General features: G+C 47.4%; 5 protein-coding genes across 10 annotated transcripts; 4 read left to right on the forward strand and 1 right to left on the reverse strand.

Moving 5' to 3' along the window:
* The first annotated feature begins 1,071 nt into the window (after positions 1 to 1,071).
* Positions 1,072 to 15,607, forward strand: ALAD (aminolevulinate dehydratase). Its single transcript, XM_083713253.1, has 12 exons — positions 1,072 to 1,146; positions 3,898 to 4,051; positions 4,875 to 4,925; positions 6,625 to 6,721; positions 6,897 to 7,032; positions 7,481 to 7,564; positions 8,556 to 8,644; positions 8,951 to 9,006; positions 9,835 to 9,922; positions 11,748 to 11,834; positions 11,966 to 12,095; positions 13,637 to 15,607. The coding sequence occupies exons 2-12, from the start codon at positions 3,939 to 3,941 to the stop codon at positions 13,702 to 13,704; spliced, it is 999 nt and encodes a 332-aa protein (XP_083569379.1). The 5' UTR covers positions 1,072 to 1,146; positions 3,898 to 3,938; the 3' UTR covers positions 13,705 to 15,607.
* A 1,792-nt stretch (positions 15,608 to 17,399) lies between these two features.
* HDHD3 (haloacid dehalogenase like hydrolase domain containing 3) lies at positions 17,400 to 20,242 on the forward strand. The gene has a single exon (XM_083713292.1). The coding sequence runs from the start codon at positions 19,074 to 19,076 to the stop codon at positions 19,794 to 19,796; it is 723 nt and encodes a 240-aa protein (XP_083569418.1). The 5' UTR covers positions 17,400 to 19,073; the 3' UTR covers positions 19,797 to 20,242.
* Positions 20,243 to 20,769: 527 nt separating this feature from the next.
* BSPRY (B-box and SPRY domain containing) lies at positions 20,770 to 29,638 on the reverse strand. 2 transcript variants are annotated; one of them, XM_083713223.1, is made up of 6 exons: positions 29,308 to 29,638; positions 28,728 to 28,826; positions 25,571 to 25,801; positions 23,616 to 23,641; positions 22,007 to 22,131; positions 20,770 to 21,855 (listed from the first exon to the last, which is right to left on the reverse strand). In XM_083713223.1, the coding sequence occupies exons 1-6, from the start codon at positions 29,527 to 29,529 to the stop codon at positions 21,335 to 21,337; spliced, it is 1,224 nt and encodes a 407-aa protein (XP_083569349.1). In that variant the 5' UTR covers positions 29,530 to 29,638; the 3' UTR covers positions 20,770 to 21,334. The 2 variants fall into 2 exon arrangements, with proteins under 2 accessions (XP_083569349.1, XP_083569350.1); XM_083713224.1 differs by having other exon boundaries at positions 23,616 to 23,638; positions 29,308 to 29,607.
* Positions 27,442 to 51,843, forward strand: WDR31 (WD repeat domain 31). Of its 2 annotated transcripts, none has more exons than XM_083713249.1 (10): positions 27,442 to 28,148; positions 32,240 to 32,322; positions 34,454 to 34,583; positions 35,796 to 35,870; positions 42,903 to 43,047; positions 43,134 to 43,234; positions 45,483 to 45,550; positions 46,770 to 46,911; positions 47,666 to 47,828; positions 49,210 to 51,843. In XM_083713249.1, the coding sequence occupies exons 2-10, from the start codon at positions 32,276 to 32,278 to the stop codon at positions 49,368 to 49,370; spliced, it is 1,032 nt and encodes a 343-aa protein (XP_083569375.1). In that variant the 5' UTR covers positions 27,442 to 28,148; positions 32,240 to 32,275; the 3' UTR covers positions 49,371 to 51,843. The 2 variants fall into 2 exon arrangements, with proteins under 2 accessions (XP_083569375.1, XP_083569374.1); XM_083713248.1 differs by lacking the exon at positions 27,442 to 28,148 and adding an exon at positions 29,660 to 29,867.
* Positions 51,844 to 55,801: 3,958 nt separating this feature from the next.
* On the forward strand, positions 55,802 to 114,664 carry GLCE (glucuronic acid epimerase). Of its 4 annotated transcripts, XM_083713151.1 has the most exons (6): positions 55,817 to 55,965; positions 75,985 to 76,059; positions 89,494 to 89,663; positions 107,327 to 107,928; positions 111,565 to 111,810; positions 112,753 to 114,664. In XM_083713151.1, the coding sequence occupies exons 4-6, from the start codon at positions 107,340 to 107,342 to the stop codon at positions 113,775 to 113,777; spliced, it is 1,860 nt and encodes a 619-aa protein (XP_083569277.1). In that variant the 5' UTR covers positions 55,817 to 55,965; positions 75,985 to 76,059; positions 89,494 to 89,663; positions 107,327 to 107,339; the 3' UTR covers positions 113,778 to 114,664. The 4 variants fall into 4 exon arrangements, with proteins under 4 accessions (XP_083569276.1, XP_083569277.1, XP_083569278.1 ...); XM_083713150.1 differs by lacking the exon at positions 89,494 to 89,663 and having other exon boundaries at positions 55,802 to 55,965; XM_083713153.1 differs by lacking the exons at positions 55,817 to 55,965; positions 75,985 to 76,059 and adding an exon at positions 88,636 to 88,718.
* Positions 114,665 to 140,614: the final 25,950 nt, after the last annotated feature.

Genomic DNA, 140,614 nt, shown 5'->3' on the forward strand with positions numbered 1-140,614 from the left:
GCTCCGGCGGGAAGGTAAATGGCATTTCCCTGCGCTGCTCTGGTTCACCTGAAGTGGCTTAGTCATGCTGGCCACATGACCCGGAAGCTGTACGCCGGCTCCCTCGGCCAATAAAGTGAGATGAGCTCCACAACCCCAGAGTCGGTCATGACTGGACCTAATGGTCAGGGGTCCCTTTACCTTTACCTTACCTTGGTTTGCAACTGCTTTGGATTACAACCGTTTTGGATTACAACCACGTCAAACCCGGAAGTGTGTGTCCCTTTTTTTTATTACAACCCATTTTTTTTATTACAACCAATTTTGGGGGGAAGGCCCCATTGGCGAAAGCACACCTTGGGTTACAACCTGCTTTGGTTTACAATCAGACCTCCAAAACGGATTATGGTTGTAAACCAAAGTATCACTGTACTTGTAGATCTATTATTTTTATTATGTTGCTTTGTTCGATATATATGTGTGTTCATTCTTAATCAGCATTATAATTTCCCTGCTTTCTTCTTTGCTTGAGGCATAACATGAAGGTTAATAACAAATACCAGAGTCGGATGGGTTGAAAGAAAGACCGTGCTGCTGCTGCTGCTGCTGCTACATGTCACAAACCAGCAATTAAAATTGCTGAATCCCAGGCTGTCTGGGCTGGCAATTAGGTAGCAAAAGACGGGGCATTAGCTCCGCCCTTCATTCATCCGCTGACTGGCAGGGATGCAAAGGCAGAGACTGACAGGAGGGTCTCTCACAGCTTTACCGCAGAAATAATCTACAGCACCAGAAAGACACCTTCACTGCGCTCAACCGCGGCCGTGGGTGCCATGCAGCGTGCATGGCCCTGGCACCGAAATCTGTGGGTGGTCGGGCACCCAGGGCCCCAAGGATTTGACGCCTTTCTTGCTTGGTTGTGACAAGAAGCTGCCAGATGGAGTCAGCGCCCCCCAGAATGTAGGTCCGCCATTGAACCCACCCAGTCCTGGCATTTGCGAGCAGGAGGCGTGGCCGCCCAAGCGGGGGAGGAGCGTATTGCTTCGCTCGCGGACGTGCTGAGGTTTTTTTGGGGGCGTGGCTATGCAAACGAAGTGGCTTCCCGCGAGGGCTGCCGGGAAAACAGCTGACTGCTCCCGCGTGAGCAAGCCGCGGCAGAAGAAGCAGGTGAGGATCGCCTTCCCGGGCAGGGGGAGGGGGCTGGATCTGAGCTTTGCTCCGGCAGATCCTCGGGCTCCAGAAAGCGGAAGGAAGTGGCTGCGGGCTGCAATGGCCCGCTGGCCGTGGCGGACCTATGGGGGCCCCTGAAGTTCGAACTGGGCTGGGGGGCCCTTAAGCAATGAGGTCTCCGCTCTGACCTTCTGCAGATCGCTGCATTTTTATTTGTTTTAATTAACTACTACATCTTAGATTTGATTAAAATGGCTGTTCTGGGTTATCTCACTCGCCCAAGTCACTGGGGTGAATGAAAATACCCGGTGCCTTATAGTTTTTTTCCAAGCCCCACGTTGGGCAAAAAGTTCCTGCCTTGTGGGGGTTGGGCTGGATGACCCTCGGGTCCCTTCCAACTTCACCATTCTATGATTCTACCATTCTTTTTTCTACTTTTTCAAGCTACTTGTTCACATCCTGATAGTTGCAAAGTCATTTTCTGGAGACAATATGCAGAAAGAATTTAAGCGCTCTTCGGCAGAATGGCCAACTTACCGCCTTTACGACATCTGTGCTACTGTCGAAATAGATACCACCCGAAATGAATGGATTTGAGTCATGTGACTCAAATCGGGTCAGCTGGACCCAGTTTTTAAAAGCAATGTGGACTCAAGTCGCTTCTGGGGCTCCTTCGGGATTCTGGACCCTGCAGCTCAAGCTCCACTCATTTTATAAAAGATCTGCTCCTGCGACTTTACCTGGGAGGGAGGTCAGCTTCTATAACCAAGCACTTCTGTTTCCTTATTGTTTTATACAGGCGATCCAAGGCTTGCTCAACCTCTCTCTGCCTCTCCCCTTATGCATTGTATTCTCACAGCAGCCTGTGAGGTGGGTTAGGCTGAGAGAGGCAACTACTCCCCCACACAACAAGGTCACCTAGGGAGCTTAAGGACTGGTTTTTGGGAGAGGGAGCGGGATCTGAACTCGGGTCACTCCCAAGTCCTAGTCCTCATTAAATTGTGAGTTAGGCTCAGAGAAGGTGACTGGACCCCCAAGGTTGTCAGCAGGCGGGATGGGATGGGGGGTTGACCCCCCTGGGCTGGTTTCCTTTATAACTTTTTCTGCAGAGAGCTGCATTGAGATCAGCTCTCTTGCAGTGCTCAAGCTCAGGGTTGAGCAGATCCGACGGTTCCAGGCACCCAAAGGAAGGACTTTTTTTTTAACGCAACACAATAGTGGCTTACGGAACTCCTTGCCACAATACCTGGTGACGGCCACTGCCTTAGGAGGCTTTGAAATGCACAGAGGAGGGGAGATCTGCCGTTACCTACCCTGACAGCTCAGTGAGACTTACATGCTCAGGGACAGTCTATCTCCAAGTACTTGTTACCTTTATGGCCTGCTTAAGACTCCCTGGAAGCCCCTGGATGGCGGATGTGTGGAAAGGAGGCCGGTGGGCTGTGTGGATTTTTGGCTTGATAAACCTGCTGGGCTTTAACTGCCGCTTGAACTGAAGCCCAAAACAGAGCCCTCCTCCACCGGGATTAGAGCCTTGCCTAGCTGCCTTTTTGCTCTTGCCTCTGGCAACCTGCCTCTCCTCATGTCATGTGTGGGCAAATTGCACCACCCAACCCGTTTCATCTTGCTGCAGAGGAATTTGCCACCCTCAGATGAGAGATTATTAAGCGGCCTCTTCTTCCAGGCTTCAGGGTGCCAGGAGAGAGATTGTCTTCCTCATTTTCAGAACCGCTGACAAAAATCCAAATACCCCTTCGAAGTAAAGGGAGCAGGTTTTTAATCCCTAAAGAATGCTCTTTCATGAGAACACAGGAAGAGCCCTGAGGCTCTTTGGATGAGACCCAAGAGATGAGACCTAGCCCAGCATCCAGTTCTACCAGGGGGCCATGTAAAGGTAAAGAGACCCCTGACCATTAAGCCCAGTCGTGACAGACTCTGGGGTTGCGGCGCTCATCTCACTTTACTCGCCGAGGGAGCCGGCATTTGTCCGCAGACAGCTTCCGGGTCATGTGGCCAGCATGACTAAGCCACTTCTGGCGAACCAGAGCAGTGCATGGAAACGCCGTTTACCTTCCCGCCGGAGCAGTACCTATTTATCTACTTGCACTTTGACGTGCTTTCGAACTGCTAGGTGGGCAGGAGCAGGGACCGAGCAATGGGAGCTCACCCCATTGCAGGGATTCGAACTGCCAACCTTCTGATCGACAAGCTTTAACCCACAGCGCCACCCGCGTCCCTGAGAACCTTATAAATCCAGAGCCAGACTGCCCCTGCACCTAGAGACTCCATAAGAAGAGCCTGGCCCAAAGGGACTCAGCTCATCTAGCCTTCTGTTCTCACAGTTGGCAGGCCATATGCTCGTTATGGGAAACCCGCAAGCGGGATCTGAGTGTAAGGGCTGCACTCTCCCCTTCTGCAGCTTCCAGCTACTGGGATTCAGATGCGTAGACTCCTACAACACAAAGAGGTGCCCTGCCAGGCCTCAGATTTCCCTCTTAAGTTTTGTTGTCCTTCCTTGCACCCAGTACCAGGCATACTCAGACCAATTGTGGCTGATCAGTGGGGCTGGGGTTGCTCTCTGCACTCGCTTGATGTTACTCTCATTTCTTTGCATGGCCGTCACTTGCACCAGGAGTTGGGCATGCATAGGGGGATCTTCCAGAGTTCTCTGTGGTGCCTGGGCAGTAGCACCCCCGGCAGCATGAGAAGTCACCTCTCTAAAACTGCCGCTGCCTCTCTGCTTTCCAGAGCTGTTTCCTCCCGTGGCTCAGACCTGGTGAGACCTCGAGATGCAGGCCGACTCCCTCTTGCACAGTGGCTACTTTCACCCCACCCTCCGCTTGTGGCAGGCGACGGCTGCTAGCTTCCGTGCATCCAACCTCATCTACCCCATCTTTGTGACGTGAGTCTCTCGGCCATTTCCTAACTGGGGTGTCCGGCTTGGGTTAGTTGGGCCCTGCTGGGTCTGAGCCAGTTGGGTCTTTTCTGACGTCCTCAACTCCCGCCTGGCACCTTCCTGGTACACCTTTAGGTGCCAGGCGAAAATGTTCCTCTTTAACCAGGCCTTGGACTGACGGGCATCCGATGCCCTTTTAAATCTGTTGTGGGAAGGGGATTATTGGTTTGCTTTTGTTCTTGTTTTTATTGTGCAATTTGCCTTTTCGTGTTGCAGTTTGGTGTTGTGAACCGTCCTGAGACCTGAGGGCATTGGGCAGTATACAAATTTAATAACTAATAATAACAATAACTATTAATTTTAGCATTTGGTGATCCCACAGGGCAGGGCAGTATCCTTAACTCCATATTTGTAGGGTGGTCAGGGGCTGAGGGACCACGGCTTGCCTATAGCCACCTTGTGAGCTTGTGACGGGAGGGTGGGGTAGGGGGAGCAGCTTAATTTGGCCCTTTCTGATCCCTGGCTATTAGCCACAGTTCTGACTGATCCCTGGGGTTCTCTTCTATTCTGCCTTTCAGCAAACTGCATTCCCGCCTTCTCTTTGGGGCACAAAGCCTCCAAACCTAGAAAACCTCCTATTCCTGGTTTGGGGGGCAGTTGGCAGCCCTCTGTTTTCCTGGGGGCTGCAGGCTTCCCACAACGATGGCACTGTCAAGTGACGGCAAAGGAATGTCCCTTGGCACTGAGCCTGTCTCTGGCTGCGCTGGGACTGCCGACCTCGCTGCCAGGATCCTCTCCAGCTCCCACTTCCCCTGTTTAACTTTTTCAGGGACAGCCCAGATGCCGTGGAGCCCATTGCCAGCCTGCCTGGTCAAGCCCGGTGAGTGAACACGTCAAAATGTAGGGAACTGCCTTACGCTGAGCAAACCCTGGATCTGCCCAGCCCTGTCAATTCTTGAGAGGGTCTTGGGGAGATACTGGGGGCAGCGGGTGGGGAGGCAGCTCCCCAGTCCTACCAGAGAGCCCCATTGCGGAGTTGCTGTGGGTGGGGTGCTGAAGTTGGCACTTTCTGTATACAAACCTCCATTCATTTTTTCTTCCCCATATTGCCTGCCTGAGTCAATGCAGCTCAGACTCCAGCAGAAGGGCAGGAATGTGCTTATGTTTCCAGCTGCCTTTGCCCCAGACTTCTCTGGCCCCCGCGAGATAAGGGCTCCCGATGGGCAGAGCCAGAAGCTGATGCTTGCCTCCACCCCACCATGCCTTCCCGAGATAAAAGCTCTTTTGTTGCGGTTGCAACTTGGAGATGAGAGATAACAAGGTCCACCCCAAGGCCCCGGCCCACTCGTTGGGCTGGGGGGACAGAGTGCTGTGCTCAACCCAGCCTTCTCATGGCTTCCTTTGCTGCTCTGTGGGGCTGTGGCTTTGACCTGAGAAAGTTTCTCCAAGGGAAGCAGCTGGTCAGACCAGGGGTGGACTTTTGTAATTTGGTGCCCTGAGGGAGGACAAAATATGGTTCCTTCCCTCCCTTCCCTTTCTTATTTTCATACAATAATTTCTTTTGGTAGTTGCATTTCTCCTCAGTAAGTCCCCTTATAAACATAGGTATTACTGCAGTGGCGTAGCGTGGGTTGTCAGCACCCGGGGCAAGGCAAATAATTTGCGCCCCCTAACCCGTGGATTTTAGCACTGCGAGTGTGAGCGTGCCCCCCCCAATGTTGCGCTCGGTGCGGCCGGCCCCCCTGCACCCCCCACGCTACGCCACTGTATTACTGTTATTTTGATTGTGGTGGTTTTGCGCCCCCTTGACATATGTGGAGAACTGCCCTAAACCTTACACTGGCCTGAGGAGGAAAGGATATTTGCTATAGCGGTTCTGTGTATCTTGAGTGGTGGAAAACACAGCAGTATAATGCAATGGAATCGGCCTGCCTAAGCCAACAGACAACTTCTCTGCTTCTGCGGTTTCATCTTCTTGAAAACCTAATAAAAAACTATTTTCAAAAAGAAGAAGGAGAATGCATGGGGCTTTCAATCACTCCGTGACACATCTTGCAGCTTCAGGAGCTGTGTTCGAGTGATGGCACTGGCTGAGGAGCGGGAAGCAGTGAACAGGGGCCCAGGGATGCCATCCTATCCTGCTTGCCAGGCTTCCCATCTGGTTGCCCCCTGGTGCAGTGGGCGCTCTTACCTGTTGACCTGACATGCCTGATAAAAACTAAATGGAGCATCCACGTCCCGAGGCAGCATACCTTAAAACTGCCAGGTGGTGGAGGCAAATAACTGGGGTGGAGGGGGCTTCTGCCCTCATGCTCTGCTTTTGGGGATGGGGTTTGGGCAGCTGCCTGGCCTCCACGGGAGAACCAGACAAGAGGACTAGAGGGAGCCACTTGGGGCTGATCCAGCAGCCGTGCTTTCCTTACTAAGGCAGTGGGCTTGATCCATTCCATTTGCTGAGACGTGGGGTCCCTCTGGGGGTGGGGGGCAGCAGCTTCTCAGTGCCTATGTGACCCTATTGCTTTGCTCATCAACCTCCTTTGGTCTCTCTCTCTCTCTCTCTCTGCCCCCTCCCCCCACAGTTATGGGGTCAACAGGCTGGAGGAAATGCTGCGTCCCCTTGTGGCTGATGGCCTAAAGTGCATTCTGATTTTTGGGGTCCCAAGCCGAGCCGTCAAGGTGCGTAAAGGAGGTGGAGGCACCCTGGCAGTTTCAGTCATATGTTCAATTAGATTAGCCTCCATCCACAAATCCTGCACCTGGCTGCTGAGCTCCAGCCCCACGTACCATGTTGCCGGCTGCAGTTTAACCACCTTCCTCTTACCTGTCCCTCCTCACCCCACCCCTGCCACAGGACGAGCGTGGATCTGCGGCCGATGCCAAGGACACCCCGGTGATCCAGGCCATTGCCACGATCCGTGCCTTGTTCCCTGAGCTGCTGATCGCCTGCGACGTCTGCCTGTGCCCTTACACCTCCCACGGGCACTGTGGTAAGTGCTACTGGAGGGGAGCAGGAGGAGCAGGACCCCCACTTCTTGTCACATGGCCTAGGGGAGAGGGAGAGCCCCTCAAATTCTGCCATGTGTATTTCATTAAATCAGGGTTTCCCAAATCCAGGTTTTTTTGTGGGATGTAAGGGAAGCAAGATCTGTTCAGTGCATTGATGCTGTGGCTCTTGCAGGCCTGCATCTTCTCCTAAGGCTCCCCGCCCCCCTTTTTATCTCTCTTGAAATATGGCTGCTATTACGTCACTACAGCACACTTTTTTAACAACGCATGGGTGAAACAAGGTTTTCCTGGTGTGCTTCTGGTGTTTGCTTCCAAGAGTCCTCGTGAACGCCAGTGGAATTTGGGGGGCAGTGTGTGTGTGTGTGTTGGGGGGTGGAATAGGGAGAAATTGGACCCCCAGAATCTTGACCACTGCCCTTGCCCTTTCAGGCATTCTCCGGGAAGATGGCACCCTCCAGAACGAGATCAGCTGCCAGAGGCTGGCTGAGGTGGCTCTGGCCTATGCCAAGGCAGGTGAGAGCACAGTTGGCTGCTGAGTCCCATCAGTGGCACTGCGCAGGTGCCACAGGAATGACACTCCAGACGGACGTGAGGCTGCAAGACAGGTCTCTCTGCTGCAGGAAGTGGCCACGGCTGCTTAGCTGAGGGAGTGTAAAAGTTGGGTTAGGGCAAAACTCTAAGGAGAGGGCAACTCTTGGTTATGACATTAAGCAGAACCTCAAGGTTCAGAGGCAGCCTACCTCGGAATGGCAGCTGTTTGGGGGCTGTTGCTAGGTGAGGAGAGAGGCCTTTGTCCTGATTGAGCATGGCTCCTCTGAGGTTGCTTGGGCTGGGTGGCTCCTTTTGTGTGGTGGGTGGGCTCCTGGGGAAGCTTGCGGCCAAGGGAGTCAGTCTATCAGGGCTGGAGTCAGATGCAAGTCAGCAAGAAAGGATGCGAATCTCTGATGCCAATGAAGTTAACTCTTTATTCTAGGAGATGGCATACAGTAAACCTTTCCCAGCAGGTCTTGCCCCTATGGAGCAGGTGCCAGGACGGAAGGTCCCTACCTTCTACCACTCTTAAGGCTCCTCCTCTCGCAGAAATTTCCCAAGCAGTCTCAGACTGTGTTTGCACACCTCTGGCCTCTGGCCTGCCCTCCTGCATACTATTGGAGATCAGCGGGAGGGGAGCTTGTTGCAACAGGAGAGGGAGACTCTTCAGCAACCTCTTGACGCCCCTCCTCTGCTTCAGCCTCAGAGTCTGAACTGTTCCCTGGCACTATCTCTCCCTGTTCACCAAGCCTTATTGACCCTTCAGCATCTGACACCTTCTCCCACCAATCTCCTCCCTCTGACCTCTCCTCCGTTTCCCACCACCAATCCTCCGGCTCTGAGCCTTCCTCTTCTGGGGGTTCCCTTGGGGGGTCCCCTGGCTGGTGCCTCCCACCACTCCTCTTTGCCAGCCCGTCTCTGGCAGTGGTCCACCCTCAGCTCCCCTAAGCCACCACCCGTCTTCCTCCTCTAGGATGCCATATCGTGGCCCCCTCGGACATGATGGACGGGCGCATTGGTGCCATCAAGCAGGCCTTGGTCTCCAACGATTTGGGCAACAAGGTGAGCCAGGGACGAGCCCGCACCCTCCTTTGGCAGACTTCCTCACAGAGCCCTCCAGGGTCGTGGTGCCTTTACTGGGCCAACCGGAGGCTCTCTGAGGTTGCCACGGCAACGACTTACCTCGATGGGCCTGCAGGGCCACAGATTAAGGGTGGAGGGGAATGGATGCAATTCCCTCCCTGTGCCCCCTCAGGATAGATTGTGAGGGGCCTGGCAGGCAGGGGGCAAGTGATCCTGTGTGGGGTTTTTTTAAAAAAGCCCTTTAGACAGCAAACCTCCCTCACCTTTCCTCCGTGTCGGCTGCAGGTTTCCATCCTGAGCTACAGCGCCAAGTTTGCTTCCTGCTTCTACGGCCCCTTCAGGTGAGAAAATGAGAAGAGCCGTGAGGCTGGGTCAGGCCAATGTCCCAGCTAGTCCAGCATGCTGTCCTCACAGTGACTGAAACCCACAGGCAGGATTTGAACACCAGGGCATCATACTCCCTACCCACGGTTTCCAGCAACTTGGATTCAGACGCATGACTGTCTCCAGCTATGGAGCCCGAGCTAGTAGCCATTAACAGCCCCCTTCTCCATGAATTTGTCTAATCCTCTTTTAAAGCTATCCATGTTGGTGGCCCTGGCTGCCTCCTGCAGGAGGGAGTTCCATAGATTAACTACAGAACTTTCCTTTTCCCATCCTGAATCTTCCAATGTTCAGCTTCGCTGGACGTCCACCTGTTCTAGCACAAGGAGAGAGGGAGAAATAACCTCCCTCTGTCCACACCAGGCCTGGATTTGCAAAGTTCTGCCATGTCACCTCTTTCCCGTTTTTTCTCCAAACTAAAAAGTCCCAAAGGCTGCGACCTTTCCTCTTAGGGGAGGCGCTTCATCCCCTTGATTGTTTTGGCTGACCCTTTTCTCAAGCCTTCTCCAGATCTGCAATATCCATTTTGAGACGATGGGATGTACGCTGCATCAGCCCTTGGAAGGGGAAGGGAGGGCCAATTGCAGGGGTTTGTGGCCCAGCAGGTGTTTCTGGGCTGCAAGTCCCACCCGCCCTGGCCTTGGCTATTCTTTCTGGGGCTAATGGGAGGTGTGTTTCAGTGTACATCTGGTAAACCAAAGGCTGCCTGCAATCACTACTTGGAGGTCTCATGGGTGATTTCACAGGCTCAATCCTTTTTTGTCCTTCTTTCTGGTTCCATGCAGAGATGCAGCCCAGTCCAAGCCTGCTTTTGGAGACCGGCGGTGTTACCAGCTCCCTCCAGGGTCGCGGGGCTTGGCCTTGCGGGCTGTGGTGAGTCACCCCCCCCATTCCCTGAAAGAGGGAACGGACCCCCTCAGGAGGAAGTTTTTAAGCAGAGGTCAGGTGGCCATTGCACAGGGTTGGACTCGGTGACCCTTTCCACTTCCCATTGTACGATTCTGTGCAAAATCACTAGCTGTGATTCCTTTATTTCAGGGGGTTGGACTAGATGAACCTCGGGGGGCCCCTTAAAGACTCTACAGTTTTGTGATTCTTACCGTCTTAGCTTCCAGCTGTGAACACCAGGGGGAAGGCACTACTGGGGGTGGAAGAGGAGAAGGAGGCTGCTGGTGGGATGAACCCAGACTTCCCTTTAACTCAACACAGCGATCCTCTTAGTGGATTTAGTGCGTCTGAGAAACAGGGATTAAGGCTGAGCCTGCTGCTTAGGGGGCTCTATCTTGGCTCCAGCGACCTCCAGGCCTCTCTGCGCGTCCTTCGTTCCTCCTTGCCCTGCCCCAGTTCCTCAGGAACAGCCCACCCCCACCCTGCCTCGAGGTGCTGCGGTAAAAGCGGACTCTCGCTGGGCTCCGAAATGGCCTGTCCCTGACTCCTGCATCGGTGGTGGGCTGCACTCTTGACCTGTTACCAAGTCCCAGGTTCGACCGAAGTTCCCCCAGAGAGCGCCTGGAAGGCGGCCAGAGCGAGCCACCCTTGGGCAGCTTGATCTGCGTGCAGAATCCGCTTTGGAGGGCAGCGGCTTGGCTTTCTTCTCCCGTGGCCTCTCTCCCACCCCTGTGATCAAATGGTAGCAAATAAAAAGCTCCTTGGACTGTAGCCCCCGAAGCTGGCCAGTGTCAGAGCCCCAGCACAGATGGCTCCAGGGTCTGGCCTGGTTTGAAGCAGTTGCCAGCGAGGCCTCCATTCTCCCTCCTTATGCCTGTCTGCCATAGCATAAGAAGAGCCTGCGGGATGAGGCCAGGGGCCCCTATACCCCAGCACCCTGTTCTCACAGGTACCTGTGTGAAAACCTGCAAGCAGGATCTGAGCACAAGAGCCCTGTCCCCTCACTGTGAACTGGTACCATCTCATCCAACCCCCTGCAATGCAGATGGCCATCCAACCTCTGCTTAAAAACCACCTGTGAAGGAGAGTCCATCACCTTCCAAGGCTGTCCATTCAGCTGTTAAACAGCTCTGTTTTTTCTCCATAAGAAGCTCCTTTCTTGTTATTTGAACCCATTGGTTCAGGCCCTACCTTCTGGGGCAGCAGAAAACAAGCTAGCTCCGTTTTCCATGTGACGGCCCTTCAGATATTTGAAGGTGGCTCTCGTATCTCTTCTCAGACTCCTCTTCACCAAGCTAAACATCGCCAACGCCCATCACCACTCCTCAATAGGCTTGGTTTCCAGACCCTTGTTCATTTTGGTTGCCCTCCTCTTCACATTCTCCAGCTTGTCTATCCACCTTAAAGCCATGTGCTTTTAAGTCATGTGATTTAAATATATAGTTTGTGTGCAGGGCTGGAATGAACCGTGAATGGAATGAACTAGATCTACATCCTTGAAAATGTGTTTGGATGTAGCCAAATAAGCTTACTTTCCAATTCAAAATATTCTAATCCTAAACATAATATGAAGTATTGGGGATGGGGAAGAAACAGCCTTATTTGGAAACTCAAAAGGAGCTTTTCCCATGCCAGGTACAGTTTTGTAAAATTCTGTCATGTTGCATCTTCCTTGCCTTTGCTCAGAAGTCCCCAACACTGCAATCTGTTGATTGCTCGACCCCTCGATCATTCCGGTTCCCCTTTTCTGAACCTTTCCCAACTCCCTCTGTTGTGTGCTTTTTCTCTGTACATGGCCATCCCCTGCCAGGAGCGAGATGTGCGGGAGGGAGCAGACATGCTGATGGTCAAGCCAGGAATGCCTTACCTTGATCTCGTGCGGGAGGTGAAGGAAAAGGTAAGCTCCCTGCTCCCTGGAATGAGTGGGAGGGGAGACCCCCACCCCCACTGGGTGGGCCTTGGCAGCATCTTGGCTGAGCAAAGGGGGAAGGCATCTGTCTCGGCTGATGTGCACCTGTGCCTTTACAGCATCCCAACCACCCGCTGGCCGTCTACCATGTCTCTGGAGAGTTTGCCATGTTGTGGCACGGAGCGCAAGCTGGGGCCTTTGACCTGAAGGCTGTGGTGATGGAGGCCATGGCTGCATTCAGAAGAGCAGGTGAGAGAGGAAGGGAAGTAGGTGGGGGTGGAGGGGGCTGCCATGTCACAGGGAAAGACATCCCCTGTGGCAAAAGGGGTACTTTCCCTGGCCTCCCTCCCAGGTCTTGAAACCTTCCATGGGATGCCCTTAAGTGCTTTCCATCAGATGAGGTTACAGTATGTACTGAAATCAGGAATGCTGGGCAGATGGGTTCCATTGTTTCTGCTCCATATTGATCCAGAGCAGACCACAATGTACAGTAAGCAGAGTAAAAACTTAAAACATGTTGCAGGATTCCAAATAACTCAGAGGCAAAAAACTTCATCCAGCAGAGTTTGCTACTGAAGGCAAATGAGCATAACAGTCACAAATCCATACATCTTCGGCATGGTCCATAAGAAATCCAGTTGCAGCAGACTTAACTTAAACTTACAAAAGACCTTAATACTTAGCATACCATATACAGAACACCATACCAAAAGAAAAGAGAGACAGAAAATGAAACCCAGGCTCCTTCTGGCCTTATTATTATAGTCAGCATGACCTTGAGTGAAAGAGTTAACAGAACCAGTTTAAACCAGCTGCTCAGCTTCTCTGAAGAAATAACCCAAACATCAGGAACCTTCTTCCTGTTTGTAGGCAGAATAGAAGCTTGCTTGTTAGCTAGAAACTTCCAGCTTGTATCACACAGAGAAGCTTGCAGAACCCTCTTGAATCAATTGGAATAGGAAAGATCTCTACACTGTAAACCAATACTTTCTGTACCACAAAATGCAAAACTGACAATAGGAAGGGCTCTGCAGCTGGATCAGGCCAAAGGTTCATCCTTGATCCAACCACATGCCTGCTCGGTGGGACGCCCACAAGCACAACACGGCCTGTGCAGCAGCAATTTTGCCCCTTGTGGGACTGCCCCTGTCCCTACAGCAGGTGGGACTCATAGACATGCTGCCCCGATCCTGGGGCAACGCACAGCCACCTCCAGTCACTTGGTGCTCCCTGGTGCCACAGAGCCCCTTCAGGAGCAAGTGGAGAAAATGGGCTCCCCATTGGATTTTCCGAAAGCAAAACCGCATCATCCACAAATGCTCTGAATTTATAAGCTTGAGGGGGGGGGGATTCATACAGTATTCTGCAAATACTGCAAAAACCCGCGAGCAGGACCCACGCACAGCAGCCACTCTCTCCTGTGGTTTCTAGCAGAGCATAGCCATTGTTGCTACTAGCCACTGATAGATCGCCTTCTCCTCCACAACTTTTTTGATCCTCTCTTAAAGCCACCCAATTTGGCTCCTGGGGGAGCGCGTTCCAGAGTTTAGCCCTGCCTTGCGCTATGAAGCGCTTTCTCTTATCTGTCCCCAATCTTCCAACTTTCAGCTTCATTGGATTTCCACAAGCAGCATGAGGAGGATGGAGAGAAGCGATGAAAGAGACTAAAAGCAGATGAATTAAGAGGGGCTGCCCTCAGACCTTTGGGAGGCAAGCAGAGTAAACTGAGGGAAGGCATTTGCAAATAAACTGTGGGTCCTTTTTTTAAAGAAGGGAACTTCTCTTTCCAGGGGCTGATATCATCATCACCTACTATGTGCCTCAGCTGCTCCAGTGGCTGAAGGAAGAACAGGCCTGAACCATCGCTTTCCTGGGAACAAAGATGGCTGGAATAAGAATCCCGGAAGTGTCTTGAAACTTGTGGAACGGACCATGCAGATGGTTGGGGAGGCAACTATAGTATCAACCCCCTCACATGCTTTTACTCTAAGGGTGCCCATCTACAAGAGCTGTTTCAACTGACTCCATGGTCCCTTAGCATTCCAGGCCTGGAGCTAGGATTTCTTTTAATTGTCAACCAAGATGCCTTTTTAAATATATGCGTTTTTTTAAAAAAAAATGTTGCAAGAAAGGAATAGTTGAACATAAATCTAGTTAGATATTCAGTAAAGTGATTTACGGCTTGGGAAAGAACGCTTTGGTGAAAGAGCCCCCAAAGAGGTGCCCTGGAGCTCTGTGAGGCAATGGGGCAGAGGGGAATGCTTGTTGGTGCTGCAAGGACCCCGGGACGATGTCCCAGCTGCTTCTCCACATTAATCCTGCAGGGTGGGGGCGTTGTCATGCCATCCCGCAGCTGTAGGTGGGGGCGGGAACCAGCCACTACTCCCCAAGCCTCTCCCAAAAGCCATGATGCATACCCTACAGCTTCCCAGCAGCCTCAGCTTTTGTAGCTGGAGTCAGTCAGGACCCCCACCCTCCTGAGCCAGATGGAGACAGGCAGCAAGGCAACAGAGAGCGCAGATCCTCTGGGACTCTCAACCAAGATGGCATCTTCTTTAACTTGATGCAGGGCAGGTGAAATTCACAGGCAGATCTTTACCTGTGTGCTTCCTTCCCATTCTGGAAATAGCAACGTGCCTATACCTTGTGGAGCTCTTTAGGGTACAGGAGCCCCACCAGGAAAAAAATCAAAACAAGAAGGGAGCCTGGTTTGCAGTCTCTGCCCTCTCCTGATTTGCACAAGTGACGGTCCCTAGCTGCTCGGGAAGACCCCTGGCCTCCTCCTGTGCCTTGGCATAACAGGAGGCTGTGCCACTTCCTGACTGAATGCTTCTCCTCTCCATCGCCCACGTCTTGCTGCTTTTATCAGCACAGGAGCCAGACCTGCTGACATGCATGGCAACCCTCCTGATTTTGGCCCGTGAAGCTGGGAAGTAATCATCAGTACACCTCTTGGAGCATAAATAAACTTTCTGGTGTTTCCTGGAAAGAAATGGTTACCTGGTGGTGGTGGTGGAGGAGGGGAAAATATTAGAACAAAATACATAGGCTACAGAAGAAAGGGGTTTGAGGGGGGACAGGCAGGGTGTGCTGCCAAGCTGGTGTTTTTAAAAGGAATGTCACTTCAGTGTACAAATATGTGTTGAATGTGTTTCAGCCACGTTAGCCCTTGCCTTCCCTCTCTCTGTGGTCTGTGTTGTAGAGAGGCACAGGGAAAACAAAAGGATGTTCAGGCAGGACGACCCCAGCGGCAGTTTCTAAGAAGGCCATCTTGGATGATAAACACAAGTTTCTGCCCTGCCAGCTTTCAAGTGCTGAGCAAGCGGAGAGCCTCACTGCAGAGAGGATCTGAAGGCAGGAGGACACTGTTGCCATTGGGGTGGGGGTAAAAACATATCATTGTGGAATCCTGCCACTCCCCACACCCACCAGTGCTCTACATTAGAACTTAGCAAATTTGAAGGAGGGTTTTTAATGTTTAAAAAAATCTATTTTGAATGGCAAAAGGGGCTGAGCCAGGGGCATAATGGTCACTGGCATAAACCACATTCGCATGTGCACATGACATGACAGTCCTTAAAGCAGTTGTTCTCGAACTTTATCTGGGCCACACTTTCAGAATAAAAATTTGCTTGCACCATACTCAATTTTGTATTAATAAGACATACATTGGAAAACAGAAAGAACACCTAGCTGTGCTTGATTTTGAAAAAAATATCCAAACAGTATTCTGCAAATAAAGCATTTTGATACTACACTACTCTGAAATGTTTCCTTGATTGTTCTTGAATCTTCCTGCCACACTTGCCATCCTCTCCTGCTGCACAGGCGCTGTATCCTGCAGAAGAGGGGAAATGCAACTCTGCACTTCCTCAGAGGAACCCACAGTCTCAATTACTTGACATGTTCTGGGCATGAAATAAGTATTCAAGTTACTTTGTTTACTTTCTCTGGAAACTGAACTTTTTAAATAAAATGAAATATGGTTTTGGCAGCTGGGTGACATAAGGCACTCCAAAGTGTGTGTTGGGGAGGAGCTGCACCTGTTGAATTTCTGGCTGCCTCACTACTGGACTTTAACAAAGCTCTGCTCCAGCTTCAGGCTGATCGTTCAAAAGCACTTTTCCGGAGCCAAGTCTTCATTCACAAAGCGGTGATGGGGGGTGCTGCTGCAAATGACCCTCACCGCCTGTTCTGCTGCTGCTGCAATCAGTGCAGCGCCAAGAAAGCGGGCTAAGTGGGGGCGTAGGCATTTACTGAGCACGCGCATTCTCCCTGAGCTGCGCTTGCGCACTCAGTCGAGGTGAAGCTACGGAGAAGAGGTAAGGTGACCGCTGTCTTCCATTCCTCGCCCCCGCCCAGCCTGAGCTCCCACTCCAGGAGCTCCTCTCCGGCCACCAACACGCGCAACCAGAGCCCCGTGCAAGGAAGTTGGGTGCGGGGAGCAGTTAGGGCTACGTTGGGCCATGGTCCCTCCCCTCTCTGTTTTTTTAATTGCAAAGCGGCTTCAAAGCCTGGAAATAAATAGCCAAAGTAGCGTGCAGTAAAATAAGATGAAATATAAAATCCAAAAATTTACAAGCTCTGTAAAATCAAAGACAATGAGGACAACTGTAGTTATTATTTTGAAAACTAGCTGGATCACAGTTTTGGAGAAGACTGTTTTTAATGTCTCCGATCTCCAAAACACTCGGTTCTCGTTGCAGATAAGACCTCGAGAAGAGGCTGGTCTCTGGTGCATCGCACCCCATAAGGACAACAGAGGATATTGCTGGATCAGGCCGATGGCCCATTTAGTCCTGTACCCTACTTTCGCAGCGGCCAACCAGATGGGAAACGAGCAAGCAGGACCTCAGCACAAGAGCAAGGCTGTGGTTCCCAGCAACTGGCAGAGTCCCAAATGCTCCCTCTTAGCAATGGCCTCTTGAGGAGTAAAGTTACTCTCTCGGATATATGGGGGGGGGGGGTAACTGGGTCCCAAATTGTTTAGGGCTCTAAATGTTAAAAGCAAAATTAGAATAGGCAGCCAGTGCAGCTTGCCTGGCAGAGAAGTTACATGGTGCCCCAGGCTGCACCCAGATGCTTAACCTTCTGGGTTAAGTTCGAGAGAAGCTGGGGCCCCCCCTCACCAGTCCACACACACAGAGCTCATTGCATTAATCCTCTCCAGAGTGCCAGGATGGCAAGGCATAGGCCAAGGGCTCCTTCCTGGTCCAGGAACAGCTGCAGCAGCCTTGCCAACCACAGGTGGCCCAAAGGCGCTCATAGCCACCTGGGCCTCTAGTGGCAAAGGAACACCCCCTAGGCTACGCACCTGTGCCTTTGGAGGGAGGAGTGCAACCCTGTTTGGAGCAGGCAACACACCTACCAACTCACCACTGCACTCAGACTTTCCCGCAGCAAACATCAGGCAGGTGGCACAATGGGCAGCAGAGAGGGCACGCGATTCCCAGTCCCACTCCCTGGTACTCACTGCCAGGAAGGGGATCCTGTCAGCATCCCCCTCCTCTCCCCACCCCAGCATTGCCTCCCTCATCCCCCCCCTACCTGTCCACCCCATCCCCTCCAAGGGAGGTTGTTTCCTGATGTGACACCCAGGAGAGGTAAGAGCAGGAATGCCCCTCTTCTTGCCTAGCCACTAACGCATCCTGCTCATCCAGATGGATGGATGGATGAGGTGCTGAGAGCACGTTACATGCTGAGAAGCTTTGTAAGCCGCTTTGAGAGCCTCTTGGGGCTCTGAAGCAGAGTATAACAAGCATTCCAGATAATGCCCTTTAATCCTAGATAAGGGTGAAGAGAGAATTATACACTCCAAGAGCAAAGCCAGAGAGCTAAATGACCCCAGCCTTCCTAAATGACCTTCTGCTTTGAGGTCTCCAGTGAAGGGTGGCAGGCATGAAACCAACTGCCCACCCGCCGCCAGCCAGGGTGGCCAATGACTTCTTATCCTGCACCCCCACCCCTGCCACGGGAAAGGCACAACCTGAAAGGGATCCTGGCAGTGCCTGGAGGGTGAGGGGAGCTGGCCTGGGTGGTTCCTTGTGCAACACCACCCTTTGTGTTCCTTTTGGAAGGCCAGCCAAGCCATGCCCACACCCAGTTCCACCTCTGCTGTGCCCCATCTGGCTCTCACCTTCCTGCCCAACTGGTTCGGCTGCCTTTTTCTACTCCTGCTGCCTCGCAAGCAGGAAGAGGGGCAGTCAGGCACCAGGCAACGGGGGGGGGGGGGGATGACACAGGTTGTGTGTGGGAGTCTCTTAAAGCAGTGGAAATGGGCTGCAGAAAAGAAAAAGGGATCTGCTGGTAGAGTTTTGTTTGGCAGCGGATCTGCAATTGTGGGTTTCTGGACACACACCTGAACTCGTTTTTTTAACCTTGCAAATATCAAGTATCCTTCCCCCACCCCGTCCAGCTGCTGGCCATATCTAGGACTGCATTTTTGTCTGAAAGGCTTGTGAGCTTGATTCTGGCACCAAAAGCAAATTCCCCAGCTGAGAACATGCTGGATTTTAGGTGGGTCTCTCCCACTCCCCACCTCACCCTGCCTGCCCATTTCTTGAAGCGTGTCTTTCGGATGCTCCTCGTCAAGGTCTGATCAGAGTACGTAGCCAAAGTTATGTTCCTGCCCTCTCTGCTTTCATTGTTTCAGGCTTTTGTAACTTCATTAAGTGTTTCATCAGTTGGTGATTTATTTCTTTTTTAAGCGTGGGCCATGTTGGAAGCCTTTGCAGAAAAGCAGAATGAAAACAGTTGAAAGCACTCAAAAGTCTCCCTCCTTCAGCCGCTGCTTTGCAGTACATCGTCTGCAGCCGTCCAGGATTAGTCATTAACCTGTTGCTAATTCTGCCTCCTGAAAGCACGCTGGTCAAAGGTGGCCGCTCTCATTTTCATTCTCTGGCCTTGGACGTCCGAGCAGCAAGTCCACCCCTCCAAGTGAAAGTCCCCCTTGCAGGGCAGCCGGATTGGCAGATGACAAGATTTTCCTGCCAGAGAAAGGGCCTCCTCTGCCAGAGCTTGGAGACAGAAACCAGTTTGCAGACCTGCCAGGACAGAGCTTACAAAGTCATGCTGGCTGGAGGCTGCTGGATTTTCCTTTCGAGACCTTGCTTGCGTTGGGGGGCCATGAACCAAACTGCGCCAGTCAAGATTTTGCCCGTGATAAGATGTGTTGACGTCTAGTTCCCTTCTCTCGTTCCCCTCTCTTTCTAGGCTAGTGCTGACACCATGCTGAAGCTTCGGCTCTTGACGTGGGACGTGAAGGACACCCTCCTTCGCCTCCGTGTCCCCGTGGGTGAGAGCTACTCTGCTGAGGCCCGGGCCTGTGGCGTCCAGGTACAGGCCGAAGCCCTCACCCAGTCTTTCCGCCAAGCCTACAGGGCCCAAAGCCTGCATTTCCCCAACTATGGCTCAGACAGAGGCCTCAGCTCCAAGCAGTGGTGGATGGATGTTGTCATGGAGACGTTCCGGCTCTCCGGTGTCCACGGCAAGGAGGCCGTCCGGCCCATTGCAGAGAAACTCTACCGGGATTACAGCAGTGCCCACAACTGGGAGTTGCTCCCGGGCGCCAGGGACACTCTGCAGCAATGCCAGAGGATGGGGGTCCCCATGGCAGTCATCTCCAACTTTGACCGGAGGCTGCAGGAAGTGCTGACCCGCTGCGGCCTCCGCCAGCACTTCGACTTTGTCCTGACCTCGGAAGAAGTGGGGTTTGCCAAGCCGGACAAGCGGATTTTCCTGGAGGCGCTGCGCATCGCAGGAGTGTCTCCTCAGCTGGCAGCGCATGTGGGGGACGACTATGTGAATGACTACAAGGCAGCGAGGGAGGCAGGGATGCACAGTTTTCTGTATAAATCAGGTTGCCAGCCTCTCGAGAAGGATGCGGAAGTGCCCAATGTCCACATCCTACCATCACTGATGCACCTCCCGTCCCTTATAGAGAAGGGCTAAGAAGGGGAGTTTTGTCAGGGTTCAGCTAAATCACACCTGGTGTCCTTCCTAGACTGTATCACTTCAATTGGCAGGTGGAAGGTGAGAGAGAGAGAGGAAACACTTTACGTTCTTCTACATTAAAAATAGTAATAATTAAGTTAATAATCTAATTTAATTTTTTAAATAAATAAAAATAAAGGAGGTAGCAGGATCGGGGAGAAAGATAAAAGGCCTGCCCCCTGACACCCGTGAGTTATTTATGCATGTAATTACTTTTGAGTCAGTTTGTTGCCCAAAAAAGGACCTCTCCCAAGTTTAAAAACTTGAGCTTAAATTATTTAGCACAATTTCATAACAAACAGATAATAAAACATCCCTGGCTTAAATGCCTAAAGTATTTGGTTGTTTATATACTTTTGTTTGCATACGCCTTTTAAAAATAAATAAAAATGCTGTTAGAATGCGTATCCTTGTGCCCCTGTTATATAGCCTTGGGAACCAATGAAATGTGAACCTGGAGGCCTGGCTGCTTTTTAAAAGGCAGCCTATTTCTGTTATGTGATGCAGTAGAGAAAGATTGATGGATGTGATTAGTGGTGATTCTTGCATTGCTGGGGGTTGGACTAGATGACCGTTGGGTCCCTTTCAAATTCTACCCTTCTATTACAGTATTCTAGGATCTCCCATTTTATTGCCCCGTGCTGTGTGTTTGCCACAGTCTGACAGAAAAACAAGAATGCTATGCAACATTCTGCATGGTTCAGCTTCCTGAGAATAACACATTTTAAAAAGAAAAACAAGTTTCTACCCCTCATGGTCACAAAGGTATGCTAGAAAGTATGTGGGAAGAGAACGGGCTTGCCAAAATCACCGAACGTGCTGGTGTCGGTTTGAGGAAGACTGAATGAGATTCTTAGCAAACTGGAATGAGGTTCCCAGCAAAAATGGGGTGGGGGGGAATGTGCAAAACGGTAGCTTCAAATTAGGCAGCTTTAAGTTCACAATTCTAGTATTTAAACAGTAGCTTTACATTCATAATTATAACATTCAGTGATGACAAAAAAGCAGCAACATGCTCCATCCATTATGTAATTTGCACAGGTTGCAGAATCCTCTTTTCCTAGTCAGATTTTTTTTTTAATTGCCGGCTCTGTCCCTTTCCCCTCAGGGACTAGTACAGTACAATTGTCTTTTCTGACTGGACTTGTGGTGGTACAGTGCTAAGGCTAAATAAGACTGAGAATGGCCATCTTGGAGCAGGTGGAATGTCCCTCCCAAGCCAAGCCTTTCAGCCCCTGTCACTGACTCCGTCATGGCCTCCTCTGGTAAGATACTTAGCTGCAAACTGCAGCTCCCATCTGCTCTGAACGCAGAGCCAGAGACAGCCCGTGAGTTGCCCCAGAGCAAAGTCCTCTCGCTTCCTGGCACAAGTTGGCATCGTCCTGCCAGAACCACAGTGCTCATCTTGCTGGGAAATAAGGTGATCCAGCCCTGCTCAGCTTTAGGAACTAACAACCTTGGTGAAGATGACTGCAACCTTGCAGTGTTGGCTCTCCTCACATCAGAGAGAGGCTCTGATCTGCCACGGCCAAGGCTGGGTAGATGGGGCCGGCGAAGGCTTCGTGGTGCATGTGCAGAATGGTGCAGGAATCCGGGTCAAAAAACAGCACCTCTCCAGCATCCAAGTCCACCAAGACTCCGATCTCAGCTGGGCACTTGAGCATCTCCACTGCCTGGTGTCGGCTGTTGTGGGAAAACTGGAACTCGGTGCCGTAGCGGGAGAAAACCCAGGAGGAAGCGTTGCAACCCAGGCGGGCTTCGGGCCCAGCCCCCTTGCGCTCCAGCGAGCCATAGGAGATGCCCAGCTTGTAAGCACCGCTTTTGGCCACCCGGACTCTCCAGGCATGGACCCCCGAACAGAACGATTCCTCGGCCAAGGCGTTGGGCCAGTGGTCAAACCGTGCCGGGCCACCGGGGTCGGGCCTGCTGTTTTTCTTGGGGCTGAAGGTCAGCGTTCTCTTGTCCTCCGAGAGCTGCAAGAGGGGGCTAACTGTTTTCTCATCCACGTGGACTTCATCTGTTCTGGGTGGAGAAACAAACTGGTCACCACACACTCAGTAGAAAGGTGTTGAGAACATAGCTGACTGAAAGGCAGCAAAAGCAAACCTGGGAGGCAGGTGGAGGTGGCCTGGATAACGACCCCCACCCCACAAGGGAAAGACACTGACCTGAGGCCCGACAGAGAACAGCTAAGGCCCATAGCCGGCTCACTAATGGGCTCTGGAGGCACCATGGGTTAAAGTCCAGCTTTTCTGACTCCTGGGGCTTCAGGATTCCTTCAGCTTCCTCTGTCCTAAACCAACACAACAGAAGCAACTGGGGTTAGTTTTAACGTACCGCTTTCCAATTCATTCCCAGTAAAATACACTGTTACGTATGATATATATCAGTATCCTTAGCTCTTTAGGGTACAGTGGTACCTTGGGTTACATACTCTTCAGGTTACAGACGCTTCAGGATACAGACTCCGCTAACCCAGGAATAGTACCTCGGGTTAAGAACTTTGCTTCAGGATGAGAACAGAAATCGTGCTCCGGCGGTGCAGCAGCAGCAGGAGGCCCCATTAGCTAAAGTGGTGCTTCAGGTTAAGAACAGTTTCAGGATAAGAACGGACCTTCGGAATGAATTAAGTACTTAACCCGAGGTACAACTGTATTTATTTTTATTTTATTTATTAAATTTGTAGATCGCCCTCTACCTGTAGATCTCAGGGCGGTTCACAACATATAATTACAATATAAAAAAACACAAAACACATGATAAAAATAAGAACAGAAAGGAGGCATACAATAGCTTTCCCACCAGGCCTGTGGGCAAAAGCCTTGCCCAAAGGAATAGAACAGAAAGAAACACAAACTTGCGCGCACACACCGGAAGGAGGCAATGAGGAATGTGCTTTTAATAGCACAAAATACATTTACAGCATTTTTAAAAAACACATCAGAGGCAGAAAGCCCACTAGGGAGGCAGCTGACCCAGTGGGTAGGAAGGAAATTAAAGGGCTGACAGAGGAGGATATTGAGATGGCAGAAAGGCAAAGAGATGCAACAGAGGACATCCTAGACAAATTAAAAACAAATAAATCATTCAATCTAGACAGATTCCATCTGAAGAGTTCTTAAACAACTCAGAGTGTGAAACTGCTGTTGAGCCTAACAATATAAAACATTTCTTTTAAAGATATCAAAAAAAAAGTGCAGGCCAGTTGATACCAGTTCTGGTATTATTATCAGTGGCAGCATTAAGAAGCATAGGGAAGAACAGGTCTTGCTGAAGGTAAATCAGCATGGCTTCTGCACAAGTAAGTCCTGTCTGACTCCCCTTTAGAGTTATTTCAGAGTGTTGGTGGGAATCTAGACAGCGGTATCAAAACCACCAGATGTGCCTGAGCAAACAGCTATCCTGAAACAGGAGGACAGTTCTTACATCTCGGCAGTTGGTTAAAGAACAAGAAGCAAGAGAGTAGGAATAAAAGGCCAGTTACAGGAAACCAGGCAAAGGGCCTTCTCAGTGGTGTCTGCCCAGCAGAATGCCTTCCCATCAGATGTCAATAAGATAAATAACTATATGAATTTTAGAAGGCATCTGAAGGTAGTCCTGTACAGGGAAGTTTTTAATGGTTGACGTTTTATTGTGATGTTAATATTTTGTTGAGACTGGATGAAGCCCCTTTGGTCAGGCTCCTCAGCCCTGTTGCCATGTTTCTATGCTCCTATTTATTGCTTTTTTTTGAGGTGGGGGGAGGTAGAAGTAGGAATCAAAGATGTCTTCACTCACCTCTCAAAGATTTCCTCCTCTGCCTGCTAGAAACAAAGAGAGAGAGAAAGTTACCAAAAAGACCTCTATGAAAACAGAACATTACCACTGCTAAATAGATGGAGGTCCATTTGACACCATGGATGGGAACCCCAGGGTAAGAGTGGAAAGGGGCCCTGTCTCAGCTCCAGGGTCCCTGCAGTGAAAAGGGGGGGGGGGCTCAAGTTGCGGGTGGGCAGAGGAAAGAGCCTCCCTGGCCTGAGAGACCCTGGAGAAGGGCTACCAGACAGAGCCCACCTGTCCTGGCCTGGTACAGTCAAACCTTAGTTGTTGAACATAATCCATTCCGTAAGCCCGTTTGGCTTCCAAAATGTTCGACAACCGAGGCGTGGCTTCTGATTGGTTGCAGGAGCTTCCTGCACTCAAGTGGAAGCCACATCGGCCGTTCGGCTTCCAAAAAACGTTCAGAAAGTGGAGCGTTTACTTCTGAGTTTTCCGCATTCGGGAGTCAAAACGTTCCAAAGTGGAGACGTTTGGGAGCTGAGGTTTGACTGTACAATGTAGCTTCCTATAAATTGAAGCATGGCACAAAATAAATCACAAAATAAATTTATTTTGTGATTATATTGTTAGTTGTGATTATGTTAAAAATGATGTAAAACTCAATAAAAAATGATTTTTTAAAAAAAAAAAACCTGAAGCATGGTGGCTTTTTAATTTTTTAAGAAAAGCCCAACATGATGACATTTTTGCTTTATTTTTAGCTCTTTCAATTTTACCACAATCTCAAGACGAGTTTCAATATAAGCAGGCAGGAAGCCAGAGACTGATTATGATTGCCCTTTCCTTAACCACAGATGACTTCACTTCTTCCACCCATCCCACCCTCTTTTCCCATAGCCAGACAGGGGGGCTGCCCTGCCAACCTCAGCCTGTCCGCCAGCCCCTGCCTACCTGTCTTCTTTCTCCCATCCAGTCTAGCAGTGGGTGGCAGGGGCCCCTGCCTGCCAGCTCCCTTCTCTGCCTTTGTGCTGATTCTTCGGACCTCAGCAGGGAACAGAAGGATGGAGGGGAGGGGGCAAAACTAGAGCGAGCTGGCTCCTCCTCCTCGCTCTGGCTCCACCTACTATTAACTCTGGCTCCGCCCACTGTGGGGCTCCCTGCTTTCTGCCCTTCCATTTCTGTCAGGCATCATCCACCACTGGCCTTAGCTATGGTTGGCCATCATGCCGTGCTTAACCATAGATAAGGTGAAGCAGGGCTTGCTCTTAACCAGGGTCTAGAACCAGATTTTAAAAGCACTTCACAGCCAACCTTGGTTCATCTGGATATGGTGTAGGTGGGCTAAGTGTAGCCAACTGAAGCTGCCATGGGGGAAATCACCTACAACCAACCCAGGGTATGTGTGTGTATGTGTGTCACCCTTCAGTTTCATCATACTCCCATAGCCTGAAATCATTGTCAGAAACTATTTTGGTGATTCCCCCCCTCAATTTTCATGCTTTATCTTTTTGCAAACTGCTTTGAAGTTGTTTTTGCAATTATTTTATTTATGAAATAAACCAAATAAACAAAAAAGCAGGAAGGGACTTTTTGATGGGCATCCAAAGTTTAATTCTATCGCTGTTGAAATTGTCTCTGGGGAAATATTTATTTTTGGAGGTATGCATTTGTTAAGCTCTTTCATCTTTTATAATTCAACACAATCTTTAAAATAAAGAAACAGGCTTTAAAATTGATTTCTGCTGTGATACTGCATTTTTAAGGGCATGCCTGTGTAATTGTCATTTTGTTGGAGCTTCCCAAAATTTGTGAGTTGCTTATGCCTCTTGACTACGAGCCAAAGAATGGAGGATAAATGTTTATATCTCTGTCCATTTCACAGCTCACCATAACTGAGAGAAGAGACTAAACCTAGCACATGCAAACTGCGAGGTGAGGGTGAGCCTCACTTGGGACCAATCGCCAATGCTTACCACCAGGCCACCATCATCTGTGCTGGTGATCATGGTCACCATGTAATTCCGGAGGGCGTCCAGTTTCCGTAGTGATTCATTCCAGTGGACCTGCTGGGTGAGGATGTTCTGGTGGGCACGCTCCTCCTCTGAGTGGGCCACATCCAGCAGCCGCTGTTCCTCGCTATCACACACACTCCTCACAAGGTTCAGGCGCTGGATCAGGACCTCCCGGGCACTGCTGGCCACAGTCTGAGAAAGGGGGACAAGGTGAAATGGGAATCTGCACGACACAAGGGTGGGTCACCAGCTCACCCAAGCCCCGTGTGGGGAGCAGCACTACAATTCCCATCATCACCAATCATAGAATTGTTGCGTTGCAAGGGACCAAGCGGGTCATCTAGTGCAACCCATGCAATGTAGTAATCCTTGGCCCAATGTGGGACTCGAATCCACAACCCTGAGATTAACTGTCTCATGCTCTACTGACCGAGTAGTACCAGGTCTTCTCTTTGGACTGGGTCTTTCCCGACCACCTGCTTTCTGACACCCCACTTTTAAACTGGAGATGACATTGGGGAGGGGGCTTGGGAAATGTCTGCATGTTAAGCCAGACAGACTTTCCCATGGACCAAAATGGGCTGGAGAGCGTCAGGGCAGAGCTCCCCGAAAACGAAACTTCCCACAAGGGAGTCATAGGCCACAAAGGCTGTGGTTATGCAGAGACAATGGGCTGCAGAAACTTCTTTCCTTTTCGTAAGCCTGCTGGTGGTTCACTGATGCATTTCAAACATACAGAAGAAGATAAGCCCTGCCTTTGCTCACTGCTAAGGGCCGGCCCACTCATGAGGCAAGGTGAGGCAGCCACCTCAGGCGGCAAGATCCACAGGGGCAGATTTTTTAAAATTGATATCAAATATCTTTGTACCAAAAAGCTACCGTATTTTTCGCTCTATAAGATGCACTTTCCCCCTCCTAACAAGTAAGGTGAAATGTGTGTGCATCTTATGGGGCGAATGCAGGCGAGAGGCTCTGCTCAGTGCTCCCTTTAAAGAGCCGCATGGAGCATGTGTGCGGCTCTTCAGGGCTTTTGCCTGAGGAGGGAGAAGGGCAGCCCTTCTCCCTCCTCGGGGAAAAGCCCCCAAGAGCCGCACACACACACACTCCACGTGCTCTTTAAAGGGAGTGCGGCTCTTGGGGGAGCCTTAGCCGCACGCAGTCTCTCCCGGGCAGGGGATGAAGGCTCCCCTTGACCGGAGGAGGCTGCGCACGGCTATCCCATAAGCCAGGACAGCAAGCGGGATTGCTGTGCAGCAGTCCTGCTTGCTGTCCTGGCTTCTGGGATTCAGAATTTTTTTCTTTTTTTTTTCCTCTTCCAAAAACTAGGTGCGTTTTATAGAGCGAAAAATATGGTAATCTAAATAAAAACACAGACCAGAAAAGGAGAGAGAGAAACAGACAGGAAGACAGAGAAAGGAGAAAGGGAAAGGGAAAGGGGGAGAGAAAGGCCTGGGGAAAAGGAAAAAAGAGAACTTCCGAATCTTCATCTGTCATCTATATTCAACATATCCACTCCAAGATTACACCCAACAAATCCACTTTCTACAAACCAATGTTATATAGTCAATCTTCAAAACCAAATATCATGAGCTCCTTTTCATGCAAAAAGTCTGTAAGACGTTTCAAGTCTTTAGTAAATGTTGACAAGGACTTTTCTCTGATTAAAAATTGTAGTCTTCGCCATCTCAGCTAAATCCAGTAATTTTAGCAACCACTCCTCCATGGTTCATGACATAAAACTTTACTTCCCCTTTCTTCTCTGGTGGGGGGGGCGCGTCATTTTGCAGTTCGCCTCAGGGGCCATAAAATGTCTTAGTCCAGCCCTGCTGCTGAGGATTCCTGCCAAGCAAGGTCCACGAGGACAGCAAAGGGAATCCCAGCAACCAGCTTTGGCTGGGTGACCCCCCCACCCCCAAAATGGGACAAGGAGCCTCCCACAGATTCCTGTTTCAGGGCGGAAAGCTGACAACTCTTCGGACTTCAGGCTCCGGCAGAAATCAAACATAAATTCCTGCCCCACATATACCCTGAATCATCTGGTCCCCTTGCCAGAGGCAGGTATCGTCCCCTAAGTCACAGTCACAGGGTAGGAGGGGGCTCCCTAAGAAGAGACCCCCCCTCAACTCTCCAAGTCCCACCTGTTAACCAAGGTTAGGGACAGGTTGAATCTGCCTGAGACGGTTGCTACCTTTTTCCTAGCAGGGCTCCCAAGTGTTTTAACAGCTGCCCCACATTAAATAATAATTCCAATAATATCCAAGACTATGTTTCAAGGCAACTCATTGACATTTAAAACAGTACAACCCCCCCCCCCCCACACCGTCAAGCACACAGAGGGAGAAAATGGGTTTTAAAACAAACTCAGTACGAACACCTGAGACAGAGAGACTGTTTCGTCCAGCAGGAAAAGCCAGTTGGAGCGAAAATATCTCCCATGGTTTCCGGAAAGCGCAGAGAGCTGGCGTATCTCAACAGGAATGCTGTTTCACAGAACGGGACAGCTACACCGAAAGCGCTACTCTGAGTCACTGCACAGCAGGTAACTGGAGTTTTTTTTTGGAGGGGGAGAGACAAACTTGAAGAGGAACTTTCTCACAGATCACCTGTATTTCAAGTATCCTGATCCTGACCTGTATAGGGCCTGTTAGCACCAAAGCCTTCAACGTGTCCTGATTGATAGCCAGTGCAGACCTCACAAATGAGGGTCATAGCTTGCCAGAATACCCAACACATGGAGCAATCCAGCAGGTGCAGTTCGCAGACGGAAATCCAACAGGCAGAGGTTCAAGCTAGACCTAGTGTATTTCTGCCTGTTCGGCGGTTGCGAAAGGCACAAGAACCCCACCAGATTGCGTCTGCGAAAAATGGCTCCTGGACCAGAGGGGGATATCACACAGCAGCCTCTGCCAACCTTGGGTCCTCCGATGTTGTTGGACTACAACCCACATCAACCCTGATGTAGCTCACTGCTGGCTGTGGATGATGGAGGCTGTAGTCCAGGAATATCTGGGAACTCCAAGTTGGGGGAGGCTGTTATGGATGGGGCAGGAGACCCCAAAGTTATGTGCACTAGGGGTTAATAATTCAGCTGCAAATTCTCCCCAGACCACATTATTACCACAACACGCTTCTTCTTCTCTGGCAACACCTCTGTGGCAAATTTGGCAATTGTGGCAGTCTGGAGCTGAAGCTTTTCACACTCGTCCACTATTTTGTTCTGAAACAAATAAACAAAAAAAATGAGTAGGGGAAAAGTAGGATGCTGAAATCTCCTCCCTCCCCATACACTGGTGCTTTCAGTGTGAAAGCGAATAAACTATGCCTCTGAGTATGTGCAGAGTGCATCCCCTGCCCAGCTCACCCCAAAACAGGACTGGGGAGCTACAGGAAGGACTTTCTTGGCCAACTTTACACTAGAATCTGGAAACCAGACTGGCACCAGCTCTAAAATACAAAACTCCACCCGGGCTCAAAGCTCTGAAATGGTCTCCCTAGGCCTCTGCCTGCTTGCCCAAAATCCCCATTTGCTGACATTTGGGAGGTGGTGATGCAATGCAAAGGGAATGCACTTTGCATATGCTCAGATGCACTCTTAATAATTCTACAAATACCCGACAGGGAAATTCGACTGGGTGTGTGTGTGGAGAGGGAGAGGGCTTTACCCCGTCCCCAGCAGCACCCTCCCCGTCGAGGCTCACCCTCCTCTCGGCTGCCTCCTCGGCCAACAGGCGCACCCGGTGGTCCCGGCAGCCGCCCTGGACGGGGCACTGGGCGCAGACGAGCCGCCTCTCGGTGCAACAGAACCAAGCCAGGTCTAGGGCATGCTCCGGGCAGACGCCTCCAGCTTGGGGGCGCCCCTCACCGGGGCTTGTGGTCTCCCCGAGGTGGCGGCGTTCCCCCGCTCCCGGCGCCTGAGCCATGGCGGAGAGGGAGGAAGGACCGAGGGCGCGCCGGGCCAGGCACCTGTTGCTGCAGCGGCTCAGGTGGGCGGGCCGCGCCGTCGGAGCCTCCCTGCCCTGGGGATGCCCCGCCCGCAGCAGCAGCAAACAGCAGCGACCGGGAGCGCCCCTTCCGCCTCCATCCGGCCAGAGCCTCCACGGGCAGGGGCAGTCTACCCGCGCAATATCCGCTTGCTGCTAAGGAGCTAACTGGTTGTTTGACGGCTGCGGAGAGACGGCGGCGAGGGGCAGAAAGGCACCAAGCGGCTTGGCTCGACCCGGCAAAGCAGTTCCAAGGAATAGCCGGTCGTGTGGCTCAGGTGCTGAACTGCCATGGGCTAGACTAGAACTCAGCCCCCGGAGTCGAGTTGGGACGGGAGGGGTTGGGGAAGCAGGCAGAATAACGAGAGGGGTCCGAGCATGTGCAAAGTGCCACCCTCTCTCTCCAGCGCTAGAACAAACCCTCCACTGTACACGTGCACTTTGCTTTTCAGAAATGGGACCTGCTCCAGTGGTTTGTGGGGGGGGGGGAATCTCCAGGAACGATGGCCGAGGGTCTCTCTGAGCATGTGAAGAGTCTCTGCCACTCTCCCCTGCAGGCGTATCACCTACCAATTCGTTTATCTTTATGCAAGAACCGCTGCCTGTGTCTCAATGTTGTCCTGGGTTGAGGATCATCTCGCTGCTAATCCTAGTCAAAGCTCCTCACCAGGGAGGGAACCGCTCTGGAGACGGGGCTTTGCAACTGATTTTATGCCACAGAAGCACTATTAATTAATGAATAGCCCTACTAGTACTACTACTAATAATACTATGGTTTTATTATTGTTCCTGAGCATTTCACAGTGCCCTGACATTCATAAATTAAGCAGGCTAAACTTTCTCTGGCATGTGCCTCTGAGCATGGACAGAGTATTTTCCCGGTGTTATTACTGAGTAACCACAGGAGGCTTCTTCAGATTGGGCAGGAGAGATTTAATGGCTTTCAGGCTTGCGGGGGGGGGGGGGGGGCTTCCTAGGGAAACTTAGCCCCATCCATCTGCCCAGCCACGCTTCTCAATTTAGACACTGACCCCTGGAAGTTCCAGGAGCCCCCAGCCAGACCACCCAGCTGCAAAGGTGGGAAACTCCCCGGCGGGGATGGTCTCTGCACCTGGTAGGGTGGGGTGAGGGGCTGGACCCGAGCCAGGTAGGCTTAGCTCCAGACAGGAGCAGATCCGAAGCAGCCCCAGAAGCAACTTGAGTCCATGTCGCTTTTAAAAAAATAGGTCCGGTCGACCCAATTTGAGTCGCACGACTCAAATTAATTAATTTTGTGTGCTATCTCTTTTGACAATCCTGAAGTTGTGCAGTCAATAGTCACAGGTGTTGTAATCCATACCATGATCAACTCCCGCCCGGGAACCAATGTCCCCACTGTAGAAGGACGTGTGGATCCAGAATTGGCCTCCACAGTCACTTACGGACTCACTGTTAAAACCGTGTTTATGGAAGACAATCTTACTCAGCTACGAGTGATCGCCAAAGAAGAAGAAGTAGAAGTTGGCTGTTCTGCTGAAGAATGCCTAAATTCTTTCTGTGCATTGTCTCCACAAAATGACCTTGCAAGAAAGCTCTTGGGATGTGAATATGTTGCTCGAAAAAACAGAAAAATATTAATCACAGAACTGTAGAATGGTTTAGTTGGAAGGGACCCTGAGGGTCATCTAGCCAAATCGGCTGCAATGCAGGAACTTTTTGCCCAAGATGGGGCTCAAACTCAATGCCCTGAGATGAAAAGTCTCATGCTTTACCGACAGAGCTAGCATTCTGCAGACCGGACAGGAGTCGGTGCTTTCTTTGCTCCCTTAGCCAGGCATGGCGTGCCCCTGGAAGATCTGGAGTCTCCCCACTCTCTGCTGTATACCTGAAGGATCGTCTCTACCCCTATCGTTCAAGCCGGATATTGAGGTCAATCTCTGAGGGCCTTCTGGCAGTGCCCTCCCTGCGAGAAGTGAGGTTACAGGGAAGCAGGCAGAGGGCCTTCTCAGTAGTGGCGCCCGCTCTGTGGAACGCCCTCCCATCAGATGTCGAAGAAATAAATAATGATCTGACTTTTAGAAGACATCTGAAGACAGCCCTGTTTAGGGAAGTTTTTAATGTTTGATGTTTTATTGCATTATTATTATTATTATTATTATTATTATTATCATCATCATCATCATCATTATTTGTGCTGGGGAAACCCAGCCAGATGTGTAGGGTATGTATGTATAAATAAATATGATGGTGATAATAATAATAATAATAATAATAATGATGATGATGATGATGATGTGTCCCTTCCCCGAGGCAACAGCACAGTCCTGAACCCATCAGGGGATAGGCAGGAATGGTGGACCAGCCCTAAGCCAACTATAATGGATGTGATAGCTTTTCTATATATAATTATATTAATTATTTTTAATTTTACAACGGCTTGTGTTTCCTGCTGGTTTGTAGCCTTTTCCCCCCCAAACAGCAACAATGGAAGATAAGAGCAATGCTGTCACAGGTTTGGCATCTGCACTGGCATACTTCTGGAGCTAAGAGGCGGGAGGAGGCTGGGAAGGTGGCCAGCAGATGAGAGGGGCTTGATCAGAAGCTGCTGAGATGTGTGTAAACATAAGGCACTAAGTTCTTTCCTTTAATTCCTTCCCTGTCCTTCTGCCAGGCTAAGCGCTTTCGTCCGGTGAGTGCCTTTGAGATCATGGGGAAACTGCAGAGCAAAATTAGCCGAAACTCCTCCAAACGCAGGTAAGGGGTGGGGTGGGGGGACAGGACCATTTCCCTTTTGTGGATTTAGATGCTGGCTTTTCACCTCGCTCCTCTCCCAGCGGGGCAGCCTGGCATTTCTGTCTCCTAGCAGCAATCCTGTGAGGTTTCCTGATGACAGAGAGAGGAAGAGGGCTGGCCAGGCGCAGCTCGCAGCTTGCGCAGCTGCCTTGGGCATCCAGAGGGTCCCTGGTTCAATCCTTGCCAGCACCTCCAGCTAAAAGGAGCAGCAGGTGGTGGGAGGGACCCTCCCCTTCCTGAGACCCCAAAGAGGCTTGGAGGAGCCAGTTCTCGCTGAGCCGCTCTGGCGCTCTGAGCCAGGAGTTTCTTAATTAAAGGCATCCTATGCAGGCAATGATTTTTTAAAGTGTCCACTTAGAAGGCTTGCTGGAAGAGGGATCACAAAAAGGCAAGAGAGACAGCGCCTGTCTGATTTATGCACTGTAGTGGGAGGGAGTTCCAAAGGGTCGCAGAAAGGATTACCTGGTGAAGTGGTATCTGCAGCAAGCCGAGTATAGTGACCGGTTGGTTGTAGCAAGGGTGAGGTCATCTTTCAAGTCTCCTTAGCCGAGTGATTTAATTGGCAGCCAGTGCGATTCTTTCAGTACCGCCGTCGTAGTGCCAGGGCATTATTCTGTCCCGGTGAGCAGTTGAGTCTCTGCATTTTGCATTTCTGGGACAACCTCAGGGGCAGCCCCACACCAAGCACATTGCAGCAGTCCAGCCTGAAGAATAACAGTGCATGGATGACCGTGGTCAGGCTATCCCGGTCCAGAAACAGACATAGCTGTCTTGCCAGCTGAAGCTGGTTGATGCAGAGGTCACTTGGCCCTCTAGCTACAGAGATGGATCTCGGAGCACCTCCAGAATATGCACCTGCTCCAGAAGCAGTAGAAGGTCCTTATCCAAAGCAGGCAATAGATTTAGTTGTCTGGGCTCAGGAACCTGCTCATCCACAGTGCCTCTGTTTTGCCAGGATTCAGACTCAGAGGGCCTTCTTGGTAGTGGCGCCTGCCCTATGGAACGCCCTCCCATCAGATGTCAAGGAAATGAGCAACTATCCTACTTTTAGAAGACATCTGAAGGCAGCCCTGTTTAGGGAAGTTTTTAATGTTTAATGCTGTATTGTGTTTTTAATATTCAATTGGGAGCCACCCAGAGTGGCTGGGGGAACCCAGCCAGATGGGCGGGGTATAAATAAATTATCATCATCATCATCATCAAGAGGGCATCTCAGCTCTGACTCTCCAGTCCCCCTCTCTTTGCACCCCCTCAATAACTCTTCTCCTCATTGACCACCTTGTCATTTCCCTTATTAAGGTTTGCTCTCTCTCTCTCATCCTACCCCTCCCCATTCCTATATTCTTTAAATATAGCCTTTATTATTTGCAAGAATTGGCATAACACTTGTTTAAAATGTGGCATTAGGCCATCTCCCTTTTCATTTTCATGTTTTTATTAAAAGATTTCCATGAGTATCAAAAGTACATTCAGTGTCTCTGCTTTCAAATTGTGGAGTCCTTCATGCAAGCCAGTGACATTCAATTTGAGACATTTCTTATTCCATTCCCTCCGCAGCCACCAAGTTCCTGGCTTGAACTTTGGACCCTTCTGGCCAGAACAGGCTCTGAAAAAGGAAACAACCTGAACAGAACACAAAACAATGGAGCAGTTCCTGGCTCCATTGCCCCTTGGTTATGAAATCTTTGCCACAGTGGAAAGTGGTTGTTGCAGTGGGGTGCAAGGGGGCTCCTTTGCCATAAACCGGGGTCTAGTGTTAAGGACGTGGGTGGCGCTGTGGGTTAAACCACAGAGCCTAGGACTTGCTGATCAGAAGGTTGGCGGTTCAAATCCCCGCGACAGGGTGAGCTCCGGTTGCTCAGTCCCTGCTCCTGCCAACCCAGAAGCAGCTTAGTCATGCTGGTCACATGACCCGGAAACTATACGCCGGCTCCCTCGGCCAATAAAGCGAGATGAGCGCCGCAACCCCAGAATTGGCCATGACTGGACCTAATGGTCAGGGGTCTCTTTACCTTTAGTGTTAAGAAAACCCAGGTGGGTTTCAGTGCCTCATATCATTCCTGTCTGTTTATGTTTGCCTTCTCCTTTGCAGGGCCGACAGGTATGAGGAAGAGCTCCCTCCTGCCAAGGTGGTTCAGCAGCCCTGTCCTGCTCACTGCGGTGCTGTGGCTTCAGTGGCGTCCCTCACAACTGACCTGTGCATGTCAGGCGGCAAAGACAAGGTAGCTCGCAGGAGAGCAGCTAGCTGCAGCTGGCAGGAGCGCCTCACTGGTCCCAAATGGAAGAGAGTGTGAGGACTTCTTGGGTCCACCTCTCTCTCCCCCAACCTCCTCCCCACAATCCTGTGTCGCTGCCCCCCTGATTTCTAATGCCAGGTTCACGAAAGAAAAGCCTGGGCAGAACATCGCCTCCCTCTGTGGCCACGTTGCGGCCCCTGGTGGTCTTTCAAGATGGCTGCCTTTAGGGGCAGGCAGTCCAGGGTAGCTGCTGGAGCACAGAGCTCAGCGGGCAGCATGCCATGGATGCTCCAAAGAGTCCACCTTCCCCTGGGAATCTGGAGCAACATTGAGGTCCATTTCTGAGGGCCTTCTGGTGGTTCCCTCACTGCTGGAAGTGAAGTTACAGGTAGCCAGGCAGAGGGCCTTCTCGGTAGTGGCACCCTCCTTGTGGAATGCCCTCCTGTCAGATGCCAAGGAGATGAGTAACTATATAACCTTTAGAAGACATCTGAAGGCAGTCCTGTATAAGGAAGTTTTTAATGTTTGATGTTTTATTGTGTTTTTAATATTTTGTTGGGAGTCGCCCAGAGTCAGATGAGCAGTGGCATATTATTATTATTATTATTATTATTATTATTATTATTATTCTGCTTGGGTGGCTTTGTGTTAATGCTGGAGGCTCTGCTTCCTGTTTTTGTTTGAGGGAAAATTTGCTATCGTGGTGCAACCGCTATGCACTTGAGCGACTGAGATATGATACATGCATACAGGTTTATTGTCCGTTGGCTAGAAATGGAGCATATAAACAAATGGTGCTGCAAACTCAATTTAAAAATGAGGCCTCTGAAAAGCTGAACCAGTTCCCTGTCTAGTGCTGGTTGAGATATATGGAGTCGCAGACAAGCTCAGTTTTGATAGGCCCTTCCAGTTTAAAATTGTGCTCCGTTCCCACTCTATATTTTAACGCAAAGTTTTCCCCTCAGAGGAACGCCACATCCAGACCCATTACCTTTAAAGCACACCTATTCCGCCTTAACAGCCATGGGGTCTATAGCTTGTTAAGGGTGCTGAGAGTTGTTTTGAGACTCTTCACGGAGCTTCCGTTCCCAGCGCCCTTAACAAACTACCGTTCCCAGGAATCCTTGCGTACGTGGTGCTTTTTGCAGGAATCTGAAATATTGCATGAAAGCTTTCCCCCACGTTCTCTTTCTCCAGACTGTTGTTGTGTACAACTGGCGTCGTGGCACCGTGGTCAGGAGGTTCCTAGGTCACGAGCGAGAAGTTACAAAGGTAAACGCCAGATTTTGGCTGCAAAAATGTTTTCTTTCTGTCCATCCCCTTGCAAGCATAGACAACAGAGACCAGGACCCCATCATGTACCATCAAGCGCTAAGCGACATGCAACCTTAAGAAAGGGCAGGGACACCTGGGAGGGTGTGAGAAGGTGGCTGCATTGTGTGCAGAAGGCGCTGGGTTCAGTCACCAGTTGAAAGGCTCTCACAGAAATAGTAAACAACTACAGTGGTACCTCGGCTTAAGTACTTAATTAGTTCCGGAGGTCTGTTCTTAACCTGAAACTGTTCTTAACCTGTAGCACCACTTTAGCTAATGGGGCCTCCCACCACTGCTGTGCCACCGGAGCACAATTTCTGTTCTCATCCTGAAGCAAAGTACTTAACCCGAGGTATTATTTCTGGGTTAGAGGAGTCTGTAACCTGAAGCGTATGTAACCTGAGGTACCACTGTATCTGACTTTTAGCAAACATCCGAAAGCAGCCCTGTTTAAGGAATCAATCAATCAAAACTTTATTAGCAAAGCCAACAGGCCACAGCTATACAAGAATTAAAAATAGAAATAAGGAGAAAAGGGAGAAAAGAACAAGCAAAAGGAGGTCCGTCAGATGAACAAGTCTGTCACTCAGATGGTGGCCCTCAATTTCATAGCTCTTTCGATGTACCTCGCGACCTTCTCTGTTATCTGACTATCCGTATCAGATAAGAGGAAATACAGTGTGATGTCTGGTGAACGGCCGGGGTTGGAGAGAATGAGTGGAGTAATAATCTCATTCCTTAGGTCTTTGTAAAGGGGGCAGGATAGGAAGACGTGGGACACTGTTTCCGTGTTACCATCTCCACATGGGCAGAGTCGTTTTTCAAATGGAGTCTTTTGGTAGCGACCTTCGAGTACGGCAGAAGGGAGAACATCCCATCTAGCCAATGTAAAGGCACGTCTGTATTTTGGGATGGTTAATTTAAACAAATATGAAGCTGGAGAGTCAAAATGAGAAGGGGGAAAGTAGGTATACCATGGGCACAGTTTCTTTAAGATAGTCAGGTTGTTTTGCCGTTCAATGTCTTTCAGGCGCTGGCCTATTAGACTCTTTGCTTTAATGAGGCCCATTGATAGTAGGGACTGTGAATGCAGACCGCATGTAAGAAGTTTTTGATGCACAGTTTTGAACCACTTGCTTTTGTGGGGGTCTTGCATTACTAGAGGCAGTAGACCAGGTGGATTTAGATTAAGACGAAGCCAGTAGTTGAATGTTCTTTGCCAGGTCTGAGTTTCTACAGATGGAAGGCAGGCCTCGAGTCGTAATGCTGCGTTTGGAACACAGGAGGGGACGCCGAATATCTGCCTTAGGAATTTAGACTGAACAGTTTCAAGACTGGAGCAGTGGTTCCCCGTCCAGATTTGTGCCCCATACAGTAACTGCGCCAGAGGTTTTGCTTGAAAAACTTCAAAGGCTGCTGGGATGTATCTGCCCCCCTTCGTATAAAAGAAGCGAGACAGCATCTTAATACTTTGAGCTGCTTTTTCTTTGGCACATTTTTGATGGACATCCCAGGACCCGGTCGACTGGAAAACGATACCCAGATATTTGAAGGCTTTAACCTGTTCAATTGTCTGGTTATCCATCCTCCAGCTGTACTGTCTGTGTTTCCTTGCAAAAACCATAATTTTGGTTTTCTGATAGTTTATTACCAGTTGCTCTCTCCTGCAGTATGCTGAAAATTCACCTATGAGCCTATTTAAGCCTATTCTTGTTCGGGATAGGAGTATCGCATCATCAGCATACAAAAGTACTGATATTGATTTGTCAGCCAGTTTGGGGGCGTGGAAGTCCGGAGATGACAAACAATTAACCATATCATTGATGTAAAAGTTGAATAAAACTGGGGCCAAGATGCAACCTTGCTTGACCCCCTTGCAGACAGGAACTGGTCCTATAAGATGGCCATTTGACGAAGTTCTTACATGCAGCACCGTGTCTTTATATAAACAGCTGATCAGAAATAATAGTCTTTTGTCTATACTTGATGTGCTCAATTTATCCCAGAGTCTTGCACGTGGAATTGAATCGAAAGCAGCCTTTAGATCGATAAAGGCTGCATATAGCACCCCACGGGATTTTTTGGCATATTTGTCAATTAAATAGGCTAGGGTGAAGCAATGGTCTATGGTGGACCTGCCTTGCCTGAAACCCGCTTGCTCTTCCGCTAGAATAGCTTCAGTTTCGAGCCAGCTAGTTAGCTTAATATAAAGATGTTTGGCATATAGTTTGCTGGGTATAGGCAGAAGACTGATTGGTCTATAACTCGCCGGGTCTGGCATAGGTCCTTTTTTATAGATTGGAATAACTATTGCCTCAGTCCAACCATCTGGGAGTAAACCCGTTGAGTCGATCCAAGAAAATAAAGACGCCAGCAGGGGGGCCCACCAGCCAATGTTGGACTTCAGAAGTTCGGCAGGGATGTAGTCATTCCCTGGGGCCTTGTTGTTCTTTAATTGTGCGATTAAGTTCTCAACTTCCTTTACAGTTACTGGTGGCCAATGAGGTAGGTCCTCCAATTGAATACATAATTTGTAGTGTTGGGCTTCCTGGTCATAGAACAAAGATTGAAAATGGCGCAACCACTCCATTGGTTCCACTGTACAGATGGAATTAGTACGCTCCTGGTCCAGTAGACCAGATATGGTTCGCCAAAAGCAAGTAGTATCTTTCTCGTGCGATGCCTTAACCAGACTGTGCCATGCGGCTCTTTCAGCTTCCAGTTTCTTTCTCCTTAGTAATTGTTTGTAAGACCTTCTCAGATAAATATAAGCATTAAGTAGGAGGGCAGTCCCTGATTTCCTATATCTCTGGTAGGCTGTTCTCATTTGTCTCCTTGTTTGCCTGCACTCCAGGTCAAACCAGCTAGCTCCGTCCTTTGCCCTCTTTGTAGCGGCGCTATGTATCACTGTTGTTAAATGGGATTTCAATCTTTCCAAAAGTAATTTAAAGCGTTCCATAATCGCATCTACTGAATTGCCTGACACAATAGCGGAGCGAATAAGCTTTAACTCCGCTGACTGAAGAAGGAGGGTTAAATTTTCATTCAGTATTGGGGACCATTTGAGTCTTTTGGGAGCAGGTATACCCAAATTTACAGAAGGTATAAATTGTGGCTCGGCAATAGAATAGTCAAAAGGCCGACCTGCAAGCTCTAAAATTAGAGGTAGGTGATCACTCAGAGTATTGTGGCCCACTTGGAACTTCCTTACAAAGCTGTGAGCAAATCTTGAGATTAGAATATAATCTATAACGCTTCCCCCAGCCTTGGAAAAATGGGTATATTCCCCGGGGCGATCCCCCTCTATGTTGCCGTTTAATATCAGCAGTTCCCTCCGTCTGGCAGCCTGCACTAAGCAGAGACCTGAAAAATTACTTCTTCTATCTTTGGACAGTCGTGTCGCACCAATATCCGTCTGTTCTTCAGGGTCCATAAATAGGTTGAAGTGAGTGTATAGACTGTTGTCATCTGTTCCTATACTAGCGTTAAAGTCTCCACACACAATAGTCAGGGCAGACGGGTAAGTAGATTCGAAAGGCTCTAAAAACGCCTCTAGCTCAGCCCAAATAGCCTTGACCGCGGGGTTTTTTTGGCCTGGGGGAATATAGACATTGACCAGCAAAAGAGTAGTTCTCTTGAAGCTAAGTAGAGCGGCTGTTGCTAGAGAATTGCAGCTGGGTAGGGCTGTTAGAGAATGCGCCAGCTCCGTGGAAATGAAGCAAGCTAGGCCACCACTAGATCTGCCGCCCCTTAAAGATGGAGAGGCAGGCAGGTAGTGGCAGTTATACCCATTGAGAAATATAGGGTCATTCTGCCATGTCTCCTGAAAGAAGATGATGTCAAATTGCTTAAGGTAGCACAAAAATTGTTGGTTGTTTTTCTTGGCGTGCCAACCCGCGATATTCCAAGACAGCACTTTTAGGCCCCGGGCCCTTCGGGGAGCTGGATCTATGTCACCACCACGTCCAGCAATTCTTTGGTGTCTAAAAAAACACACCCATTGGCTCTTTTCGAGGATGACTGCTTGGAGAGAGTGTAATGATCCTCTCTTCTTGGTGATTTGGGGCTAGATTTTGGAGTTGGGGGGGAAGCTAATTCATTCGGAGACAATTTAAGATAGGTGTGCCAGGCGCTTTGAGATTTCACACCTTGATTTGGTCTTACTTTATTGTACATCACAGGGGGCTCAGATTGTAATTCCACGTCTACACATTTAAAGGTGCCTCCCACCGTCCTCCTATCCACTAGACATTTGGGAGATATGGGCTGCACATAAGGGTCCTTCATTGTCTCACCTTGGTCATCCTTTTTTTCTAGTCTGCTTCGAAGTAAATCAAGTCTTTTCAGGATCTCAGTTTGAGCTGGAGAGTGCAGTGACCAGAATCGCTTTATCAGTGAGAGTTCTTCCTCCAAAACGGAGTCCTCACTATCACACGTGAGAGGCCAGACGCCAGTTGGATGTGGAGCTTCCTTTTTTTCATTTGGCACTGTTTGATGGAGATGATCCTGCTGGAACTTATGCTTTCTATTTTGATGGTTTTGGTGGTTGGTTTTTTCCCTTTTGTGAACTTCCATTCCTATGCCCTTGGGCCCCATCAGAGAGGTTAAAGGTGCTCTATTTTCAAATATTCTTAATAGGACTATTCTTTCTTTTTTGAATAGGTTTTTAGCTCTAAAAATAAAGCTGGCCAGACTATGATCTAAAAAAGTAATCAGTGCTCGTACCGAGCAATCATCTTGATGTAGATACTCTATAGCGGCTATGTCAATTGCTTTTACTACCCCCGGTAAAATGCCACTTATGATGGACAAAAAGTGGTCTATACGGTCCGACCCTGCATAAAATCTAGGCGGTTTAGGGTAATTAGCAAAGACAAGCTTTTGTGGGATTAGGACTAAACTCCATTCTCTTTTGGGACACAACATCTGTCGAGCTTGAGAGGAGTGGTTCCCCTCAATAGCTTGGGTCGCCAGCTCACCTCTGTCTGCAGATTCTGTGCTGGCCATAAGAGGACTCTGGGGAGGTATAACTGTAGATGGATTAGTTCCTTTGTCCCAGCTCGGTGTTGGTTCTTCAAAGCTTGGTTTAGATTCTTTTGTGAGTGTATCTACTTTACGTGTCTCTTTGATGGCACTCGAGTTGGATTTGTTTGTTCCATTTGTAGAAAGGGATGGAAGAAGGTTAAAGAGCTTCTGCCAATATTTTTTACAGGTACGGTGAGTTGTCTTAAGCCGCCTTAGGTTTTTCATATTTTTGCTTTTCTTCATCTTAGGCTCGGCTTTTTTCCTCCGGGGTTTGCTGGGGAGTGGTAGATCCGGGCTGGCTAGGGGATTTGTATTCTGGACTGAAGCGCTCACATGTTGTTTGAAATTATCCACTAGGGTCAGGAGAAGCCCGTTTGTTATCGATAAGAAATTTTTGACGTTAAGGAGATCCGTAGAAATCTGGTATATCTGCTCCTGAAGATAATCACCCCGCATTTCTGTTCCGCTGTCATTGGCTTTCAACCAGTGGGTTGAAAGGTTGCTTCCAGGTTCCAGCGGTGACAAATGAGGATTAGCATCAGGTGTGTTGGCTGTATTAGCCTTTGTAGCATTCTCTGCTATGGCAAGTTCTTGGGCCAAATTTGTTGGATGGTTTGTCCTCTTGTTGTTTGTTTGCAAGTCCTTTAGCTGTGTTGACCAATCCAACACTGTGAGTGGCAAAGGCATAGCTACCTCTAGAATACTCTCATTCTGAGTTCTCTTACTCGAGTCTTTTTGAGGAAAGTAGCTGGTAATTTTACTTTGTCTCCTTCGGCGCTCCATCGGGCTCTGTGGTGAATTAGGCAAGATTCCTTGGTCCTTGTATTTTTTCCTGGTGAGGACCATAGTGGGTATATAGGTATATATGGATATATGGTAGGGGGTGCTTGCTTAACGGCGACTTATCTTTTGTTCTAAGCTGGAGTAATCAATAGCAGAAATGCCGATTTGTGGAAGTTGCCTCTAGACCTCTCCAACCTCTTCAACTTGTTAGTTTCTCCAGCAATTTACATCGGGGCTTGTGAGGTATCAATCATTTAAAATGTTGGAAAATATTACTGGTCCTAGGCTTTCATACTATAACTTGTTTCTTTTAAAATTCAACTAGGTCTTTCTCCCTCATTCAGCAGCCTCACGGCGTAACCGGTAAAGTAGCTAGGCAGTATAACAAAAGTCCCTTGGAATAATTATCGAGTTGAACTTGCCTTGTGTTTCTTGGAGTTGTAGCTGCTTCAATTCCTTCCTTTTTGTTTTTGTTTTTTTATGGATAAAAAGCTCGGCGTCCTTCCAGAGGAGTAGCTGACTCCCCCGTCTGCTAATTACCAGCTTCGTGAAGATAGGGCGGCTTGCCGAACCTCTTTTGGATAAAAATAGGCCTTTGGCAGTTAATAAAAAAGATAATAGTTTAAAACTACTAAGCTCAGTTAAAAAAAAAAAAGCTTTAAAAGTGCTAGAAAATACTGATAAATCTATATTATCAACGCGGAGCACAAAATAGAGCTACCACCAACGACGCCATCTTGGATCCTTCCTGTTTAAGGAAGTTTTTTATGTGTTTTACTGTGGTTTTATAACTGTTGCAAGCCACCCAGGATGGCTGGGGCAACCCAGTCAGATGGGCGGCATATAAATCATAAATTATTTTTATTTTATTTACGTATTATATTTGTATACAGCCCTATACCCGTAGATCTCAGGGCAGTTCACAACAAGAAATTACAATATACAAAACACAAAATGCATAAGAAAACAACAACAAAGATAACCCATTAATCCATCATCATCATCATCATGGGGGGACAGCCCTCTCCCTTTTTCTGCCAGAGACCTGGGAGGGTGGCCATTGCCAGTCAGAGTAGGCAGTGATGGGTGGAAGAACAGTCTGAGGCAGCTTCCATGTTTTTTGAACAACCTGTGTGGGAAAGGATGATTGTCTGAATCCACTTCTCTTCTGTTCTGCCCCAGGTGACCTGCCTCCGGGCCTCCAACTGGCTCTTCAGTGCTTCCCGCGACAAGACGGCGCTGATGTGGGGGTTCCAGGGGGGCTCTCGGGCAGTCCAGGGCTTCTCAGGGCATGACCTGGTGGTCACTGGCTTGGCTGTCAGCCCAGGTGAGGCGGTGACTCCTCCTGGAGTAAGAAGTCTGTGTCTGGATTCCTGACAGGTTTCTTCACGGACTCTCTCTTTCCTTGTTAAGTTTTCCAACAGCTTTGCACAGGCTCCCGTGACAACACTGTCTGCACCTGGGACATAGAGACAGGGGACTGTTTACACAGAGCGTCCATTTCCAGGAATCTGGTAAGTGCCAGAAGACCTTGGAAGGGAGAAGTCCTACTATTTATTACAGATGCCAAAGGCACAAATCCCTCGCCCAGTTTTAAAGTGACCCCTTAACCATTTATAGCTAAGTGGAACTTCCATCTCTCTCTCTCTGTCTCTCTCTCTTTCTCTCTCTGTGTGTGCAAAAATGGAGTTCGGTTTATACTAAGGTTACCAGATTTTTTCAAAGAATCTGGGGACACTCTTTTTTTTAAAAATAATAACATTTATTTCTAAAAAAAGTTGTTTGTTAAAAAAATTAAGAAGTATTATTTTTTTCTGTGGTCTCCTCTGTCACACGGCCTTCCTCTGGGCCTTGGCCTGCTCTCTTGGAGTGCTAGCCCTCCCAGTGCTCTCCTACCTTTCCTCCTGAGTAGCAGCGGTGTGGCAAGGTCAGGGCTCCCCTCTTTTTTCTCCTTCATCTCTCTCCCTCTTCCTTCTCCTCTCCTCCTCCTCCTCCCTGCATCGGCTCCGGGGTTTTCCTGGCCCCAGAGTGCCACGGGGCAGTTGCCTGGGTGCTCTCGTTCCCAGCTCGATTTGGGTCACGGGGGTGTGTGTGTCAGTGGTTCCCCCAGTTGATGCATCGGGCGTCCCCGGTTCTCCCTTGGCAGTGGCAGTGGCAGTCTCAGCAGCCCGGAGCCAGCCTGGTAGCACAGTTGGCTCTGGCTGGCTTCAGGAGCTGCTCGCTGCCATGGCGCCCGCCATTTTGCCTCTCCAGAAGTCCCCATATGATGTGTCTTGTGCCGTTGAACCAATCATGCAACATTCATTCCCTACTAATAAATCTAAAACACTTAAAATATAAATCCAGGGACATTAAATGAAATCCGGGCACATTCCGGGGACAGATGTTGTCTGGGGACAGATATTTAAATCCAGGGACTTTCCCTGGGAAATGGGGACATCTGGTAACCATAGTTTATACTGAAAACAAAATACCTGACCAAATGAAGGAAACAGTGAAGTTGGTATATGAAGCCCTTCTTATAATTTTGAAGGAAATGTAAGCAATCCACTTTAAATTATTTAATTGCAATGCTTCAGCAGCCACCAATTTTTTAAAGGAAAGGTGTGGAGTGTTTATTCCTTATTGTAAATGGAGCCTTGCACTGTCTGCCCACTGAATGCAACGGCGCTTACTCTCAGGTAACTGGGTAAAGACTAGGCAGCCTTATACTGCAATCCAAATCATTTTTCCTCAGAGCTCGGTCCCACTGAGTTCAATAGGATTTACTCCTTGGTATGTTCCTGATCCTTCTTCTTTCCCGCCTTTTCCCCTGACAGGGACTCAAGGCAGCTTACAGTTAAAAAATTATTTCATTCCATTTATCTTTGGAAGGTGTTGTACACAATCCCTCCCCTCACACATTATTTCTTTACAACAATCCTGTGAGATAGGTAATTGGCTCAAGGTGACTGATGTAGATGTGTATATGACATCTATGTGTGCGGCGAGATCAAAGGCTGGAGAAGCTTCCTGATGTAGAATAGGGTGTCCCTATTTTCATCAGAGACATGTTGGAGATTATGGTGTTTATTCCCTGTTTTTGGCTTTCTTACATACGTCTGACTGGCTTTTGTCAGAAAGTGGTCTGGATGAAAGCTTGGTCCCATTTCATGTGGGTTTCTCTGAAATTCTAAGGGCATTCTGAGCTGTGCTGATATTGTTGAGACCGCCAACTAGGTTGTTTTAAAAACAATAGATGCTCGTAAAATCCTCTGCTTTCCGTAATTTAACCTTGAAGGAGTAGGCTTTAGAACTTGGTTATCACTCTTCACTCCACACGCTGATATGAGACTGCCTTTTTCCCCCAGGGGAGATTATTTTGTTTTGGGTTCAAGAAACTGTACCTCTCTGTTTGATTCTTTATTTTGTTGTTATTATTTTTTAATACAATTTTCATAATGTATTATAATAAAGAAAAACAAACCAATCTAAACAGAAACAAAGGAGGGAGAGAGAGGGGGAGAGAGGGAGGGAGGGCGAGATGAAAGAAAGAAAGAAAGAAAGAAAGAAAGAAAGAAAGAAAGAAAGAAAACAAAGTCCTCTTTCACGTGTAAATCTTAACTTGTCCCACACAGAGAAAGGTGATTCCTCCCAGCTCTCACCTGGGAACTTCCCTTTCTTCTTCCATCCTGGGAGATTTTCCCTTCCCTGCCTCTCACACAGGGGGACCGCTTTCTGATATGGCTAGATGAGCTGCCCATTAATTGTTCTCTCCCACAGGTAACTCATCTGTGCTGGGTTCCCGGAGAGCCATATATAGTCCAAGCATCAGAGGATAAAACAATTAGGTATGTGAGCACATGGGAGTGGAGACCAAATTGTGCACAAATCCAGCATTTCTGGCTCTGAACCCAACTTTCTGAAAATTTTGCTTTTGAAATTTGAGCGGCGGGGTTCATCGGCACAGGATCCCTTGGAGCTGGTGGGTGTAGCAGACCTTGCAGTTCTTGCCAAAACTCGTGCTTTCCCTGTGTACACCTGGTGGGGCTAAGCTTTCCTTTGTAGCAGAGCTGAGCCCCAGGACTACCATAAGATGTAGTGATGGAAACAGTTTATTTGCTGCAGTGGAATACAGACAAATAAAAAACATATTTATAGCTGAACTTCTCCCCATCCAAAAGCTTTTTTTATCTGTAAGGTAAAGGGTAAAGGGACCCCTGACCATTAGGTCCAGTCATGACCGACTCTGGGGTTGTGGTGCTCATCTCGCTTTATTGGCCAAGGGAGCCGGCGTACAGCTTCCGGGTCATGTGGCCAGCATGACTAAGCCGCTTCTGGCGAACCAGAGCAGCGCATGGAAACGGAGTTTACCTTCCCGCCGGAGCAGTACCTATTTATCTACTTGCACTTTGACGTGCTTTTGAACTGCTAGGTTGGCAGGAGCAGGGACCGAGCAACGGGAGATCACCCCGTCGCGGGGATTCAAACTGCTGACCTTCCGATCGGCAAGTCCTAGGCTCTGTGGTTTAACCCACAGCGCCACCCGCGTCCCTTTATTTACCTGTAGCCATCGGTTTAAATCTGTTTTGATTTTTTTAATGCCATAGTTTATGTTTGTAATTAACAAAATCTTCTGTGTGTGCGCGTGTGATCCAAATCCCCAAGCATTCAACCGGCAAATCCCACTAGGGAACTACTGTAAACACTTTTGGGGTATCAATAACAAAGCTCATCTATTCTGACTAAGTCAAACTGAGCTGGTCCATAGGCTGCAAGGGTTGTTGTTGTTGTTGTTGTTGTTACATGCCCCAAACCTTTCACTGGCTTGTGCAAAAGTCTGGTTTTTATTGCCAGAGGTTATACTGGGGAGGAAAGATAAATTTAAAATGACAATAAAATAGCAACCCAGTCATTTTAATCTGTTTTGGTACTGCTCAGGATTGTAGGGCAGTGGGCGGCCTCTAGCCAGACCTCTCGGGCCGTTTTGGTTGGACAAAATGTCTTTGGGCCAGCCGGCCACCTTGAGCCCTTTCATGTTCCCATTGCTGCCCCTTTTGTTTGTGGCAGGATCTGGGACAGCCGGGAGCTGCGTGTGGCCCACGCCTTCCCTGCCAAGCAGCATATCCAGATGTCCTGCGATGTCAGTTCAGACGGGCGGTACTGTGTCAGCGGCAGCAGTGGCTCTGGCGGTGAAGGCTGTGAAGCCACGGTGAGGTCACCAACAGCTGTGGGCTGAGGCGGGAGCGCTGAGCAGTGGTGGTGGTGGGGAGCTTGAACTGCAGAACTGGAGAGGGGGAGACAGGACCCAAAGGGGCATCTTCCTAGCCCAGTCCCCCACCGAGCCTCCCTCTCTGGCTCCATAAAGGGTCTCTCGATATGGCAAACTTCCCAAACAACCCGCAATGTAGCCACCATTGCTTCCTCAAAGGTATCCTGCTCATTGGCAAGGATTCCGGTGTGTCAGGGTTGATGCCAGATGCACAAAGAGTATAAATTTGTTGCATAGCTTCCAATGGCCTGGTCATTGTTTGTTTTAACACTTTCTCCCATCAGTGAAAAGAGAGGGAGAGAGTCCCCTCCCTTAGGCTTCCAAACCTAAAAAGACAGGCCGGGCGCCGTCGGTGGGAAAACGGCTTGGCAATGCCAGGCAAAAGTGGGTGGCAAGGCTGAGTTTCTTCTGAGGAAGGGAGCTGTTGCTGCTGACCTGGTGATACTTTGCAATGCACTGATGCCTTTTTCCTTTTGTTGTATTGTGTTTTACTCATTAAAAGCTGCCTCGCAGGGGAATGTCCCTAAGGGGCACCTTAAACATCTAATTTTTAAAGGTAAATATTGCCCCTCTGATAGACGTTGGAGACCGAAGTGTGTTTTCACTCCAGCTTTGCAACAAGGGAAAGCTCAGTGGCGGAGACAGGAATGAGATTTGGGAGGGGTATGGCTTCATCACTTGCTCTTCCTTCCAGCTCTGGGACCTGCGGCAGGTAAAGTGCCGAGTGCGAGAGTTTTGGGGCCACTCCCAGACCACAGCATCCTGCATCTTCCTCCCTCGGGGCCTCGGGGCCTCCCCAGCCATTGCCACTTCGTCGCATGACTGCACAGTGAGAGTGTGGAGCCAGGACTCTGGAGGTAGAGCGCTCAGCTCCTCTTGCTGGGGGAGAATTGGCTGCAAGGTCTGCCTTGCTAGATCAGCAAAGCTTGAAGGAAGCAAACACATGTTCTATCACAGACACTTCACTTAAAGAAGTGAAGGCCTGTAGTAATGGCGGGGTGGGGGAAAAAATGTGTAATTCACATTCTCTATCTTGTTAAGTCCATCTATATCTGTGCTTTGATTTTTGAAGTTTCCTATCTTGGACGGATGAAAGTACTCACTGGAAGGTGATGGGCAGAAGACAAAGGCCCCTTTGTGAGAGGCAGGTTAGAGAGGATCTCACAGGGTGGGAGACTGAGGGAAGAGGGGGAAGCTGCCAGGTGAGAGACGGGAGAGCTCATTTTTCTGTGTGTGGAATAAGGGTTAAGATATCATTGTGATAGAAGGCCTGGTATTTCTTTTATTTTTCTTCTTCTTTATTTTCTTCTGATGCTTATTCTTGCTTCTTTCCTATTTGCCTTCTTTAGATTAGTTTGGCTTTTATTGTACATACCTCATGTTACGTTTTTTCATGTTGCCTCCCGCAGCAACCCGGAAGTACCGGAAAGGGTTACTTCCAGGTTTTGCCGCTCGCGCATGCGCAGTAGCGCTAAATCACACTTCGCGCATGTGCACAAGTGCCAAGTCGCACCACACACCTGGGCAGATATGGTGCTTCAGGTTGCAGGCCATTCATGTTGTGAACGGGCCTCCAGAACGGATCCCATTCGCAACCAGAGGTTGCTGTATAGTATGTTGTATAGTATGTTGAAAATTCTTAATAAAATTGATAAAAAGGAACCAACAACAACAAAAAAAACCCTAATGTGCAGACCGAGGGGTGTGTGTGTATTCCTAAAAAGGAACTTGAGGATTTGCATGAGGTATAGAGGAGGGTATGCCTGAACCCTGCATAATTTCACCATGCACAACGTTACACACTTTTATAATGCCCTCCCCTTACTTGCCTTTTCTTGAAATGAAAAAGTCCCAAATGCTGCAAGCTTTCCTCACAGGGGAGTCTCTCAACCCCCTTGGTCTTTTTGGGCACACTTTTCTGTGCCTCCCCCAGTTCTAAAATATAAATATAAGGTCAGGTGAGGTGACTAGAACTGGACACAGTATTCCTAGTGTGAATTTTTTTTGGGGGGGGGGGGTTTCCCTGACTGGCCAGCCTTGCAGCACCGCATCTCATTTCCATGCCATGACAAGCTTCACCTGTTGAATTTCCACTTTTGGGGTGACTGTTTGCACAGCCCACCAAACATTTTGTTTGGCATGTGAAGCTAAGCTGGCCTGACCCTCCACCGAGAGAGGACAAAGGCAGATATTCTCTCCCCGAACACCAGCTGACTGCCTCTTTCTTTCTTCTCCTAGCCTGTGTGGCTACTGCCTGCCTTGAAGGAGCCGGGGCTCTGCCTTCGCTGGCCGCCTTTGAGAGCGGTTCGCTCCTCTGTGCCAGCTCCAACTCAGGGATTCACTTGCTGAAGTTTAGCTCTGCAAAAGGAACCAACCTCCAAGAAGTGGCCAAGTTCTGAACCCCGGAAACCAGCTTCCATGTGGGGTGGGGGAGCAGCCTTCATGGAGCCATTTGGCTGAAAGCCTTCCGTGCTGCTGTGTCAGGGAAGAAGGAAGTGGCACATAGATGGGAGTGCCTAACCAGAAGACTTCACAGGAGCTGCAGCAATAGGACACAGGATCTGAGCCCTGCTAACAAAATTGTAGCTCTGCTTAATGAGTTTAGCCACACCCAGGTGTATAAATGAGAAAGGAATGGACAGTGGAGCTCATAAAGTGTCCTTCGCTCACTATAATGTGGGGAAGATGGACCAGATTTTGTAGAAGCACTTCGTGTTTGTGCACTTGTCATGTCCTGTATCTGAGCCAGTTTTTTAAATATATATATATATATTTGTAATTCCAGTAGTTCTCAGGGCATCTACATAAGTGTTTATTCACACACACATACCCCAATTTTATTTTATTGTTGAAAAATCTCACTCTTCAGACCCCAAAATTTCCCAGAACAGCTTATGGATCACCATAAACAAAACAGTCACTGCCCCTCAGGCTTACAATTCTTAAAGTCATGGCATAAAAGGAAAACAGATTTGGGAGGGAGGAGGAAAGAAGCAAGTTCAGGTTCTGAATTGCAAGTTCTTCTAATAACCCGCGAGCGTAGGGAAAGCTCAAGGGCAGGAGGCAGAGCCGCAAATTGCACCCTCCTCTTCCCTCCTACAGACCATGCAAGCTGGCACCCATCTGTGGTGGCCACATGGCCCCTGCCTGCTTCCACCTCTCTGCAGCCTTGCCTGGACTCTGAGAAAGGAACGAGGCATGCTTGTGGCGGCAAGGAAATGCTTTCTTCCAAGGTCTTTCTGTGCGAGGTTGCTGCCACAGTTGTAGCAGGAAAGCTCTTGTAAACGTTGACCTGCAAACTTCTGTGGCTCAGGACCCCCAGCCACAGCTTGGTCTTTCCTCAGAGCCTAGAGCTGCAGGGAGGTGGAGGCAGCTGTGGCCACCCAAGATGGGAGACACATTTGGCACCCATGGGTGTCTGCATGCCACTCCTAGGCAAGTGGCCCACACACATAGAGAGAGGGAGAGGACACAGCAGCTCAAAGCAGGGAGGAGTCCTTTGGGCTGGCAGCTGCTGACTGGCCTGTTTCTAGCCCTCATGGTGGAAAAGGCTTAAAACAAGTGGGAAGGAGGTGGGAAGACCAAAGAGGCTGCAGGGGGTGGCCTGAGCATAATTTACAGGAGTCTGAGGTGAGGGGCCCAGGCTGGAGGGTCCTGCAGTTTTGACACCACCACAGAAAAACACACAATCTGCCTGTTTCCACAGACTGCAGAATCCAGTGTATTTTGGGTGGATGTTTAAATGTGCCCCTTTTTGTTTCTCTGGTCCACTTGCCTCTGTAGGGCAAAGTGTTCACTTAACCTGCTTAATCTTAAACTTTACCACTCACTCATAATGAGAGAGAGAGAGAGATGTGCTCATTTTCATATGCAAATGGCCACCTTACCCAAAGCAAGTGATCAGCCTTGCACTGGAGCCAAGTCCAGCTCAGCACTGCAACCTCCAGCATCAGCGCTGCAATCCAAACATTAGAGCTGTGGACAGCAAGAGCATCAAGACCATCAGGGCAGTGGCGCAGAAGAGTCCAGGGTAGTGGTCCCACAAGAGGCAGCACGTTCCCCAGCATCTGGATATGGGGTGGGCGACAACGAGCTCCCTGGGGTCAGACCCTCGGGGCGCGGCAGCCTTGAGCAATTCCAGGGTCACAAGCACCGCAAAGGCCTCTTCTTCTTTGGCATTCCCTGGCAGCTTCCTGCGCCAGCAGAGACGGAAGCCGTCCAGCCAGACCTCCTGCACCTCCCTCATCCACGGGGGGAACTGCTGGACGATGTCCATGTTGACTGGAAGCCTGGGGACTCCTCCGCAGGGCAAGGGGACGCTCCCCCTGCAGAGCGGGCACTGGAAGCTCTGGCCTGACTTGAGGAAGACGCACAGCCTGGCCAGGCACTCCAAGCAGAAGGTGTGGGAGCAAGGCAGGAGGCGAGGGGCCCTGAAGACATCGTCGAAGGAGAGGTAGCAAATGGGACACTCTGCTGCAGATGCTCCTTCTTCCACTGTTCGGCTTGCAGCGGTAGGAGAAGGGTCCGTCGCTTCCGCCTGCCCCTGGCCGGACCTGGAGCCACTTTCCACAGAGTCCAAAACCTCCATAGGGATAAACTTCCCCACCTCACAGGTCTGTGATTCCTGGCCTCCTTGCTGAGGGTGGCCTCACCAACCCTAGTTGGATGATGGGCTCAGATGAGAACCAGAGCCTCTGGAGTTTCTCATGCTGGTGGGACCCTGGCCACAAAAGTCCTCCAGGCTGCATGAAATCCTGCGGCCACTCCAGACTCAGAGGCCACCTCTGGGACCCTCTCGAGGGAGCTCTCAGCCCTCCTCCCAAGATGAGCTCCTGTGCATCTAGCCAGTGAGACTGGGCAACCAGCCTTGTGTTTGACACCTTCCCTCCCTCTGTGTGGGCAGCGAGTCCTACTGCTTGCTTAGCAACTGGGGCTAGGCAGGGCTGGACAGCCTGGTCTGGTCTGGCAGGGCAACAGCAATGGGGGAGGGTATCCCTTTAAATGCTGGTGCTCCCTGCATTTGTATGTCCCTCCCAGCCATTCCACCTCTGCTGCCCAACCTGTTCTTAGCTACACACCTCCTTGAGTTATGTTTAATCTGCAAACAAAAGCTTTTGTTAAGTTGTGGGTGTACATATCACACGACACAGCAATTCTTCAAACAGCTCGTGTTTATTCACAGGCCAGAACAGAACTGGGCTGAAGGGTTCAGCCAACCTGCTTCTATAGAGCTCCACTACAAAAGCAACAGTAACAACTTTCTGTAACTATCCAATCACTGAACGTCACTTTCAATTCCTTATTTGCCTATGTGGACCTGAGTGAAAACTACTGTATCTACAGTATCCCCCTGCTGGCCCAGGGTGAGAACTTCAGTACATAACACCTTTGTCCAAGAAGTGACTGCATGCCCTCCAAGTGTCCCGGTTTTCCAGGGACAGTTCCGGAATTACAAAAGCCATCCCAGCTTCTGATTTGATCCCGGAATGTCCCTATATTCCCTGCCACCGCTGCCACTGCCGAAATCCAGGAGGAGGAACTGGTGCTTGTCCCAAGGGATGGTGATGGCTGTGTTGGACTTTCTTCGCCAACCGAGTTTGTGCAGTGACTGGGGAGATGGAATAAAAACTTGCCCGCAATATCTTTGCTTACTTTATTTTTAAATAGTAATAAAACAGCTGCAACTCACCGCTCTACACCAGCCAGTACCGTACAAAGCATTTGGTCAACTTAAATACAGTTTTCAAAATAATCGATTACCCTATCACATTGCTGCATTCGGTGCAGTAGGTAAACTCCCCCTGCTAATTAGTTAAATGGTTAAGATACCTCAGGTGTGCTGCCATGCAGGTTGTTATTACAAACACACACCTCTGAGTAGCACCATTGACCACCTCAATATTAAGAAAACCTAACATGCAGCAGCGAGGGAGCATCCCATGACCTCTCCATGGTTGCTGCTGCCGGCCTCCTCCTTAGGCAGCTCATAGTGGCTGCTGGAGAATGGCCAAGGAGGAGAAGCTGCCCCTTTCTAAAATATACAAATTGGTATGTGCTTTTCCTGGATTATCTCATGAGGATCATCTAGTCAAACCCCCTGCACTTGCAGGAATCTTTTGCCCAATGCAGGACTTAAAAACTATAAGGTATAGAGTATTTTTTTTCCAACCCAGTGACTTGGATGGGTGAGGAAATACAGGACAGCCATTTTTATTAAAATTTGAGATGTGTTAGTTAATAAAAATATATATGTGGCAATCTGTCATGGAACAACGCCATTGAAGAAAGTCACAGGGGCAACCCAAATCTTGTGGTTGGATGTGAAGGGGCCCCAAAACTCCATGACCTGACTCAGTAGAAAGCAGTTTCCTTTGCTCATATATTACTCTTGCAGTGGGACTTCTGCATTTTCTGGGATTGTGCCAGGTAAAGAGTCCGAGAGGTTTTCTCATGCCTTCTTTTTAAAACTTGAAATGATGGGTATTGAATTTGGGAACTTTAGCATGCAGAGCTGATGCTGTACTACAGAGCCAGCACCCCACCTAAATCCTAAAAGGGAGATTAAAATAAAATAAAAAATAAAATAAAATAAAATAAAATAAAATAAAGGCTCTTTAATATTTTGTGGCACCTGAGCTTTGCCATGTAGTAACACTTCATGAGAATTTTTTATATGAAACGCGCTGAGTACAAAGACTGCATTGTGTATGAACTCTTACATCTGGCAAGGAATGTAGAAGCATCATTATAGCTTTGAATCCATTTGCAATTGTAATTCATGGAAGTGACTTGCTGTGACAGCCGAGGTTATAAGTACCTTTTATGCTCTTAAAAACTGATTGCCTTTCATATCCCTAAATCTCTTTGTAGATTTTCCACAAGCATTTTATTCTCGCTCTATGTGTGTGTGTGTGTGTGTTTGAGGCAAGTTCTTGACATGACACTGCAATTGCACATGTCGCCATAGAAACCACCTGTGGGACAATTTTGGGGGATATTTTGGGGTGGTTTTTTTTAAAGTGATGTGGACGTAGTTGCATTTGATCTTGGAGACTGCTTTTGGTTAATGAACAATGAAGAGAAACAGCCTATAATTAAAACACCTTCACTGCGACATTTTAATGATGGCCAATTAAAATGATGGTTTAATTTTGGCTCACATTCATGTTAATTTCCTGTCCTATAAGGAAGGTCAGTGTGCTAATGCTTAAGACTGCAATCCTGCAGCCAGTGACCTAAGAGTAAGACTTACTGAACTTAAATGAGCTTAGTCTGGAGTAAATATGTGGAAGACTGTACTCTTGGTAAGATAACAAGGGAGAAATATTACCCTGCAGCAAAAATTACTGGGAAATTTTGGATGCCAGGCACACCAAATTTGTGCAAGCAACCTTCTCCAATGCAGTGCCCTCCTCTGATTTTATCCCAGAATGTCCCGCTTTCCCTTTTGATGTTCAAATTTGCATCAGAGAAATGTGGATATTATGGAGTTATCTCACCCCCAAGCCATCTGAAGGCAGCCCTGTATTGGGAAGTTTATTAATATTTAATATTTTATTAGGTTTTTATATACGTTGGAAGCCGCCCAGAGTAGCTGGGACAACCCAGTCAGATGGGTGGGGGTATAAATATCATTATCATTATCATGAAATAAATACCCCTGACCATAGGTCCAGTCGTGACCGACTCTGGGGTTGTGGCGCTCATCTCGTTTTATTGGCCGAGGGAGCCGGCGTTTGTCCGCAGACAGCTTCCGGGTCATGTGGCCAGCATGACTAAGCCGCTTCTGGCAAACCAGAGCAGTGCACAGAAATGCCGTTTACCTTCCCGCCGGAGCGGTACCTATTTATCTACTTGCACTTTGACGTGCTTTCGAACTGCTAGGTTGGCAGGAGCAGGGACCAAGCAACAGGAGCTCACCCTGTCGCAGGGATTTGAACGCTGACCTTCTGATCGGCAAGTCTTAGGCTCTGTGGTTTAACCCACAGCGTCACCCGCGTCCTATCATGAAATAGGATGTTCCTATTTTCATCGAAGAAATGTTGGAGGGTATGCAGCTAGTAAGTGTACATTTGGATGAGGCTGCAAAGGGCGTGGAAGGGCCCAGTCACCGTGTTAACGCCCTTTTCTCCAACCTACGGGCTGAGGCCAAAGTCAGCCGCACTCAGAGTAGCCCCACTGACATTAATGGATGTGGCTGACTTGGCTCAACTCTGATTACCGCCCTATACATTTGCTGTTTTTAGTTCCACATCTTCAAAACGAAATAAAATGACACTTTCCCCATTAATTTGCATATGCAAATCAGTGCTGAGAAGGACAGCATGCTTGCTGCCTGCACCCCACACTTCGGCTGGTCCCCGACCCGTTAAACCCCTCTTTCCCCCCAAGCTGGTTCTCCATCCATCCAATCCCTCCTCCTTTTGCACAGGTGAAAATGAAGCAGAGCATCACTTTGCGGGATCCAAATCAAGGCGAGAGAGAGAGAGAAAACGCGCAGACCTCCGCGTTATCCGATTGGCTAAAGCGCCGCCAACCGCTCTCACGATTGGCCGGCTCTTTTACCCTAGGCCCGCCTCTCTTTCCTCCCCTCTTTTGCCCTGGCAGAGGCGGAGCAACTTGTGATTGGCCAAGCGGTTGGCGTGTTGTGATTGGGCTTCCGTGCTGAAGAGCCGGAGGGAAGGAGTAAACAGCAATCCCGGCCTCCGTCCCTCCCATCCTTGCACACGTCAAATAGACGGGTGCCTTGGTTTGATTGACGGCGCGAGAGCTCTCGCTTGGGGCCCCGCCCCCTCATTCCTTGCCTGTGTGGCTCTCGCGGGAAGTTGGAAGGGGGCGGCGTCTCCTCGCCGAGGCTGCTGCTGCTGCTGCTCTCCGCGCGCGCTCATTCACTCTCTTTCTCTCCTGCTGAGTGGCTGCCTTGGGCCGGGCTGCCCCAGAGGAAAACGGAGGGGAGCGGAAAAAACCCTGTGTTTCAAGGACCCGTCCGCGCAGGTAAGAGGGTGAGGCGGTAGGGCAGCCAGTCAAAAGTGGGGTGCTGTGTTTGTGGGTGCGGCGCCCTTTTCTCCCCTGGAAGAGCCAAATGGGGTGGGTGGGTTGGAAGAATGAAAGGGGTGGGTCTCCCTCTTTTGCCTCCTGGGGTGGGGTGTCTCCTCATTTGGGGGTGTTTGGGGAGGAAGGTCTTCTCAGTATTTGGGGAGAGGGTTAGAGGAGGCCAGCAAGTCTAGGAAAAGATTGTGGGGTGTCTGTGGGTGGCTTGCTCTCTCCCAGTAACTTTCCTACCTTATGTATTTGAGGGACAGTCCCCCCCTTTTTACTATAGGTGGAAGTTGAGGGGGGGTCCTTTCCATTCCCTCCCCTAAAATTATATATACAAATGAGAGAGAGAGAGAGAAGAGGTACCTTTTTCTGAGAAAAAGGGCTTTTGTTTTCTTGGAGGGGTGCTCTGCCCACCCCCTTCATAACAGACATGGTTAGGGTCTGGCCTTCCTTCTGGGACTGGGCTGGACCCATGGCTGCCCCCCAATGCACAACAAGCACAGCTGGCCTTTGTTGAGCTCTTCCCTTTCCTTGCCCCAGGAGTCAGAGGGGTTTTTTTTGGGTGCTTCTGGATAACTCTTTTTCTTTCCCTCAGGAAACATGGTGGGTAACAGCTGTGTTAGTGTTGGCTGTGTCAATGTGCAGGTAGCCCTTTGCAAAGGGACTTTGGCAAAGGGAGGCAGGAGTCTGCCCCAAGAGCCTTACAATGTAAAAAAACAAAACAACCCTCAAAATATGTTTCTTTCAGTACTCTGCCTGACTCTAGTGCTAGGGCACCCCAGCTTTCCTCAACCTGTTGCCCGTTAGCAGTCTTGGACTACAACTCCCATCAGACGCTGTGTCATACGGCTGTGCTGGAGTAGACCTTATGGCTGTGCTGGCTGACACTGATGGGAGTTGTAGTCTACAACAGTTGGACAACACCAGGTTGGGGAAGACTCCTCTAGTTGTGATTGTTCTAAGAAGGTTATCAGTGGCTACTAGCCATGATGGCTATGCTGTGCCTCCAAGGTTGGAGGCAGGAATGCTTCTGAATACAGTTGCTGGAAACCATAGAAGGGGAGAGTGCTCATGTGCTCAGGTCTTGCTTGCTGGCTTCCCTTTGGGCCGTCTGGTTGGCCACAGGATGCTGGACTAGAAGGGGCATCGGCCTGATCTAGCAAAACTCTTACATTCTTAAGATGACTGCAGAGATAACAGTTTTGGTGCTGGTAACAGCCAAAAACTTGTAGGTTTTTTTGTGGTGTGTAGGAGAAGGAGATATGTCAGGGTTCAATATGTCTGAATGGGCAAATCCAGTGGCTAGCAAGATTTCCATCCACTGTGTCCTGGCCTTTTATGATTGTAGCTGGAGGAACACTTTGAATTTTGGGGTTGCCTGGGACTTTATTTTTTTGGTAGTCTCAGTTGCACCCGTTGCACTGTCTTTGACTCTTTTAGTGGATACTCTATCTGTTCCTTTCCTTTTCCATGTGAAGTTCACATTTCTTTGGCTGCAGTCTCTGAGAATCTAGATTCGAAATGGAGAGCAGAGCGTTTGGAATTCGCAGAAAAAAGATGTTGTCCACTTGGGATGTTGATGCTCGCATCATTGTTAAACAGTTGGGTTTGTTGCTGGTGCATTGTGTTGCCTAAAGGATGAAAATTTAGCAACCCTGAGAAAGGTAATTAGCAAAGCATATGGAAGAATTAATGGTGCATTAGTAAACTGGAGTGTAGATAATTTGCAAGCCTGACTTAACTAGGTATGAAGTGATGCGCACTTTCTGGGGGTTGTTAACTTGCAATCTCCAAGGTTGCCCACCTGGCCAAAAGAGCTGCGCCTTTGTGTTTGTTTCACTGCTGTGCAGGTGCAGTCTGGGCTTGGGATCAAGTTTGTGAATAGCTCTTTGTGTGGTGCCAGCACCTGCACTCTCAGGACCTAGGCAGCAAAGTGAACCTTGTGAAAAAATGGTGTTGCATGAGTTAGCTGGAGAGGAGCTGTTTGAAAAACAAAGGCAGCTCTCCTGGTCTTAATTTAGCACCTATTACCAAAAACGATGCCAAGTATTCTTTGGGGAGCCGTGGGTGTCACAATGTGTGTGGGGGGGATATGTGGTTTTATAAAGTGGCGCTGCTGTCATTTGACGTAACCAGTGTTGGAAATGCTGTGAATGGTCTGTATTGTAGGTGACGGCAAGGTGTGCTTAGGTCTTGCGTCTTTCCAGACTCGAATGGGGAAAGTATTTCCGTGTAGGAATAAGAATTCCTAGAACTGGTATAGTGTGGCACAGTCTTCATCAGCCTGCAGCCTTCCAGATGTTTTGGATGACAACTCCCATCAGATGCAGCTCAGCACATCCATATTCCCTTCAGATGCAGCATCATACAGCTATGCTGACTAGCAGTGTTAGAAACTCAGATAAATAAGCTAATTGCCAAATGGCACCTTAAACTTTAAGTTATGGTCACCACAATGAAATGCCTAGGCACCATTTTTTCCTGTGGATTTTGTTATTATTTTTATACCACTTTGTATTTTAAAGAAGAAAATCTCGAAGCAAATAAAACAAATTCAAGCTTCAAGGAAAATATTTTAGACCCTTTTTAAAGTGACATTTTGCTTTCCCCATATTTATTTACCTAATTTATATAGCTGCCCCATAGCGGAAGTACTCTAGGAAGCCAGTGTGGTGTAGTGGTTAGAGTGTTGGACTAGGATATTGGAGATCAGGTTTAAATCTCAATTCAGTCAGGAAGCTCACTGGGTGACCTTGGGCCAGTCACAGCCCCTTAACCTACCTCACAGGGTCGTTATAGGGATTAACTGAGGGGGGGGGGAAACCATGTACTCCTTGGAGAAAAAGATGGGATATAAATGCAGTAAATAAGCTCTGCTTACCTAGGGTTGCCATATTTCAAAAAGTGAAAATCTGGACACAAAAGTTTTTGTTTTTATTTTATTTTGAGCCAAAGTTGCTTTTTTTCCTTTCCTTTTTCAAAATCTCAATTTCAAATTTCTGACTTCTGTACTTCGGCTATGTCTGGATGTACGGCAGCCTTAGCTGAAAGGGCCAGCTAGATGGAGATGTCTGTCGCCAGCCCAGCATCCAGAGATCCAGTTGCACCCATGCCCATTGCAAAATGTGCCTGGCGCCTAGCTAATTTCTAACATTGGTAATAACCAAGATGCTGACAGGGGAACCTTAAGAATCCCTAGTTGAAATCTTGCCTCTTGCATGTGCTTACTAGGTTTGAGAATAGTAATACCTACAGTAATTTTGTGGTCACATTGAACATGTTCAACTGCTATATAAATGCTAAGTACTATTAATAATGTGGCACGTATGTGTTGATGGCAGCGCATTATCATTCTGCACCAGATAATCTCTGAATTTGGGCATTTGTGGCTTCTCAACACATGTGCACACAGCAAGACTAGTCAGAAGCAGTATCATTAATATTTCTTACGCGAAATTGCCTTTGCAATTTGAGAGCCAGTGTGGTGTAGCGGTTGCAGTGTTAGACTATGACCTGGCAGACCAGAGTTCAAATCCCTGCTCAGCCACGAAGCTCACTGGGTGACCCTGGGCCAGTCACTGCCTCTCAGCCTCACCTACCTCACAGGGGGGTTGTGCGGATCAAATGAGGACTTGGAGAAAGAACCATGTATGCCACCTTGAGCTCCTTGGAGAAGAAGGTGGGATATAAATGCAGTCAATAAATTTGCTTAAGCAATTTGCTCACATATTGAGCAGCGCCCGAATACTTATCCTGGATGGTGGGAAGCACCGCCTGAGGAATTCAGGTCTCCTCTTCCTCCAGCCAAAATGGGTCAGTATTTCTGGAAATACTTGCTGCTGTGCTTTTCTTGCACAGCTGATTGATAAATGCAGGGCTTTGTCCTGGAGAGAACTGACAGCAAGCAGTCTATTCTCTTGTTGCTGGTTGATGCTGGCTTGAGAACTGAACAAAGCACTTTAAGAAATATATAAAATTTTGTGCTAGGTGTGATGTCGTTTGCCGTGATGCTAGAATCCTGGCCGAAAAAGACAATCTCCTTTAACTAGGCATGATGTGAACAGTGGTTTGATGACTGATTTAGCCATTGATTGGCAGCAAATCATGCTTTTTATAGGATGAAGAAACAGCGCCACAATACCTGCATTATGATAAATGTGTTGTGATAGAATTGCACTGCTTTGTGGTACCCAACATTAACTCCAAGGTTCTCACCTCTGATGTTACAGCCCATCGTCCCCTATATTTCTGATTCAAGTCTTCCTGTGTTCACGTTGCAGCGCAGCCAAAACTACATCACCCTAACACAAGGGAGGCAGGACTGAAGACTCTGGTTAACCTCAAGGTTTCCATAATAAGGAAAGTCTATAAGAGGGAACTCCAAAACAGCAGCATATGGCAGGGTAGACAATGTGAAGCCCTCCAGGTTGTTTGGACAACAGCGCTCATCAGGCTCAACCAGCATAGCCAATGGGCAAGGATGATGGGAGATGTAGTCCAAAATCTCTGGAGGGCAGGACCACCTATGGCATAAGAACTCCATGGCATGGAACATTGGCTGACTGAGAGGGGAAAATATGGGAACTGGGTGGGAGGGGGATGCAGTGGAGTAGGTTGGAAAAAGGAGGAGAGAAGTTACCTGGATATTAAAAGGATAAAATAGACCCCCTTTATTGTGTAGGTAGGTGAACTCTTCCAGAGGTGGAAGTGAGAGCTACCTATAGACATGAGTGGACAAATCTAAATATTTTAATATAGCTTGGGCTGGGCATAGGGGTCAACCTCACAGCTCAGAGCCTCCCACCGACCAATAAGAACCAGCTCTGTTCCATGGGTATAGAATACTGACTGACTGTGGAGAGGAGCAGGGATGCAATGAGGCAACTGGGTCTCTGAACAAAATCATGGCATGCTGCAACGTTTTATTGCAGGATCCAGCTTCACTTCTGTTGCCCCAGTGTATGTGGTGCAGAGTCACTCCTTAGCAACCCTCCTTGTTCCCTCTACTGCACACAGACTCCATGACTGTCCTTTGACATTATTTATTGTTGTTGTTAGCATTATGATGATGCATTTATTTCCAAGGAGTTCAAGGTGGCATACATGGTTCTCCGCCTCCTCCTTTAATCCCCACAGCAACCCTGTGAGGTAGGTTAGGCTGAGAGGCAGTGGCTGGCCCCCAAGATCAGCCAAGTATGGCTTTGAACCTTGGTCTCCTAGGTTCTAGTCCAGCACTCTGACCACTGCACCGCACCAGATCTCATTCTGCCTCTCATTCTGACCTGGTTGCTTGTATTTGAGTCACCCCTCCCCCAAATGGTTCCAAAACTGCTTCTTTTTCCCTCTCACATCTTGAACCAATCCTTTTATGAGCCACACTCTCACTTCTGTTTCTTGACACCTGATTCCCTCTTACCATTGTGGACCGCTCTCACCATTCATCTCTTTGTCTGGCTAACATAGACTGTGAGCTCTCCTCCACCCTCCACTGCAAGGCTTGTGTGTCTCTTATGTACAGTGTCTAGCACACGGTGCTGTATAAATGTTAAACTGCGGCAGCACTAGAAGGTTAGCAAATGGGCTTCTTAGTCTTTTAATCTGCACTCCGTTTTCTGCCCTTGGCATGAGATGCGAGACAAAATTAATGTACCGGCTTCCGTTTTTCAGGAGGAAAATACACACCAGTCGTGTTAACAGGTGTGTCTGGTGAAGCTTCAGTGGCTCCCTGATGTTTGCATTAATATTGCAGCCTCTGTGGACAAGCTGTAGGTTAGCTAAAGCACACAGCAGGGTTTAATAAGACGTGGTAGGAGAGAACTTTGCGCAGGCCATGGTGTTGTGCAGTTTATTTGCAGAGCTCAAAATTAGCCGAGGCCCTATAATGATTAGCAGCTGGCCGATAGCCCAGAAAGACGCACAGAGCCTGGATCTGGCAGCCCTTGGCAGTAATTTTCTGGAAGACAATTGTCCCTTAGCTCTTTTTATTATCGGATCGATTCTTTGACAATAGCACTTCTGTTTACAATGCTGATTCTATCAGGGTGCTTTCCGTAGTGTGGCCGGGTGTGACCTGGTTGCTCTCATAGCTGCACATCTGTTTTCAAACCTGGCCACTTACCTTTCTCTTATTAGACTCCCCTTTCTCAACAGTCCCCACCCCCACCCCCTGCAACCTATCTGAGCTGAATGGAGTGTGGAGCTGTGTCAGTTTGCTATGTTCCACATCCACTTGCAGGCAGACGTTCTCTAGGTCATCCACTCTGCTGCAAACAGTGCGCTGCCCCCTCTAATCAATTTGGAGTCCTCTAGGCGCTGGTGCAAACAAAGCCTTGCATGATGCAAAACAAGCAGAAGGGTTGGCTATACTGGACTGGATGAAGTGTCCATCAGGTTCAGCACTCTGCTTCTCAACAGTGTCTAGCTAAGGATACTCCTGGAGAACTCTCAAGGAGAGCATGATGGAGATAGGCACTTACTGTGAGTCCCTAATAAGGCTGGGTGATACCTGGTTTTCAACAGCTTGATATGCCACCAGCTAAATATCACGATATACTGATATATTTCCATGTCTGAAATAAGGATGGAACAATGTAGAGGCATTGGCTGGCTTCACAGTTTTCCCCACATTGTGATTTTTGCACCGCACGTGCATGCACACACCCTCCCCCATGATTCGCAATGTATTGCCAGGTAAAAAATAATGAAACCGATATCACAATTTGGGACGATACCCAGCCCTAGTCCCTAGCATCCATTGTGCAGGAGTGTACTACCTTGTATCTGGGAGTTCTGCCTTGTTATAGTGGCTAATTACTGGACTGCTCTTGTGCTTGAATCCTGCTTGTTGGTTTCCTACAGGCAGCTGGTCCGCCACTGTGAGACCATGATGCTGGACCGTTGCCTTGGTTGTAAAAAAAAAACAACAACAATCCTCAAAGCGGTTTACAAAAGATAAAACAATAAATCAAGAAAAAATTACAACCCTGCTTTAGATTGATAAACTCACAGAGGAATCTGTTTGCTAGCTTCAGTTTTGTCCAGTAGCCAGTTAAGAGAAGCTGTGACCAAGCAGATGTTGTTGTTCAAGGTACCAGGTGTGTTTTGCTGCTAGAGGGCTGTGTTCGGTTGGCGGTCTCAAGTTGTGTCAACCAGTTCTGCAGTAACTCTTCTTTTTGTAGTCAGTTATTTCTGCAGGAATAATAAGGTCAAACGAAAATCTGTGCAGAGAATGGAATTACAAACTAAGCCAAGTAGCAAAAATAATAAGTGATTACTTTTCTGGTGGATTTTCCTTTAGTGCAGTAAGCATGCCTAAGAATCTGTGCTAAAGATAGCCTTCCGCAATCCTTTTGGATGGAGATAATACATATATTAATGATTGCAAGGATTATGTATGTGAGGAGCTGGGGGGGGGGGGAATACAGGGAAACCAAATAAATTGGATATACAGTGCGATCACAATTTATGCACATTTAACTTGTTCGATTGCAACCTTGCACGGTAGAAGGCCATCTGGTTGAAATTGTGCAAATTGGGAAACCTTAAGAGCTGTTTTGTGTTGGGTGCAGAAAGAGCTTTTAAGCTCTCTGGAGGTTCTAAGGGGAAGTGCCCTCTCTACAGGTTAGATGGCTTCCAGTGGCTTCCTCTCCTCTCCTCTCCTGTAGAGGAGATGAACCAGCAACAGAAGGGGACAGTGCTGGTGCGGTGGACAATGTTGATAAGCCCTCTTCCTCAGCCTTCTGGAAGTTCCAATCCTTCTAAACAAAGACAGTTTTTGGCACCTAACCAAACTCCCCAAAACAGCTTTAGCAAATAGCTTCTTGGTTATAATGCCTTAATGCTTCCCTTTCCCACTTCCCCTTTCTCCTTTCTGTTTAGTCCTATCCGGAAGTCTGTGTTATCCATCCTCCACATCTCAATCTATGGGACTAATCTCCTCCTGCTCTCTGCCCAGCATTGTCTTTGAATTGTAAGAAGCTTTTCTCCTTTTTAAGGCATAAATCTCCTCTTTATGTTACCTTCTCAGATGAGGATGCTTTTCCAAACAACATGCAAGGAGAATAAAATGCGAGAACCATTTTCTTACCTCTGCGTTTTCCGCTCTCTTGCCAACAGAGAAGCGAAACCACTAGGCTTCATGGAATTGTAGAGTTGGGAGGGACCCCAAGGGTCATCTAGTTCAACCCCCTTCAATGCAGGAATCTTGATTAAAGCATCCAAGAGAGATGGCCATCCAACCTCTGCTTGAACACCTCCAGTGAAGGAGAGTCCACAGCCTCCCGAGGGAGTTGGCTCCACTGTTGAACAGCTCTTACTGTTCCTCAGGTTAACTGTCTCTGATTTGTAATCAAGGGCTGAACCTGCCCTCTTTCCCTGCCACAGATATTAAGGGACACCAACTCGCCTGGTTAAGGATAGGTGATTCTGTGTAGATTTGTCATAATGAATGTGAATCTTGGCCAGACTGAACACTTTACGAATCTGCTTTCTTCCATGTAAGTATTCTCAGAGCCTTTGAAAGAAGTGGTAAAAAGCATCACTCTTCCAGCAATCTCCTTCATTCCCACATACAGTTCACGGGATAATAATGTAACTACCTCCCCATCTCAAGACCAAGAGGGCTAGGGGGAGAGAACGAGTAGGGCGAGCTTAGAGGCTTCTTGGACATCAAAAAGAGACTTCAAAGGTGCTGTTGCACCTGCAGAATCCACAGATGTGGCCTTGGGCTCTGGATTTGAAGCAAGCAAAGATCATGCATTAGTCAGCTCTTGCAATTTCTCTTCATCTCCGTGCAACCAAGTGGTGACTGTTAGAAAGAGCTGCCTTGTTAGTGGAGCCTTTCATTGAGGCTGGGTGACTTGTGGAAATTTCTTTGGGCCAGCCTTGATGGTGGCATGTCCTGCTGTCACACTTGCCCAAGCCCTGATTTTTAATTGTAGATGTTTGGGACACCTTCACACTTGGACAAAATTCATAATGCTAAACCTATTTGATATCTTACGAAATTGTATGCCGGAAGATCCAAGGCAGACAAAATTCATGCAGCACATAGTTAAACTATGGAACTCACTTTCACAGGAGACAGTGATGGCCACCAACTTGGATGGCTTTGAAAGAGGAGTAGACAAATTCATAGGAAGAGAAAGGCTATCACTGGTGACTAGCTATGATGGCTATGCTCTGCCCACAGCCATACTTCTGAATAGCAGTTGTTGGAAACCACTATAGGGGAGTGTGTTCTTGTGCTCAAATTCTCATGCCGGTGAGAACCGGATGCCTAACCAGATGGGCAATCTGCAGCAGGCCCCAAGCGTGTGTTTCTGACTTCTATATGCCTGGAGTTGCCACCTCATTATTATTAATATTAATTATTAGTATTTCTAACAGGTAAGATTCAGACTCCTAATCTGCAGCAACCTCTTCTTTAGTATCCTGGGAATTCTTCACTGTGTTCTTGCCCCTCTAGCTACGACAAACCCGAGAAGCTCCCTGGCTGGTACTCAAAAGAAGCGCTAAGCTCCATTCCAACACAGATGCTGCTGCAGCTTTTTATGAATTAAATAGTAACATGTCTGCGACGGGCTCGGACAGCTGGCTCCGGGCTTTAGTTGGGTTTGTGAAGCTGCCTTAGCAAGTGAGGAGGAGCGAACTCCCAGCCTGCCACGGGGGGGGGGGGGCATGTCCTGTTGGTGCAATGATTAATGCACGATGGTGGATGCCAGCGCATCTTGAGTCCTGGGTGGCTGTGTAAAGTAGGTCAGCTATTTTTTAAGTCATGATTATTTTATCAATATTCCTTTGTAAGGGGGGGGGGGTAATGTGTGTGTGTGTGTTTGTTTGAAAATGGCAACTTCATTAGCGATCAGCACAACAGCAGTGCTGCTTAAATGGGAAATGGGTGCTTTCCTGTCGCTCAGTTTCCACCTGCGCTACCCAAGCATTTATTTTTTTATTTGCTGCATTTAAAGCCCACCTATTCCTCTTAGGGGTGCAAAGTGGCATACCTGTTTTCCACACCCATGCACCCCATAACAACACAGAGGCAGTGACTGGCCCAAGGTCACAAAGTGAGCCTCGTGGCTGAGTAGGGGTTTGAACCCTGGTCTCCCAGGTCCTAGTCCATCACTCTAACCTGTACAGTGGTACCTCGGGTTACATACGCTTCAGGTTACAGACTCCGCTAACCCAGAAATATTACCTCGGGTTAAGAACTTTGCTTCAGGATGAGAACAGAAATTGTGCAGCGGTGGTGCAGCGGCAGCAGGAGGTTCCATTAGCTAAAGTGGTGCTTCAGGTTAAGAACAGTTTCAGGTTAAGAACAGACCTCCAGAATGAATTAAGTACTTAACCCGAGGTACCACTGTACGCCACACTGGCTTTCCAACATTGTCCTGTTGTGATTGCAAGCGCTGGCAACACTGAGGAGCTTGGCACTGAAGTCTTAGAATCACAGAATCATTCTTGTAGAGTTGGAAGGGACCACGAGGGTCATCTAGCCCCACCCCCTGCAGTGCAGGAATCTTTTGCCCAACGTGGGGCTCAAACCCACGACCTGGAGATTAAGAGTCTCATGCTCTGATTGAGCTATCTATCATGAGCCATCTTACGCCTGTTTACTCGGAAGCAGGCCCCCACTGTACACAGCATCAACCACAGCAAACATGGCCAATGGCTAGGGATGATGGGAGCTGGTAGTCCAACAACACCTGTAGAACCACAGGTCCCCCACACCTGGTGCGTAGGATTGCAGCCTTAACCTCCAAAAGCCTCTGAACAAGTCAGTATTTTTTATTATTTAGAGCCTCTGTATCCCATTCTTCAGCCAGAAGAGTGGCTCCTGGTATGATTTACATGCATAGTTTGTGAAAACAATACAGTCTCTACGCACCGGCTTAACAGACAGTCTAAAAGACACGGCATACAAGGTGAGAGGGACAGGGAGGGAAGAGGGGAAGAAAAGCAAACTCTGGTATCCGTCCTTAAAAGCTAAATGGTTCTTATAATCAGCAGGAATGGAAACAGTTCAGTGGCAAGAAGTCCAGCATGATTGAGCGGGCCTTTCAGGGGCACAGATGGAGGTCAGCCCTGCTTCTCACCCTTCCCATCGAAGGCAGCCTGCTGGGATGGCAGCTACCAGCTACTTCCACCACAACCCTCTGCCTCCGATTTTGGGAGGCTTTCTCGCTGAATTTTCAGCAGGCAATTTCATTCTCTCACCCTGCCCTGAAACCTCCTCCTTCTGGGCTATGTTTAGAGGAGTGGTGTCCCCCCCTTCCATTTGAGGCAGAGGACTCATTAAAAATGCAGGGTTTTCTAGGCCACGAAGCTCGCTGTTTTACTCTGGAATTAGGCTTCTCAAAGCAAATCCTTTTATCTGTTCCAGCTCAGCAGAACAAGGAATGTTGGATGCTCTCATATTTTGGGAGTGCTCAGGACTCTCTCCCCCCCCTCCTCCACTTTTTCAGATGGCAATGAGATTTGCTCAGCTTGGAGATCAGCTGATGCCTTGTCAGGCTTGGTATTTAAACTAGACAGCAGCCTGGCATCTGACTGGCTTACACACCTCCTGCTTCTGTCTGTTGTGTGTGAACCTGGACACATATCCTGTTTAATGGATGCACTGCTTAAGTGATTAATTCTCGGAAGTGATTGGGTATGTTTCCATTCGTTTTCTTTCCCCAGACTCTGGAGTAAAGAGACTTTTCGGTTCTCTGCTCAAAACCTTATATTGAGGGCTCAGTGCAGAGTTCTACATTTTATTCAAGAGCTCTTGGTTCTTGTGGCTGTACCAGGGGGCTGAGGCATCTGCTTCATGGAGGAAGAGGGCTATCAATGGCTACTAGTGACAATCGCTATCCTCTGCCTCCACAGTTGGAGGCAGCCATGCTTCTGAATAGCAGTTGCTAGAAACCGCAGGAGAGAAGGGTGCTCTTCTGCTCAAATCCAAAATGAGCCACCTAGTCCACCATCCTCCCCTTGAGACTGACCCAGAAACTCCAGCAGGTGCAGAATGCCGCAATGAGACTGCACTGGCTCCTGGGGGAGTACAGGATCAGGTTTAAGGTGCTGGTTTTAACCTTTAAAGCCCTATACGGCCTAGGACCCTTGTACCTACGGGACCGCCTCTCCTGGTATGTCCCACGGAGGACTTTACGGTCTTCAAACAAAAACATCTTGGCGGTCCCGGGCCACAGGGAGGTTAGGTTGGCCTCAACCAGAGCTAGGGCTTTCTCGGCTGTGGTCCCGATCTGGTGGAACGCTCTGTCACAAGAGACTAGGGCCCTGCGAGACCTGACATCTTTCCGCAGGACCTGCAAGACAGAGCTGTTCCACCAGGCCTTTGGCCAAGGCACAGTCTGACCCCCTCCTTCGGTAATCCTCACAGAACTCTAGCTCAATGGTTGCCATGAATTTTGAATTGATTTTAAAATGAATTGATTTTAGAATGTTGTGTTACTTTTATTGTTGTTAGCCTCTCTGAGCCTGGCTTCGGCTGGGGAGGGTGGGATATAAATAAATAAATAAATTATTATTATTATTATTATTATTATTATTATTATTATTATTTATTATCCCATTCTCACAGTTGCCCACCAGGTGCCCATTATGAGAAAGCAGCACCCAAGCACAAGAACAACTCTCCCCTTGTGTGGTTTCCAGCAGCTGGTATTTAGACGCATTACTGCTTCCCAGCTGTGGAGGCAGAGCATAGCCATCATGCCTAGTAGCCATCAATAGCCATCTCCTCTATGAATTTGTCCAATCCTTTTTAAAAGCCCATTTAGGTTGGTAGCCATCACTGCGTCCTGTGGGAGGGAGTTCCATAGTTCAGCTATGCGCTGCATGAAGAAGGACTTCCTTTTATATGTGCCGAGTCTTCCAACTTTGGGGGAAGCTGTTTTGGTTGGGTTTTAAGTAGGCAGTGTTCGTCAGCTGTGAGGATCTTTCTCCACGTGCTTTTATCGACTACGTTGTACAGAATTTGTTGGGAGTGTGCACACAAACACACACCCTCTTTAACTCTGTTGGCGGCCTCTTTATTTTCATACGTAAGATGCCTTGGAGGAATTCTAATCTGGAAAGGTAGGTGGCATAGGATTGTATTAGATCTGAGCCACGAGTATTTGTACAGGGTTTTGCAGGAAATTCTGGAGATGGGCTTTATGGCTTATTTGAATGCATAATCCTGGGCTGCAGATGTAAACTCTCCCCCCCCCCCGCCCCCACCTCCTCTGTTCTAGAAGACATTAATGGCTGGCCTTTAGCCTCTGCTAGCTTTTAAGAAGTTAGGAAGGTATTAGCTCCTCCAGTTCTTCTTAATTGTGTTACACTTTGAATTACAAAAAAAAGTGCATTCTTTAAGTCTTAACTGAGACCCCAAGTTTCCATTTTAAAAAGTAAGACTCTAGTCCTAGGAAGGAAGTTGTGGGGGTTTTTTGTTAGTGCTTTTTATGGTGCATTCTTACTACATTTGTTTTTTGATGAATTTTCTGTGGGAATGGCAGGATATAAATATTCTAAATAATCCATTGTGTGCCCTTGCATGCTGGCACGGAGCTTGGTAGATTCTACATTTTACTTCCTAGAAATAGCCTAGATGCATTTTCATGGCTAACGTCATTACTGAGTGTTAGCTCACGCGTACTAATTTAAAGCAGGTTGTATTTCAGTTGATTGCTTCAACAACCAGATAACTCTGCTGTGCTATACTGCCCTGTTACAATTCTGGAGCCTTTCCAATCTGGGTTCAGGCCCAATTCTGAGAATGAGACAGCCTTGGACAGGTGGAGTGTACCGGTTTCTGCTGGACCCTTTGCTAGCTTTTTTTTTAATGGCTCTTTGGTTGGCAACGAGGGTGTGTGTGTGTGCAATGGCCCTGAGAAATGGGGAAGCAAATTTTGGACCCACACTAGAAACTATAGCTGGTGCAAAATCTAGTTGCTTCATAGACCATTGCATTCCATATCTGTATCATTTGCAATGGCTTCCTGTTCGTTTCTGGGTTCTATTAAAAGCATTAGGACAAGGAAACTTGGAGCACCTGCTTCCTCCCATATTGTTGTGTGCGGCCCTTATTCACGTAATGTTTTACTTTGAAGATCAGTGGGGGGCACAGTGAGAGCCTGACCAGCCATGGGTGCCCTGCCGCCTCCACCAATTGTGAAGAAGTGCCACCCATTTTGGGCATGTTCATGTTCATTTGGGGCAAGGTGTAACCCAAATCTGTGCAATTTACCCAAAATGTGTTCTGATGGCAGTGCTGCTTCTTCATTGGTGGGTGCAGCAAGGGCTCACAGCAATGGCAGGAGTAGGTGGGTGGCAGCACTTTTTGTTCCACTTCTAGTGGTAAAATGGGAAACACCACTCCAGGGCACAGGAATGGGTCTTTTGGTTGTCCTTTTTTCAGAGCCTTGGTATTAGTTGCATCCATTTAAACTTTCCTGTAAGACATCTTCTGTGTTCCTATAAGAGCTAAAAGGGGAGCGGGATGTCATTTAAACAATTCTGTAGGTTTCTCCTTGTGTCTTAGCCTGGAATCCAAGCAGAATTAATGCTCCCTGAAAACTCATTGGCCATTTCATGAATTGTTCAAGAGCATGGCTAGGCAAATTAAGGCCCAGGGGCCGGATGCAGCCCAATTGCCTTCTAAATCCGGCCTGCGGACGGTCCGGGAATCAGCGTGTTTTTACATGAGTGGAATGTGTGCTTTTATTTAAAATGCATCTCTGGGTTATTTTGGGGGCATAGGAATTCGTTCATTCCTTCCCCAAAATATAGTCCGGCCTCCCACAAGGTCTGAGGGACAATGGGCCCCCTGCTGAAAAAGTTTGCTGATCCCTGCTCAAGAGGAACAATAATTACAACTCCTTGGGGTTGATATGATTCAACCATTAAGGGATGACTCTCCGCTAAGAACATAAGATGAGTGTGCTGGATCAGACCAGCAGTCCATCCAGTCCTGTTCTTACAGTAGCCCACCACGGTGTTAGAAATTAACCAGGCACATTTTGTTTCTGGTGCTGGTCCAGTTGCGAATACGTGGAGATTTCTGGGCACCAGGTTGGCAACCACAGTTCAAAAACCTCTTCCTTAGTTCATAGTTAATTCCACTTCCCTTGTATATGTTTCTTCTCCTTGCATACTCGGACTTGTAAGAGCAAGCTACAGTCAAGCAATGTAGTTGAGACCATAGAATTGTAGCATTGGAATCATCTGGCCCAAGCCCCCTGGCGAATAGACATTCCATTATGGCAACCATAACCTAGATTTAAGCTGCCATTTGGCACCATATCTGAGTTTCTGACACTGCCCACCAAATGCCAACAATGGGAAACCTACAGGAAGGATCAGAGGGCAGTGGCAACTGGCATGTAGAGGCATAATGGCTCCAACTTGGAGGCTGGACATAGCCATAGTGGCCAGTAGTCAGTAATAGCCATCTAGACCCTGAATTTGTCTCTCCTTCTAAAGTCATCCAGGTTGGTGTCTGTGACTGCCTACTCTGGGAGAGAGTTCCTGAGTTTAACTGTGCAGAGTGTTCAGCATCATTGGATAGCCCTGAGTTTTAGCATTATGAAAGAGAGATAAATTTTTGTTTTTTGGCACTTCTATCCTGTCTCCTTTGACTTTCAAAAGATCCCTTCCTCCTGCCGATTGGGCCCCCTTTTAAAGATCTTTGACATTTCTCTTCCAAATGGAGTGGTTTTAGGTTAGATGGGAAATACAGGCGGGGGAAAAACAACTCCAGTTGCATTTTGCTGTACTGTATTAAAATTTAAAGTGCTTTTTGGGTTCTTACGGTTGGAAGGGTGCTAATTAATTCATGATTTCACTAACAGCTAAAGTGTTCGAAAAGTCAGCTTGTTTATAGTTTCTGAAATCTCATAGGCTGTACGAAGTTGAGAGTCAATTGCAGCATGAAGTTGCAAGTGGGGAAAACTAGTTGAGGCTTTGGGGCACTTCAGTTTCTGACTTAAAATAAATACCGACCCGTGATTTGTTTTTAAAACTACGTTTCTGGATTGTGGGGAAAGAAGGTTGCTGGAGAATGTCTCCTCCGAGAAAGTAAAGGAGCTGGATTTCTGGAAAGTGTCAGCTGTTTCTGAGAATGATGTATGTGCAGCTTTTAAAGCCATTTCTAACACATCTTGGAATGCCTCGCTTAAGTGTGATATATGCGGTGAACTCTTCTCTTAAAAGCCTTGTGAAACGTGGCATTCACACCAGTAACAGGCACGACCTCCATTTCAACTCCAGCTGATTTCAGGCACTCAGACAAAATGTCTTTTAATTATTGTGGTTTCTACCCTGGTGCTGGGGACATTTTGGACCTCCAGATGTTGCTGGACTACAACTCCCATCATCCCTGACCATTAACTGTGCTTGCTAAGCCTGATGGGAGTTGTAGTCTGGCTGGCAGCAACTGGGGGTCCAGAGGTTCTCCACCCCTGCTCTGTACCAAATTGGGTTCCATGATGGATGAAAGGTGAAATATTAATGTACGGAAATAAAACATTCTTTGAAAACCAGCTGATACTTTAACGTCTTATTATAACACTGTGTTTTCAGGTTATATGCCGCCTTGTGATGTTTTATATGAAAGCATGGCTTTAAAATATTAAAATAAATAAAAGTTTGCTGGATTCGATCTGGCTCAAGGATAAGCAGTGACTAGTACCAACCTGGGCAAGCAAATTGGGGAGTAGTTTTTCCTATCACATGTCTGTGATTCCTGCATCGCAGGGGGTTGGTCTAGATGACCCTTTGTGACCCTTCGAACTCTAGCATTCTATTATCCTATGTCCAAATCCACCCAAGCCTGCTTAGCTTGTCTTTCCACAAGTCTTGTCTACTCTTATGAGTTTCTGACCCCTGCCTTACAGCTGGTCAACCAGAGCTGAGTATTGTAACAGTGGAAACATATCGTATTAACTCTCCCAACAATGCGTAGGAGCTACCTACTTTGGGCACTGGGGATCCAGATGGAATTTATCTTCAGATTTCGCCCCGAGTCTCCCATTGTTAACATGAGAATATAAAGAGCCTAGCCGAGGCATAAATGAAACCAGGGCTTACAAGATCAAGGAAAATGAATGTTCTTCTTGGTAGAGAAGCCATCTTTGCTGGATGAATATCCAAGCAATTATGAACTCTGCTTCTCCCTTTGATATATTTTTCATGGGTGTGAAAGCTACCTTCTACTTAGAAGATTTAATTGGATTCTGTCCATACAGACTGCTTGAAACTGAACTCTCTAGTTAAAAAGAAACATATCGTTGCCCGTGTAATAAAATAAAATAAAACCAATGTATTTCAAAGTAAGCTAAAACCAGTAACCTCCTGGCTTTATCTATGATGCTGTGATCTGATAAGTAGATCTTAATCTTTAGCTGCACAATTTATTGGGAACTTGGGTCCTTTGCAGGGCCTTTTAAACGGACGGGACGTGTGCAGGAGATGTTCCTGGCGGATTATGGGCAGAGTTTTTCCATGTCCTGTCCCTTGCCTTGTAGATAAAAGGCTTTCCCTCTCTCTTGCAAAGTTTCTTCCTTCTAACAGAAAAACGCTGGGGACTGGACCAGCAGACTGAGACACTCTTTGCTTCTGATGGCTTGAGCTTCACAAAGCGAATTGTGTTTTTTCTGGTCTGTGTGTGCGTATCTTCCGACAAAGCAAATCCTAAATTGGATTAGACCCGAAATGCTGCCTTTCCCCTCATTTTCAGGGAGAAATAGAATAGGCAGAATCAAGCTGAACATGGGAAAATTGTCCTCTTTCCTTTCCCAGTCTGCCACCCAGCCGTTAATGGAAACTGTCCAAGGGCACATGAAGCATTGTTTGCTTGAAGGCAGAGGGAGCCTAAAGGTTTTGATTCTAGTTGATTGGAGTCATCTAGCTCAGTATTGTCAACTCTGGCTGGCAGCAACTCTCCAGGGTTTCAGACAAGGTTCTCTCGCATTTCCCTACCTGGAGATGCCAGGGATCATTTTGCATGCAATGCAGGCACTCTAGGACTGAGCTCCCCCCCCCCCCCCACGAAAAAGGTGGGGGGAGCCTTCAGGTGGGGAATATCTGTGGCTCTCCAGAGGTTTTTAGACTCCTACCATTCCCGGCCAAACAGACTAGTGGTCAGCAATGCTGGAAGTTGGAGTCCATTACTATCTGGAGGGCCACAGATTATCTATGGAATTCAGGTAATCTTGGCTTAAGGTGTCTTTTTTTGGGATGGTAGCAATTGATGATGTGCTTATCTAGTGATGACTTTTTCACTGAAAGCTAAAGATGGTTGAAAGAATGGGAGCATGTTGGGTGAATGCTTTTTTATAGCAATGGAAAGAGGACCTTTTTTGGGGGGAAAAAAACATCAATCACAATTGTGTGTCTTTGGGGAAGATGTTATACTGCTGGGCTGTAATCATTAAAAACCCACATATCAGTGTTTACAGCAGCTGAAGCCTCTTTCTCCTTGGTTCTGTTTCTTTGCTCCAAATTATATAAGAAATGCTGTAAAAAAATACAAAAAACAAACCACCAAACACTTGGTTGTGAGGATTTTTTTATTTTTATTTTAATGGCTGTAGCTTTTTCTTTTCTCCAGCCCTGGAAGGGAAACTTAACAATTTAATGGTGCCTGATGCACTAATAAAGATGCCTGCGTGGTTACGTTTAATCCTTTAAAGAGCAGAAAAGAACACTGAAGTTATCAGCATTCCAAAAGCAAGACACACAGACTTAAATATATGCAAAGCCTCAGAGAGGCTGGAGAAATGTACTGTGTTGCAGGAAGATCCTGACAGCCCCCTTGCATCTTTTTTTAAAGTGAGATCTGAATTATTAAAGCTGCCTTTGTTTATTAAATTGAGCCTCTAGCAAAAGGGTTAAAGCAGAGAAATGGCACATAGACTTTGACTGTATTGGGCATAATTTTTTATGGGTGTTACACTTTTTGTGTGTCTGTGTGAGTCTATTACTACCTTAGGGATGTTTCAGCAAGATGAGAAGAATGCATTTTGCATATTGGAAAATGGCAGCAATTTTGCCGCCTTGAGTGGGGCAAGATGGTGAAAAAAGGCTAAAAAAAGAGGTTTTGTGAAAAATGTGCGCACACCCATACAGGTTTTTGGAATGAGGTTAATAAGTGCAAAATGACATTACTGAAAGTTTGTTTTCCAGTTCTGTACTACTTTAGATCATTGGGCTGCCTTCATTTTTCTGCCGTTTCAACACTGGAGCATGGAATTCTCTTTTTGCAGTCCACTTTGTGACACATAATTTTTCCTCTCTGCTTTGCACGCCCCACTTCAGTTTTTTGCCCTTGTGCCTTGAGAAATATGCAGATGATGGAAAATCTTGGCCATTGCAGGGGCAGAGGAAGGACCTCTCCTTTACTTGGGATCTGCAAACCAAACTTTTTCAGGCTCCATCTGTTCCTGTGCTCAGAAGTAGAAGAGATGAGGTTAACTTGTTCCAAGAACAGAGAGCTTGGCCCGACAGGCTTGTGTTAGTTTTTTCTTTGGTTTTTAAATCTCTCTTCCCCACCACCCACCCTTTTTTAAAAAATAAAAAATAAAAAATGTAGACTTTTGAGTGGAACTCTGTAACTGTTTATTTAAAGCAAGAATCCTTTAAATATGGTTGGGGGATTTGAATCTAGTGTCTCCCAAAATGTTTAATGAAAGCCCTGCCTTTTATGACACCACCGGGCAGCTGCTGGGATTAAATCTTCAATTAGGTAGGATTGCGGCAGGCCAAGCAGATTAAACTCCTTTGCAGCTGAAGCAGCTGCCTTGAGGAAATGACATTTATGCGCTTGATCCCTTTTTGAGTTCCCCGTGTCAAGCCTTGAAACATATCAGCGGGGCTGCCTTTGAGAGCAGAAGGGAGCTGCCGCTGCTGCCGAGGAGGAGGAGTTGCAGACAGCAAAACACACATTCAGGGGATCTTAACTATCTTTATTTATTTTTATTCCCCCAGATGGTTACTGGAAACCTTCTTAAAAGCTTGGATTCAGAGATGCATTAGTGTTTAGAGGCCTCCTTTTGACTTAAGGTAAGATGGTCTTAATCAAATCATCCTCTGGCCGTCTCGGTTTTTTGTCTGAACTCTCCCCCCCCCAGCCAGACTGGACTGGAGATGCTCTGAAATCACATAGGATGGCCCCTCCTGCTGCTTGGCATTTAAACAGTTAATATTCATTTTGTGTTAATAAAACTTTCCAGCTGCTTAGGTCATGTGGAGAAGGAGCTTGTGGTGGAAGGAAGGGCAGGCTGATAATCCACAAGGAGTTATAGTAGTATGATGATACTGTTGAGTTGGGGGTCTGTTGTGCATATAATTCAGAATCGCCTTGTTTGTTCAGTAAGCAGATTTGCAGCAGGGAGGGTGGTAGAGAAGCAGGGTTTGCAAAAGGACCTCCCCCTTTAACACGTGCTAACTGGTGAAATTGACGGTCTAGGCTAGGTAAGCAGCAATTACAGGTATTGCTGCAACATGCAATTACTGATTTCCCTCTTGCGACCTGAGAGCCTTCCTGAACCAAACGTGAATCTACTTGTTCAGGTTCGTAAGTGTTAACTGTCCAAAATCTCAATTTAATTGCTGCAAGGCTAGCAATGGGATTGCAAGGTAATGTTCCCTTTTAAAAGTTGAAAATTTCGTAGGGCCATGTGTATTAAAAGACCACCAAATTTAAACAAAATTAAACATAACAAAGCATGAAGATTCTTGAAAGCGTATGAGCTGTGATTACCATTTCTAGAGAATTAGTCGTCTTTGGCAGTTTTTTAACCACAGAGATTAACTTGAGAGAACTGCTTATAATGGTGTGGAGGAACCTTCCCCACAAGAGTCTAGGAAGCATAATTAAAACACTGAACCTAGGCAGTGTGGTTTCAGATGTCGGTTCAATTCCCTTCCATGTTTATAGCTTAATAGGAGGATGGGGTTGGAAGCAGGAATTAAGACTGACAATGAAACTCTTTAATCTAATGTCCCATATGATAGCCTTGTCATTTTCTGTTTAAAATCTCCCATGTGTTTATTTTTCTTTTCAAAATGGAATATTATCATTTTTTAACAGAGCATTTTAAATAGTAACCTTGTGTGGGCAGAATCTACACACTTTCTGTGCCCTGTGACGCTGTATAGCATTGCCAGATAACTTATGTTTTTAAATGTTCCAAATTCCTTATTTTCAAAAGGAGAAAAGTGTGATACATTTGTTCATCTTTACTGCTTGGCTAAAAAAGGAAGGTAATTAAGTTTTTCCCTGGAAAAACAGTAAATCGTTGTTAGAATTAGAATTGTGGTGTTCTCCTGCATTCCATACCTGAACAATTCAGCCAGTATTTTGGAATTTTTCATCAGGTACTTGCTATGTTCTTTGCGGAAGTATCAGTTTGGGTTCAGACTTAGCATAGTTCCAAAACATCAACTGATCATGGGCTTCATATTAACCTGCAACAAACTAAGTTCCAGTATGTGTATTTAATCTGCAGACAAGCTCCCCCCTCCCTTCTGCTGTAGGTTTAAAATGCATCCTATAAGTGCATTTTGCAGCCTACTTATGGAGCCTCAATTCTGAGGTGTCTTTTGTGGATGAAAGTGCGTGCTGATCTGAATTTCGAAGGTTGATGAAATTAAACTGCAGGAGGACTGATGGCAATCTACAGAGCTTTAATGTTATGGCATTATACATATTTAGAAGCGGATTGGATTGAATCCCACTGAGGGAAAGCAGCCTTATTCATAGACCCCTGTCCTGGGCATGCTTTTTTTAAATAAAAAAGCCTGATGGATATGCTCAACATTATGATGAACGTGTTGCTTGCTGAAAATCATTTTGCTGTCAAAAGGACCATATCAGAGACTTGATTGCCTTAAGTGTAGTCTTGCGGGGCTTCTTTGAGGGTGGGGGAAAGAGGGAGGGGAGGGATGATTGCAAAATCGCAATGCTTTGTGTAAACTGTTCTTGCCTTCATGAATTATTCATTTAACCCCCACCCCAAAGCATCAGACTGCTTGCTATATTGCAGAATTTAATACATCTTAAGTGACACTGAATTTGTTAATATGGTGAAGGACGAGAACACGGGCTAGTTAAAAATATCTGTGCCCAGCATGCAGCAGCAGGAAAGAAGGGCTTGTTGACTTGAACTGAAAAGGGTATAAATATGTGCTATATATGTGTGTGTGATATATCTGCATGCCTAATATTTTTGCCACAAGCAAAAGGATAGATTGGGTGTTGTTCTTGAAAGCTTTGAGCAGACAACTTGGATGGCTTTAAAAGAGCATTGGACATGGCTACTCATGACTACTAGCCACAATGCTCTGCATCTGTGATCAGAGGGGTTGTGCCTCTCTGAATTCCACTTGCTGGGAACTGCAGGTGGACAGAGTGCTGTTTGACTCATGGCTTTCCAAAGGCATCTGGGTGGCCACTGTGAGAACAGGATGCTGGACTAGACGGCCCTTTTTTAGCCTCGTCTTAGGCAAGGCCAGTGCTTCAGTGAGGCGAGGTGAATAAATTTGCCTCAGGCGGCAGATCCCATACCTGCTGTTGTGCCGTTGCCAGCTCTGCCAAGACTTTACCTGTGCCACAGATCCCTTCCCCTCACTGCTGCTGCTGAGCCCTAGCTGCTGGCATGGCAGCATGAGCACAGCTGTGGGCAAGGGTGCAATTGTAGCTACAGGGCTGGCAGCAGGGAGGGAGCCCAGATCTACAGGGTGAGGGGGCTGGCGGGGCATTTTTCCTGCAGGTTATCAAATGACGTTTCTTCTGCCCCCAAATGCATGGTGAAGAATCTTCACTGGATGTTTTTAGTTGCATTTCAGTGGTTAATCCACACTTTCCTGTGCACTGTGAAACCCATGCTTTGCTTAGGCTTGTGTGAAGGGATGTCTAAATCCCTTCCGATTGGCTCCAAAGCCCAGAACGTCCTGTGAGGGGGGCGGCTGGGTTGGCTCTTGACCTGTTTGATCCCATTTTGGAGTTCCGAGATTCCAATCTTGGTGTCCCAATTAAAAATAGATTTATTGGAAGAATCTATTAGCATTGGTGGCATCAGTTTCTAAATAAGCTCGCCCACCTGTCACGAGAGCCGAGCAGACTGGTAACTGGGGAGTTGGCCTGGTTGGGGAGGCTGTTTCACCAGGGAAAGCTGTGCTTTGAGTCGGGTGGCCAAGGGGTGGGAGTCCAGCACAGTCCTCCTTAAAAGGGAAGGATTTCGCAAAGATAGGAATCTAGGAAGCTGCCTTATTCCAAGTCATGCCAGTGATTCATCAGATCTGTCTTATACCCATGATTCCCATGTGAGCAGTACTGACCCACAGGGATCACCCAGAGAGGCATGAAAAAGCAAGCGAGTAGCAGTGGGGCTCTGGAGGTGTGACCCTCTGAGTGCACTGTTCACTTTTTTTCAATTGACCAAGCTAGAACCTAGAGCGAAACACCTCCCTTGCTTCATATTTAAAGTTTCAGTGCTGTTGGCAATATCCAAGCTACAGTATTTCCTTTGGTCGCATTTGTTTCCATTCACAATTCTGAGTTTGTTGCAATTCACAGCGAGGTCACAAGATAGGGTAGTGGAGGAATAACTAATTGAGCTACAAAATGACATTGAGCTGAAGCCAAGGTTTTAAGAGTTTTGGTTGCAGAAGGGGAATTTCTGAATGCTATCCTGCACTATTGTCAGCGGTTTAAGAAGCTCAGTGTTGCATTTCCAACATCATATTTGATGAAATGTGGTTTTCGTGTGGTCATCCGACTTCTCTTCAAGCAAAGAAATCAGCTGCCAATTACTAAACATGGTGATTTAAGACTCCTGCTAAGTTACTTTAAACCAGATGTAGGGAAACCTTTATCACTTCAACAAGCCAATCCTGGACATTAAGAATTTACTGAAGTAGTTACTAAATGTGGTATCTAAGATTCTTGCTAAATAACTATCAGACTTGGAAATACTGGTATCACTTGATCAAGTTCCTCAGTTTTGTTGAATTAAGTAAACCAAATACTTACAACTGGATTTTAAATAAATGTGCAATTAATTGTTACTGTTCTGAATGGTATTGTGTTATTATCTTCTTAATGGCTTGTGCCAAACACTATTATGAGTGATGTTTTTTATAGCGTAGGGCCGGAGCTGTTTATGGAACCAAGGGTGACAGGGTTGCCATTAACAGTTTGGGAACCACTGGTCTACACTAAAGGACAGCGGCTTTTCAAGATTTTGGGCAGGAAGCATTCTTACCCCTACCTGTTGATGCTGGAGATTGAACCTCTGCCACTGAGCTGCAGCCAGATGCAGTGGGGGAGAATAGATAGGTGCAGGTGAAACAGGATTGGCGATCTCTGAACAAGCACAGGCCAAGGAGTTAGCTGTGTGCCAAGAGTAAGTGTGTGGTATGGGGCAAAAGCAATTGGCAGTTGTCAGCCCCACCTGCCCTATAAATTTAAACCAGTATCATACCACTCTAAACAGCCATGGCTTCCCCCTATATAGAATCCTAGGAACTGTAGTTTGCTAAAGATGCTGAGAGTTGTCGTGAAGCCCCTGTTCCCCTCACAAGAGTGTCAATTCCCAGAGTGGTTTAACAATCAGTCCTCTTCCCCAGAAAACCTTGAGAACTGTAGCTGTGGGAAGGGGGAACAGTGCCCTGCTAACAACTCTCAACATAAGATAGTCCAGAGAATTGCAGAGCTGAGGCTCGTATCTGTGAGCTCAGCTTCCATTTCCAGCAACCCCTCACTCTTCTTCTCACTTTCCTCATCCTACATTGTGGAATTCCTGCTTCTCTCCCTGCCACACTGTTGTTTCTTCTCCAGGCTTGCAGATCGACTCTTTGCAAACGGCTTAGAACGCTTAGAACACATCGCTCATTTTCTTTCCTTCGGCATAAAAAAACAAGTCTAAGCAAGACTGTTCCAACATGTGTGCCTGGAAATTTCCACAGAGACTAACTCGTTGTCTTGCCTCATGGCTTTGGCTCAGCAGTTTCCCTGGGAAGGTGGGAGCCTGTCTGGATTTGCAGGGGCAGCGTCCAGGCTGACGCTCCTCCTGCAGTTCTTCTGGAAACTGCCACGCCGCTATATTTCTGGAATGAGAGAGATTCTTAGCACAAAGACCCTGAAAAGAGCAGTATTTGAATTGGGGTGGGGAATCCTGTCTTGGTAATGTAAGGCAGCGCTGCTTCTCTGAGATGAATGGAAGCTCTTGCCGTTAGTCAGAGACTGGTGTGAGGACCGAAGTCTATCAGTCTAGATCAGTGTTTCCCAACCTTGGGTCTCCAGCTGTTTTTGGACTACAACTCCCATCATACTTAGCAAGCAAGACCAGTGGTCAGGGATGATGGGAAGTGTAGTCCAAAAACAGCTAGAGACCCAAGGTTGGGAAACACTGGTCTAGATAATGGGGGCACCTAACAGTTCAGGCGCTTATAAGAATGGAGGCCCTGTTGTAATTCTGTAGAATTTCAAAGGAAACCAAATATAGCTGATGCTATTTGGAAAGACCAAACATTTGCTATGATGGTGGTCCTATATGGAAAGACCAAAGGTTCGCCCACACATAACTAGGGCGGTGATGGTTCCTAAAACCAAGGGGAGAGGAGGGAGGGAGAACCAACTGATGAAAAGCTCCCTTGACTGGAGGCTATTATTAACTTTCTGCATAGCAGCCTTTTGCAGGTTCGTTGTCACTTGTCGGAAGGCAGGACACATTTTGAAAGCAACTCTGCTAATATTAACTCCCCAACCCCAATATCATTTCAAGGCTGGCTCTTCAAAGTGGTTTTTCCCCCCTGGTACATTATGAAATGAAAATATTTATGTATTTATGCTTTCTGAGTTGTCAGCAACTCTCCCTATACAGTTCTTTTTTCTTTTTCTTTTACAATCAGCATTTTTCTCTTTTGGAAAGGTCATCCAGGCCAGCATATTTATTCACACTTCCCTGAGGACTTGAAACTTATCTGCCCTGTTTTGGAAAACCTAATTTGTTTTGCTGGACCAAGCAAAGCTCAAGCCAAATCCTGCATCTTCTATAGGAGTTGCCATTGACTCCCAAGTGCAAGCAGGTAGTGGTGTTCCACATTTCATTTATTTATACATACATAGCATATTTATTTGTACCACACCCTTTCTTGGATAGAATCACAGATGGCCTAAAAATACTTTTAAAAATTAAAATAAAGCAGCCTCGCAAATAACCTTAGTTAAAAACATATCAGATGCCATCGAACAATCTCATAGCAGCAGTAGCAGAAACTATACTGGAACTGCCGACGTTCTGTTTGGTAGACAGGACCTGGCTTCTCTCTCATAGGAACATAAGGTGAGGTTGGCTGCTAGAACAGACCAATGGCCCATCTAGTCCAGCATCCTGTTCTCAGAGGCCAACCAGATGCCCCAATGGGAAACCCACAAGCAGGACCTGAGTTCAAGGGCCATCTCCTCTCTTGTGGTTTCCAGCAATTAGTATTCAGAAGCATTGCTGTCTCCAACTATGGAGGCAGAGCATAGCCATTGTGGCTAGCAGCAGCCTTTGATAGCCATCTCCTCTGGGAATTTGCCCAGTCCTATTTTAAAGCCATCCAAATTGGTGGCCATTGCTGCCTCCTGCAGGAGTGAGTTCCATAGTTTAACTGTGAGTTGCATGATGAAGTCCTTTCTTTTATCCTTTCTGAATCTTCAGCTTCACTGGATGTCTCTGAGGTGTTATTTGAGGAACCTTGCCTTTATCCACTTTCTCCATGTTGTGCATAATTTTACAAACTTCTGCCATGTCTCCTCTTCTCAAACTAACAAGTCCCAATCGCTGTAACCTTTCTTCGTAGGGGAGTGACTTCATCCCCTGGATCATTTAGGTCTCCCTTTTCTGAACTTCCTCCTTCTTCTGCATGCCTCCTGCCACAGAGATCTGCCTGCGGCTCTGCGGTTTGAGCCTCGCCCACAACAATCTGAGCTCCAAAGCGCTTGTTCTCAGCAAGTGGTTCAACTTTAAACTGCTAAATTTTAATGCTCCCAGATTCTTTTCAGCTGCACAGAGGAGCTGTTCCTGCAAAGTCTGGGTGTGTCAGCGGGCTGGAGCTCAGCTTACTCCAAGTTCTGTGCACCTAGTCATGATTCTGCTAATGTAGAGTTCATGACTAAATCCTCCTTTTAACCAGCTGGCAGTTGATCAAGATTCCTCTATCTCTGTGTGTATGTGTGTGTCTGTGTCCCAACCCTTGCTTAATTTCAAAGTTATTCCTGGAAGTAGTCCTTCGGCGTTTGCATAACTCCATGTGTGTCGCTCTTGGGCATATTTGCTAAATGGCGAGGCAAGAATCTTTACTAACTTTCTTAGCTGGAGGAGGTTTAATTAAAAAGCTGCACACAGTGATGGATATGGTGCATGCACGATGGATAAATTCTTGTATAATTTCTGAGAAGTTTTCGGGCTCTCCTGCCAACAGGCGCATTTATAATTTCCCTCTTTCTTTCTTTTTTGCCCAAAGTAACATTTATGTGATCAAGATTACGGATGGAGACGTCGCGTTGTCTGTTCCAGCACATATTTTTGCATGTATTTTTGTTAGGCTAATGATGCTCTTACGGGGGACTATAGAGCGGTCGTTAGGCATTGGTTTGCAATCCCCTCCAAGCTTGCAAATCGATGAGCACTAAATACAGTGCAACACTTTGCCTCCTCCAGGGGAAAAGGGCAGCAGGCTTAGAAGTGATCAGGTTAGCTCTTTTTCTTTTTTGCCAGTAAGCAGTGGTAGTCAGGAGCAGTGTGCCAGTTGTTCTGGGAAGAGGCATCGTACTGTGAGCAAGTGTGTTGGCACAAGCTCTCGAGTTCTTCCTCCCCTCTGCATCATTCAATATAGATAATCAAGAAGACAAATAAAACTACCTTCTTTCATTGACAGGAAACCTACCTTAGCTTGGCACTGATCTTGGCGGATGCAAGTGGGTGAGACGTGCAGTGTAATAGGGAGGGGCACGTCTGGATTTTGCTTTTTGCCGGTCCTAAGTTCAGTTCTCCATACTGCCACATCAGTTCGCATTAAAAAAACACTCACAAAAATTCATCGGTGCCAATTTTCCTGAGTAGAATTTCCCTATCAACATTTCAGTGCAGGTTATCCTAATAATTTTTTTTACATTCAGTTTTGCCTAATATTCACATTGATGCAAAGCAATTTCCACCCAAACATTTTTGCATGTTATTTTTGCTAATATTTGCATTTTGTGCACAGTCCCCCCCCCCCCCGGTTTATTGGCATCTTTGAACTATTTTGAATAAAAATTGAAAGTGTGAATTCTGAAGGATGGCTGTGTTTAGGTTTGCATAGTGTTTCAGAAAATGTGAATGCAGACTGAATTTGGGTTTTTTTCTCCCATCCCTACAATGTAACAGAAGCATTCAGTAACAAATATCACTCAATCTCTTTCAAGTGGAGTTCCTACAGGTGTCAGAGATGCTGGAGAAGGGCCATACAGTAGCACAGAGCACCTGCTTTGCATGGAGAATGTCCCCAGTGTCTCCAGGTAGGGCTGGCAGAGCCCTTGCCTAAAAGTCTGGAGAGCTGCTGCCAGTCAGTGTAGACAATACTGAGCTAGATGGACTAGTGGCCTGACTCAGTAAAAAACAGCTTCCTGCGTTCTACTTTAACCTTGGCACCTTAACCTACGTGAACTCTTGCCTACTATATCATTTATGGAATTTCTGTACTCACCCTTCAACAGTGTGTGTATTTCTGTAAAATGCTCAAGAAACAAATGATCATGATTTCATTGCAATGATTTAAAATGGTTAGGAGGTTGGGAAGGCGCTCACACCAAAAAATTACAGCAGATGTCCATACCTTTCTCCACCCTTGAGGTGTCTGGATACTCAGTGGTCATCCAGGAGTAACTGAATGCCTACCATCTGTTTAAGCACCTTGCCCTAAAAAGAGGATATTGGGATCCTTGCAAAATCTTCTGGCTCTAGAGATGTTTTTTTCAAGGCATGGCCTCCCAGTGCCCCCCTGCTTCAAGGTACCTGGGACCCCACCATCCCTCCCATTTTAGCGGAGACTCCTGGACCAGATCTTATCCCACTCCATCCCTGCCCAGTGAAATAAAGCAAGCCACGATTTAGAAGGTTCTTTATATTGGCTGTAAATATGTATTTAGAATTCTTAAACAGCTACAGTATTTAAAAAGATCTGTGGGCTATGCTGCCTGGCAGAGAGAGACAGCTCTTGGATGCTCTGCCTTATTGCTAATTTCTGGATGTATTGGCCTATAACGGATAGTGGTAATTATTTGCAAGTTCCAGCGGTATGAATTATAGCAGCTCTTTTTATTAAAATGACACTTCAGTCATGAAAAATAATCATTCCATTGCTGGTGGAAAATTGGGAACGCTTTTAATTGTTCCCGAAACCTCTGCGATTACTGCAGAAGCAAATCTCACCGTAATGTAAAAATCAATAAAAATAATGCAATTTGTATCTGAGCGGAGTGCTTTAAGAATTCTTGATGCGCAGAGCACTTACACACGATCCAGCAGCCACGGGGCTCTGAATTAAGCGAAATCCATGGGCTTTGGAGGAAAAGGGGACCTGAATTGTATAAATTCTTACAGCAGTTATCTTTCTCATGCCTCTTATCTCCCCCCCCCCACCAAAAAAATACTTAAAAAAAAAAACACCTCCCAGTGTGCAAACAGTGTAAAGAAGTCTGCAGAAAGAGATAATTAAATGCATTGGCATGAAACCGTGGATTATTTTTCTTTTAAAAGATTGGCTTGCTTAGGCTTCATAACCCTTCCTTCTCCAAAATCCTCACGATGGGTAACAGTGCCTAAAAGAAGGTTTTAAAACATCAGATTTGGAAATTAACCAGACCGTAATAACAAATTGACCGGGTGGTTTTAGCTCACCCGCTAAAAGTATTTTGGAGAGGATATTACAAATGCTTCTCCTACGGTATATTCTCAGGGATGCTTACAGCCCTGTAATGTAGCCCAATATTATCCCCATCCTTCTGGGTGGCAGGAGGATGCAGTTGGGAGGCAAACCCTGTTCAAATGACCACTCCTTCCCTCCAACCTGTATGGAGTGGGACACAAGATTGCCCCCATCAGTGCAGTGTCAGAAAGTGTAGAGCTACTTGTGTGTAGTGCCTCTCCGTTTTCTGAAATTGTACCAAATGTGCAGGTGTTGTGAGTGGGCCTGAAAGGTGCTTTCTTCTCTCCTGCCCCCTTCACTGACTACATGCAAGCAGTCCTCGGCTGCATCAATGGCAGTCTAGTGTCCAGATCAAGGGAAGTACAGTGGTGCCTCGCAAGACGAAATTAATCCGTTCTGTGAGGCTCTTCATATAGCGGTTTTTTCGTCTTGTGAAGCAAGCCCATTGACAGCTTAGCAGATTAGCGCTATTAGCGGTTTAGCGGCTTTTAGCGATCAGCTGTTAAGCGGCTTATCAGCGGATCAGCTGATAAGCGGCTTAGCGGTTTAGGAAAAGGGGGGGAGGGGGAAAAACCCGCAGGAACTCGCAAGACATTTTCGTCTTGCGAAGCAAGCCCATAAAGAAATTCATTTTGCGAAGCGCCTCCAAAACGGAAAAGCCTTTCGTCTAGCGGGTTTTCCGTCTTGCGAGGCGTTCGTCTTGCGAGGCACCACTGTAATGGTTTCACTGTATTCCACCTTGGTCGGACCACATCTGGAATGTCGTGTCCAGTTTTGTGTGCCACAGTTTATTGACAAGCTGGAATGTGCACAGAGAAGGCTGACCGAAAGGGTCTGGGGTCTAGAAGGCAAGCCTTTCTGACAGTAAGACCTGCTCCCTTGGAAGGTGGTAGATTCCTCTCCATTGGAGGTTTCTAAACACGGACTGTCATCTCATCACTTCTTTAGTTGTGATTCCTGCATTGCAGGGGGTTGGACTAGATTAACCTTTCTGGTCACTTCTACTCAACAATCCTATGATTCTGTGCTTTGCCTCCTGGGCCACTCACAGGCTGCTGGTGCTGGCAAAGGGATCTGACTGTGATTTTATTGGTATAGCACACAGGTGATTTCAGGAAGTATCCAGCAAAGTACAACCGTACCTTGGTTCTCTAATGTAATCCGTTCCGGAAGTCGGTTCGACTTCTGAAATTTTCGAAAACCAAAGTGCGGTTTCTGATTGGCTGCAGGAGCTTCCTGCACTCAAACAGAATCCGTGTTGGACGTTCAGCTTCTGAAAAACATTAAAAAACCAGAACACTTACCTCCTGGTTTTCGTCGTTTGAGAACCAAGGTCTGACTGTACCTCTGTTAGCACAAACATTTCCATTTCTGTAGCGGAACTGCCTCTTCTCTCCCTGTGTGCCCCTCCTCAGATTTGTTGGTGGGACAACCTAGCACAGATTTTGAGGTTGTGCAGCAAGAGAGAAGGGGGCATTCCTTTGTGCTAACAGAACTACTTCTGTGGGATCCTGCCCTTTTTAATATCCACTTTATTATTTTATTAATGCATTGATATCCCACCACTGTCTCCAAGGAGCTCAAGGCTGTGTGCATGGTTCTCCCCTTCCTCATTTAATTGCCACGACAACCCTGTGAAGTAGGTCAACTGAGAGCAGTGAATGGCCCAGGGTCACCCAGTGAGCTTTGTGGCCAAGGGGGGATTTGAACCTTGGTCTTAGTCCAGCCCTCTGGTTTTAGTCCAGCCCTCTAATCGCTACAGCACAGTGACTCTCACCCTTGCACAGCCGTGGGTGGGGAGGTAATGTGCCTTGGTGGCAGAGTACAGGATTTGTACAGAGAATGTTCCAGGCTAAATTGTCTACATTGCTAGCAGGGGAAGACTTTGCTCAAGACCCTGGGAGAGAGCCGATCCTGTTCTGACTCAGGAGGGATTTGCATACAAAAGGTCTGTAGCCTTCTCCATAGCATCTCCAGGTAGACCTGCCAAAGCCCCTTTTCTGAAACCCTGAAGAGCAGCCACCACTCAGTGTAGACCATGGGTAGGCAAACTAAGGCCTGGGGGCCAGATTCGGCCCAATTGCCTTCTAGATCCAGCCCGTGGACGGTCTGAGAATCAGCATGTTTTTACATGAGTAGAATGTGTGCTTTTATTTAAAATGCATCTCTGGGTTATTTGTGGAGCGTAGGAATTCATTTTTTTCTCCAAAATATAATCCGCCCCCCACAAGATCTGAGGGACAGTGAACCGGCCCCCTGCTGAAAAAGTTTGCTGACCCCTGGTTGTAGACAGTACTGAGCTAGGTGAACAGAGATTCAGTAGAAGGCAGCTTCATCTGAATGTCATTTTTCAGCAGATTTCAGAGCAGCCCTTAACGCTGGAGGTTTGAAGGACCAGCTGCTCTTCAAGGAGTTTGTCTCCCCATCTCTCTCCAGTGGCAGTGCAGATTCCCACAATGGAGGTGACTCCACCCTGTAGTTTACTCATTCTTAGGAGGCTTCTGTAACCTCAGGCACAGGGGGCTGGTTATTGATTGCTTTTGATGCCTGTCTCTTCCTCTCCCCCCCCCCCCCCAAACTCAAATGCAGCAGGACGTGCTGCAGTATCATAGCTGAGCATCTTTTGAGCAGCCTGTAAACAAGCCTTTTGTTTCCAGAGATTTCCAGGCAACTTCAAGGTTAAGATATTGAGCTGCTAAGTAACTCCCACACATTCAATAAATGCCACCTGTAATATTCCTGGAGGGAGGCTGGAACCTCCGGTAATGTATTCATTCCCCTTCCATTCAGTTTAAGTGACAGCTGTCATTGCAGGGTGCGTGTGCCCATCCCAAGCAAGCCCATTCGTTGAGGTTACCTGTGGCCACGATGCTAATCCCATCCCACCCCCACCCCTGGCTGTTGCTGCTTGAGTAATTCTTGGCACTTTGGCAGCTGCTGCAGAGAGAACGTGGTGGCCTTATTGTTTGCAAGTGACTAGATGTGCACGGAGGTGTTTAGAGCATGGAGTGAACTTAACCAGAATGTAAGAAGAGCCTTGCTGGGTCAGGCCAGTAGCCCATCTAGTCCAGCATCCTGTTCTCATACTGGCCAACCAGATGCCCCAATGGGAAGCCCACAAGCAGGATTCGAGCACAAGAGCCCTCACCCCTCCTTTTGGTTTGCAGCAACTGGTATTCAGGGGCGTTGCTGCCTCCCAACTGTGGAGGCAGAGCATAGCCATCCTGGCTAGTAGCCATTGATTGCCTTCTCCCCGCTGAATTTACCCAGTCGTCTCTTAGAGCCATCCCAGTTGGTGGCCCCTGTGTGAGTCAGTTCCATCGTTTATACTACGTGAAGGGCTTTCTCTTCTTTGATCTGTCCTGAATCTTCATTCAGCTTCATTGGATATCCACGAGTTCCAGCGTTATGAGAGGAGAAAATCTTTTCCCTATCCACTTTCTCTGTGCAGTGCATATTTTTAATAAATTTCTTGCATGTTGCCTCTTGCCCTTTTCTCGTGCAAAAAGTCCCCAACGCTGCAACCTTTCTTCACAGGGAAGTTGCTCCACCCACTTGATCGTGTTGGCTGCCCTTTCCTGAACCTTTTCCAACTCTACAATATCCTTTTTGAGATGTGGCGAAAGGAATTTCTCCCATCAGCTGTTTAGATAAACCTGGAACGAAGCCAGCCTTACCACTTGCTGAAGAGGAACCTACATCAATGTGTAATGCCCTCGAGATGTTTTGATCTACCATTCCTGTCCCCCCAGCTGCCCCACGGGTTGGGGGGGCTTGCATCTGAGCTCACTCGATGGGCCATTTTGGCAGGCGAATGGAACACCCTACTCCTCAGTCACATGATGTCATGGCGACGCCCCCTCGGGTTCCACCTTGAAAGGCAGGTGGCATGGTATACATTGAAGAATGCACAGAATAAGCTTTATAAATAGCAATAATAGGTGCAGCTTTGCACTCCTTGGAGGGCACTTAATGAGGTTTACCAAGGCGGCTGTTTGGGGACTTGCGCCTGGTCTATAAATAGGGGTGCAGCGAAGCTGACGAAACAGCGCTAAGGTCTTTCATCTGTTGCGGAGACTTCCTTCATCAATCTCCGAAGCAACAATGTGGTGCTTTGCTGGCTTCAAGGGGGCCTCGTAATGCATTTGCAAGCAGCTGGCAGAGTTTGGCGTTCTTGTTTGTGCCATTAGCAAAAGGGGGTGGGGGGCTTAATAGTCTAATCCATCTGGAGAGCAAGTAGATTTATTAGGCTCCACACTAAATGGGCTCATAATTACGACAGCCATTTCCGCTCACTCCCATTTCCCACCCCCACCCCCCAGTACATGAACCAACATGGTTCAGAATCTCGCAGCAAGGAAAAAATTGCACATAATTTGCAATTTTGACAAGGATTAGAACCTCCAGCCACATTTTATATGATTTGGCATTTTTTTTAATGACACATACAACAGAGCCATCATTTTCAAGACAGCCCTGGCAAATCTGGAACCATACTTGCGAACCAGATAACACTGATACAATCTTCTTTACTTGAACTTTGTTCTTTTAACCTAAGTGCAACTGTACTCATTCTGTGTGCTTATAGTTTTGTTTTTCATCTTTTAATTTTCACCTGTCGTTATCCCTGTCCTCTTCTGTTTTCTATACGTTATAAAACGAAATAAGAAAAACTTACAAACATAAATAAATAAATAAATCTCACAGCATGTTAGATAGGCAGCAACTGAGTTCAAAGAAAGGAGTCTCCCATTTGTCTGAATACTTTGTGGCTCTGTCTGCACAGAGGTCCAGTGTTTTGAGTTGGGCACCCCCAATTTGCACTTTGTGTTTCTCAAGGTGACTGGATTCTAGCTGTGGTGGTTTGGAATTGTTCACGTTCAGTTTTAGCAATAGCTCAAACCACCCCTTGAGATCTAGACGCTGGGAAAAGAGCATTTCAATAGCATTGCAGATTTTTTTGATTTTTTTTTTAAGATGCCTCAGACCGGAGTTGGCAACATTTCACTGGCCCTGAATTTATACACCTCGGGCCTAATGTCTGTTGGAGTGCGATCTTAGTGCAGTGTTAATGTGTCCCATGCTGGCTCTGTGTGTGTGAATGAATGAATGAATGAATGGGCTTGAAATGGGCATTCGGCAGAGTGCTTTGACAGAGCAGGTGGAGGTTTGCCAGAGGAGCAAAATGGGTTTACCTGGGAGGAGGGAATTTTTCGCTGTGGAACAGGGTTGGGCAGTTTTGCATCTTACGCAGGTGCTCCGTTCCCAGGGTTCTGCATATATGTAAAAATTTGTATAATCAAACCACTCCTAGGCAAGCATCCCTCACCTTCTGGAGCCAGCCACTGAGTGGGCCTTGCCCCCCACCCCAGCAAGGCAGAGAGTTTAAAAGCTCTTTTTTTTCTTTTTTTTTTTGCATAGGGTAGCCCTGGCACAAAAATAGCTTTTGAGCTTTCTGCCTCACTTGCGTTTAACTTGCAGAATTTCAGCCAGCCTTCCACCACATATGGTTGAAAGTGCGCAAGTTAAATGCATGTTAGAGGCGATCGTACTGTACTCTCTGTTTCTGGCAAAGCAGTCTCAGTTCAGTCTTAGATCTATGGTCCCGTTTGCCAATCTTCTGCCACCCAGATGTTTAGGACTACAACTCCTAGCAGCGTCAGCATCAATGGAGTGTGCTGGCTGGGGCGGGGGAGCTGAGGAGAGTTGCAGTCCAAAACATCTGGAGGGCACCAGGTTGGGAAAGTGGCATGTTCCAGTTCAGTTTTCTGAGCTTAGTCCTTCCACACTGAGTGCCAGTCACAGCAGCCCTGGTCACATTTCTCTTCCTGCAGCCCCTTCTGTGCCCATCAGTCCATCCCCACAGCTTGCGAAAAGAGACAAGATGAGTTGCTCTTCTTGGGTTTCTTAGCCTTTAGCAGAGGCAGCCATGAGGTTTGGAGAAAGCAAAGATTTTTCTGACAAATCAGCATATGACTTTAGGAAGCTGTGTGTATGGCTAGGTCACCAACAACTGGGTCTGGGTACATAGCAAAAAACAACAACACAACCCCACACGCACACCAAAGGAAGAAGCCCGAATAAATGTCTTGCCTGCTGCTTGTTGATAACTTGTGATGTAGGGACTCAGTATTGAAATTCACAATGATTTCTATTAAGGGAAAAAATTCAATATTTGGTAGAGATCTGCTGATGTTTCACTTTTAAATTAGGTGCTTGAAGGGACCTCTTGCTAACGACTGCGTTGGATTGCCATCACAAAATTGCAGAACCGTTCCCGGGCACTCTGTCATTCTGCTAAACAACTTATGGGTGTTTCTTTCAAATGCTACACAGATGGAATATGGCTAACAGCCGTAATTAAATAGTAAATCTGTTCTAAAGAGTCAGCCAGCACAGAAAGCCCCTACGTAGATTCAATTATCGTAACTCTGTTCATTTGTATTTGTATGGTATTATAACTTTTTTTCTTCCTCCACTGCACAAAGAAAATCAGTGCATTGTTTAAAATTCTGCTCTGGGTCTTTATCAAGTCAAGATGCATTTAAAATGCTAGCTGCAGAAAGATTAAAAGGCAGATTAATTGTAAATAAGCCATTAATTAGGCATTTGCATTCAAATAAGCATTTTTTCCTTTCCAGAGAGAAACAGCTGAACACTATTTGGATAATTTAATGCTGCAGGAGTTCATGCGAAATCATTGCATAATCTTGCCTCCTGTCTCAAGCTCTGGCCAAAGCTGCCCCAAGACACTTTGGTACCTGAGGAGGACCCCAAAATAGTGCCCCCTCCCTACCAGGGAAGAAGGAGGCAGGGAAGAGCTACATCAGGAACAAGGGGACAGAAAAGTCTGCTGCTGGGGACGTTGGTCTCACCTTGCCTCATGGGTGGGTTGGTCCCTGCCCTAGGGCACTGCTTCCAGTTAGTGTGAACCAGGTGTGGGGAGTGTTTGGCCTGCCTGATGATGCTGAATTACGATTATTATCAGCCACACCAAATGTGGCAAGGATGATGGGTTTTGTAATACAGCAACCCCCAGGAAGCCAAAGATTTCCCAACCCTGGTGTAGACAGTTCTACTGAGCTAGCATTTCTTTATTGCATTTATATCCCACCATGTCCTCCAAGGAGCTCAAGGGTGATGTACAAGGTTCCCCCACTTCTCATTTAATCCCCACAACAACCCTGTGAGGTAGGTTGAGATAGCAGTGACCAACCTGAGAGCTTTGTGGCTAAGTGGGGATTTGAACCCTGATCTCCCAAGTCCTGGTGCAACACTCTAATCATGATGTTGCATTGGCTCTCTACGTGTGAAAACACACACACACACACACACACGGGAAAAGGACAGGGAGGGAAGAGGAAAGATGCAAACCCCGACACCAATTCTTAAACAACTATTCTTACAATGACCAGCTGGCACAGTTCAGGGGTAGGGGGTGCCTGATGGAGCTGGGCTTTCGGCAGAGCTGATGGAAGGAGCCCTGCATTGTGGTGTTTCCACGATCCAGTTGCAAATAACTTTGGAGCATTTCTGTGTGCTGGGGTAAAATGAGTCCCTTTCTGTACTCGGTTGGTTTTTTGTTTAAAGTATCCATGCATGTGCTAGTTGCTTGGCGAATCCCTTAATACTCAGGCTTGCTGAGAGCAGTGCAGATAGTGGGAGGATGAGGAAGGAAATGCTGCTTTGGACGGACCCTCCAATTGCCAATCTCCCATTCCTAGGGCTTATAAAAACACTGCTTCTGCATGTATCTCGCCTTTGCCAAGCCCCCGGCTTGGTGGCCTCTGTGTTCATTTCAGAGCCAGATTAGACTGGCCCAGATTCTTGAGTGTAAACAAGGGCCTTATCTAGGTGTAGCAGAAATCCCTGATCTTTGCGTTGAAAGGCTGGGTTTTTTTCCTTCTTGCATCTAAAAGAACATTGCAGTGAGGTGCCTGCAGAAACATAGACTCTTTTGGCTGTTCATTTTGGAAACATGCTTTTAACGTCTCTTTTTATTTTTAGCCTTGAGAAGCTGCTCTGGTGTTTTGCACCACCTGAATTGCCTCCAGTGGATCACTGATAGGTAATAAGGGGAATGGAATCTTTTTCCCGATCCATATAGCCCACTGTGATCAGTAGGGGAGCAGAAGAGCTTTACAAGGCGGAGAGCATCTAACATTCTACTCACAGTAGGCCTATTGAAGTTAACAGACCTAAGTTAAGAGCGAGACCCCATCAGCATGTAACATCTCTGCTCAGAAATCTGCACTGGTTACCTGTTTGCTACCAAGCCATGTTCAGGGTGTTACTATTAGTATACAAAGCCCTTAACTTGGAGCCGAGATCTCCTTACCCCAGATAGGCTCACTTGGCCACTCTGAAATGGGGAACTGTCACTGTTCCAGGTACCTCATAATATTGCTTCCACATTTGTAAGAAACCAATCTTGTTATTGTGGCAGCGCAAAGACCTTGGAACTCCCTGCTTGTTGACATCAAGCGTCTTCATTGCACTCTTTCAGGAAAAACAACACGTCTGCAAGTTGATTTTGCAAATGGAGGCTCTGGTTCGGTTATAACCAGGCACATCGCCCAAAGGCGAGTATCTCCTATTTCTAAGTTAATTTCTGGTAAATTCAGCATTAAAAACCCCAGAACCCTTGCACAGCTTTTGCTGACCAAACACCTTTGCCTACGATTCTGGCATGGCTGTGACGCACACACAACCCGGTGATGAACTCATAAATTCAGCTCCCTCGCTCTCTGTCTCTGATCTATGCTAAGGAGGGCAATTGCCTCCTTCTTTGAAGTGCTAATGTAATTCTGACAGTGGCCGCACATTGTACAAGCTGTTCACCATCTCATTTGCCTTTAAGGATGCAGGTGAATGAGCCTTAAAAAAGAAAGGGGAAAAGCATGGTGAATTGTCACCGGCGTGGGATGGTGGCAATAAGTCTGGAGTTGTTGGATCTGGAACTAGATGAGAGCAGAAAGCCAGCTGCAGTAGTGAAACATGGAAGTGTGGTAGGGGCTCCTCTACCTCCCTGTGCCCCGGCATTGTAGCGGCCTTGTACCTGCAGACTGTTGGTCCATTGACTAGTGTCTCCTACTCTGAAGGCCAGCACCTGCCCTGCATTTCAGACAGGAAGCCTTTCCCAGCTGAACCTTGAGATGATGGAAGCTGAACCTGGGACCTTGTGTATGCAGCTACCCAGTGATGACACTTCCTGCTAAAGAAGTCCTAGTTCTTCTCCTTGTTGTTCATTCATATAGCACCATCCATGCACATAACTCTGTACACAATTAGAATAAGACATTCTATCCTAAAGGACATGCAGTCTGCATAAGAACCTAAGAAGAGCCTGCTGGATCAGGCCAATGGCCCATCTAGGCCAGCATTCTGTTCTTGCCTCAATGGGAGGCCTCAATGGGAAGTCTGCAAGCCCTCTCCCCTCCTGTGGTTTCCAGCGACTGGCATTCAAAAGCATTTATGGCTCCCCTCTGCCATTTGTATAACCCTCTTTTAAAGCCATCTAGCTTGGTGGCCATCACTGCCTCCTGTGTGAGTGAGTTCCATAGGTTAGCTACGTGCTGTGTGAAGATGGGCTTTCTTGTTTATCTGTCTCGAACAGGGGTCAGCAACCTTTTCCAGCTGTGGGACCCGGTCCACTGTCCCTCAGACAATGTGGTGGGCTGGACTATATTTAAAAAAAATAATGAACAAATTTCTATGCCCCACAAATAACCCAGAGATGCATTCTCAATAAAAGCACACATTCTACACATGTAAAAACACGCTGCTTCCCGGACCGTCCGTGAGCTGGATTCAGAAGGCGGTTGGGCCGCATCCAGCCCCTGGGCCTTAGGTTGCCTACCCCTGGTCTCAAACCTTCCAACATTCAGCTTCATTGGATGGGTCCACCGAGTTCTATGTCTAAAGCAGTTGATCTTGCGTTCCAGGGAAATGCACTGGCCACAGAACCATAGAGATGGAAGGGACCATGAGGGTCATCTAGCCCAACCCCCTGCAATGCATAAATCTTTTCCCCCAACGTGCGGCTCAAACCCACAGCCCTGAGATGAAGAGTTTTATGCTTTATCAACGGAGCTAACCATGCTATCAATGCTTTCTGGGTTTTTTCTTCTTCTTGATTAAAGGCTGCTAATGCCTGGAACATATTAGGATAGCCTTGCCTGGCTGATGGGAACTATAGTCCAAAACATATGGAGGGTGCCAGGTTGGGGAAGCCTGTTCAGAACCCTTCCAGGCTCCTCCAGGAAACCTAGAAGTCATATTTCTTACTCCTTGAGTGTCTGAATTTTTTTTTATAGGTGAGCATACAGTCACATGAATGTGGAAGCACAGCCATTGCCCTTATATATTATAAATTAAAAGAGATGACTCTGGGACTTCCGGTTTGGATCGCTAGCAGGAAGGGAGCGCGGAGAAGTCTCTCCGAACTGCATGGGGGTTTTCAAGGGGCAACGCATAGGCACTGCGACCCCAAAATCTCAAGGGGGTCCCCCTTGAGAGAAGCGCAACCAGCTGCGTCGGAGTGGTCCTGAAGCTCTTTCGGGTTTTTTCTATTTTTGGAGAAGACTCGGGAGCGGCGGATCGAGAGACGCATCCCGGTAAGCTCTGCAAACCCTATGCGGTAATGCCTCAAGCTCCCACTGGAACAAAGCGACAAACCTCTGTAATTCTAAAAAACCTGATGCTCCTGGTCCTAGGTGATAAATGAGGGGACCGAAAATTGAAGGATAAGACTCAAGGAGCGAAGGATGGTAACAGATTTAGTTAAAAGAGCCCGACCTGTTTTCGGATCTAAGATGGCGCTGGGACTGAAATCGTAAGAGTGAGACAAAGAGATTGTTACCCACTGTAGCAACGGAGAAGTGAAAGTCCCTGCCGGCAACGCGGCAGGGCAGAAATATAACCTGTAAGAAAGTAACTAAGCAAAAGAGATCTTTAGAGACTTTGTATCATTTGGGGTGAGCACGAAAGAGCAGGAGGAGGTTTTAAAGACGTAACAGAGGCATTAACCAGCTATAAATAGGAACGGAAAAGCAAGAGGGGGAGAAGGGAGAGTTGAATAAAAAGGAAAAGTACAAAGACCAGACGGCGCCGAAGAAGCAAACGTCCTCCCCCCCGGCGGTTCAAAATAACTAGAGAATTTCAAACTCTTCCCTTTGATTCCGATTTTGATCTTTCGGACTTTGCCTTTCCAAACGTTTTTCTTTTTTTTCCATTTCTTTTTTACCAACAGGGAGGGAATATTTGCGTAAGATTTGAGTCCACACGGATTTAAGTATCTCCTCCTTACAGCACCCTGACCGGATTTTACATCTACTTTACACACTCCTGCCGGCTCTTGCCGGCCTAGAAGGGATTTAATTTAATTTAAGGTCTGAAAGCAAACCGCACGACGAAGGCTGCAACACGGTTAGGACTTGCTCTATCTGTGGAACATATCCTCAGAGGGAAATAGAAGTTCTATCATGACCCCTTTGTTACCTCTTTTTTTTTTTTTTTTTTTTTTTTTGGATAAATTATAGACAATAGTGACTCGGAAATTTCAGCAGAGAAGTGCAAAGTAAAGAAGCTGGAACCTAATCCAGACACCTTGCTCATTTGTGAACTATTTTTTGGACTACAAAGAGACCCCTTACTCATCGGTGAATTATTTTTGGAAAACAAAGAGACTTTGAAATTTACTCTTATTTTATTTTATCTTTTCTTTTATTCTCTATCTCTCTTTGAACTTCTCACTTTTCTTATCCCTCCCCTACCCCCCCCCCTGTTCTCGTCTCATACCATTACCTTCTCTTATTTCCTCTCCCCCTTTTTTTTTCCTCTTTCTTTTCTCTTTCTCGGTGTCCCTTCCTTATCTTAACCCCAACAGGATTATTAACCAGTGCGCGCTTTGGAAAAAGCTCTCACCACGCAAAAACGGATTAGGCCAAACAAGTGGCTGAAGACGGGCTAAAGAAAGGAGGAATAAATCTGCCTTAATCTGGAAAACAGGACAAATAGAACATCATAACCCCATTCGTTTCTGTCTCTCCTCGGTGTTCCCTCCTTCCCTGTCTGTTTCCAAGCTCCCCTCCCCTTCCCTTTATTACCCCCCTGTTTCCCCACCTTTGTGATTGTCTCATTAATACTCAAACGTTAACCTTCTAAGGTGGTGACAGGGTAATACCATACCTTTAAATAGTTAATAAGCTGAGATTCTGCCTGATCCCCGGGAAGTAGATGTGAGAGAAAGGGGAGAAACATTGGTTTGCCGTCCAATCAGGGATACAAGAGGATAGACCAACTACAGTGCTTTGACCCGGAGTGAAAGCAGACCAGCAAATTATCTGTTGAAATAATTGAGACTATACAAGATTGTGCGCCCCCTAGGGGAGAGTTAGAAGAGATTAAACAAAAATTTTGTGTATAACTAAAGACAGGGGGAGATGGCGGGAAAGGACGGGAAAAAGTCAGTGGGTACACCAGTAGAGAGGAGAACCTCTCGACAGGAGGAAATTAGAGATTTAGATGTACTCTGGACAAAAATAAAAGAAGAATTTAAACAGAATGAAACATACATGGAGAGAAAGCTAGGAGAGATGCAGGAATCGATAGACAAAAAAATAGAAGGTGTGGTAGGAGAACTGTCTAATAAGATAAAAGATTTAACGATTCGTACAAAGTCCCTAGAAGATTCAAATAAAAAAATACAAAGAGAGATGAGAGACCAGAGAAAGGAAGCTGAGAAAATAAAGGAGAATTTTGGAGAACTAGGTAAGAGCCAGGACCAGATCTTGGATAATTTAGCACTGATGGAAATGAAACAAAAACAGTTAAATTTAAAATTCAGAGGAGTGGGGGAAGAAATCAACGAAGATATCAAAGGAAAAATGATCAAAGAACTGGCGAAGTGGTTAACTCTGAAAGAAGAAGATGTTGCACAAGCAATAGAAAATGTTTTCAGAATAAAAATAAGACCCAAACAAAATAAATTGAAAAAGGTCCCAGGAGATTGCTTAGTGATCTTTAAATCGATAGAGCTGAGAAACATAATTTTGAGAGAAAGCTATCAGAAGAAACTCGTAATTGATGGAAGACCAATCATCATATTTAAAGAAATACCGATTAGACTCCTCCGTAAGAGGGAAGGCTACAAACAACTAGTCAACACCCTGAAAAAGAATGGTATACAACACAGATGGGAATTCCCAGAGGGGATTTCCTTTTTTTACAAGGAAAAAAGATTTAAGATTACCGAAAGTCAGGAAGTCAGTAAATTTTTACGCAGATATGAGAAAGATCTTGGGAGGATGGAGGAAAGATTCGGAGGGAGGGGTAGAGAGAAGGAGGAGAGAGGTGGTGAGGGATTTGGGGGGAGGGGGGTGGGAGGGATTTAGGGGGGGAAGAGGTGGCAGAGGGGGAAGGGGGTGAGACAGGAGAGGAGGAAGTAGGTGAGGAAGAAGAAGAAACAGAAAGCAAAACCACCCGAATTTAATCTAGCAAAAACCCAAATCGGTAAATTACTGACTTATTAGTAGATAAAAACAAGAATGAATCTTAAAATTTTAACATGGAATGTAAACGGTTTGAATGACAAAACAAAAAGGAATAAAATTGTAAATACCTTGAAAAAGAAAAAATTGGATGTAATTTGTATGCAAGAGACCCATGTGGCCAAAAAGCACAAACATGTCTTGTCAAACAAGAATCTAGGAACGGAATTCATAAGCTCCACGGCAGAGAAAAAAAAAGGAGTAGTAACATATGTCAATGAAAAATGGGAACCTAAACTGATCTACAAAGATGAAGAAGGTAGGATACTAGGGGTGCAAATCAGTTTTCAGGGGGAAAAGATCAATGTGGTAAATATATATGCCCCAAACTCAGATAGGCCAGAATTCTTTAAGAAACTAGAACAAATTTTAATAAAATTAGAAAGCAATAGGACGATACTATTGGGAGACTTCAACGCAGTGCCAACACTAGAATTTGACAGACAAACAGAAAAGAAAAAACGAAAACAAGGGAAGCTACCAAAATCATTCCAAGATTTGGAAGAAAACATGGACTTAATAGACATATGGAGACACAAACACCCAACAGAAAAGCAGTTCACATTTTTCTCAGAGGTACATAAAAGTTGGGGTAGAATAGACCAAATTTGGATTTCGAGGGAACTTACCTTAAGGGCCTCAAAATGTGAAATCCAACCGAGAACCCTCTCAGACCACAACTCAATAACATTGGAAGTAAAAGGGGCAACGCAGGGTGGTTTCAGATGGAGGTTAAACGAATATCTATTAGACAATGAGGAGGTTACGGAAAAAGCTAAAGCCACTTTAAAAGAGTATTTTGATCTGAATCTCAATACGGCAACAAATTTAGAAGTGGTATGGGATGCTAGTAAGGCGGTTCTAAGAGGTTTCTTCATCCAACAAAATAGTTACAAGAAGAAAATAAGACAGCAAAAGACAGAAGAAATTATTAGACAGCTAAGGGAATCTGAGAAGAAACTAACAGAGAACCCGAAAGATGAACAAAGTATACAATCAATAAAATTATTACAAACACAATATTTGATATTGATGAATCAGGAAATTGAATGGAAAATCAAGCAAATGAGGCAAAGATATTTCGAATCGGCAAATAAAATTGGAAAACTTCTAGCTTGGCAACTGAGGAAAAGACAAAAACAAAATGTGATAAATAAAATAAAAGTAGAGGAAGAGCTGATAGAAGACCCAAAAAGGATACAAAATAATTTTCTTAAATTCTATGAGGAGCTATATAAAAAAGGAGAAGAAGACCCAATCCAAATAGAAAAGTATCTTGAGAACTGTAAAGGAAAGACTGTAACGGAAGAAGAAAGACTTCAATTGAATAGACCCATAAGAATAGAAGAGATTCAGAATGCGATCAAAAAAATGAAACCAGGGAAAGCACCGGGACCGGATGGTTTATCGGCAAAATACTATAAAGTCTTGGGAAATCAACTGGCACCAGCACTTTGCGAGACCATGAACAATATCTTAAGAGGAGGAAAAATACCTGAGTCCTGGAGGGAGGCCTTTATAACGTTAATTCCAAAACCGGACACAGATAGATTGAACATCAAGAACTATAGGCCAATATCCCTATTAAACAATGATTATAAAATATATGCGGATATTATGGCAAACAGATTGAAAAAGTGCTTAACAAATTTAATCCATAAAGACCAGGCGGGTTTCCTGCCGAACAGGTTTATGAAGGATAATGTGAGACATATCATAAATATAATTGAATATTTGGGGATTAATAATGATGTTCCGGCGGCTCTGATGTTTATAGATGCCGAAAAGGCATTCGATAATGTTTCTTGGTCGTTTTTAACAAAATCCATGGAGAGGGCAGGAATAGAGGGCGAATTTCTGAAGGGAATACAGGCAATATACTCAGCCCAAACTGCCAAATTAGTAATAAACAATAATCTTACAAACACATTTAAAATCGAGAAGGGAATAAGGCAAGGATGCCCTCTCTCCCCGCTCTTATTCATCATGGTTTTAGAAGTACTGGCGAATAAAATAAGATCGACATCGGAAATACAAGGAATTAAAATAGGACTGAAGGAGTACAAATTAAAAGCCTATGCGGACGACCTGATGTTATCCCTGGAAGAACCGCAAGAAAGTATGGGCAAAGCGCTGGAGATATTAGAAGAATATGGCAAGCTATCCGGATTCAAATTGAACAAATTAAAGACAAAAATGTTGACAAAGAACCTGGGAAATGAGCAAAATGAAAAATTAGAGAGAAATTATGGAATAAAGGTGGCAAAAAAAATAAAATATTTAGGAATATGGCTCACACCAAAAAACATAAATTTAATTGAAGATAATTATTCGACAACATGGAATGAAATTAAAAAAGACTTAGACATCTGGAATAGAATTAACCTCTCGTGGCTGGGCAGGATGGAGGTAATAAAAATGAATGTTCTTCCAAAGATGCTGTTCTTATTCCAGAACATACCTGTAATCAGGGGACCTAGATTATTCAAGGACTGGCAGAAAACCCTTTCAAGATTCATATGGCAGGGAAAGAGGCCTAGGATTAGATTTAAACTACTCACGGACCGAAAGGAGAGAGGGGGGTTTGCAGTTCCTAATCTAAAATTGTATTATGAAGCTGCTTGTCTCTGCTGGGTTAAAGACTGGATAACCTTGGAAAATAATGACCTATTGGATTTGGAAGGGGCAGACAACAGGTTTGGCTGGCACGCCTACCTGTGGGCAAATAAAGAGAAAGTGCACAGAGGGTTCTCAAGCCACATTATCAGGGGCCCACTGTATGAAGTGTGGGGAAAAAACAAAAAACTGCTGGAATGGAGAGTACCTTGGTGGCTATCCCCAACAAACATCCTAATAAACAAAAAAATAAACACGGAGGAGCAAAAATTGACTTACGAGGATTTATTGATTAGATCGGAAGACAGCTGGAAACTAAGACCGTATGAAGAACTAAAGGGAAAGATGACAGGCTGGCTACAGTATCATCAAATTAACGCAATTTGGTCGGAGGATAAAAAAATTGGAATGAATGAAAAAAAATCAAAATTTCAGATTGAGATAATTGAAAGTAATTCTAAATTATTGTCTAAAATGTATAAAATATTATTGGACTGGGATACAAAAGATGAAGAAATCAAAGAAGTTATGGTTAAATGGGCAATAGACTTGGGGCACAACATAGAATATGAAAAATGGACAAAATTGTGGAATGAGGGAATAAAATTTACGGCGAGTGCTGCAATTAGAGAAAACCTAGAGAAGATGATATATAGATGGTATATAACACCAGAAAAACTAAGTAGGATATATAAGAATGGAAATAAGGCTTGCTGGAGATGTAAAACAAAAGAGGGCAATTTCATACATATGTGGTGGGCATGTGAGGAAATAAAGAAATTTTGGGACATGATATATAATGAATTAAAAAAAATATTTAGATACACATTCCCTAAAAAACCAGAGGCCTTCCTACTAGGTATTATCGGAGAAGAAATTAGGAAAGAAGATAAAATCTTATTTCAATATTCAACAGCAGCGGCCAGAATGCTAATTGCCCAAAACTGGAAAAGCATAAATATACCAACGGTGAGGGAATGGCAAACGAAATTATTCGATTTCGTTGAATTGGCAAAAATGACGCAGAGAATTAGAAACCAAAAGAATACAAAGTTAATTGATGACTGGATTAAATTTATGACATATATTGAAGGTAATTATAGAAACCTACCAACTATAGCAGGACTGTTATAAAACTTCCGATGTAAAAACTAATAACCAATACCAGCTGTAAAAATGAAACTTTTAAAATTAGAAACCCGAAATCAGGAGGGAAGGAAGTCAGACAGTGTGTATTATGTATTAGTTTTTATTTTTCTGTATTTTTCACCCTTTCTTTTTCCTTTTTTGTTTTGGTGCCTTTAATTGTATTTGTGTGTTGTTGTTTTTTTCTTTGTGTGAATGTGATAAGTGAAACTCAATAAAAAAGATTTATAAAAAAAAAAAGAGAGATGACTCTGAAAGTGCTATTCTGATGCCTGTCTCTCTGAGTGCTTTTCCTGTTCCTTCAGTTCTTCATCTGTGTTTACACTGCAAGGGTCTTAACTTATTTAGGGGTGGAGCGAAGCCAGAGGAGAAACAGTGGGCTGTTTGTTGCCTGCGTGTAGCTGTTTCCTGCAAACAGAATAGTTAAAGAGGATCTGTTCTTGCACCACACACCTCCAAACAAGAAGATTTCTCATCTCTCACCGGCAGCCATCACAGCTGGATGCTGGAAAACAAACAAAATCCCTGAAGCCCGGGCCTCTAAGTGGGATAAGTAACAAAAACAACAACCCAAGCAGTCTTCAATATTTTAAAAGCAAGCCCTGGGAAAGAAAGAGAAGGGCGGGGGCGGGGGGAGAGGGAGAACAGGCCAGCTCTAAAGGAGAAACCATGAGGGAACCAACTTAAGGAAGCTTTGTCAAAGTTTTTTCTGCTTCCCATCTCGCTTTTTTTTATCTTCTTGTGTGAGCAACAAGGTTATAGAGAATTGCACTCAAGGCAAGATGTGTAGGCACACAACGATATATAGAAACCTGGCAGTGTTCTCTCCTATAATGTAGCTCATGTAACTAAATTCAAAATGTGTTTTATATTTTCTTTTCCTTTGCTGGAGGTGGGATGAGAGACAGCAGCAAATTTTTGAGTGTTTTTAATTTTGCAGAAAATGTGTTTATTTTTGTTGGCATTTCTAGAAGAGTGAAATTGGTGGTTTTTTTGTTTAAAGAATTAGATATACCCTGAATTCTTCAACAATATGGGACGTTTTCCTTGTTAAGTGTGAAACGGCCGGGTGGGAGCCAACACAGTGTGGAATTGTGAAATGAATGAAGGGTAAACCAAGGTCCCATCAACTTGAGACTGGCGAGATGTTACCTGTCCGATGGGAGCAGGTATATATCCACTGATGTCATAGCCCGAACTTCTCCTCTTCCTTTAAGGTGAAAGGATAGCATGTAGATGGTTGCTTTCATCACTTTCTGTCTTGGGTAGCAGGTGGTATCAAATCCGCCTCAGTGTCCTAGCTGGGACAGTGTAGAGTAGTGGTTAGAACCCAAAGTGGGTGGTACTGCCCCCTGGCCCTGGCAGGCAATGGGGTTAGGGGGCAGTAAGAAGCAAGGGGATGGCAGTCGGGCTCTGGAGGTGTATATGACTATCCTGCTTTGTAAAGCTGGTATCACTGGAACAAGTTTATCAGTTTTGTTGAATTGATTATACTAAGCAATTTTAATTGGGTTTTGAATAAATGTGCAATTAACTGTTACTATTTTGAATCCGATTGTTACTGTCTTCCTTAGTGGGCTGTGCGAACTGCTATTATAAATAATGTCTTTTACGGGGGAAGGGAGGGGCACTATGGAACAAAGGGGGCAGTGGCCTGAAAACGTTTGCGAACCACTGCCCTTGTTGGACTAGGAACTGGAAGACCAGGGTTCAAATCTCTGCATAGCCATGAAGCTATGACCTTGGGCCAAGCAAAGCATCTCAGTCTTACCTATCTCGCAGGGTTGTTGTGAGCATAAAATAGGGAGAATAATCTATCAGCTGCTTGGAGAGGGCAGGGGTCTTAGGTGCGATATAAATGTAATAGATAAAGCTCAGATTAGCAAGCAAGTGTAGGGCACACTGTTAGTGTTGTGAGCAAGATCCCAGCATAGTGGGCCACTGTGTGTTTGAAACGGGTCAGGTATTTCTTGCTGTGCTTTAGCAATGTGTGGACCAGCCTTAGCTTGGAAGTTTTCCGCAAGAGCCTCTGATGAGAGTTTATCTTGCCCCTTCTATGTGCTCTGGATATCATCTTGCTCTGTGTAGGAATGGAAGCAACTCTGGGTCTTTCCAGGACAGCTGTGAGGCAGGCATGTGTGTGTGCATGCACACACACACACACACACACAGCAAATTATGCAATGGTTAGCTTGCCTGAAGCAGTGCATTTTCTTCCAACACCTCCTTCGTCACCCTTTCCAAAATAGCTTGCCAAGTTGCGTCCCAAGTACATATTTTATAGCTTGTGTTGAGTTGAAGATGTCCAATTGAACCTTAAGTACCTATTTAAGTCACTGAGACAGGCCAAATAAAGGGTCAAGTGGGGAGATGTAGTTGTCGCCACGGCAGAGCTCAAACAGGGCTCCGTCCAAAGGGGCTTTGATTCCTTTCCCAATTCAAGGCCACCAGCACAAGAGTCCCTCTTGACCTGCCCAGCACCCTTGGTGTGAATTGGCAAAAGCACAAGGCCGCTAAGTTCCACCCCTCTGCCCAGATGACTGCGGAAACTCAAGGCTGAAGAAACTATTTTCATTGCGGGAATGGCATTGAGGACAATGGCGTTTCTGTCCAAGCAGCCTTCTCGTTTGCCAAAGAGGGGGAGCTTTTCTGGGCATGCTAGCCGGTTACGGTGTGTATCGGTGCTTTTCAAATTCCCTGTGCTTGAGGAACCTTTTCTGCCTTGATGCACCTGCCATCTTGGTTAGCCATGGAACATCTGCACATTTCTCTTCCGCCAATAGCCAGCTGTGCTGTAGCCTTTAAGAGTCTCCTACTGGGACCTGGGATAGACCAGGGTTCAAATCCCTACTCGGCCATGAAGCTCACTAGGTGACCGTGGGCCATTCATTCACTCTTGCCCTAACCTACCTCACAGGGTTGTTGTGAGGATAAAAGGGGGCGGGGAGCTATGTACACCACTTTGTGCTCCTTGGAGGAAAAGTGGGGTATAAATGCAGTAAATAAATACTGAATTTAGGGTCAGGTTCTAGGCTTCATGGACTACTTGTGCAGAAAACTGGCATCTCTCTCTCTCTCTCTCTCTCTCTCTCTCTCTCTCTCTCTCTCTCTTATCCCTCTCATGCATTTGCAAGGGAAGTTGAGTAGCAGCAGGCTGCCTCTTTCCTAGCTAAGCTTCCCTAATGAATTTCCTGTTAGGAACATAATAACTGCCCTGTTAGATCAGGCCAAGAGCCCATCTAGTCCAACATCCTGCTCTCACAGTGGCCACTCAGAGGTCCATGGAAAACCTGCAAGCAGGACTTGAGTTGTTTCCAGCAACTGGTATTCAGAAGTTTCGCTACCTTTGGCTGTGGAGGTAGGACATCATGGTTAGCAGTTGCTGATAGGCCTCTTCTCCTCCATGAATTTGCCTTTTCCTTTATTACAGCCATCCGAGTGGGTGGCCATCCCTGTCTCCAGCAGGAACGCTATGTGGTAGCTCTGTTGGTTACAGCATGGTGCTCCTAACGCCAAGGTTGTGGGTTCAATCCCCATATGGGACAGCTGCATATTGGGGTTGGACTAGATGATCCGCAGGGTCCCTTCCAACTCTATGATTCTATGAATCTATGGAGGAGCGAGTTCCATAGTTTTAACTATGCACTGTGCCTTTGTTGTTCCTCTCCTTCAAAACGTTCAAAGTAAGTGACCTTATATGTGCTGGCTGTGGCTCCCCTTTGTCCTCCCCAAATATCAGGGAGGTGTCCAGATCCCCGCTGGCAAGTCCTCCGAATGTAGGGTTGCCATATTTCAAAAAGTAAAATTCCGGACACTCGCAAAGTTGTTAAAAACACCAAAATTGTTGAGTTTTTTTGGGGGGGAACCTACCCCCAAAATTGTAGGTTTTAAGCTATTTCCGCTGCTTTTCCCATCATGTTGCAATACATCCGGGTTTTCCCTGACATTTTGCCCCAGATGCCATTTTTAAACCCCAAAACCAGGACATGTCAGGAGTTTTCCTGACGTATGGCAAGCCTATCAGAATGAAACCTCTGGCCCTTCTTTGTTTGTTTCAGGTATGGTGTGAATATGCGCTGCTTGGCGACCCGGGTCAACTATAAGACTTTGATCGTCATCTGCGTTCTGTTCACCCTGGTCACGGTCCTGCTGTGGAATAGATGCTCCAGCAACAGGGCAGCCCCACCCTTCCTGCGTAGCCCTAGCAGTGCCTTCCGAGCGGACGGACTGGAGAAGCGAGTGGCCGCTTCGGAGAGCAACAAGGATGTGAACGGCCCGGCCAAGCAGCAGCAGCAGCAGAGCGAAGAGGCCTCCCCACAAGAGCAGCAGAAGGCGCCCCCTGTGGTCGGGGGCTTCCACGGGAACAAGGCGCTGGGGCTGAAATACGAGGAGATTGACTGCCTGATCAACGATGAGCACACCATCAAAGGCAGGAGAGAAGGCAACGAGGTCTTCCTGCCCTTCTCCTGGGTGGAGAAGTACTTTGAGGTCTACGGGAAGGTCGCCCAGTACGATGGGTACGACAGGTTCGAGTTCTCCCACAGCTACTCCAAAGTGTACGCGCAGAGGGCGCCTTACCACCCGGATGGCGTCTTCATGTCTTTCGAGGGTTACAATGTGGAGGTCCGGGACAGAGTGAAGTGCATCAGTGGTGTCGAAGGTGGGTCTTTCGTTGCTCTTCTTTGCAGGGGAGGAAGGGGAGCTTGTGACCCTATAGATACTGTTGTTAGACTGCAATTTCCATCATTCTTGATGATTGGCTCTGCTGGCTGGGGCTTATGGGAGATACTCCACAGTTACTCCACAGTTACTACATATCTGTGAGTAGTAGAACCTGACTTTTCAGGACATGATTCAACTTGCCCACCGAATCCATATGATTCTGTTTGTATGCTTTCGGGTTGCTTTTCTGAAAACAAGCAAACAAAACAGATAATATCTATCTTTCCTATTACCTACAAACATTCCTAGACGATAAAGCCTATCTTGCATTTTAGTAAACTATTTTAAATCATTTTCCAAATCTGTTGCCTTTGGGGGGAATGTCCTTTTCAATGTAGCCTGTTATCTGTCCTGCTTATTATTATGAATCTCCTTTTGCTTACATGTCTCAAGGCAATTCGCAGACATATCTTAGGGACCTGGGAAGCTGCCTTATACTGAGCCCAGACCATTGGTGCATTTAGCTCAGTACGGCCTACACTGACTGGCAGCAGCTCTCCAGGGTTTAAGGGTTCTCTTTCCACCCTACTTGGAAATGCCATCAAGAACTGAACATGGGGTTTTCTTCAGGCAAAGCAGATGCTCCTATCGCTAAGCTAGGGTTCTTACCAGTATCATAAAATGATAATGGAAACAGGTTTAAAAACTACACAGAATGAACACCTGATCTTAAAAAGCTTGTTGAATCAAAAGGTTTTCAATTCCCCCCCCCCCCGGAAATTAGAGATAGGGTGTGCCTCTTATATCTCATTAAGTGTACAGTGGTACCTCAGGTTAAGTACTTAATTCGTTACGGAGGTCCATTCTTAACCTGAAACACCACTCTAGCTAATGGGGCCTCCTGCTGCCGCCGCGCCGCCGGAGCACCATTTCTGTTCTCATCCTGAAGCAAAGTTCTTAACCCGAGGTACTATTTCTGGGTTAGCGGAGTCTGTAACCTGAAGCGTATGTAACCTGAGGTACCACTGTATAGCTTAATAGATAGGATTTTACACTGGAAACCTCTTAGAAGCCAGCTTGGCAATTAAGTAGTATATAGTTTTTTTTATTATCAATATTAATGTTTATAGCCGTATATAACTAAAGAGCAACCATTTCTAAAAAAAAATATATTCCTGGCCTGGTTGCCTGCAGGAGATTTCTTATTCACCCCAGGCGACTACTTGCAAGCCTAGTCTGGTGGGATGACTTCTTCAGCGGAGAGCCTCTCCTGTCAAGTAGATTGCAAGGCAGTGAAGGAGTTCATTTTAGGTTTCCTCCTGTCTCATTCCCACAATGTCATTGTGTTGTCTGGTGTCCTGTGACCTGGAGAATTTAATCATGTCATCTTTCTAAATTAACAGCTGCAGGCGAAGCTTTTATAGCAGGCGTAGGGCTGGTTCCTCTCTCCCGGATCCCGAGGCCTGCGCCACTCGCACAGACCCCTCTTCATTAATAAGCAAAGCATCTTTTAGCATTTGAGATATTACATAGCGCTCTTTAAATAGTTCCCCTGGCGCTTTTGCCCTTCAGGCAAACACATCCATCAAGTGACTATCACAGACACTTATCGGCATTATGAAGTGCGGATGATACGTGGAAATGCATTTTCTTTAATTTTGTTTCGGTAATCTTTCTGTCACGCTCGGTTTGAGGCATAACCGCTCTCCGAGCTAGACGCTGCTGTGTTAAGGGGAGAAGCCATTGTTAGGCCTAAGTCTGCAAGAGGGTCCAGCTGGTGGAGCTGACAGTGGGTGACACTAGATCTGCCTCGAGGGGAAAGGCCTTCGTAACTCTGCGGTAGACCACCTGCTCTGGAGGTCCCAGGTTCAGTCCCTGGCAGCATCTCCAGGTGGGGCTGGGGAGAGCCTCTCACCTGAAATCCTGGAGTGCTGTTGGTCAGTGTAGACAATACTACGCTGGATGAACTAGTGGCGACAGAAGGGAAAATTACTTTAAGATCAGTTGTCAGAGTCAGACTAAAAGTGCAAGCCCCACTGAGTGGAGTGGGTTTGACTCCTGAGTTGGCCTGTTTTGGGTTCCAGATTAATTGGCACTTACTTGCTATTTTATTAAGCAAGCTGGGCAGGATTCTTCCCACCGGACTTTATTTTATTAATTTTTCGCATTTATATCCCACTTTTCCTCGAAGGAGCTCACAGCGCTGTACATAATTTTCTTCCTCCCCATTTTACCCTCACAACAACCCTGTGAGGTGGGTTCAGCTGAGATTGAGTGCCTGGCCAAGGTTATCCAGTGAGCTTTATGGCTGTGTGGGGATCTGATCCCTGGTTTCCCAGGTCCTATTCCAGGACTCTACTCCAGTACACACTGGCTTTCAAATAGACATTGGTTGTGGTGGGATTCAAGGCTATTCCTCCGAAGAGACTCTCAATATTAAACTTTTAAGCATCTAGGTAGCCAGGTATGAAAAAGGCTGTGTTCATGGCTCTCCTGAACTGCTCCTTCCCCAACCTTATACCCTCTGGAACTACAACTCCCATCAGCCCCGGGGAAGCATGGATGTAGTCCCATCAGCCTCAGCATCATATGACTGTGTTTGCTGGGGCTGATGGGAGATGTTGTCCAGGGCATCTGAAAGGCATGCGATGCCAACAGTAGCTGGTTCCATTGGCAAATGTGTCATAGCCCTAAAAATATTGGCGGCCCCTGGAGTGTAAAGGGTTAGTCTAGTGGTTTCCAAAGTGGGTGGTACCCTCCAGGAGGTGGTGGTGGGATTCTCTAGGGGGCTGCTCAGAGGCAAGGGGGTGATGGTGTGCGTGTGTGTGCGCATGCGCATGCGCTCACTGGAGGTGTGATTGTCAACAAAATGTGAAAATCTGGTATCATTGGATCCAGTTCATCAGCTTTGTTGGATTAATTAAACTAAATGGTTTTAATTGGATTATGAATAAATGTGCAATTAATTGTGGGTTGTGCAGACCTCTATTCTGAGTAATGCTTTTTATAGAGTAGGGTAGGGGGGCACAAGAGATGAGTTTCTGGAACCAGGTGGCCTGAGAAAATTGGGATCCACTTTGATAGAGGGGAAATAAATGGAGGCAGGACTAAACTGCAGGATCAACATAATCCCACATGTTTTTACTTGGTAGTCTTCAATGGGGCTTATTCCCAGGAAAGTTTGTACAGAAGTGTGCAATTCTTAGATACAGTTCTATATTCATTTGTGGATCGTGGAAACCACTGCTCTGAATTAAGCTTTTGGTAGGGTGAGGGACACTGGGGCATAGAGCTGGACAATATATTGGTAAATTGTCTGAAACCAGTATGGCGTTCAGATCGTGATGTATTCCCAGCTCAAATTGCCTGCAGACAGCCAAAGGGGCAGGCGAACGGAGGAAGAAGCAGCTGAGATACATTCCAGAACATGGTGATAGACCAGCATAGCATGGTATTTAGCTGCTGATATATCAGTGTTGAGCCCAGATATCGCTGGCCCTACTGGGGATGAGTTTATGGAGCCAAGGGGGCGGTGGCCCAAAAAACATTGTGAGCCACGGGGTTAGTCTGACCCCACAGGGCTCTTCTGCTGTGCTCACATTCCTATGCTGTGTCTTCTGCCCCTGTGTCACAGGCGTGCCACTCTCGACGCAGTGGGGGCCGCAGGGCTACTTCTACCCCATCCAGATTGCCCAATATGGGCTCAGCCACTACAGCAAGAACCTGACCGAGAAGCCTCCTCACGTGGAGGTGTATGAGACGGCCGAGGAGAAGGACCAAAACAGCCACACTGCAGACTGGACGGTACCCAAAGGCAGCTCTGTCACGACGGTGCTGGACAAGTCCAGGTTCAGAAATGTCAAGCAATTTGTTGTCCCAGGTGGGTCAGTTCAAAGGGAGACGGTAGGTCTGGCCGGATCCTGCAGGGCTTTTCTCACATTCCCATGACATAGGGTGTGGCTTTATATAAACACACACATTCACTTCTCCTTCATTCCATTTCTTTTCATGCTGAAAGGTGTGTGCGGGGGAAACATTCCCCCCACCCGCCCAGAAAATTATTGATTATATGCAGCATTTCTTCTCTTTCCCCCACACCCAGAAAATTAATGATTATATGCAACATTTCTTCTCTTTCTCCCCCCCCCCCCCGGTTTGCTTTGTATGAAGACAGCCTCATTAATAGGGGCATAATGTATTTCCCCCAACTAATCAATAGCCATTAGAATTAATGAGTCCATTACTTTAAAAGGCAACGAAGTAATTTTAGTCAGCGCCTTAGGCTGGGGTCTCTAAGGCGAAAGCAGTAAAAGTCTCCTTTCCCTTTGTAGTCAGTGGAGCATCCAGGAAGGCTGGATCTCTAAGGTGTGCTCCTCTCCCACTTCATCAGCCGCGGAGTAATCCTTGGGATCCTCAAAGGCCAGTGTGGGAGCAGGATGCTGGACTTGGGGGGGGGGGGCTTTGATCCAGCCCAGCAACCAAGCTGGACTCGATGGGCCACTGGCTCTTCTTATGTTCTTATTCGCCAGAAACATCTAACTGGCCGTTGTGGGGAACAGGACCTTGAACTGGACAGCTCTGGCTTGCTCCAGGGTGCCCATACTTGCATTTGTAACTAATTAATAATGAACAGAATCAAAGTTGAAATGCTAATTTCATGCTATTGATTTGAATGTCCTTGGCAGTGCATGAGAACAGGCATTGTGGCAGGCAAGCTGCTTTCTTGATGCCTATCTGTCAATACTCATGGCAAAAGAAAGATCCGTCCCGTGTTGTAGTTTTGTTCCGTAACCAACCCCTTACCCTTTTTATTCCCCGTCAGAAAACTCCGAGGGTGCCTCTCTGCAGCTGGGGAACACGAGGGACTTCATTATTTCCTTCGACCTCAAGTTCATCACCAACGGGAGCATCTCGGTGGTCCTGGAGACCACAGAGAAGAACCAGCTGTTCCGCGTGCACTATGTCTCCAACACCCAGTTGATAGCTTTCAAGGATAGAGACATTTACTATGGCATCGGGCCCAGGACTAGCTGGAGCACGGTCACCCGAGACCTTGTGACCGACCTGAGGAAGGGGGTCGGCCTCTCCAACACGAAGGCCGTCAAGCAGACTAAGATCATGCCCAAGAGGGTGGTCCGCTTGGTGGTGAAAGGACACGGCTTCATCGACAACGTCACCATCTCGACCACGGCCCACATGGCGGCCTTTTTCGCCGCTAGCGACTGGCTGGTGAGGAACCAGGATGAGAAGGGTGGTTGGCCGATCATGGTGACCCGGAAGCTGGGGGAAGGCTTCAAGTCCCTGGACCCCGGGTGGTACTCTGCCATGGCGCAGGGCCAGGCCATTTCCACCTTGGTTCGGGCCTACCTCTTGACGAAAGACCACACGTTCCTCAGTGCGGCTCTGCGGGCCACGGCGCCTTACAAGCTCTCCTCAGAGCAGCGTGGCGTGAAGGCCGTCTTCATGAACAAGCACGACTGGTACGAGGAGTACCCCACGTCGCCTAGCTCCTTTGTCCTGAACGGGTTCATGTATTCCCTCATTGGGCTGTACGACTTGAAGGAGACAGCGGGAGAGAAGCTGGGGAAGGAGGCCAAGCTCCTGTACGAGCGGGGCATGGAGTCCCTCAAGGCCATGCTCCCTCTCTACGACACGGGCTCAGGGACCATCTATGACCTCCGCCATTTCATGCTGGGGACAGCCCCGAACTTGGCCCGGTGGGACTATCACACCACCCACATCAACCAGCTCCAGCTCCTTAGCACCATCGACGAGACGCCCCTGTTCAAAGAGTTCGTCAAGAGGTGGAAGAGCTACCTGCGAGGAGGCAGGGCGAAGCACAATTGAGCCCAGCTCACAACCAAAATGGAGTTTCCCCCTGTCTGCGGTGTTTGGCAACCGCCATCTTTGAAGCAGAGTGAAGGTGGTGCCCAAACCCTCTGTGTGCGTGTGTGCCTGCGTGCGTGCGTACTTGTGTTTTGTTTTTTTGAACAGACTCTATTTTCAAAGAAGTGATCCTTAAAACTCATCTTTTTTAAACGATTGCATTCCAGCGGATGAATCCTTTATAGAGTGGGGAGGTAAAATTACAAAGTAGGCATCTGATCAAAGGACAAAGTTTAGCGAACTTGTTTACTTTTCCACAGCGATCCATTATGGTACTTGTGCATAATAGAAAATGTTTTCTGGCGGGTGGCGGGAAATCACAAAAGCTAAAATGTTTTTTATAGCCCAGTATTGGTCAGAAAAAAGTAGAATATGGCCTCTCTCTTTTTTTCTTTTTCTTTTTTTTTTTAATGGATGGGTGCAGAAATGGAATTTTCACTTGGGGGTGGAGTGGAAAACAGTGTGCCATGCCAGAAATCTCTCTTAACTCTTATCCCAGAGAGTGGGTGACGTCTTTCATTCTACATATATTTCCCTTTGGTGGGAAATTTCAGAGCTGTTTGTGTTGAAATTCTGTATATTGCGAAATACTTCAAATGTCCAGTTTCTTTAAAGATGTACAAATGGGATTAAAAAAACAACAACACACTATTAGTGGTGAGGATTCCCTGGGGAATTTCTGTGAAAACTCCGTGGCTACTCGGGAGAGCTGGTACAGGGGATATCTGTGCCTCAGTACCACTCCCATTTCCTTGCACAGGGACCTCCCAGTGGGCAAGTTCGAATGTGTGTTTTTCTTACTCTGTTCTGTAAGCATCTGACCATTACAAGCACGACCAGCTGTCAGCACAAAACTTCTGGTGAGAGCGGGAGGCTCTTTCCCTCCTGATCATTTACAGCAGGTGTGGGGAGCCTTTGACCCTCTGGGTGCTGCCGAACTACAGCTCCCATCAGCCGCAGCAAGCATGGCCAGCGGCTCAGAGACAACGGAAGCTGTCGTTCAGCAACATCTGGGTGGCCGAAGGCTCCCACATCTGGTTTTTACAGGGTTTCCTTTCCATGTAAGCCATTCTGTCCCGGGGGGGGGGGACTCAGGCCCTGTCCTTCTGGTGTTTGGGGTGCACCCCCACCATCCCCCAGCACTGTTTGTGCTGGCTGGAAGTTGTCCCCCAAAACATCTGGAGGGCACCAAGCTGAAGAAAACTAGTCTAGGGTACTGTTGAAACCAGGTACAGTTCATGTGGGTGAGGGGGCTGGAAATAATCTTTTTTAAGTGGCATTATGTTTGAACACTCTGGAAGTTTTTCTGCAGCAACTTGCTCTTGAAACTGCTACTGGTGGTGGGAGGGGAGGTTGTTGTTTTTTAATGTTTTTGTTTTTTGTTTTGGGGAAGTGAAATGAGTATGTATTTATATTTGTCTGTCTGTAAGTCATTCCACTTCTGCCGGCACCATGGTCAACAGCACTTGTTTCGAAAAATTCAAATTTTTTTCATTGGGATCACGGATATTCATTTGGCATTTTTTCACCATTGTAAAAACTGGCCAGGGGCACAGTCTGCTGGGAAGCTGCACTTGAGAGAGATGGGGATAGATGCCTTTTTCTCCATGGACCAGCCCTCTCTTTCCAATACTACTGTATCTTCCAAGCTTGTTCAGTGCAGCTTCCATTAAGGCTCAGGAAGAGCGCTAATGAGGTGGTGGCTCGATTCTGGCTTGGAAATCCCCTTCCCAGGCTTAGAAACTAGGTCTCTCGCAAATGTCTTGTGCTGTGTGGTATACCCTGCCTTTGGCAAACCACACTCCCGGTTTCCAGTTGCTGAGAAGTTGGTAGTTGGAGAAATCCAAGCAGGGGACACTGCAGATTAGGGAGGTCTAATCCAGACCAGAAGTAGCCATTATTGGACTCCAGTTCCCATCAGCCCCAGCCAGCATGGCCCAATGGCCAGTGATGATGGGAGTCAGAGTCCCTACAACACTCAGAGGGCACCATGTTGGCTACACCTGAATCCAGAGGGGCCATGACTTACCAACCCTGCTGTGGCTTTTCATTTCAGTAGGCACAATTGCCGCTGGTAGATGCTTTGGCAGGCTGCCTCAACTTGCCCAGAATCCCGTGTCATTGGCAGCTTGCCCCTCTGTTCCTAATGCCGCGCTTAGATATTTAAATGCCACAATTGTGCGTTTCAAGGAAACCAGGCGTTTCAGCTTGGCCATTTTTCTTTGCTTGCCTTGCAGTGTATACAGAAGCATGGAAGCCTGCACTATCACTTTACTGGGGAAAGATGTGGGCGGTGGTACTCTCAGATGTTCTGGGCTATAACTTCCCCCCCCCCCAAAAAAAAAATCTGCATGGCACCAGGTTGGTGAAGCTTGCCCTGAGGCACGCTGGTCTGTTGGTACATTAGAAGTTACAGATAGGTAGCCGTGTTGGTCTGCCATAGTCAAAACAAAAAAAATTCCTTCCAGTAGCACCTTAAAGACCAACTAAGTTAGTTCTTGGTATGAGCTTTCGTGTGCTTAGTTGGTCTTTAAGGTGCTACTGGAAGGAATTTTTTTTTTGTTTTGGTACATTAGAAGAACATTTGAATTCCTAGGTGCTGGCAACACAGTTGTAAGAGCCAGGGCTCCTACATAGGTTGTCCTCCACTTCCACTGATCTTGGTAAAAAGCAGTTCTAGAAGGCCTCCCGGGTTCTTCCAGAGCAAAAGTTTGGGTACAGCTGTTTCCGACTGTATGTGTTTCTGAGGGGGAGTGGGACTGGAGCATATGCAAACCACCAAGAGAAAAATAGGGGCATCTGAGGAGTCAGAAGTTAAATGGGGAGGGAGTAAATTCAAGTCCCAGAAGAGAGAAGCCTTAGAATTCCAGTTCTCTTTGAGAGCCTTGCTTTCTGTGCTGATAGCCAGCATATTGAACTGCACTCCCCAAACCAGTCGCCTCCAGATGTTTTGGACTACAGACAGCCTCAGCATCATATGGCTGTGCTGGCCGGGGCTGATGGGAGTTGTAGTCCCTAACCTCTGGAGAGCACCAAGTTGTGGAAGGGCTGGTCTGTGTTGCAATGATACCAAAGTAGGTTAATTCCAAGACCACCTTCCTCTCTAGCAATTGCTTCTGGATGTGAGAGTGCGACTCAAACCATGGCCAACCAAATTTGGAGCAGCCAGAGCAGACACCTTCGGGGTACTGTTTGGGTGGAGCATTAGTGCCTTGACCATGCGGCCATAACTTCCTCTTGCAATAGGAAATGAGTATACTTTGTGGCTGGCTGGTGGTTCTGTGCTTACGACTCACTGTGGCACTCCCAGGGCTTCCAGATTTGTGTAGGCTTGTCATATTCGTTGGCCCGAGATTGGCAACTGGAGCAAGCTGGTATTTGGGAAATGAGTGCTGTTCTAGTTGGCACTCAGATTGGCAACCAGCTGCTCTCCACATGACCCTTTCACTAGCTGCTCATGGTGGGTGTGATAGAGGTCAGGGAAGCGGAATCTCAGGTAGGCTGTGTTTACTGGGAATTGGCTTCTGAGAAATAGGGATCTTGATTATTTTAGTACATTCTCTTTGGCCCAGTATGGACAAAGCGGGTTGTATCCAACTCTGTCATACTCAAGAGTAGACCTGTTAAAATCAGTGAATTTAAGTGACTCATGCCTGCTGCTTTCAGTAGGTCTCCTCTTGTCGCTCAGTTGGATACAACCCAATCCTCCTGAGCATCTAAGCATGGCCAGGTGTACCTCTCCCCAACCCCTCCAAGTGCAGAGTGGTCCTCATTTCCGTTTTCAGAACCATGAGCCGCTTGGCTTCTGAACATGCAAAGATTTATTTCAAACCAGAGTTTGGAGCTGATCAGCAAACTCATTCAAGATTATGTGCTAGTTTTGGTGCCGATCCAACACACTGCACCATAGTTAGCTCCCAAAAGGGAAAAGTGTGCGTGCATCAGGGTGGGAAGTTCACAGGAGAGCAGGGAAGTGGATTACAAGAGCCCCAGCAGACTCCCAGTTTCATTCCTTGGCAGGTGCCACATCTACATTGGGCCCCTGGGCTATTTTTTTCCTCGTTTTACATGGGGTGTGAGGGGGGGGGGTGTCCAAGTTGCTGTGTCTGGAGACCAACTATGAGCAATGAGGGAATTCCAAGGAGGCAAAACCGAAGTTTAGTATTGCAAGTTCTCTATTTTTTATTTTAAAAAGGTAGGGGACAAGAGATGTCATGGACATGGAGGCTAATGTGCTGCAGTTCACAGAACGAAGCCAATGCCTTTTGTTCCCGAGTAGACGCGACCCTTTCCCCCCCTTTTGCATTATTGTGCGACACACAAGCACAACTGGTGTCGAGTTTTTCTTTCCGTCCTTTTGAGGCTTCCACTGAAAATTGCTGCTTTTTGTCCACCTTGCAATTGTATTTCTGACCCCCCCTTTTCTTTTCTTTTTCTTTTCTTTTCTTTCCTTTTTACATGCGGGGTTTGAACCATGGGTTTAAATATGCAATAAATTGTTTACAGGATGCCCTTTGGAGGGCAACAAGTCCTTTGTAAAGCTGTACAGACTTTGTGGGTTAAGCACAATGTGCACAGGTTAGTTTTATATGGGGCAAGACATGATTTTTTGCAGTGGGAATGGTCCTATTATGTTTATATATACATATACATATATATATATATATATATTAAAAAGTAAACCGATCAACTTTGTGCTTCATGTAAAGCTGCTTTATAAAATTGTAAAATAAAGAGTTTTTAATCTTACGCTGTCACTTGGTGTTCATTCGTTGTGTCAAGAGAGGCAAAAGCCCCAGACTGAATAGAGTCTTAACGGGAAAGCGGACTTCGGAACCAGACGCTCCAACCTTTTTTTTAAAGGTGGTTTAGAGGACGCATTTAAAATCCCGTCATATTTTGCAGCATAAAATGGACTAAGGAGAATGTCTTGTGTAGACGCAGAAACTGATTCTAACGCACTGGGTCTTGGTTATTTGTAGCCGTCTGAGGTTGCAGGGATTCTAATATGTGTTGTTATGTCTGCAGCAGGGTCTCTTGTCTCCAGTGTCTCATGAAAGGGGAGCTTTTTAGCCCCTGAGAAGTCTTTTCGCCCTTGGTTGCCAATCACAGTCAAAGAAGGTAAGTCTGAGGATCAACACCTAGGGTCACCCTGGAGAAAGCACATGGGAAGATCACCGAGGAGTTGTTGTGCATGGTCCAAAGCTAAGCCTTTAGGAACACTGAAAACAAGGTGCTTCCGAATAAAGAGCATGGCGCACAAGCTCTGTTATCTTCAGAGGAACTTCAGGGAAAACACATCAAGTCATTCCAAAGCAAGATATCTGAGCACGCCCCATCAGTTACCCATGTATGTGCAGAGCAAATCATTGATCTAACTGAAAAGGCAACACAGGCAGATCTGTGTTGATCAATGCAGTGCAACCCTAATTATTATTATTGTATAATTAAAAGATTATACAGTAATCTTAAAAAGTCATATAATCTCATAAAGGGGGCATGGCAGTGAGGGTGTGCAGCTGACTTGTGAAGGGACCCTGCATTTCTGAACTTGCCACTAGGCTACTGGCCACGGGATCATACTTGAGGTAGCATTGTGGATTGGCTTGGATGCTGGATTATGACCAGAAACATGCATTTGGCCCTGAAACTCACTTAGTGGCCTTAGGCCAGTCACTATCCTTATCTAGCTTAGCCTAGCTTAGCTAGGAGCAGCCAAAGTGGTGTCAGGGTACTTGGGACTACAATTCCCATCAGCCTCAGCCAGCACGGCTGTCCGGGATCATGGGACTTGTAGCCCGCAACATCTGGCAGATCCAATAATGTTGGCTACTTCTGCTCCACAGGCTGGTTTTGAAGATAAAATGGGGGCAGAAAGCCATTGCGTGCTGGTTGCCCTGAACTTTTTGGAGGAAGGGTGCAGATAATTTTTTTTTTTTAAATAAATATTTATTAAAGTTTTTTGATACAAATGCACAAATAATAAACAACATTGCTTATATCAAAACGTGGTTTCATCATTTCTTTGGACTCCCTCACGTCTCCCGCTCCCACTTACATCTTTAAAAAGTTTTTCCAAGCAAATTATCAACTTGTTTACAATCTTGTATCCACTCATTTAAATACAATCTAGCAATTCTCCAAAAGATTTGTGTTTCCTTTAACCTCACTTATAATCAAATTCAAATCTAATTTAGTGGTGGCCAATTATTTATAATCTAGCATCCTTCTTAACATTCAAACAAATTACAATGTTTTTGTAAATACATCTTAAATTTCTTCCAGTCTTCCTCAATCCTCTCTTCTCCCAGGTCTCGGATTCTGCCAGTCATCTCGGCCAGTTGCATATAGTCCATCAGCTGCATCTGCCATTCTTCCAGTGTGGGTAGATCTTGCGTTTTCCAGTTCTTAGCGATAAGTATCCTTGCTGCCGTTGTTGCGTACAGAAAAAATGTTCGATCCTTCTTTAGCACCTTCTGGCCAACAATACCCAGAAGGAAGGCCTCTGGTTTCTTAGTGAAGGTATACTTAAGTACCTTTTTCAACTCATTATATATCATTTCCCAGAAGGCCTTCACTTTAGGGCAAGTCCACCAGAGATGAAAGAATGTTCCTTCATTTTCCTTACATTTCCAACATTTATTGTCAGACGAATGGTATATTTTGGCAAGTTTAACTGGGGTCATGTACCATCTATACATCATTTTCATTACATTTTCCTTCAGAGCATTACATGCGGTGAAGTTCAGCCCAGTGGTCCACAACCTTTCCCAGTCCTCAAACATAATGTTATGCCCAATGTCCTGTGCCCATTTTATCATAGCCGATTTAACCGTTTCGTCTTGTGTATTCCATTTTAACAGGAAATATTAGAAAATATTAGAAAAAGATGGAGACAATTGGAAATTGCAGAGTTTGGAGAAAATGAAGGATAAAGTGCGAGACTGGTTACATTACGCTCAGATTAAAGAAGTTTTTAAAAATGACAGAAAGTTAGGGTTCCAGGTGGAGAAATCGAAGTTGGAAACAGAATTGCTAGAACCAAAGACTAAGGTACTATCTAGAATGTATAACTTGGGTGCAGATAAAAATTTAAACCCTAAATATTTAGGAGTTCTTTGCTCTCTGCACAACAGAGCTGTCAAAGTGAGCATTGTACTTTTGAGGGGCCGCCATTCCGCTTTGTCTGAAACCCGCCTCCACGACGAGAACACAAATGTCTCTGCCTCTCTGGGTGACAATATTGATTTTCATCACTCTTGGCAATTTGTTAAGAAGGTCTGCATGGAAAATTGAAGGGAATTTAAATATGTTGTCTTGGTGATGAATCTGAATGTTTGCTGCTCAATTTGTGGTGAAAGGAGATACATTTGCCATCTGCTGGGAATGATTGATGGCTTCCATGACTAGCTCTGGTGCTGTCAGCATGTTAAGCAGCTTGCCTCTTTAATGAATTGCTGCCCCAAATGGAAAAATGGGAGGACTTCTTTAACAGAGAGAGAGAGAAGAGAAGAAGAAAAGATAGTCCCCATGCTTAGGATTTGGGCACGGCTGGTTTTATGCACACGTTTTCAACACATCTGCCCAAGCTTTTCCATATTTCATTCAGATGTACCCTAAAAATGCAGTAACCACCCAGGATCTCCACTAGGGTGGGAAATTTGCAATGTAGAGTGAAGTGCTGACGAATCAGAGAGTCACAATTGTAGAGCTGGAAGGGACCCTGAGGATCATGTGATCTAACCCCCTGCAATGCAAGAATATGCAGCTGTCCCATATGAGGATTGAAACTGCTACCTTGGTTTTAATCCGCACCATGCTCTAACCCAGTGTTTCCCAACCTTGGGCCTCCAGATGTTTTTGGCCTACAACTCCCATCATCCCTAGCTAGCAAGACCAGTGGTCAGGGATGATGGGAATTGTAGTTCAAAAACAGCTGGAGGCCCAAGGTTGGGAAACACTGCAACCAACTGAGCTATCCAGATGATGGATTTAAAGTGGTTTAATGAAGGGACGTGGGTGGCGCTGTGGGTTAAACCACAAAGCCTAGGACTTGCCGATCAGAAGGTCGGCGGTTCAAATCCCTGCAATGGGGTGAGCTCCCGTTGCTCGGTCCTTGCTCCTGCCAATCTAGCAGTTCGAAAGCATGTCAAAATGCAAGTAGATAAATAGGTACCGCTCCAGAAGGAAGGTAAACGGCATTTCCGTGCGCTGCTCTGGTTTGCCAGAAGCGACTTAGTCATGCTGGCCACATGACCCAGAAGCTGTATGCCAGCTCCCTTGGCCAATAAAGTGAGATGAGCGCTGCAACCCCTGAGTCGTCTGTGACTGGACCCTAACAGTCAGGGGTCCCTTTACCTTTTAATGATCTCCCTTCCCAGAGAACTGGAGATTTTCTGTGAGGTTGATAGGAGGGGGTCACCTAACAGCTCAGCCTGGAGATCATGAGACACTTAATTTCAGACTCATGGATTTGAGCCCCACATTGGGCAAAAAGATTCATGCATCGTAGGGGGGTTGGATTAGATGACCCTCATGGTCCCTTCAAACTCTGCCATTCTAGGAATTCCCATCACTCTTGAGAAACTACATGAGGGTTGGTATACATGAGCCTTAGGGTCTCTTCCAACTCAACAATTCTATATTCTACAGTTCAAAGGGATTTTTATTGGGGGGACGGGACCTGAGCGTTAAATCACCCTTCACTATTGCACACCTGGCTTGCAATGTTGGTGGCAGAGGCCAGCAAAAGGAATACAGTGGTACCTCTGGTTAAGTACTTAATTCGTTCCGGAGGTCCATTCTTAACCTGAAACTGTTCTTAACCTGAAGCACCACTTTAGTTAATGGGGCTTCCTGCTGCCGGAGCACGATTTCTGTTCTCATCCTGAAGCAAAGTTCTTAACCCAAGGTAATATTTCTGGGTTAGCGGAGTCTGTAACCTGAAGCGTATGTAACCCGAGGTACCGCTGTATTGGATGCTTCCCTTATACTGAATCAGAACTTCATTCCATATAATTCAGTAGTTTCTACACTGGCTGGCAGCAGCTCTCCAGGGATTTGCACAGGAGCCTCTCCCAGCCCTACCTGGAGATGGGGATTGAACCTGGGCCTTCTGCACTCAAGGCAGTGAGCTGTGGCCCTTCCCTAATGGCTCTACCTTGATGTCAGTGTCGGAGGCAGTATGCACTGGGAATCGCAAGAGGGGAGAGATGTTGCACTGTGAGCATCTGGTTGGCCACTGTGGGGGAAGGAGGGTGGACTAGATGGGCCCCTTTGGAACTGATCCAGCAGCCAGGCTCTCCAGTTCTTACCGGGGAGGACAGGAAGCCCCTCCAAGGAACAGCCGGATGATGTATGTTGGTTGCTTCTGGTCAGGTCGTCCTCTTGGCCAGTCTTCCCCAAACTGGTGTCTTCCAGGTCTTGTTGGACTACAGCTCCCATCAGCTCTGCATGGTGCCATGGCTGGTGGGAGCATGGCATGGCCTACTGGATTCTGCCACACTGGCTACCCTTGCAATGCATTGCCCCTTTTTCTTTTCGCCAGCATAATATTCTGCCATCGGTGGCAGGACCCAGGGGCTGCAAGTGTTTAGCATCCTTGCCAAGCTTTCTTCACCTTTGATGCTGCCTGCTTTGGTCTCCTCTCCCTGGCAGATTTGTGCTGGTGATATGCCAGCGTAGAGTCGTTCTCCACCCCACCCCTCAAGAATGGCACCTCTGCAAGACTCGTTGGCACCAGACACGACTTTGCCAGCTGGGATCCTGCAGCTCCCCATCTGGATGAAATGCAGCACAGGATTTTTTTCTTTATTGGTTGCTCAAAATTTATATCCCGCCTGGACCGAGAATAGGATTAAAGAACCACCAGTGTTCTGTTTGCTTCCAGCTCAGGGAGCTGAGCTGGTTTATTTATTTATTTAGCATCTTTTAGGTTTGCCACATCTTGAACGGAGGACATCAGTGGGTTTCTTTTTTTTGGGGGGGGAGGAGAAGGGATTGACATAACTGGCGATTTCCCAGGCCATTTGAAGTTTACAAAACCAGTTTGAGAAGCGACTCCTTCTCTCCCCTCACCCACCCCAACACTCTCATCTGCCTTGGATTAAAACAGCTGCGTAGGCAGACTGAAGCCAAATGTATTAAATGCATCTTTCAATAATATTTTTAATGCGTCACCATCAATGTGTGCAAGCAAAAGAGATGGGTTTCGGTTGCATTACTGCAATTGTAGAGTTGGAAGGGACTCTAGTGGCCATCTAGTCCAACCCCCCATCATACAGGAATCGCAACTAAACAATCCCTGACAGATGGCCATCTAAGGCCTGTTGAAATTTATGATCCGAAATTGGTCGTGTTTTGCAGCTTCAATGGGTCTGTTCTGAATAGGACTGGCATTGAATAAGCACTCTTTGTTATTTAGTTGGTTAGTCGTGTCCGACCTCATGACCCCATGGACCAGAGCACGCCAGGCACTCCTGTCTTCCACTGCCTCCTGCAGTTTGGTCAGACTCATATTGGTAGCTTCGAGAACACTGTCCATCCATCTTGTCCTCTGTCGTCCCCTTGTCCTTGTGCCCTCCATCTTTCCCAACATCAGGGTCTTTTCCAGGGAGTCTTCTCTTCTCATGAGGTGGCCAAAGTATTGGAGCCTCAGCTTCAGGACCTGTCCTTCCAGTGAGCACTCAGGGCTGATTTCCTTAAGAATGGATAGGTTTGATCTTCTTGCAGTCCATGGGACTTAGGAGCTTGAAATCCAAAGTTTGACAGCAAGGAGAAGCCAAGCCATTGCAGCCGCCTGTGGGAGGGAGTTCCACAGTTTTAACTATGTGAAGAAAGACTTTCTTTTCTCTGTCCTGAATCTTCAAGTGTTCAGCTTCCATTGGCTGTCCACAACTTCTAGGAGAGAGGGAGAAAAACCTTTCCCTTTCTCCATGCCATGTATAGTTTTACTCTCGTGTCGCCTCTCACTCGCCTTTTCTCTAAACTGAAAAGTCTTGAATGCTGCAACTTTCTGCCTTCCAAGGACTGGGGGACACTGTGTATGCAGATCGTTGTTCTAAGTTAAGCACCTGTGCATAAGTGACGCACTTTCAGCTTATGCTTGAGGGCCCAACAGAGACAAACTGCCCAAACAGACAGTCTGGCCCTAAATGTCGGGAGCTGGTCGCGTTCCATGCCCTTTCCCTGCAGATGCCACAGGGCAGAACTCTCAGAGCTAGCAGACCTGGAAGCCACCCAAGGAAAACTGGAGCACGGGGATATCATTGCTGCTCAAACCTTCAAGTCAGGAATGGGTGTGGGCAGTACGCCTTTAAAAAAAAAAGTTGTGGTTATTAAGTTTTCAAAAAACAAAATGCAAACAAGACAAACAGTAACAAGACAAGTTACAGATAGGTAGCCGTGTTGGTCTGCCATAGTCAAAACAAAAAAAATTCCTTCCAGTAGCACCTTAAAGACCAACTAAGTTAGTTCTTGGTATGAGCTTTCGTGTGCATGCACACTTCTTCAGATACACTGAAACAGAAGTTTCCAGACCCTTCTATATAGTGAGAAGGTGGGGAGGGGTATTACTCAGAAGGCTGGTGGGAATGGGTGATTGGCAGATAGCTGTGATGAGCCTGTTGACGACTCTTAACGACTGCAATAGGTCTTACAGGAAGAAGCAAGGGGTGAAAAGGTGAAAAATGGCTTTGTCATGTATAATGAGATAAGAATCCAAGGTCTTTGTTCAGGCCAGGTTTCTCCATGGTTTTAAGTTTGGTGATAAGTTGTAATTCAGCAGCTTCCTTTGTAGTAAAACAGCTACTTTGAGATCTTGTATAGAATGTCCTGGGAGATTGAAGTGTTCTCCTACTGGTTTCTCTGTCTTGTGATTCCTGATGTCCGATTTATGTCCGTTTATTCTTTGGCGTAAGGTACATTGTGTATGCCATCAAATGCCAACAGTGTCCTTCAGCTCTCTATATTGGACAAACAGGCCAGACCTTACGCCAAAGAATAAACTGACATAAATCGGACATTCTATACAAGATCTCAAAGTAGCTGTTTTACTACAAAGGAATTTCAGAAATAGACTGGAAAGAGAAGCTGCTGAATTACAACTTATCACCAAACTTAAAACCATGGAGAAACCTGGCCTGAACAAAGACCTTGGATTCTTATCTCATTATACATGACAAAGCCATTTTTCACCTTTTCACCCCTTGCTTCTTCCTGTAAGACCTATTGCAGTCGTTAAGAGTCGTCAACAGGCTCATCACAGCTATCTGCCAATCACCCATTCCCACCAGCCTTCTGAGTAATACCCCTCCCCACCTTCTCACTATATAGAAGGGTCTGGAAACTTCTGTTTCAGTGTATCTGAAGAAGTGTCCATGCACACGAAAGCTCATACCAAGAACTGACTTAGTTGGTCTTTAAGGTGCTACTGGAAGGAATTTTTTTTGTAGTAACAAGACAACTTAGCTGGGATTCCTTCATTTCCAGGGGCTGGACTGGATGAGCCTTTGGGTCCCATTCCAATGATGTTATGACCAGATGCAGCATATTACTGCAGTTGGGATAAAACAAGCAGAAGCTGCAGCACACTCTTGGAGGCATCATAATAGAATAGATTCAGGGAAGGGGCATCGGTAAGGTTGCCTCGCCATGCAGAGACGTGTGTCAGGGGCCATGCAGCACGCAATTTATATACAGTGGTCCCTCAGGTTACATACGCTTCAGGTTACATAAGCTTCAGGTTACAGACTCCGCTAACCCAGAAATAATACCTCGGGTTAAGAACTTTACCTCAGGATGAGAACAGAAATCGTGCAGCGGGAGACCCCATTCGCTAAAGTGGTACCTCAGGTTAAGAACAGTTTCAGGTTAAGAACGGACCTCCAGAACGAATTAAGTTCTTAACCCGAGGTATATATAATTCAGGTAAATAGAGGCCATACAACACCAAAATGGTCTCATTTGGTAACCCCTCTTAGAACCCTGGGAGAAAACCCTGTTTCAGTAGTTGAGGCAAACGAAAGGATTTATTTTTTAAAGGCCCCTGAATTATTATTATTTTTTTAGGGGGGGGGAGCCTCAGAGATTTTTGACTCCTATACTTGGCATGCCCAGTCTTTTAGGCTCAATGCTCCCTGCCACTTGCCCCCACCCACCCCAGCCAAAAATTAAAATCCAAGCTCCTGACTGGGTGGGGACACAGTGCATTTGACAAATCTCCACCCTCCCATAGTTCTGTCCTCCATCTTTGACACCTCCCCTCCCACCAAACCTGTCCTCAGCTTTCTATCTCTGGCAGACTCTGAGCGTGACAAAGAGTTTGTTGGCAAACGGCAATTGGGGGTATTTATAGGCCCTTGTTGGTTGCTTGTCTCACTTTTTTTTTAAAGGAATGTTAAGAGCCAAACCAATCTGGGGGCTTCATTGCCCACAAGGAAGAGGATTCATGCAACACGTTGGCGATTAATATACACAGAACAATTATACATACTTTATCAACCTTCTGAGAAAAATACAAAACATTAAACAAAGCCACAAAGTCTTGCGAACCAGACATTATGAGTTTATTTTAGGCTGGGTAGTTCGCAAGTCTTTGTGGCTTTGTTTAATGTTTTGTCTTTTTCTCAGAAGGTTGATAAAGTATGTATAATTTTTGTTCTGTATATATTAATCGCCAACGTGTTGCATGAGTCACACTACTCCTATCAGCAGCACAGGTTGCATTTTTCCAGCACGAGGAGGAGGATGGCTGTCTCATTTTCACCAAATTCAGCAGAACCTTCTTGCTGGAAGATTCCAGACTCGGAGAAAGGAAAGTGCTTCTTTTACACAGCAGATAGTTGAACTGTGGAACTCCCTCCCACAGAAGGCAGTGATGACCACCAACCTGGGTGGCTTTAGAAGAGAAGCTGACAAATTCCTGGAGGAGAAGGCTAGCCCATGACGGCTGCGCTCGGCCTCCACAGTTGCGGATGACTCTGGGTTGCTGCACTCATCTTGCTTTATTGGCCGAGGGAGCTTCCGGGTCATGTTGTACAGCTTCCGGGTCATGTGGCCAGCATGACTAAGCTGCTTCTGGCGAACCAGAGCAGCGCACGGAAACGCCGTTTACCTTCCCGCCAGAGCGGTACCTATTTATCTACTTGCACTTTGAGGTGCTTTCGAACTGCTAGGTTGGCAGGAGCAGGGAACGAGCAACAGGAGCTCACCCCCGTCACGGGGATTCGAACCGCCGACCTTCTGATCGGCAAGTCCTAGGCTCTGTGGTTTAACCTACAGCGCCACCCATGTCCCTTGTGACCTCCACAGTGGGAGGCAGCAGTGTTCCAAATCCCAGTTGCTGGAAACCACAGGAGGGAAAAGGGCTCTTGTGCTCGAATCCTGCTTGCGAGCTTCCCATGGGGGCATCTGGTTGGCCACTGTGAGAACCAGATGCTGGACTCAATGGGCCACTGGCCTGATCCAGCAGGGCTCTTCTTCTTTTTTAATCATAACATTTTCTTCTTTTTTCCCATCTAGGAAGTCACATTTGCTACTCAACAATTATATTCCAATTCAACAAAACTAGTGGCTTCCCATTCACCCAACGACAATGTTTATAACTCAGATCACATACAATTGCTTTTTAAGGTTCCATCTTATCTAATTTCACCCTCTCTCACGTGCCTCTTAATAGATTCTGCTATTTTCTTATACTTCAAACCCCACTGCGATCTACACATAAGGGAAATAACTTTCTTTCACAGCCTAGAAAGGGTTTCCAGTCTTCTTTAAAAGATTCGGAGTTTGTGTCTTTTATCAGTGCCGTCAAATTTTGCCATCGCTGCATATTCCAAGATCCTCCTTGCCGGGGATACTAGACAGCAAAATCCCAAAGGAAGCTTCAACAGTATTTATGTAGGGGACTACAGCAGCCAGGATTCTCTGTGCACAGAAATGGAAGGAAGAATGGTTGATGGAAATCTAGGAATATGCAGCAGGAGTCGTCTTATGTTGTCCTAAGGATGCAGGAGATTTTTTAAAAAATGTGAAATGTTTCTGCTTTTTCAAGAGGTGAGCTGGCCTGCACCTGCATAAACCTCCAGCTGTGGTTGGGGTCGGCTTGTCGCTCTTCCTGGGTGACTGGCCTGCTGTTGGTGAGCAAAGGCCACCTTTGGGCTCCCTGTTTGTGTCTGTCCCAATCAAAGCACCAGGCAGGCGTGCTAATCTTCCGCCTTTGCCTCTGCACCGCTGTTGCTGAGGGACCTTCTGCATCGCCTGCCGGGCGCTTAAGCAAGAGATGAGCTGCTTAGAGCAAATTAAACATTAATGCTGTGTCTCTGACTCCCTTGTGCACCAAACCCCATTGATGTCATGCAAAGTGCCAAGAAGATGCGTTCCACCCCACTCCTGGGGAATGCTCTGCATCAGCCACAGAGGGTTGGGAAGGGGGCTGGGGGAGGAAGGTGGCTTTTCCAGGAGACAAAGGGGATCATGGTCAAAGTTGAGCACACCCCAAAGGGTCTGGGGAGGGGGGATCTGGCAAGACGTTCTTCCCCACAAGCTCCAAGGACACTAAGAGCTCCTGTTGCTCTAGAGGGGAAGGAGAAAGTTCATTCATTTCACATTTTAATGCAAGTCTACCTCATTTGCACATCCGGGAAAACAGGCACGGCAAGCCAAAACGCAGGTATCCTTTGAAATTCATACTTCTCTGAATTTTGCAACGCGGTTCTCCAAGCAAAAAAGTGTGCGCTAACTGCATATATTAGGGGAAAATGTGCATAAATGCAAATGTGTATTATAATAGGGGGGAAATGCTTGTGAAAAAAATATATATCAAAAGCACTAGTTAAAATGCTGGGGGATTTTCATGTGTGTGGGTCTGAAATGGATGCAAAAACATGGCAAGCAGAAGATTAGAAAATGAGAGAAACTGAAACAGACAGAGGTGACATGATAGAAGTGAATAAAATTATTAAACGGTATGGAGAAAATACGACAGTGGAAAGCTTTTCTTTCTTTCTCATAGTGCTAGAACTTGAGGATGTTGAATGAAGCTGAACGTTGAAGGATTCAAGGCAGACTAAAGCAAGGACTACTACTCACAGCACAGTTAAACCGTGGAACTCACTCCCACTGGACGTCCACCAACTTGGCTTTCTTTCTTTTTTTATAAAAGTTTTTATTAGCAATTTCAACATAACAAAGTATCAAAACATATATTCCTTATTTCCACCCCTTTTCCCCACCCCTTTTACCCTGGGGATAACTGAAGTCTTATAAATAGGTAAGCATAGAAATAATTTTCACAAAAGTTATGCTGACAAATAATTTTATTTCAAGGCTTGAACCATATCTGCATATAAAGACAAAATGGAAAATATAGATACACGATTGTGAATATGCTGACCAAGGCCCTCTTTGGAATTGGCCAAGTGGCCCATATGTCCCCCCCCCCCCAATCTGGGCCTGCAGAGGAGAAGCCCTCCAAACAACCAAAATCAGTTCTGTACTTTAACCACCTACAAAGGAAAGCAAATTGAGTGTAAAAACAGGGGAATCTGAAGCCCCACAATAAAGAGTTTTTGTTGGGCAGCAAGGGTCTCAGCAGCTGCCCTGAGGGGCTTCAAGGTTCCTTGCTTTGGTGGTGGTCCATGGGCTGGCAAAGGGCCATAGCTCAGTGACAGGAGCATCTGCCTTGCAAACAGAACGTCGCAAGTTCAATCCCAACAGCGTCTCCAACAGAGATGGATTTAGGGCATCTCTACTGGTCCCCCTGCACAGGATCCAGAAGCCAAGGGGGAATGCCTTCCTACTTCTTCCCAAACAAAGCCTAGATAGTGCTTGCCCAGCTTTGGAAAGGAAGAAGGGGAACTCCAGGACCTTTCCAGAGGTTTTGGCATTAAGGGGCTTTGGGTTGGGGGCCGCATCCGATTTTGGATTTGCACAGGGCGCCATATTGCCACGGTCCTCTGCTGTCTCCAGGTGAGGTTGGGAAAGATTCCCTGAATTTAAAACCCTGGAGAGCTGTTGCCAGTCAGTATGCAGAATACTGAGCTAGATGGACCGGCGATCTGGCTCTCTATAAGGCAGCTTCCTAGGTTCCTAATCACCAGGACTAGAATCTTAACTTTCTTTTGGGATCTTAACTTTCTTTTGGCCATGGCTCAGGAACAGGCCTTGCAAGCGGAAGGCGACAGGTTCAATTCCCCGGCAGCATCTCCAGGTAGGGTTGGGAGAGACTCCTGCCTGGAATCCTGGAGAGCTGCTGCTGCTGCTGCCAGTCAGTGTAGACAATACTGGGCTAGATGGACCAACAGTTTGACTTGGTATAAGGCAGCTTTCTCTGTTCCTAGGAAGGAGATTCCCCTCCAGCTTGGGTGGCTGCTGAATATCAGGCCAGGACAAAACAAAACGCCTCTGCTGATCCCCCCACCCATGGAGGAATGACAAGAGGGAGAAGTGGGGAGGGGGAAAGGCTATTTCAGGGTCGCTCTGCATCCAAACTGCTGGCCTGTGCCTTTTTTGGAAGCTGAATCAAACTGCTGACTGGGCAGGAGCTGGCAGCCCTCGCCTCAGCAACCGGGCAGCCATGCAGCAGCAGCTCTCAGAAAGGAGAAGAGGGCCAGCAGGCTGGTCTGCACAGCATCTGGGCATCTGGGACACGACAGGAAGGGGCTTCTCCGGAGGATGGGAGGTAAGGGGGCACAGGGGGCCTGGGGGTTGAAGCACCACCACAGGCCTCTCCCAGGACTCAGATGGAGGGATTGGGAAACCCCAGCCAGAGCCGGTGTCACCAGTGCATGAGAGACAGTGTGGTGCAGTGGTTAGAGTGTCAGGCTAGAACCTGGGAGAGACCAAGGTTTGAATCCCCACTCAGCCATGAAGCTCACTGGGTGTTATCTTGGGCAGGCCAGCCACGGCCTCGCTCAGCCTAACCTACCTCGTAGGGCTGTTGTTGTGGGGATTAAATAATGAGGGAGAGAGAACCGTGTACATCCCCTTGAGCTCCTTGGAGAATAAGGAGAGATATAAATGCAAGGGGGGGGAATAACTAGAGGTAAAGGGCAGCTGTTTATCAGCTCCATCTGGTTCGCAGGCTGAGACCCTATCTGCCCGCAGACTGTCTCGCCAGAGTGGTGCATGCTCTGGTTATCTCTCGCTTGGACTACTGCATTGCGCTCTATGTGGGGCTACCTTTAAGGTGACCCAGAAACTACAACTAATCCAGAATGCGGCAGCTAGACTGGTGACTGGGAGCGGCTGCCGAGACCATATAACACCTGTCTTGAAAGACCTACATCGGCTCCCAGTACGTTTCCGAGCACAATTCAAAGTGTTGGTGCTGACCTTTAAAGCCCTAAACGGCCTCGGTCCAGTATACCTGAAGGAGCATCTCTGCCCCCATCATTCAGCCCAGACACTGAGGTCCAGCGCCGAGGACCTTCTGGCGATTCCCTCGCTGTGAGAAGCCAAGTTACAGAGAACCAGGCAGAGGGCCTTCTCGGTAGTGGCGCCCGCCCTGTGGAATACCCTCCCACCAGATATCAAAGAGAAAAATAACTACCAAACTTTTAGAAGACATCTAAAGGCAGCCCTGTTTAGGGAAGCTTTTAATATTTAATAGGTTATTGTATTTTAGTGTTTTGTTGGAAGCTGCCCAGAGTGGCTGGGGAAACCCAGCCAGATGGGCGGTGTATAAATAATAAATTATTATTATTATATTATTATTATAACTAGGAAAAAGCCTCCCCACTCCTCCTGCAAAGAGAGCTGAGACCGTCCCTCAGCATGACACTTCCCTGCTTCTTTGAGGCTTCCCTCTGCATAAGCAGCAAACCTCCTTAGAGTTATTTATTAAATGTATATGTGACCTGTCATCAAGAGACCACAGGAAAAAGGCAGAAATTCTGGAAGTGAGGTGTGCAAAAAGGTTCACCCCACCCTCGCATATCTGGGGGGTGAGATATGGATCTTCAACCTGTCAGCTGGTTTGAAACCAGGGCCCTGCGAAGTCATTTAGGGCTGTTGCTAGGGATTTGCAAGACTCAGGCCTGGCGGGGGGCGGGGCACATGCCCACCAGGCCTATTTACATAACATATGCCTATGCTGATTTCTATGTACAGATGCAAATTTCAGCCAACTTCCAGAAGAAGTGGGGAGACCCCAAACTGTGGCTCTCAGTGCTGGAGATTATTCAGAGAAGCATATTTTTGAGCTATGAGGAGTCAGCCAGGTTCTCTGGGGCCAACACCCTGTATGTGAATTGGACATCCACTAATTAAGATGTTGGGTGGGTCGCTGGGGGTCTTACCAGCCCTGCACTTCATAGCATCTACAGCTTCCTTGGCAGCATTTTTCTCTCTCAAAAAAAGAAGGTTTAACATTCAGGGGAGAAAGGAGCAAGTGATGGGGGGGGGGGGGGCAGAGACACCTGCTGGGGGTGTTTGGGCCTGCTGAACCCCTCCCCAGCCATGCACCCCTGTTGGCACAATGGCACAAACGGGAGAGTGGACAGGGGTGCAAATGGAGCTTGGCACCAGCTCAGAACTGTTGCACACAACACCTGAGTTGTGCAAGTGGTTGCTTTAGAACCACAGAATCGTCCAGTTGCAAGGGTCAACTGGTCCAACCCCTGCACCCACCCACCGCAAAAGTGGTTGCACCACTGGGGGAGGGGGGATGAAGCAAGGGGCAGCTGCAGCTCCTACTTGAAAGAGCCAGACCAGCGTTGGAAGTTAATGCAGTCCTGCAAAGCCCCCAAGACTCCACTCTCTTTGGTGTGGGAAGGGAATGTGCTGCGCAACGGCGCCACCTGGAGGGCACCTGGGTGGCGACACGATCCCAGAGCTAGGATTGCAAACGGGGAAAGAGCCGGAGTCTGTGGCAATGCGCGGGGCATTTTTAACAGAAAGGTGGCATAATAATTTAAGAAAGAATAATGAATGGTGAAATATACTCAGAGTCGCAAAGTGATTTCATGCTCTTTATTCAGCTCATAGTGGTGAGGAGGAATGAATGGAAGTCCCCTCAAGGTATCTGCTTTATATACATTATTTACACAATGGGCTGCACATGATTGGCTAATTCTGGAATTCTACTATAAGCCAATCAGGTTGTGGATTCACTTCTATCTGGAGCATGATTGGGTGGTTCCTGCCAACCAATCATACTGCTGCATTGTTCTAGGACCAATCAGACTGCTGCCTTTTGGATTCTATTGTTCTAGGACCAATCAGACTGCTGCCTTTTGGATTCTATTGTTCTAGGACCAATCAGACTGCTGCAGTTTGGATCCTATTTAACTCAGTACATAACACCCCTCCCCTCTAAGTTCCAGTCCTGCCCGTGAGGTTGCATTCATAGTCCTCAAGGTACGCCGGCGGCCTACCTGTGCGTTGCGGCCTGGGGCATTCCCTGGTCCGGGGTTCAGGTTCTGGCTCGTGTTCCAAGGATGCTGGCTGTGATGGGACTGTTTGGTCTGGCGCAACCGGCTCGCTCAGTCGTGGTTCTGGTTCTGGTGTCCTTTCGGCCACACGGGTCCTCTCTGTATTTACTGATTCTGCCTCTCCTGCTTGCCCCTGCTGCTCTATGGGCCTCAAAGGTCCGGGGGTTCCTGCCTTCCCCCACCCCTACCTCATGCTGAGCTCTATCGGGGTGAAGGCGGTCCAATCTGATTGCAAGGCGCCGACCCATTAGTAGTTCAGCGGGGCTCCGGCCAGTCGTTGAGCTGGGGGTGCTGTGCTGTGCTAGAAGGAATGTGGCAAGGCGGTACTCCCAATCCCCTTGCGTCATGCGGCAAAGGGTGTCCTTGGTGGTCCGCACCATGCGTTCTGCTTGGCCATTGGTGGCTGGGTGGAATGGCGCCAAACGGATGTGGCAGATGGCGTTCTGCGCTGTGAAGGTTTGGAATTCTCCTGACGTAAATGCAGTCCCGTTGTCAGAGACGAGAGTGTCAGGGAGCCCGTGGGTTGCAAACAGCCTGCGTAGTACCCGGATGGCTGCAGACGTAGAAGTGGACGGTACCAGTGCGACTTCCAGCCATTTGGTGTAGGAGTCCACCACTATGAAGAATGTTTTCCCCTGAAAGGGGCCAGCGAAGTCCACATGCAGGCGTGACCATGGTGCTCGGGCGGACTCCCAGGACTGGACTGGGGCCCTTGGGGGATCTGGGCGGGATTCTTGGCAGGCCTGGCAGTGTTTGTCCCAGGCCTCTATCTCTCCATCGATCCCCGGCCACCACACATAACTCCTGGCAAGGGCTTTCATTCTTACTACCCCTGGGTGTGTCTCGTGTAGGGCTGTGAGGACCCTTTTGCGGAGGGGCTGGGGAACAACGACCCTGCTTCCCCATAACAGGCACCCCTTGTGGGCTGAGAGTTCATGTTTGCAGGTTGTGTAGCCAGCAAATTGTGGCCCGGGGCTGCTGCTGGGCCATCCCCTCCACACCCAGTCCAGGACCCGGGAGATGACCCTATCTTTCTTGGAATGGTGTGCAACTTCTTGTGCCTGAATGGGGCGGTCGGGAAGCAGCTCCAGGCTCATAACCTCTTGTGCAGGTGCTGGGTCGGGGTCTGTTTCCGGTAGTGGTAGCCTGCTGAGGGCGTCTGCATGGCCCATCGCCTTCCCAGGGCGGTGAATCAGTGCATACTGGTAGCTGGCAAGGAAAATTGACCACCTGAGGACGCGAGGAGACAGCACTTGGGGGGTCTGCTTTTCAGGGGCAAACAAGCCAAGCAACGGCTTGTGGTCAGTCACCACGGTAAAGGGCCGCCCGTACAAAAAATCATGGAATTTTTTTACTCCCTTCACGATTGCCAGACCCTCCTTGTCGATTTGCGAGTAGTTCCGCTCGGTTTCGTTGAGTGTCTGGGAAAAGTATGCCACCGGTACCTCTCTTCCATCCGGGAGTTGGTGTCCCAGGACAGCGCCAATGCCATAGGGTGAGGCGTCGCATGCTAGCACCACCGGCAGCCTCTCGTCAAAGTGTGCCAAGACCGAGTTTGAGACAAGCAAGTCCTTGACTGCCTGGAATGCGGCCTCCTGGCGCTGGCCCCACACCCAAGGGGCCCGCTTGTCCAGGAGTCTGTGTAGAGGCTCCGCTACCGCTGCCTTGTGGGGAAGGAAGGAATGGTAAAAGTTCAATAGTCCCAAGAAGGCCTGAAGTTCAGTCTTGTTCTTGGGCGCTGGGGCATCACAAATGGCCCGTACCTTGTCCCCAGTCGGGTGGACCCCTTCTGCGTCCACCATAAATCCCAGAAAGTCCACCTGAGGCACTCCTAGTAGACATTTTTCCCGCTTCACCTTGAGACCCGCCGTCTGGAAACGGTGCAGAACGGTGCGGAGGCGGTCCTCAAACTCCTCTGGTGTGGGCCCGGCAATCAACACATCATCGAAGAAGGGGGTGACCCCAGGAATCCCTTTAAGGAGAGAGTCCATTAGATTCTGGAATATGCCTGGTGCCACGCTGACCCCGAATTGCAGCCGCTTTACCCTGAACGCTCCTCTGTGCGTCACAATCGTTTGTGCCTCTGCTGTAGCCTCATCTACTGGCAGCTGTTGATATGCTTGGGCCAAGTCCAGCTTGCCAAAAATTTTCGACCCAGCCAGGGTGGCAAGGACATGGCTGACCACTGGCACTGGGTATGCATGGGCCGTGAGGGCCTTGTTTATGGTACATTTGTAGTCTGCGCAGATGCGGACCGAACCATTAGGCTTGACGGGTGTGACAATTGGGGTTTCCCAGGGGGCATTAGGCACCGGCTCCAGCACTCCTTGCTCCATGAGTCGGTCCAATTCCTCATCTATACGGGGTTTCAGGGCGAACGGAACCCGGCGGGCCTTGAGCCTGACCGGTCGTACTGCGGGGTCAAGCTGTAGAGCAATGGGGGGGGGCCGTATACTGTCCCAATTTCCCATCGAAAACCCCTGGAAATTCCTTGCATATGGCGTCCACGTCCACTTGTAAGCTCATGTGGTTCACCCCGGTGATGGCTAGCCCCAGTGGTCCAAACCATGCCAATCCCAGTAAGCTAATGTAGGGGCCCTTGACCACAAGCAAGTCCAGTTGCCGCGTCCGCCCTTGGTATTGCACCCTGAAGGTCCCCACCCCCATTGTGGGGACCTTACGTTTCTGGAAGTCCCGGAGGGTGAATGGGGCCGGCCTGAGTTTGGGACCCCCAGTAGGACACAGTTTCCTTAAGGTCCTTGCCGAGATTATGGATAGAGTTGAACCTGTGTCAAGCTCCATGCGGCATGGGGCCCCCTCTATCTGTACCTCTACATAAATTTTCTCTACGTTGGGGTGGGGCAACTGGTATACCTGGAAGTCCGTGAGCTCCGTCGAGTTGCCTTGGTGCGTTGGGCCCCGGCATCTGGGGCTCTTGGATTGGTCATCTGATGCCTGGTGTCGGGTGGGCCGAGTCCAACACACCCGGGCGATGTGTCCCAATTTTCTGCACTGCCTGCACTCTGCGTTGCGGAAACGGCAGGTCCTCCTCTTGTGAATTTCTCCACAGCTTGCGCAGTTCCCTCCTTCTCGTCGAGGCAGCTGTGGTGTGTGGGCTGCTTGAGTGCGCTGCTGTACTCGGTGCACCTCCTCCCTGTCGGATCCTGAGTCGTCGGTGAGGTCTTTGTGGTGGACCCTCTGTTGGGACGGCTGGCTCAGCCGTGCCTCTTGCGTCGACCTCTCGGCAGCTTCCGTTGCCAGGGCCTCCTCCAGAGCGACCTGGAACGTTAGGTTCTTCTTAGTGTAGAGGCATCGTTGCAGCTTCTGATCCTTCAGGCCACCGACGAGGCGGTCACGAAGCATGTTCTCCAGCTCTGAGAAGTTGCAGAACCGGGCAGCTTGGCGGAGAGAGGTCACAAACCCAGTTATGGTTTCCCCAGGGGATTGCCGCTTTGCGTAGAAGGCATTTCGAAGAGCCACCACTGAGGGCTGTGGTGAAAAGTGCCCCTTCAGCTGTTCCATTATTGTTTTGTATGGAACAGCAGCAACGTCTTCAGGCGCAAGGAGAGCCCGGGTGATTTCAAACGTCTCCTTTCCGCAGACGCTGAAGAATATTGCCCTCTTCTTGGCGTCTTCTGCATCGGTGACCCCTTTGGCTTCTAGGAGGAAGGTGAAATGGGAGGCGTACGCTTCCCAGTCTCCAGATGCTGGGTTGAACGGCGAGAAGCTGCTGTCGGTTGCCATTCTGAGTTCCTTGTGTCCCGGAGCTGAAGCCTGGATACACGGTGCGAGGCAGCGGTGCGGCAGGTGGCGGTGCTGCGGTGCTGTGTGTGGCAGTCAGCTCAGCGGGATCCCACCTTCGTCGCCAGTGAAATATACTCAGAGTCGCAAATGATTTCATGCTCTTTATTCAGCTCATAGTGGTGAGGAGGAATGAATGGAAGTCCCCTCAAGGTATCTGCTTTATATACATTATTTACACAATGGGCTGCACATGATTGGCTAATTCTGGAATTCTACTATAAGCCAATCAGGTTGTGGATTCACTTCTATCTGGAGCATGATTGGGTGGTTCCTGCCAACCAATCATACTGCTGCATTGTTCTAAGACCAATCAGACTGCTGCATTCTGAATCCTATTGTTCTAGGACCAATCAGACTGCTGCCTTTTGGATCCTATTGTTCTAGGACCAATCAGACTGCTGCAGTTTGGATCCTATTTAACTCAGTACATAACAAATGGCAAGGGTACAGGGGAGATTTGTTAGCCTTTGAAGCGGGCACCCCCTTGCCATTACTGCCCGTGGGTCAGTACCAGGCTCTCTCTCTCCATCACCTCGAGGACCAAATTAGGAACACAGGAAGCTGCCTTACTCCTGTTGGTCCACCTATTTGTCCTTCCGGAGTTTGCTTGTTATTTATTACACTCAGGGCCGGCCCACCCATGAGGCGAGGTGCCTCAGGCAGCAGGATTCACCAGGGTAGCAGTTTCTGATGTCAAGCATTCTTCCCTCCTTGTTCCAGATGCAGATCTTCCCTCACCCCTTATTCCCTGCCAGGGAGGGGTGTGTGTGCCATTTTGGGATCTGCCTCAGGTGCCAAAATGTCTTGGGCTGGCCCTAATTACATTTATATTCCACCTGTTCTTCCAAGGAGCTCAAGGTGGTGCATATGGTTCTCCAACTCCCCATTTTATCCCCATAACAACCCTGTGAGGTAGATTAGGCTGAGTGTGAGTGACCGGCCCAAGGGTCACCCAGGGAGCTTCCTGGCTGAGTGGGCATTCAAATCCTGGTCGCCCAGGTCCTAGTTCAACACTCTAACCATTACATTGATGTTGTTCTTTAGTTGTTTAGTCGTGTCCGACTCTTCGTGACCCCATGGACCAGAGCATGCCAGGCACTCCTGTCTTCCACTGCCTCCCACAGTTTGGTCAAACTCATGCTGGTAGCTTCGAGAACACTGTCCAACCATCTGGTCCTCTGTCGTCCCCTTCTCTTTGTGCCCTCCATCTTTCCCAACATCAGGGTCTTTTCCAGGGAGTCTTCTCTTCTCATGAGGTGGCCAAAGTATTGGAGCCTCAGCTTCAGGATCTGTCCTTCCAGTGAGCACTCAGGGCTGATTTCCTTAAGAATGGATAGGTTTGATCGTCTTGCAGTCCATGGGACTCTCAAGAGTCTCCTCCAGCACCATAATTCAAAAGCATCAATTCTTCAGCGATCAGCCTTCTTTATGGTCCCACTGGTGTAATGTTGGTGGTGCACATTTTACATCAAGAAGAAACCGAGCCTTCAGCGTCATCGGCCTGGCCCTGTGGAACTCTCTGCCACTAGAGATTCAGCAGGTGCACCTTCTGCTTCTATTTTTAGGCACCTGCTGAAATGTTTTCTATTCCATCAGGCTTAGGCAAGCAGGCAATGGAGAATACATCTCTCCATAAGCTTTAGCCGGTTTCTGATTTAAACTTTGTTATATCTAAATTGAAAATCCTGCATTGATCTCCTTGGGAAACCAGTTTCAAACAGCTTCAGAGAGGCCCCCCATGGCTGTTATGGAGCAGGATCAGTCTAGGCCAGTCTGGTCTGGCACAACCGAGTCTAGCTGACGTGCAATGAACTCAGCTGGTGACTGTGATGCTTTGCCTCGGGGTAAATGATTGATCTGGCCTCCCGCTTATGACTTTTCTCCCAGGCACAGGATGGGTAGAGGCTGTTTCTGGGTGTACTTGGAGGGGGTCACTCTAGGGGCACACACAAAAACCCGCAGGATCACTGAATATGGATTAGAAGCTCCTCAGGCCCTTACCTTGGGCACATACAGAGTAGGGGCTTCAGTACCTTGCAGAATTCCTTATTCTTCCCCACAAAGGAGAAGGTTGTGTGCAAAAGCCTGTTTGCTAGCCTATATTTCTTATTTGGATTGCAGAATTTGAATTTTTCCTGACATAATCTTGGTATGTAATGTAATGGAGACCACAAGCTGTCCCCCCCCCAAGAGTGAAGTTTGCCCTGTAGGGTGACCCCAAATTCTCAGCAGCTGAGATTGAACCTGCAAAGATGTCAAGTCATTAATCCCTCCTAAAAAGATAGATTTTTTAATTTTATTTTTTGGCTATGAGAAAACCAACTCACAACCGAACTGGGTGCTGGGGTTACAGTCTCACATTTGCAAAAGCATCTTGTTTATTGATTTCAAAACATTTGCCTATCATGGGATTGTAAGAAAACCTCTAAGCGCTTTATAAAACAAAGAACACCCCAGACTTTAAAAGTGTCAAGGAAAGACAGTTCAAAACAAGCATTTACAGTGGTACCTCGGGTTACATACGCTTCAGGTTACAGACTCCGCTAACCCAGAAATAGTACC

This window comes from Podarcis gaigeae (assembly GCF_964106915.1).
Source record: "Podarcis gaigeae genome assembly, chromosome: 14".
NCBI classification, from domain to species: Eukaryota; Metazoa; Chordata; class Lepidosauria; order Squamata; family Lacertidae; genus Podarcis; species Podarcis gaigeae.

What these genes read in the sequence shown, in the direction of transcription:
- ALAD (XM_083713253.1), top strand. Translation starts at nt 3,939, where the DNA reads ATGCAGGCCGACTCCCTCTTGCACAGTGGCTACTTTCACCCCACCCTC. An exon ending in CCAACGATTTGGGCAACAAG is followed by an intron (nt 8,645 to 8,950) that starts GTGAGCCAGGGA and finishes TGTCGGCTGCAG; the next exon opens with GTTTCCATCCTGAGCTACAG. An exon ending in TGCTTCTACGGCCCCTTCAG is followed by an intron (nt 9,007 to 9,834) that starts GTGAGAAAATGA and finishes GGTTCCATGCAG; the next exon opens with AGATGCAGCCCAGTCCAAGC.
- HDHD3 (XM_083713292.1), top strand. Translation starts at nt 19,074, where the DNA reads ATGCTGAAGCTTCGGCTCTTGACGTGGGACGTGAAGGACACCCTCCTT.
- WDR31 (XM_083713249.1), top strand. Translation starts at nt 32,276, where the DNA reads ATGGGGAAACTGCAGAGCAAAATTAGCCGAAACTCCTCCAAACGCAG. An exon ending in TCAGAGGATAAAACAATTAG is followed by an intron (nt 45,551 to 46,769) that starts GTATGTGAGCAC and finishes TGTTTGTGGCAG; the next exon opens with GATCTGGGACAGCCGGGAGC. An exon ending in GTGAAGGCTGTGAAGCCACG is followed by an intron (nt 46,912 to 47,665) that starts GTGAGGTCACCA and finishes TCTTCCTTCCAG; the next exon opens with CTCTGGGACCTGCGGCAGGT.
- BSPRY (XM_083713223.1), bottom strand. Translation starts at nt 29,529, where the DNA reads ATGGCTCAGGCGCCGGGAGCGGGGGAACGCCGCCACCTCGGGGAGACC. An exon ending in AGGAGGCAGCCGAGAGGAGG is followed by an intron (nt 28,827 to 29,307) that starts GTGAGCCTCGAC and finishes TATTTGTTTCAG; the next exon opens with AACAAAATAGTGGACGAGTG. An exon ending in AGAAGAAGAAGCGTGTTGTG is followed by an intron (nt 25,802 to 28,727) that starts GTAATAATGTGG and finishes CCCCTTTCTCAG; the next exon opens with ACTGTGGCCAGCAGTGCCCG.
- GLCE (XM_083713150.1), top strand. Translation starts at nt 107,340, where the DNA reads ATGCGCTGCTTGGCGACCCGGGTCAACTATAAGACTTTGATCGTCATC. An exon ending in GTGCATCAGTGGTGTCGAAG is followed by an intron (nt 107,929 to 111,564) that starts GTGGGTCTTTCG and finishes CCTGTGTCACAG; the next exon opens with GCGTGCCACTCTCGACGCAG. An exon ending in CAAGCAATTTGTTGTCCCAG is followed by an intron (nt 111,811 to 112,752) that starts GTGGGTCAGTTC and finishes ATTCCCCGTCAG; the next exon opens with AAAACTCCGAGGGTGCCTCT.